At 42.2% G+C, this 144,179-nt stretch overlaps 1 protein-coding gene across 1 annotated transcript; it reads right to left on the reverse strand.

Moving 5' to 3' along the window:
• Window positions 1-21,088: 21,088 nt before the first annotated feature.
• On the reverse strand, window positions 21,089-106,508 carry FSHR (follicle stimulating hormone receptor). The gene is made up of 10 exons (XM_059835459.1): window positions 106,253-106,508; window positions 74,504-74,575; window positions 49,963-50,037; window positions 49,500-49,574; window positions 41,353-41,424; window positions 39,067-39,144; window positions 34,037-34,105; window positions 33,847-33,921; window positions 28,637-28,822; window positions 21,089-22,316 (listed from the first exon to the last, which is right to left on the reverse strand). The coding sequence occupies exons 1-10, from the start codon at window positions 106,435-106,437 to the stop codon at window positions 21,089-21,091; spliced, it is 2,115 nt and encodes a 704-aa protein (XP_059691442.1). The 5' UTR covers window positions 106,438-106,508.
• Window positions 106,509-144,179: the final 37,671 nt, after the last annotated feature.

Raw genomic sequence — 144,179 nt, forward strand, 5'->3', positions numbered from 1 at the left:
ACTGCTGTTTACACTGACAGATCACATTAATTGGTATTTTCCTCTTCCATAATTTTAATGTTCCTGTACAGGTTTAACTTTGCCATTCCAGGAAAGTGGTTCTTTCTTATGAACACAAATGCTCAGCTTGGAAATCTCAGACCACCTTTACAATCTCCATCCCCGCAATAAAAGTCTCTGGATGGCAAAAACTGCAGAACACCCGCCTAGCTTTTATGAAATCAAACCCTTAGGCAAAACTCATTAAAAAAAAAAGCAGCTGGAAAAGAATGGTTTTATTTTGAAGTACTTTGCATTTTGCTGTGTATTAAAATATATTTTGCTCTAATCTATTCCTATATTTGCAAGCAGAATCTAAAAGGAGATAATATCATGCAAAGAGCGCAGTGACCCGATACATTTACTATTACCATATACTTGCAGAAGCCAAATGAAACAAGAGTGTTTTCAATTCCATGTAAATAAATATGTATTTTAATAACAGTTAATGTCAGTTCATAAAGGGAAGCACACTAGGAGAGTTCTTCAAGAGAAGATTACACTCTCGGTGCAAAATCCTTTCCTAGAAAGTGATTGAAAAGAAATATGAACTTACAAAATATCATCTCCAACACAGGAAAGTCTCAGTTCCATTTTCTTCTTCCTCCCTTAGGAAAGTGGAAAGGCATTATTAAGGCATATCAATCAATTTTGGTAGCACCTTTATGGCCTAATATTATCACTGTGTACATACTGATAATTTCTCCGCACATTGTTTACATAGTACATCTTACCAGTCCCTGCTTCCTCCATGTAAAAGTTATGACAAAAAAGTGCATGTCTTGAATAATGCATGTGCACAAAGCGCTCGGTGGTACTTTGACATTATCCACCACTGGCAGAATCTGCGAGAAATGTAAAGAGAAGGTCCCTTTCGCTCCGGTAGCATAACCCCATAACATTCGTCATTGTTAGTACTCCTTGGCTTTGCCTTCAAATTCTGCAAGTATCTTTCAGGAGAAACGTGTCATGCAGTGGTGCACAAATAATAAACTATAGGTATAACTAGAAATTAGAAAACCTCCACTTTATCACAAATCTGTTGTCAGACTCTGTTTTTGGCCAGAGTTCAGTACTGTTTGGATCTTGGGTTTCATCTCCACTCACCACAGACATGGAGTCAAGGCTGAAACTATGAGTGGTTGTCCCAGCATCTCCTTCGGCTCTTACATCTCCTTCGGCTTTTACATTTATTGCTTACTTAGCCTGAAATAGTGCGTAGTGAGTCAGTGCTGCCATACAGGAAGGTGGGACTGCAAGGAACCAGCTGTGTCTTCACGACTGGTCCCTCCCCATCACAGCCAACCATGTTTTAGGCACTTTGTTATGAAGAACCACTGAACACCTCTTGCATGTACTGTTCCTTTCCTCACCAGCTACAAAAAAAACTGAAGAAATGTGGTAAAAGACCAAAACCACCAAATACAGTGTGCCACAGGACAGCTGAGGACATTTCCAGTGCCCCAAGACTTGCAAAAGTGAGGTTTCAGTTGGACAGAACTCCCAGACTGTCATGAAGTAGGCCACACCAAGCAACAGAAAAAGATGGAAAGCAAAGAAACTAAAAGCAGTCAGCCAGGAAACAATGATCATCGCAAACCGATCGGGAGAAAAACGGTTTTGACTCCAAACCAGATGATGAGTTTAACCCTGAACAAATGAGAGAAACACGCTAGCTGGGCACCTGGGGGGTTTAATATTGCTGAGCACACACTATACAGTCTCCTGTGGACAAGCTCTTGTGCTTCAGAAGAAGGTGGAAAAATCCCAGCCCTGCAGAAGCCATGTTATGTATCACAGAATCACAGAATCACGGAAGCACAGAACCACTAAGGTTGGAAAACACCTATAAGACCATCAAGCCCAACCATCAACCCTACACCACCATGCCCACTAAACCATGTCCCACAATGCCACGTCCACACGTTCCTTGAACACAAGGAACACGATCCTTGAACACAAGGAATATATATGTATAAGGAGGAAGAAAAAAGCAAAAGAACCCCCCACATGTCCTGTCCTGGTACTCTCAGAGATTTGACGCCTGCTTAAGTGCAGAATAAATAAAGTGTGAACAAGCACTATTAACAAGCAAGCTCTGATCAACTCCCTGCCCTGCAGATATCGAGAAATTGGAGGTCTCAGGACTGATACAGAATCCTATGTTATAATCCCTTCTTTATACAACCCCTCCCATAAATTTATCAATCATCCTCATTTTAAAACAATGGGAGGTCCAAGCTCCCACTATCTTGTATGTAGACCGCTTCACAGTTTCATTGTTTGGTTAATCAGAACCTGTTTTCCAATTTCCAGTCTGAATTTGTTCTTGCTTCACTTACTTATATCTATTTGATTTTGATCAGTATTATTCTTAACTTAAACAATTATTCTGCCCTTGGTATGCACTTTCAAATCCGTTTATAAATAGTCGTGATAATGGTGATGTCGCCAAGAAAACTGTATGTTTGAAAAACAGAATTGGGACAGCCCAATATCTTCTGGCAGAGTAGTAACTGCCGACTGACTGCGACTGTGACTACTTCTGGAGCTTACATTTTTTGGCTTGTACTGCTGAAGCACTCAAACCATCTCACAATAGACTTCTTGCAAGTTAGAAGTGAGAGGATGACGTAAATGGGGCCAGAATTAGCATTTCAGAGACCTGGGCTTTATTAGTACATGCAATGTAGTATCTGCGTTAGCATTTTTGAGCAGAACCAGAGTGTGTTTTGAAAGGAATTTCCTGACCAACCCTCCTCACTCTACTTTTGGTCTCCACTGTGGAGTAGTCTTGGACAACATGACTTTTCAGAGCAAACTAGGGACACGCACCTAATGCACTCTGTCTGTGAATGTGGATTCAGCTCTATGGGACCAGACTAGAAATAAATAAATAGCAAGGACTATCCTTGTGGATGTTGTGAACTGCACACAAATACCGTGGACCTCTGGTCTTCAGATGTTCCTCCCTCCAGCTCCACTCCTCCTGGACTGTGCTACCTGATAAACCTTAGATGTCCTGCGTGACCACAGCAAGTGATTTCAGGGATCTCTGCCCCATGTTTGCCATCTGGAAGACAGGGCTAACTTGTGGCTTTCCTTGAGATCGTTAGAATTATTGGTGACTTGTGCTGTGTGCTTACAATAGCGATCACAGCAATTTTTATAACCTCTTCCTTTTTGTGGCACCAGAAATTTCCCATTGCTGTTAATTAGTAACCAACCAAGCAAAGAAAGAAAAAAAAAAGCTGACGATGAATTTACTGAAAAAAACATGGTTTTGAAGAACTAAAACCAATTAAATATTTGGTTTGAAGTTATTAACTATTTTTGAAATGAAAGGTTTTGTTTTGATCTTTTACATTACTTTTTAAAATTTCCACAGGATGTTATTTTTCATTTAAAAGTAATATCAATTTTACTTTAAAATATAAGACCTGATTATATAACAGAAAACTATATCCAAAGCATTTGATTTTTTGGTCAAATATGACATTTTTTTACTTCATCCAGGATATATATATTTTTAGAGGGTTTTTTTTGACATTTTTCAGGTGAATGTGTAAATATTCTGATCTGACCTGAAACAGATTTCCTATAAATTTTCAGATCAATCACGAAATTGAGAAGACAAAAAAAAAAAAAAAAAAAAAAAAAAAAAAAAAATCTGTTATTTCCCAAGCTATCCAACAAAACACTGAAAAAAAGCAAAATAAACTGAGAGTGGGTTTACTTCTAAAACCAAAATCCTCACGTAACCTCACTATTCAGCTCAAGCCTCCTGTGGTTACCCTACATCACTGGAGTGCAGCTAGAACAACAGTCTTTGGTGCACTAATACAGCATTAATGTGTCTGCCTTTGCTTCTGAGCTGGCAGAGCATCTTTGCAGAGCATCTCTGCTCGAGATGACGAGATGTGCACCCTTTGGGAAGGAAGGTTTGCAGCTTAATGCAGTCCTGGCTGGGGCGAACATCCATCCTTACCGGGCAGTCGCCATAAACAACCACGTCTCCTATGCAGATGTGTTGAATATATTCACACATTATTTAAAGCATTCCTCTTTACACTGACTTAGACTCAGTCAACAACGTTAATGAACCCTTTTAGCACAGTTTGACAATAGTTCCAAACTAAGCCATTTTCTTTCTTTTCTTTTTCTTTCTCTCTCCCTGTGTTGTGAAGCAAAGACAAATACATCTGAAATTTTTTATTCTTACGATTGCAGCTTGAAATAATTAAATTCAGTAACAACTCCCTTCTACCCAGCAGTGAGAAAGACCGTCCATCACACTCTGAAGTCGTGTGATACTCAACTGGTTTCTGGTTCCTGACTAGCTCCAGCAGGATTTTCCTTGAAATCTATTAGATACTGCAAATCTTCAGCAGAAATTGCAAATGGAATAATTTAGCTGCCTCCAGAGCAGCACAAATTTCTAGTGTCAGAATCTCATTGATTTGTTTCAAGATCATTAATAAAAGCCACATGGCAAGTATTCTGGGCCTTCATTTGTCTGAGCTCGCATGTAGGAGTTGGTAGAAATAGTCTCGATGCCAGTCCCTGTTAGATATTTGTTATGTACCAGATTATTTATTTCCTTGTGGTTTTTAGACCCCCCAGTGAGCTGAATGTAGAAGGCTGCCCAGGTCTGTAAACCACAATTCCCCAACCTGCCTACAGGAATGGACACACTGATTAATTGAAGGAAGACAATTAATTAATACAAGATTCGATGATATCGAGAATCTGTTCCAACAAAGACAAGCCAGTCGCTTCAGATTCGAGAAGAAAAGCAACAATGTGATGTGTAGCAATATTTTTAAAAAAGACTAGTTTTTCTATGACCCTCCGATCAAGCAGATGATAAAGAAGAAAGAGATCTTTCCAAAATCGGTCAGGCTCGGTTTAGCCAGGGGGAAGAGTGCTGGGTGGAGCTGGACGGCTCTCACTGCAGTCCTGCTTTGTGCCTGCATTAGTTATTTATCCTTGAGGCAGCAAAACAGCTGAGAAGCCTTGAGCTAGCCCTGAGAAGAATATAGGTATAGAATATAGAATATAGGTATGCACTATGAGCATACCTAATGGAGAACTGGATTGTTTTGTCCGGATTTACACCATGATTTGGGCAATGAGTTGCAGAGTTTTGTTCCTTTGCAGGGTTAAGATTAACCCCGTACTCTGATCGTGTTACGAGTGTGATACTCTATATGTTCATATGGTAAATCATATACTTCATGAAAGCTTCAGTGATGGAGGATGTGAGGTAGGAGGTCCTTTATTTCAAGACTTCATTACTCTTACAAGATCAATGGCAGGAAGGAAATATTAAGGGATAAAATCACATATGCTAAAAGCACATGAGCAAAGCACGCTTTATGTTGCACATATTCCTTTGTTCATTATTTAATGAAATTCAGGCACTCCCATTGGAATGTGTCTCCAGTCTACTGTAGGAGAGGCAGCAAACTGCAGTAATTCCATTTTGCATCCAGGTTTTTCTATTACGCAAAAACATGAGTTGATTCCTCAGCAAACAGGTATGCTCAATAACACTGCTTCTGAGAAGAAATAAATGTTTCCCAGGGCAGATCCTCTGCCTACGGTCCTGGAGACAACAGCTACAGCTCTGATGGGAGCTACCAGCCCACAGAGAGCCCCTTCTTCCTCAGGGACTGACTTCTCCCTTCTGTGGTCGTATTTTGCGGCTGCTGGCAACCTGGCTGCACGTTTTTCTTGGAGCCTCATGGTTCATTGTTGCGGATCTGGTGTGTTCAGTGGGAAAAAAACCCAAACCATTCCCCTGGCACCTTTCTCTTCGGGGTGTCAAAAATGCACTGAAGGGTTGTGTAATTTGCTTTGCAGTGTGTATCTCCCTTTCGGAACGTATTATTACATTTAATCTAGCAGTGTGGTGGGTGTTTGGGGTTCACGCTGAGCAGAATGCTTGCATACATTCCCTCCCTGAGATTTCACACAAATATGAAAACCTTTCCAAGAATAGCTCTGGGAACATGGTGGTGTTTCAAGTTTCATTTTGAGGGGGTTTTTGTTGCTGCTGTTTTAATTTTCAGACTTTTTCTCAAATTTTTCAAAGAAAGCGTCTCTTATATCATTATCATTCATAAATAAAAAGTGTGAACATGCTGGGCCAATATATGACACTTAAATTCTTGGTATTTTACTAGATAACAGAGGTACAGCTAGCAATTAAAAAAATTTCAAAATAAGTTTTCTTATTAAAGAAGGTTTAATAGCAGTTTCTTAGTATGATCACCGTACAGTATCTGATATCATTAAATCGACGAAGGGTAAATCTTCAGTGAGCACCACCACTGCAGCCCTTTTAAACTGTCTGTATTCAACACTCGTAACTTGGGCATCAACTTTTGTCCAAGCACATATGGAAAATACTTATTTCCTTGGTCTTCCCAAGGCAGCTCTGAGGATCTTCTTCCTCCTGAGCATGTGGAGCATTTTGTAGGAGTCACTGAGAACCTCAGAGAGCTGACCCCTCTACAGGAGTCGCAACCTCAGTATAGCAGACTTGACTTCCAGAGTACATTGTCTTTTTATTGATATAATTAGTCTTTTGTCCCACAAATGGAAAAACCTGGAAATGCAGTAAAAAAACCCCTTGAAAGCATAATGTAAGTCTTTACCGATGCACACAGAGAGAAATCCTGAAGTGAATGTGCATCTATTATAGGGCTGGAAATAAACTAATCTATTTTTCTGAATTTCCTTCTAAGCGAAATGGTTGTTTGAGAGGAGGAGAGAGAGCAACAAAATGACATATTTTCAGCATTATGTGACAGAAGATATATCAAGATGAATGCCTGCCTTTTTGCTGTGAGCGCATCTCTTCTGTCAGACTCCTGTAAGGGTTCACTCATATGTACAACACTGTCTCCAACTTCTCACCCGGTATTAAATGCATCTTAACTCCTGTCGGCTTCGACAGCACGGGCAGTAGAAATGAAATCTGGGGCTTTTTTACAGAGCACAGGAGAAACTACAACTCTAGTCGCACTCAATGATCTGACTCAGCCCAGTTATAGTTATTTTCTTTTTTTCCTATGCACCTTTCAGATGCTGTTGACACGCAGAGAGCAGCAAATGCTGACCACTTGCAGAGTGCTTGCGGATGGGATAAATTCAGTATCACCTGCCTGTGCTGAGGTCCCTCCGATGGGTTAGCAGGGCTGGCCGTGGGGCAGGGCCAGCCATGTCAGCATGTCCTGGCGTCCCCCTTCACCACCCCATGTCAAAACTGAATGTGCACCGTGGGGACCCTCGTAATCCTTTGCTCTCCTCAGACCCCCAGGAGATGCTGGGTACCTCGGTGCTTTTACGTAGGTGGGCCCACAAAACTTCCCTCGCACACCCCATCCTCTCCTTAACGAGTTGTGTCCCCTGGGCGGGGAGCAGAGCAACAAGCACCCGGGTGGAAGGAGCCGGCCTCTCCCATCCCTACCCGCCAGCACCCTTGCATTTTAATTGTGCTTTTTGAGATAAGCTTTCTGCTGTTGTCCGTAAGGAAGGGGTGTTTCTCAGTATAGGCATGATGTAATGCTCCTTTTTTCACTTTGGAAAGAAAACAGGCATTACAGTCTGTACTTCAATAATATCTACGCAGTTAAATAACTCACTCTGCAGCTGTGTGTGGGAGCACACTGCAATGTCAGTCTCGGAGTAACTCATTTTTCAGGCACAGCAGGGCTGAGGAGGAGACTCCCTGGCACAGAGCTGACCTTGGATGGGGGAAGCAGCCAAGAGACAGCGCCGTGCCGGAGGCTGTTTTGCCCGCTGTTTGCCATCTGGGAGTGGTGGCGAGTCCAGACAAAACCTCCCCCCCCCCCAAAACGTACTGTGAACTGAAGCAGAGCAGAGCATCGTGGCCATGTCTCACGCGGCTCCTTCCTCTTGCCTTTGGCTCCACGGTTCTCTCCTGAGCCAGAAGCTGCAGCAGGAGGGATCTGCTTTCCCCTGCAGTTTGTGCCCTCTGCGGGGCATTTCGGACATTTCCCAAGGATGAAGGGGGTTGCATCACGCTGGAGGGTGCCCCTTTCCACCACCTCGCAAGCTTGAGGTGCCTGAGACATGAGGTGGAAACATCAGCATTTCTCTGGGCAACGGGCATCTCTGATAAGGCAAAATTTCCCTTCATGTTCAGCAGCTTGAAACACTCTCATTGGCATCAGTGGCAGGTCTCCCGTAGAGCAGGACATGGGTGAGCTGCCCATGCACCCTGTTGGACATGGTCGTCGGAATGCTGCTCACCCAACTCTTTGGGACCGCCGTAGTGGGACTGCGCACCTGCCGTTAATGCACGGAATGCCCCAAGAGCCTGGAGTTGCCACAGGGCATGCCCATCGTTTGTATGCCAGCTTTCCTGTCCGCAAGTTCTGCTGTATTCCCATAGGCAAAATGTCGGATTTCAAGACCATTCAAAAGTTTTCAGTCGTTCAGAAACCTCTGCCAGCTCCCACTGCTCAGCCTTGGTTTTCATGTCCTTCTCTGAGCCCAAGCCTCCAGCATAAAAACCTATTGTGTTGCCACGAAGAAAGACCAGAATTTATTAGTATTTTTATTATTTCGCTAGCACAAAGTGACTGCTGTGAAAGCCCATCATGACAAATTCCTCTGGGATGTGGTGACCTGAACCTGATGAAACACATTAGGGAAGCCGAGCGGTGAGCGAGCGCTTCCAGCCAGTGCACGTGTGCCAGGAGTGCCGGCGTCCCCGAGGACCGATGTGGAGGAGAATAAGAGGCGCCCAGCAGTGTCCTGGCAGCAGCCAGCATATGGGCGTTACTATGGAAAAAGGATTGTGTTGTGGTTTTTTTTTTAAATGCCATACCTAAAAGGTCTGCAAGGTCAGAAGTTCTCTGGCATAATGAGCACATTTTCCTGAGGTGTTTTTTCCAATTGAACTGGTTAGTAAACAAAAATCTCCCTGCAGGTCCTTGGTACCTTCCTTTTCAAGAAGGAAAAATAAATCAGAGGTCAAAAAAAAAGGATCTGTGACCTGAGTGGCTGCATAACCAACTAGGTTTTACTTCACAACAATATCTCTGACGTGTCAGGACCTTAAGCTTCTGCAGAAAAATTTATAGTGTTTGTCCAAAGTGGCTCAGAGGTCAAGAGAAGTTTGACCGAACTTAAAGAGTGTATCTTGCAATGAGAAGACTATTGCTCTCTAAACTGAAAGCAACGTCAGTCCTGTTCTGTTTTTTAGTACCATGTGCACATTTTCATTATGGTACACTAAAATCTCACATTATTCTACTAGATAAACCAGAAAAAGCCATGGGTGGGATAATTTTGGTCTAATTCCCCTAAGGGAAGAAGTTTGGAGGAAGAGGGTAAGAGTTTCTTCACCCTCGGTCATGGCAAGAGAAAGGGTTAACTGAGCTGCCCAGAACAACTTGGTGAGGCTGCAGGTGTGAGAAAGGAGAAAGCAATACTCACTGCTCCGAGAAGAAAGCCTGAAGTCCATTCCTGGCAGACGCATGGGTCGAGTCTAGAAAGCAGAGCAATCAGGTTATAAATATTGCTGAAAGAGACGACAGAAACAGCTATAGAGCAGCAGTGGTAGCTAATGCCATCCCATTCATATGCTAAGCACTGGATGCTGTAGAAATCCACGATAGCTGCTTTCTACTTTGAGAGGAAAGGGAAGCTTCTGAATTATTAATACGGATGGGTTGAGAGTGGATATTCTATGCAACTGCGAGTTAATCCCATTAAAGGGAACAGCTAGGAAACCGTGATGAAGCATCACAAGTACAAAAATAGCAGGTAGTCACAAACCCCTGGTGCTGGGAGAGCGCGGGTGCATTGCACAAGCTCGCCCTGTCCTCTGGCCCCACCAAGCCCAGCGGGCGAGAGCCGGGGAGCAGCGGGGACAGCCCACAGCCAGGTCCCCATTTGCGGGTGCTGCGCCCTTCCCCTCTGCCCGGAGGGCTTACCAGGCTGCGAGAAAATATGCAAAGAGCTTGGGAACAGTGAAGAGGGGAAAAATGCACTGTTCGCAGCAATCACCCAGCAATTGGCATTTCTGCTTTCTGGAGTAGCTGCTCAGTGCCTGGAGCTTGGCCGGGCCAGCTGCGGATCGTGGGGCGCACGCATCCAGCCAGCCTAATTTTGTGGCTGGAGGCTGCTTAGCAGTGCTTTTTTTCTCTGGCAGGGCTCTTAAAGCACAGCAGCTTTCTTTACTCTGCTATTGCTCTTATTAGCTGGTAAATGCCAGCCAATGTCCTGTAAATAACGTGACGCTCCGTTTTCATAATTGCTAGCATCTCTACCTCTCCATCTTGCTCTATCTAAACCTAGCTCTTCTGCAGGGTTTAGTTGTTGTTTGCAAAAGTCCACCCCAAATCAGGACACAAATGCTTTCAGGGATCCTTTGGGGTTGGCCAAGGCTTCTCCTTCCATTTCTTCTTTTAAATATCTCAAGTAAATTGTCCCACCCGTCAGCTTTTTGCTCACCCTAGGGAATGCGAACCAAGCTCAGGCTTCCTGCCTTGAGCCCCTCAAATCTCCCCTCTAAGTTGTTTGTGTGCTTGAGGAGCGCAGGCTATTCCCATCAGAAGTGAAACATCTGCCCCAGCGCCGTGCGCTTTGTCTCCGTTTGTTGGCACAGGATGGAAAATGGAAAGGGAAAGAAAAACAGAGTGTATTTGCACGTGCAGGGGAAGAGGGGAGGGAAATGCATGTGGAGAGGGGAGGAAAAGGACATTGAAATGCTTCCTCTGATGAAAAGTTATCTCTAAGCTATAAGGAAGGAGGCACAACAAGGAGGAGCTGTAACGATGGCAGAGCAGTAGGCTCTGGACTAGGTAACCAGCTGGACTGGGTGCTTTCTCCTGCTCTGAACAAATGAATGCTTTAGCTTTTAAAATGCTACATGTGGAGAATATGTAGGCTTGGGGGGGAAGCAGAGGGTCTAGCTCTCCCACCCCCCAAAAAGCCAGGGCCAGCCCTCAAGTAGCTGTCAGGCTCAACTTGCTCCCACAGAGCCTGCAGATCATGCCGTTGAGTAGTTAATAGTATTCAAGCATCATCTTATTTTTGTGTCCCGGCTCTTAACAAGTAACAAGAACAATGCAGTAGCAAAGCACAACATGTTTATTTCCCCAGCTCCATTCTTGCTCCCTTGCTTATCATACACATCTGCATCAAACAATTTTGCACTAGGACGAAGGAGCTGTGTGAAACGGAGGGGGGGGGGGGCAGGGACTCCCCAGCCCACTGTCTGCTCTCCTCCATGCAGCCCCCGCTATCTGTTTTGCTCTAATGCCCGCACGGTAGGTGGGACAATATACGCTCAATTATTTCACATGCTTTTCTCTGCAAGTTACTCTCGTGCAGCGCGTGATCAAAAGCAATTCTGCAAAAGCACTGGGGGCTTGCTCTCGTTTTGCAGCGCCTAACATGCTGCCTGGGGAAAGCATGCCTTGCATATACATGTGTAAGTTTGTCAGGTCATGTGGCTCCAATGACCTCTGAGGAGTGAAGAAGAGGCACAAGTCAGTCCGCAGATGCCGCTGTGATTGTTGATTTTGACATTATCACCCAGGGAGCAGCGAGGGATGGGGCCCTGACATGCCCTTCACTGTGCAGATGCAAGGTGGGAAGAAAGCTAACTCTGTCGCTAGTGGAGACATTAGTACGCTGCGCAGGCACGGGAAGACTGGGAGAGAGTGGCAAAAGGGAAGGATTTAGTTATAAACGGACTGGTTTCATGAAAACTGAAGGAAAAGATGGAGATAAAGCCTGGAGGTGATGAGGCAGTGAGAGACTTGTATTCAGCAGTGGTAAAAGTGGTACTTGGCGATGAAACAAATTTTTTTGTGTATGATGTGTGTAAATACGGCTGTAATTCAGCAGAGGAGCTCATTTGGTTTGTTTCTAGGTAAGAATACAATATAAATCCCTGCCAGAAGCAATGGCCAGCCCAGCTGCTTGGCTGTTGAGAGGACAGAAGATTTTGTGGATTCTGTCTTGCCCTCTCATTGCCTTCCAGCCCTTCAACCACCCTCTGCAGAGGGGATGGTGCTTGCTTGGAGAGGCTGGGAGCCGGGACACCCAGCTCCAACACACCTTCCCTTTGCCCAGGCTTTCTTCCCTCTGTTTTTTTTTCCACACAGCTAGAGCAGACAAGAGCTCAGGTGCTCCTGTAGCCTGTTTGTCTCCTTTCTGACACTTACAACTCAAAAAAGACTGTCCCGATCCCAGGACACATGAGTTGTCTATGAGGTGGTAGATGCCCCATCCCTGGAAACATTCAAGGTCAGGTTGAACGGGGCTCTGAGCAACCTGATCTAGTTGAAGATACCCCTGCTCGTTGCAGGGAAGTTGGACTAGATGACCTTTAAAGTTTCCTTCCAACCCAAACTATGCTATAATTCTGTGATTTACCAGGCATTTTTTTAAAAATAGGACATTGCTCTGGTGCTATTTCATGACGCAGAGCCTCAGAGCCAGAAGGGCACATAAACGAATGTGTGTTAGGGGTGGCTGGGGGTGATGGGGCAATTTTTCATAGGCGAAAAGCAAGCATTCCCTCCTCAACATGCAATTCACTGCAGTGCGGAGGGCCAGCACAAAACTTACACATCATGTCAGCCCCACTTTAGAGGTCATTTATTGTGGAAATAGTTCCTGTGCTGGTTCTCTGAATGGGGATGAATATCAGTCTTGGTGCAGAGCATTGCTCGCAGGAGGCCCAGCTTAGAAAAATTAAACATCGTTTTTTTATGAGCCTCCTCAGTGCAATTCTTTTCACTCCCCTCGTAAGAATTATTTGTATAGTCTTATTTTAAGTAAGAGAAATTTCATTCTCCCTGTCTTCCCCCTCCCTCCTTCCTCAACAGTGTTTCTTCAGAGTTTGCCAACATTAAAAAAGGCATAAAGTCTTTGAAAGCCTCACTAGGACTGTCTCCTCAGACAGCCATCTTCTCTTTGCTGGCTAAAGAGCACAGAACATGGAAGATTTTTGCCTCATTACCATCTGGTTTCTGGGTGCAGGCTTAAGAAAATAATTATACTTCTGACATACGGCAAAAGCTCCTGTTAAGTGCTTTATTGCCTCTTGTTTTCCTGGACGCCATCCATCCATCCATTCATCCATCCATCCATTACTCACCCATCCATCCATTCATCCATCCATCCCTCTCTCATTTGTGATTCTCCTCACTCTGCTAGCAGTGAGTCCTTCTCCAGGCTTACCCCTCAAAAACCTTTTTATTCTTGTGGTCTTTTGGGAAGGGGAGAAAACCCATGAGGGTAAGAAAGAAGGGCACCTCTGGGGACTAGCCTTTGCATAAGTCAGTATTAATTAAAATAGGGCAGATGATCATCTTGTCTCGTGCAAAACCATAATCGCTTCCCCCTAACAGTTTTTCCGAGACTAAAGGGATGCTAAAAACTCAAGTCTTCAAAGGTCTCCCCATGAGCATCCCTGAATCCTGCTTACCCAATTCCTTAGGTCCCTCTGAAGACCTCTGCCTACGTTCTTCACTATTGTCTGCATGCAACTGTTAACTGGAGCTTTGCAAGTGTGCGGGAAGTGTGGAGATTGCAATAGCTCCATGAGCAAAGGAAGCAAGTATTATGCAAACAGCCTCAGCTCGCTCACTGCCTTAGGCATCGCCATCTGTGTCTGCTAGGCAAGAGGATGCCAGACAGAGCACTGGTGTTGTCTCTCACCTATTGAAAAAGTGACACGGGATCGTTAATTATGAAAGAAGTAACCAGAAGCCTCTTGGGCTACAGCTCACATGGGACCCTTCGCAGAAAGAAAATAAGTGTATTTGTTAATGAATTATTCCTAAAGAGGAAACAAACTAAAGGATTTCTGGGCGGTTATTTTCCAGAAATTAGGTCAGACTTACTTAGTTGCATAATTAGTTGCCTAATTACCTAACTAGTTAACTGCCAGTGCCTTTTTTTTAACTTGTGGTGACAAATGCTTGCACGCATATTTTACAGGAGAGGTCCCACAGTGCTTTACAGACTGCAGCTCCGACGCGGCGAGTTCTGGGACACAGCTTAGCAATAGTGACGCTGCCCTGCGATGCTACATGACATATGCAGGTTTACCTAAAGCAACAAGGAGAGCTTTGGGAGCTGCTCTTCAAGTGTCCTTCAAGGTCTTTGAGCAACGAGGAGGCTGTTCTGACAGCAGGTTGCCTGCTTTCTCCCCAGTTTCACATGACTTCACAGATGGCCCTCCTCATGGACAAGAGCAGATCTCTTCTGCTGGCACTGATGGACATCAAAACAGGACTAGCACCTACAATCAGGGCGGTCAAAATGGGAGGTCACTTTTGAGGAGCTGAGAACGACGACGCTTGCCTAGTTAACACAGGTGCACAAGGGACAGCAAAACCGAGACCAAAGGCAGTGCCGAGCTTGTCCCTTCATTAGCGGCATGGTGCAGGACAGGTGCTGAAGCCGAGCGTTAGTTGCGATGGTGTTAAATGCATGGAAAAAAATTCTGTAGGCAGCATGTTACCATGAGGCAAACAACACCTTTGTGTGAAAAAAAAGAACACTGAGGCCTTGAAAGCTTTTTCGGTGACTAATGAGTGTTTCAGTTGTGACTGTGGCAGAATCACGCAAAAAGATGCCACCGTCCACGGGAGGAAGGAAAACGGATACTAAAAGCGGTGGTGTGGGCAGCAGCTGTTGTTGAAGGAAGAGAGAACCAGTAGTCCGGGAGAAACGTAATGCTGGGTAGCAGGAGGAGCTGAAGTCTCTAGAAAAAAACCCCAAACCTTGGTTAAGTCTACATGGTGAAGACACAGTAACATGGATATGCCACATCTAGAAAAAAAGTCTAATTCAGCTCAATTTTTTGCCTAGTCCAGGCAAGTTAGCTCTGCTGAGAAACAGAGTGTGTTAGCACAAGTACAGCTTGGAGCAAACCCACTGTTTCTGGTGCCCTTGCTAACTCGGTATTTTGGCACGGCATCGTGCCATATAGACATACGCAGGGACGCCATGGTAGAGTGAATCCCGTCTTAGTGCAGACCTTGGTGCAGGAATAAAAAAAACAACAAAGGAAGGCTTTGGGGTTTTCATTGATGTGAGTTCAGGCGGTCCTTGGAGTGTGTGGGGATTGCTTAAAAGCTGCCCTAACTTGACTGTACTTTTGCAACTTTTGATGGCCCCGCTTTCTCCAGACTGTGTTTCCTCCCTCCTCCTTCCCCAGCCTTCCCCCAGGGCACTTAGGGGGTGTCTTATGCCACCACGACATCTGTGGGACAAGGCCAAGATGCAGCTGGCAATGTGGGGAAGGAGAACTCTGAATCACTTATGTAAAAACAAGATTTTTTTTTCCCCAAAGAAGTCCAGGGAATGTGCAGAAGGTAGGGAGAGGGATCTGTGTGTTTCACCCTGATTTATTGAAGTCGGCTGGCTCAAACAGTGACTGTTTCAAAGCAGAATGTTTTAAGCTTGGGAAAGGGCCAGTTATCCTCCCAACATCACTCAAAGAAATAACCAAAATGGGAGATGGAAACTGGAAGGCAGTGTAAGAAGACCCGTGCACCCCAGTACGCAGAGAGCAACGAGCAGACTTTTGATTTTCCAGCTGCTGATTTCTGAAGAAATATTTCTAAGGGACATGGACTCTGTTTGTACATGACTGCAGATAAAAGCAGAGCATTTCTGAGCACAGGCAGCACGAACCATCATGATGGAATGGACCAAGATGGGGTAAGGGAGAGGCAAAGAAGAGGCAAGACTACAGATGTCCAAGGGGCACATACCTGTACATACAGCATAGGCAAGAAAAGAAGAAGAAACTGGGAGCATTTAAAGCTAATCAGGCATTTGTAGCTCACAAGCAATAGAAAGAATTGTAATGCAAAGATGAATGCTTGATGGTGCAGTGTGGAGCCTGGGTGGCCCCTAAAGGTGCTGCCACCCCTTTTTCCAGAGGCAGCATACACACGTGATTTATATCAATCTTTTGCTTTTTTTCTTTAATACAGTTCTTTAACAATGAAATAAAAACCCGTGACTTGAACTTCCTTTTAAGTTTATCTCTCCATAGGGTTTTCCCATGTAAATTTCTATTGCTTGTTCCCTGGGAACTATACTTCAGCCAAAATAGCCCCTTTAATGCAGAATTTTAGCACTGGATATTCAGATGACTCAACAGAAAAGGCTATATTGCTCAATCCTGCCCTTGCAATCTTCCACCCACTCATAAATACAGCACTGTCGCCCTATGCACTGCTCTCATTGTCATCTTGCTAATTTTCCTGTTCTATTTTGGTGTGGGTACAGCTTGGTGCAGGTGTCCAGGTTGGGGTAACGAAGATCCAGGTAACACATGGCAAAGTCTGCATGAGACAGAGAAAAGAAAATACAATGTTTTATTTACCATGAGGTTAAGTGAAGCATTCATCTGATGTGTTGGACCTGGAAGCATGTTTTTGTCTCACCCAGCACTATTTCTCTCGGAAAACCAATGCTTTACAAAAGGTTTTCAGTGGACTTGGGGAGGTGGGGGGCAAAGGGTCCTCTGCAGTTTCTTAATGTTTGAAATCCATTCCTGAGTACTTTCATCCCTAATTAAAGGTCACCTACTGGTTCGAGAGCAACTGTTAATGAAGAGTTTAATTATCCAGATGACAGCTATAAAATCCTACTCCTGTGCTTGAATATTTCAAAGCAACAAGGCCCAGAATTTAAAATATGTGCTTGTAACCAAGTACTTAGACCAACTCACTCTGAAGACGAGTGTTTATGTGCAATTCACATTTGCATACACAATGGAAGATTACACACGCCCATATTAAAGATGCAAATCTGTGAGGAGGTTTGTATGTGCTTACTTGACCATTTGAACCAGACCCACCTTTCTTTTCTGTTCTTTCATTCAGGGAGTGGGAGGGATGGTTAAATTATTCCTCGAGGACAAATCATTTCGCATTATTAACTCTTCTTAACAACAAAGCTGCATAAATTAAATGTAAGATTATCTGCTGTGTCCTCAGCGGAATGATTAGGAGGGAATCTACAGGAAAGAAATGTGGTCAAATGATTTGAAGACTTGCTAAATGGGATGCAAAGCCTCATCTTGCATTCTTAACAAGCTCAGATGTAGACCTGCCTTCTAATGAGCAAACCCTGCCTGGCATATCTGTGCAACCCCCAGAGCAATGTTGTAAAGAAAATGGCTCATGGTTCATTTTCTCTGGTGAGTCAGGTTTTTGCTTTTATTGATGCTTTTGACCAGCTGTTCCCATTACCTTTACCTGTGGTGGCAATTTTCGTGATGTGGCCTTCAATCCACCAAGCCGAAGTGGCCCCATTTCTCACTTCCCATCACAACACCAGACGTGTGTTACTCGGGGAGGTCAGGTATGGGTTCCTCACAAGCTACATGCCTTGAAGGAGTGTTGCTTCTATCAAGCAGATGAAGAAGTTATTCATTGCGTCCTCAAAGGCAGCAAATTTACTGCCAGCACAGTCTCTTTGTATCACGCTGATGATGGCACCGTAAGGGCAAAGACAGCCATAACTCTTTAACGGGGCATTTTCTGGGGAGACTGAAATGTGAGGGCCACGTAAAGGCATGGAGGAAAACCAGAAGGTATTACAATATTGTTGACTGTCAGATGGTCTTTGGAGCAAGCTAGCTGGAAAAACTCCAAGAATTTTCCTGCCAGTCTGAGCTAAGCTTTGACTCGGTTTCCTTGTTACCTGTGGCCTGTCTCCCCTACACATGTGTGCACACATGTGCGTTCACAGACGCACAGTTGTCTGAACAAAAGACTCAATAAAACAGAGCTCCAAGCCCTCGATATAAAAAAAGAGGGAAAGAAAATTAGAATGCATCACATTAGAAGAGCCATTTATATATATTAAAAAGGAGCAAAATGCCTGTCAACGTTCTATCAGTGGTTTGTATCTTATGTCTTAAGAAATGTGAATTAATAGTAGAGATTGGTTAAAACAAAGGAGGGTCAGTGCTGCTAAGTTACCTGTTTAAAAGATTTCATACATACCTTTCTGCGCTTTGTTAACTCTCCAGGAGGCTACAGGAGGGTTTTCTTTGCAGAGTCTCTCATCAGCCAAGTTTCATCTGTAGGTCACAGTGACCCGACTGTGGAGGCTGTGCTGCATAAATGGAGCTCTCCAGATAAGCAGTAACATTTACTGCATACTTCATCAGCATATCTCTGGCTGTACACTTGTTCTCAAGGCACTTTATTTTTATATTGGTTTTATTAAAATCAATTTCAGAAAGGGAAATGTAAAATAGCTTAAAGATTACACACATAAACATGTTGTTCAGTGCTGAGAAAATCCACACCAGACACCAGCAGGCTTTTTTTACATTACAAGCATGAATAAAATGTATCTTGCTTTTTTTTTTTCTTATACCACTTTCTTCAAAGAAAAAACATTGCTTCAAAAAATTGCTATAAAAGGACCAATGTCCCACAAAGGGAAAGATACAGGTCCTATGATGTCCCTCACAATTTGGAAGATGCTTAAAATTAAAATCCAAAGAACAGTGAAAGCCAGGCAGATCTGAGGACTACAAGAAGGAGTTTTTTTGTCTTGGCAACCACACAGTCAGCCTCCCAGCTTTGGAGCTGCTGCCACAGCCTGATCTGCCACCAGACCTCCTGTGCAGCATGTGTGAGCAGGATGACACGCACCTGAAGCAATTCCGTGCTGTCCTCCTGCTAGGGATGAGGCAAGGTGTCTGGTTATGCGGGCTCTATTTGCTCTTCAGGTATCATCCATCCCTTGTCTGCTCTGGAGGAAGAGCCATGGGCTAGATGGCTTCATCCCTTGGGCCGTGTTCTGACTTTGGCTACAAGACACAACCCTGCAAGGTCTCTTTTCAGGGGTGTTTATTTGCAAAGCATGTTTAACTCGGTCCCAGTTCTGCAAATGTCAGGGCAATGGTTTTGCATGAAGCAGATGAGCTGTACCAAGCCAGTGAGAGGATTTACAAGACTGGCTTCTAGACTGTGCCTGTGCTTTCTTGAACTGCCACGTCTCAGCCTATTGCCTTCGCAAATGGTCATGGCCCAGGCAAAAAAGTGCAATGTGCTACAAGAATTTGCCCTGTTTATCAACAAAAATGGGCTAGCATTTGCCAAAGGACACCTCTCATTTTTGGCCCAAGAATAGATTCAGGAGCCTTTTTTTGATGCAACTAGAATAGTTGTCATTTTGGAACATCATCATTCAGACACCTCCATTGGGATGGGTTTTAATGGCGGCACACCGATACACCGTATATGACGTAAAGCATTTGTGAAGAAATGATTCCTCTGAGTAGTTCAGAAAAGCTTCCCAGAGATGAACTGCCTTTCCTGTTTCGTTCTTTCATTCTGCCTTCTCCTGGATCTTGGAGGGAGTGTTACTTGTGTTGAGTAATGAAATTTCCCCCCGCAAAACACACTGTCTTTGATCTCCCCTGTTTTACGCACTAGGGAGCTGATACTTCCTTCCCTGGCTAGGACTGAATGAATAATCATCTCCTGTAGTTATTCACATCAGGTTCAAATGCTGAAATGTGAAGCTGATGACAGGGGAAATTATGGATAGAAGCATCAAGAATTGCTACTGAAATTTCAGGAGTTGTAGGCAGGAAATATTCAAAGCTCATCACGTTTAACCATGAAGACTCCAAAGATTTATAATCTTATGGGGCAAAACTGTGAATTGCTTGTGGGGCGGGAATGAAGCCCAGACTCCTGTCCTGGTGTTTTCTTTATGCCCACATACCGCACACAATCAGCATGAGAAAACCCTACCCAACCCTAAATCTTTGGTGCGATTTGGAATGATTAAGTTTGATATTCAGATCATGTAAAAAGTCTGTATGTTCATTGAGATGTTATTCAAAACCTCTGTAAAATCAGGAAATCTTGATTAAGAGCTTTTTCTTTTTTGTTATTTCAACATATGCAGTGTATGGTTTCTTTCAGGTCGTTAAATCTGACCATCATCTGATAATGTGCACATGGAGGATTTTTTTAGAAGGAAAAGGGAGAGACAGCTTGTAGGATTTCACAAAAACTTTTGTTCAGGTTTTCAAAAGCCATATCGGATCCATCGTCCTTTACATAACCCAGGCAGTGCAATGCACTAATACTGCTGTATGGCAAACCTGCCTCAGGTATCATGTTAAAGCAACCCGTTGGCCCATCTTGCCCTACCCAAGGGGTCCAGCCACACAAAAGTGATTTCAACCCAACTTTGTGAGTCCAGCTTGAGAAAACCTCCTCCTTATTCTGAAGGGTTTCTCCTGCTCTCGTTCTTGCTCTTTCTCATCTTGAAAACAAATCCCAAGCCAAACTCCTTGATTCAAACTCAGGTGAAATCTGGTTCTCTGAGCCTGCCAGTCTAGATCAACACAAACCCCACCCAAAGTGACACTTATGGGCAGAGCTAGGCAGGTCCGTGCAGTGTGGAACAGCTAACACCAGCCTAGCTGGAGATGCTTTCTGCCCCTCTGCTGTGGTGAACAGAAATGGAAACAACACAAGATATTCTCATTCCTTGTAAGTCTGTGCTGAAGGAGGGCTTTAAGTTGGCCTTCTGTCTCCTGTAACCCCCGGAGATGTGATTAATGAAAAGAACTAATTATCTGTCATTGTTATAACAAGCTTCACAGACAAAAAAAATTAATTCTACATATTTTTTTCTTTCAACTGTATATAACCACGACTTAATTCTCAGTAAGCAGCTAACATTTTTCCTAGAATTAAAGGAATCTCTGCCTGTACGGTGGGAGATACCAGTTTATAATCTCATTTATTTCTTGAGACAATTCTACAAGGACACTTTGGCACATACTGAAGTTTTGTTCTTTGTCCTTCAAGAACAGATGAAGATGATGTGTCATCTCTGGTGGCTGTTCATTGAACAAAAATAGCAAAGTGGAAATAATTTTTTTTTCCCGTAAAAAATAAGTTTACATGCTATGCTAAGTCATTATTCAAGTTCGCAGTTGAAAGTGATAATCACACTGCCTCAGACACAAATTCATGCAAGCATTTCAGTTCAAGTGATTCATAGGAACCAATGAATAAATAGTCCCATCACTGTTTTTTGATGCAGGAGGGCAATGGCCATTTCTTGTGTGGAAATTATGAGCCGATGAGGAGGTCTCTGTTCTGTAAATCTGGGCTTGCATTTCACAGCAACCAAACTTGCTCAACAGAATGAAGAAATCCCTGCGGAAAGTCTTTGTGAAAATGGCATAGAGGAAAGGGTTAGCACAGGAATTGATGGGGTAAAACAAAACCAGAAGGATCTTGGATTTGGACACTGTGATGAGAGGAACCTTGAGTGAGGCTGATATTGCAAAAAAAGATATTGGTGCCATGCAGAGGAAGTCCGTGAAGATCAGTATGGCCATGCGCTTGGCAATCTTGGTGTCACTGTTTGAAGAGACGACATTAGGGTTTCTCACAGTAAAGTAGATGCAGATGTAGCAGGCACATATGATCACAAATGCAAGTACATTCAACACTAAAAGAAATATAACATAAGCCTGAGAAAATGGTGTTTCTATATCCATGGGCAAACAGATGCTGACCTTCATGTAGCTGCTGACTCCAAATATGGGAAGAAGCGCCACCGTGAAAGCAAACATCCAGCCAAAAATCATTATAATCACAGCGTGACGAAATCGAACCTTGCGGTCCAGTTGCATGGCGTAGGTGATGGTGTGCCACCTTTCCAGAGTTATCACAGTCAGCGTGTAGACTGAGAGTTCACTTGCAAACACTGTAAAAAATCCTGCAGCATTGCATCCTGCCCCAGTTTGCCAGTCTATGGCATAGTTGTAATACTGGCTTTTGGTCTGGATATCTACAGACGCAATAAACAACAGATAGATACCTATGCAAAGATCTGCAAATGCAAGATTGCACATGAGAAAACGAGGTACGGTGAGTTTGTATTGACTGCTTATTAAAATAATGAGGACAACAATGTTCCCAGTGATAGCTAAAATGTTGATAAACCATATCAAGACTCTCAGAATGTTGTATCCCATGATATCTTCACATGGATTGAAAGCATCGGGTTTAGGTGAGCAAGCTACGTTAACTACTTCATTGCATAAACCATAGTCAAATTCATTCTCTGCTGGGTCAAATCCTGTGCCGTAGTTGGAAATATAATCTTCAGCTGCAGATCGCCTGTGTATCTTATCGCCAGGCTGCTCATCAAAGTCTTGCTTGGCCTGAGATATGCTACATATCGGATGTAATTCAGTGCTGAAATTGTAAAAACAGTAGAGTTGGAAACTAAGAGACATGGCATGAGGCATACAACAAACATGAAATCATCCAGTTTCCATTAACAGCTCAGTTTTTCTGGTTAGCTGATTATATAGACTACCCTGGAGATTGAAATTAATAGTCTGGCTGGTCCCTATTTATAAAATATTACCTGAAAATGTAAATGATTTGGAAACATCATAAAATGTAAGGGAAAGGAAGAATCACAGAATCACATAGAATCACAGAATCATTCATTAAGGTTGGAAAAGACCTGCAAGATCATCAGGTCCAACCATCAACCCAACCCCACCATGCCCATTAAACTATGTCCCGCAGTGCCACGTCCACATGTTCCTTGAACACCTCCAGGGATGGTGACTCCACCCCCCTCCAGGCAGCCTGTTCCAATGCTTCACCACTCTGTTAGTAAAGAAATTTTTCCTAATACCCAGTCTAAACCTCCCCTGGCACAACTTCAGGCCATTTCCTCTCGTTCTTTCAAATAAAAAGAGACTGATGTTTGCTTTACTAGCAATCATGACACAGTTATCCACCTGGACAGGTGCATTCTGTAAGAAGCTGTCCTTAATTCAATGGAATTTCTGACATAACCTGTCATTGATAAACTGATTCTTGCACAGGGGAAATACGTGATGATGAATTCCTGAAGGCTGAACTTTGAAGCATGAGTCAATTCAGCTGTGCCCATAAGGAATCTGTATAATCACAATAATGCTATTATCCCTTAGCATTACTCTCGAATTCCCCTTTTCCTGAAGTTTTTGGCAGTCAGTGTGCCATATTCAATCTTGTAACTCCTTCAGTCCACAGAACAACTCCAGTTTGTGCCACTCATTTTGAGTATCTCATATCATATTGGTAACTGGCCATTAACACAAATAAATAGCATAAATAAGTTCATGCAGTCTTCCAGATAATCTCTAGAAGCCAGATGCCAACACAGATACAAACACAAGATATGGTAGAACATTTTGCTTAAAAACTGTTTTTCAAAGGAAATGGATTTGAAACCGAGCGAAGTGAAGCAAAGTCAAGCCAAGCCAAACCAACCCAACATTTCTGTAGAAACAGTAGTTGCTTTTGTTTCTGTCAGAAAGACTTTTTAAAACATTTTGCATATTTTAGAAAAGATAGATAAAGGAAATAAAGAAAAAGCGCTTCAAGGAAAAATGCCTTTGAAGGTAAACCAAGTATTTTTTTGACAGTTTTGTGTTTGGCTTTATTTCCTAGAGGATTAACTCTATGCCCTTCTTCTTCATGCCTAGACCAAAGGAAGAAACAAATGTTTTAGCTGAGATGACAGAAAGATGATCAGGTCCATCAAGCTAAGAAATATCAAGGCGTGTTAACAAGAAATAAAGGGTCAGGCTTTATCAACTGTTTCTCCTAGGTCATCTTCGAAGTTTGGTGTCCTAGAAAGTTGCATCCATAGCTTTGCTTAAAATGGATCCCGACTTAATCTGAGTTAGGGAATAAAATAGTTGACAGTGTGTTGTGAACCCAACACAGTTCAGCTCTGCCTACTTTCATGTACAGCCTAGACAGCAATTTAGGTTTATAATTTCTAGGACAGGACCCCAGCTTATCTTCCACCCTGACTTGCAGTACAGTTGAGAGAGGAGCTTTCTAGGCAAGGTAGGCTGAATTTGTTAAACAATTGGTAGCAGCTTAAAAAGGAGAATTCTTTTTTGTAACCTAATTTTACCCTTTGACTTTGTGCACTCACTACATCTTCCAAAAATCGAGTTTAAAAGGTCTGCAAGAATGGAAAACTAATGAAGGCCCAGCACCAGAAGGTGAGGGACATTTCCTATGAGGTTCTGAGCATCCTCTACTATTATCAATATTTTTTATCTTGCCTGTCAACTGAGGCAGAAAACTGATTTTCTGTGAGGTCAAATATGCACTATGAAGGTCACAATAGCAATAACAAGGCATTACATTTCGCTCCCCTGTGTCCTGCTCGCATACGGATGAGTGAGGTGTCCAGTGTATTGATCAATATATCAACAGTTCTCTAGCTGAAAGGGAACGTATGCTTCCAAGGAGCAATAACGGGAGAGAAAGTCCCTCAGTTTGGAGTGCAACAGGCACTCGAGGGCACTGAAAGCTATTGCTATTGGTTGTTCTCCGTAAATGAATTGAAGGAAATGTTTTTATCCAGTCATTTCTCAGCTATGAGTTAAAAATAAACCTTTTTCCCAAATTACGGAGGCACTGCCTGGAGCTAAATCTGTCCCCTGATAAGACTGCTATGTAAGGCCAATTAAATATTTCTGATATTACAATTTATTCATTCTTGAATTATTTTACAGCCAGCGGTCCCAAATAAAATCAGGTTCCCACAGAGTTAGCTGCTCTGTTTGCTCCGAGGATGGGTGGCAGGGAATCTCCTGGCTGATTAGCTGTACCGCGAGCAGGTAAGACGGGCGATTGCAAACGCCCGAGGGAAAAAAGAGCCATCCTCTGGTACTGACTGCTTCCTGCTTCTTTGCCCTGGGATGTTTACCCTTTGGGCTGTGCAGTGCGTTCAGAGCAGCAAGTTAAAACATTTTTTGGCAAGGGATGGGTCCTTGCTTCCTTGTGGGATGGTGGGTATCGTAGCACAGTTCATTTATTCAGTCTCTTTGTAACCTCTTTCTGTTTAACATCGCTTTGCTCAAGTAAACCCTCTGAAAAATAAACTAGAGAAAGGACAACTTAAAGAATAACAAAATTGGCAGAGTGCTTTCGCAAAAATAAACGGAAATTACTACCTCTGGACAAGTAGTTATTTTATGCGCTTTGTCTGGATCCGGTGACAGCAGGATCTTGTGTGCTGAGAAACACGCTCAGCAGAATAAATAGTCCCGACCTAGGCTCTGTATTAAGCCCTACCTCAAACCAATCATCCTCACTGAAAAGTGACATCAAGTGAGTTGTGAGCGACCGATATTATGTTCTCATGAGATGAGGTCCAAACACGACTCCTCATGCTGCCACATTTTTAAAAAAAGTAGGATTTCAAGTGACAGCTCCTCCAAATAATAATGATCAAGTGTAAGGACAGAGTCATATCAATGTCATTCTTTTAGGCAGAAGGTGATCTTTATGTCAAAGAAAGCCAAAAGCTTGCCGAAGTTCATAATGGTCTATGTCAAGTTGAGGGTTTTAACATCCAGCCTCTGCCCTATCCACACACACTGGTATTATTTTCCAGTCACAGAAAAACGTGAGGGGAGTTCAACATACTGCACTGGGCTTGTCCTGGAAAAGCAGTTTACCTTCTTTTAGGCCAGCATCACAATATTCCAGTGGGATAAATCTATAGATCAATATTTATCGTATAATCCTTATTGGAATGGGAAAGAAAAAAAAGCATCAAAATTGTCTACATTTTAATTTGTGTCTCAGTCTGGTGGGACTGTGCTTGATGCAACATCCTCCAAAATTTAGAAAGCACAGCTGCTGTAACAGGTTTAAGCTTTCTGTTATCACAACAGCGCCTTTTTGCCGGTGCAGATGGATTTGGGAGAGGTGATCGAGCATGATCCACTATGGCAACTTATTTTATCTAAGGTTCTTGAGTGCTGCAAAAGTCTCAAAGAGGGGAAATCTAACATAAACAGGGCAGTCAGAAAGGGGACAAACATCCTTGTCTTAATTCCTTCCGAGATTTCACACGTGAACACAAACTGCTGCAGCGATCCTTAAAAATGCACTTCTGGGGGTGACGAGGCACCCTTTTTATCCTCCCTGGGCTACCTGGAGATATTCTGAGGCCCAAACGGCCAGGGAAGAATGACCGCCTCCTGCGAAGGTGCATGGCAAGTCAGGTCCCATCACGGTGCTCACCACCACAAGTAATCCCCGCTGCACGGAACCAAGCACAGCTCTCGCCAGAGAAATAATACATGTTGTGTGATCAAGCACTGCAAACTATTAATAACTCTTAAACAACCTGAGCAGTCTTCAGTGCACACACGGCTTGTGGCAGCTGTCAAGAAAACTGCTTTGAAATGAAAGCGGGTGTAGCTACTGTACATGTGACTAATCTCTGCTCAGTGTATGGTAATACCTTGGGTATTCAAACCGAACTAAGATGCATCCATTTTCTCTCTCTAAGCTGGAGAGAAGATATCAGTCTCCCACCAATTTCAGTACAAGACACATGACTGTGTGAAAGAAATTACCATTTTTAATTATGTTTTAAAGCAGTTAACAGGAAGGGTTGATCTAAATAATTGCTTCTAGGAATTTTCCATTTATGCTTAATGTTTTGTAAAAGATACATCTGGTAACTATTAAAGACATATATAAATACACTCAACTTTGCTCTGTTGACCAGGGTGATACAGTTCACATGCAGATTCATTCATGTAATCATATATCATAAAGAAGAGCATCTCCAACTTGCATGCTATTTCTTACCATCGCATCACACCTGATATTATAGGGGACTGTGAAGTTGTGACCAGACTTGCTCCAGAAGCAGTCCCACCGCCGCGTGGTGCTCCAGCCCAGCTCACCGGCCATCCGCACTTGGGCTACGTGAGCTCTGCACAGTTCCTTGGCATTTCGTTGCAAAATTACACTTGCCCAGGCTGTGGGAAAAGCTGTCTATGTCCTCCTTGGTTTCTCACCTGCCAGGGCAGAGGCTTCCAAAAGTGGGGCTATACTAAGGGGGAATTGAGTGCTGTGGGCTTCAATTCCCTGGGGCAAGCACCACATGAAAGTTATTTAAAGCCCAAGTGAGGGGACTAGATACTGAGAGCTTATCACAAGATCAGGGTCATTTCCTCCTGTAGCTTTCCTTCAGTAGCAACACTTACTTTGTTTTTGAAAAGTCCAGTTGCCTAATTTAAGGGGTGGGTTCTGGGATTTGGATCCTGATTTGGCCCAAGCAGCCCAGAAGCCAAGTACCTTCAAAAATACGAATGATAGTGATATCAAGGTCCCTTTGCAGATTCAGGACTCAACATGCTTCCATTGGACTCATGGGCAAATACCACTTTGCCACCAGTGCTGGAAGAACTGGACCCATTTCTACTTAGCAAGCTACCGAGCCTGCAGAAGTATGTGAAAATGTCTCCTGCTGAGAAACTGTCCTAGCGAAAAGTTTAGCACTTTGGGGGCAATGGGGGATGAATTCTGTCAGATACTTCCCTTATCACTGCAGTCTCTGCCATCAGGCTTGCACCCTTTACACAGATAGTTTTGCAAACATATGTAGGTGATATTTACTAGCTATTGGCACAAGCAAGATCGGTTCTCTTTCATTGCCTGGTGACAATACAATGCTAAAAGTAAAATTAATGGCTATTATAAGTATTAAAATAGAAGCTGCTAGTGGTTTATGCTTTCTCTACATAGTTTTACTTTTCTTTGAAGTTTTAGGCAACTTCTGAAGGCAATATCTTGAATTATAACAAGGATCCACAGTTTTTTTTCTGCCATGGCAAATTCCAAGTCTTTGAGGACATCCAGCAAAGGAAGAACTTCAAACAATAACAGGAGTTTCCATAAGTGGCAGTTCTTCATGTTTTCCAATGGCACGAACTCAGGAGGTTCATTAACTAGTTAACGTGTACGTTTAAAGTCTATCTGAGCAGCTGATGAGAATCATTGATACCTGAAGTCTCACTGCGACTTGCTAATGGAAAATTGAACAAGCATGGAAAATTACTTTGGGAGTCTATAAAGACACCCCACCCTCCCTCTGTAGATTTGGGTAAAAGAGGTCGGCTCTAGGTTAACCATTTCAGAAATCTTGTCCAAAAACGTTGTGTATGTAGATTCGACAGATAACTTATCTGTGGCACTTGGCTGGACAGTGTTCCAACATCAGTGTGGCTTTCTAAGAGAAGAGTTTAAGATCACTCAGCAGTCCTGTTGCCCTCCTGAATTGATGGCCAAGTATTGACCAGCTTCTCTGCAAACACAGCTTGCCCTCCAGCTACCTCCTGAAAAGTTATCAAACTTTTCCTGTTGAATGTCTTCAGCGTGGCTCCAGGCTGATGCAGGACGGCAAGTCCCAGTGAAAGATGGACGTATATGTCAGGTGGGGGCTAGAGCTGCACCTGGGGAGAATGCTGATGCTAACACAGCTATCAAAATTTATTACTCCCTTGTAATGGAGAGGCAGTGCACTGTGTAGCATGCATAAACCTGTATGTATTGTATATTGATTTATTTCTATCCATTTACTTACCTGCACTGAAGAGACCTTTTCTATCCAGATTTTGAGGAAGTTTATTTAATTCACTATCAATTGCTGAGAAGCACCAAAAAGAAAAACAAATGAAATCACTTACTTTTGTCTTTTCCAGTTTGTAAATGCACAGCAATGGCTAGGATAGGTGAAGTTTGCCTCAATCAAAGATCTAAATTTGCTTAAATCGGGAAGCTTTTTTAAATTGTATGTAGACCTTGCTCTTAGCTTCTTAATGAGTTCTAATCCATGACTTGGCAGGAAACTGATTCTTGTCCTTGAAATATCCCTTTAAGAAAACATATGAAAATCTTGGTGAAAAGCAAATTTACTTCTGCTCGACAGTGGCTATGTGTTTTAGACTGTCCTACTCATTCTCAGAGTAGTGATAGGAAAGAGATCAGCTGGAAATCTGCACTGAAAAGAGGATCCAGGGATAAATTAGGTGTTCCTCCAGGAAACCTGAACTAATATCCATTGCAAACAACAATCAAGTGATGTTAGTCTGGTCTGAGGAAAAAAAAAAATAAAATCCCATAAGCCTCTGGGTAAGAATTAGCACGGACATAAACCATTAGTGCCATATGATTCTGGGTTTAGTAAATACCCCGTAAATGCAACAATCATCCCAGAATACTGTTACAGGATAAAAAAGGCTGATGAAATCACAACAGAAGTTTCCTAATGAACATCACATCCTCAGAAGGCTGCTGTGGAACAGGCAATAAACACAAAGAGAGAAGCTCACATGGGGGTACAGATGTGAGGAGAGGTTGGGGGTATCAGGTTTTGTACTCATTAGGAAGAAGAAGAGATTAAAGAGAGACAGGGGTCACATGGTTCAAACTGTGAGGAACAAAAATAACAAAATATTTCCAGAGGTTTAAAAAACAGAGAGCACGGACTGAAGCAAAGAAAGGGACAAGATTACAGGAGGTTAGTAGAGATGTATTTATGTGGAAGGCAATTATTGTGTAGGACAGGCTATCAAAGGCAGCGATGGAAGAAACAGCTACGGAAGTATTAAAGAGAGCATTAGCAGGGCTTTTAAAAGGAAACACATTGTGCAAACACTAAATCTCGACTTGTGCCACGCGCGAGGGGAAAGGGAAGAAGGACCAAGGGTGCTCCATCTCCAGGCTAAAAGATACTTGGGAACCCATCCCCACAGCTCCAGGGTGTGGCAGCTGGGGCAAAACGTCCCCACATTTCCCTCACTAGGGCAAAAACTGTGTCCCTCAGCTCGTGACAGCAGGAGAGCACACTTCTTTCTCTTAAGAGCAACAGTAAAAATTAGTTCCCTGTGCTCTTATGGCCTGAGGTTGATCCAGGATGCAATGTTTGCTGAGGCTGCTCTGTGCTTTGTTCTCTGACAAAAGAAAGGAATTTTTCCTAATCAAGGAATTGGACTGACAATATTTGTAGTTTTCCCCATGCCCCCTCCAAGGTTCAGTTTCCAATTCACCTGTAACAGTATGATGTCAGGACAACATGTTATTTGATCTCTATTACCCAACATGCAGAAATTGTTTTTATTATCGTATTAATGCAGTAGAGTGATGCCATGTGAGGGGGAGACCGGGTTTTAGCAGCATGTAATAAAGTTTAGACAGTTGCTATAGGCTGCCCAAGGAGGTGGTGGAGTCACCATCACTGGAGGTGTTCAAGGAACGTGTAGACGTGGCACTGTGGGACATGGTTTAGTGGGCATGGTGGTGTTGGGTTGATGGTTGGACTTAATGATCTTACAGGTCTTTTCCAACTTTAGTGATTCTGTGATATTTACCATACGTACATTTGCACCTCTGTTCTAAGAAACAAAATTATACCAGGAAGTGGCTCTGTTTGAACTCACGGTCTTTCGCTTAGGGTGGCCACGTCTAACAAATCCATAGGCAGCTAAAAAAACAGTTAGTAAAATTGGTGGTGGGTAAAGATGATCTTTGTGTCCATGCTGTGCCTACGGCTGAGGCTTTGCATCCAGGCTCTGAAGGAATGTACCACCTTCAACAACTGGACCGTGAACTGTGGCAGCAGAGGAGCAAACACAGACCCCGCTCCGCCACCCTGACCTGAGGCTGTGACTTCTACTGGAAGGGCAAGACAGACCGGTGGAGTCAGAAATGTTTTGAACTTCTGCAGGTCAGGCTGAGAGAAGCCACAGTGTGGTCCTGAGGTTGTTCAGGGCCTGACCTGTTTCTCACAGGAGCTAAAAGCAGCAGCTGATGAGAAATTTTAGGCTATCGATTTCTGACTTAGACACTTGAAGAGGTAATTAGGTTGCAATGAGCAACCTCGATTGTTTCATGGACTGACTACTGCCCTTAGTTTGCTGCCTAATGAAAACTGTCACCTAGAGTATATGCTCATGACTCAATAACTAAACAGCAGTTTTCTGCCTAAATCCACAGACAGCATCACTCATGGCATCATTAAGAGCCTGTGAAACTTTACAGGGGCTCATAATTCTGAACAAGAGCATGGAAAATGTTTTCTTTGACTTGTTAGCTAAAAATCTTTACCGAGTCCAAACTATTACTACACTGCGTGGAAATAACAAGTAAATATGTATAGGAATATCACCTAGACTTAAAAATAGCTAAACTGTTACTGGATCTCTGGGCATCTTTAAATAATTCCATAAATATTAAATATTTTTCCATGACAATGTTTTCTTCTTCTTTTAAAAATTTTTGTTTCTATGCTCATTATTGCACATAAACAGAAGCGAGTTAGGGCAAGTGCTTTGCCTACTCCTGTGGGGTTTTTTGGTATGTCTGTTAGGGATAGTTATCGATACACCACTGATAAGCAAACACAGACACTGTGCAGGTGGTTTAGTAACTTACTCCACCAAGTCACCACACGCAGACCTCAGTGCAGAGGTTCTCTGGGACGTTGCTCTCTAGTTAGAGGCTTGATAAATTAAATAAGCGTGATGAACAAGTCGATAAAGTGGCAGTAGGAAATCAAACCAGAAAGCATCGGTGACTGGAATACACGTTCTTGTATTATTATTGCTTGGCTGCTAGTCATCAGCCTTGACAGCAGCTGGTGCAGGAACAGCAAAATGAATCTGACTTCTCTCCCAATCACTTCCCTTTCCCACTGGGAGTCTCTGTTGGATTAGCAAAAATACTGACCAATGGATGAGGTTTGAAAGGCACACACAGAAATAGCAAGAAGTGGCTGGCGGAGCAGAAATCGGTGAGAACAATTTTCTCCATGCTTGTATCTCAGCTGATCTCTGGTTGGGCTTCAGGCACTCAGCTGTCGAGCTGGGGATCTACTGGAGTTCTCCTGTGGCCCCCCTCTGTGGATTTCCCACTGAAGACAAATTGCAAGGACAGGATGGACCACAGCCATACCTTGCCCTGCATCTGAGTCAGGGCGCAGCCCAAGAACTCCTAAGGACTTCGATAAAAGCTGGTGTAAGCCACTGCAGCTCTGGGAGCACCAGAAAGTGAATTAATGAAACAATATTGCTGAAAATTGACGCTGTGAAACTCCAAGATGGAAATAGAGTGCATTTTGTATAGAAAGAATATGTATAGGTGTGGGAGTAATTAGCCATTTGATTTACTTGCCTACTGTCAGCGCTGAAATCCTTTAACCAAAAACTTGATATCTTTCCAAAAGAGATATTCTAATTCAGCTGAGAGCTGTAAGCCTGAGAGAGGAATTGATTCGTGAAACTGTGTAGCCTGTACAAGGGCTAAGGTTGATGCTTTCTGACACCACTGTTTGCGTTTATGTTGCTTTCACATTGTTTTAGTGTGCTGAATTATAAAACAGAAGTTGGTATTAACTGACTGTAGAACACTGGTTCAGGAAGATCAAGAGTTAAAACATCCTGACATTCATTCTAATAAAACATTGCAGTCTGCAACTCAGATTTGATTGCAACAATACTATTTGTCCCAGCAAAGATATGATTATGGGTCAATCATTTCCACAAGTGAAAGCGCATTCCTGGTGTACACTACAGTGACGGATGACTAAGTAGGCTCTTCTTTCATGATCTCAGTCAGGGTAAAAAGGTAATTTCCCATCCATAGAATAGCGGAAGTATTGCTAATGGAACAGAAAACTTCTTACACAAATAACTCGGTGTTAGAAATTGAACTATCAAATGAATCTGAACTACAGCCAAATCAATTTGATAAAACGTCCAGAATATGATTGTATCAGCTACAGCTTGGAAAGAAAATGCATTTAATTTTCGCTACAGGAAACAACGCTTGTCCAAAGAAACATCTATGATATTACTGCTGAAAAGATGCTCCACTGGCAGTCTTTTCCACAGAAGGAAGATGCTTTGAGGGAGCGATGGAAGTGGAGCAGAATGCAGTAATGCATACCACAGCTCTTTATATCATAGGTGCACTGACCATTACAACATGGAAAAAAGGCCTTCAGAAGAGCTCTGATCTGAACTCAAGGTTAGCCAGACATTTTTCTCCCTCTTCTTTAGATTTCTAACCACTCTAACCTCTGCGTAAAATCTTCTAACAGCTCCAATGACCCCTTTTTGCCCTTTCTGGGTGACTCTTAGCCTTCTCTGGACATCCAGGGTAGATGGGAAGAGAGAAAGGCTCTGATGAATTGGGGAGACAAAAAAAGAAAAGACTCCCATGTCTGTTGCAGCTCTTACGCGTTGTGGCTGGTGCTCAGAAACACAAGCAGTTGTGCACACTCACAGGCATTTTAAGACCCCAGGGCAAACCGTGGCTTGAGGTAATGGTGACTGAGATCCATGAGCATCCTACTGCTGAATTCTCTACTGCTGAGATCTCGCTTTCCAGCTTATCACCCCCCAAAGACATCCTGCTGTAACTGTGTGAGATGTATCTCATACCTCTCTCTACGGGGGGTGGGACATACCAATCCCTATCCCTGCAGGGTAGGGATTTTATCTTCGAAATTAAGCTTCAGAGACGCAGGGGCAAGATCTTCAGTGGTGAGCAATTCAGATTTAAACAGTGAGGACCTACTCACCTATTCTTGATTTTGCTCAAAGAAAAAAACATTTTTCTCTAGAAGAAAACAAAGCAGAACTACTCTCGTACAGAGCTTAACCAACTGTGGAGAGGAATCTGGATCTAAATCCCTGGATCCAAATACTCCCAGAAACTTGAGGACAAAGTGAAAACATGGATCTAGGCTGAAATTTCAGTTATGGCTTCCAGGGTTTTTTTATATTCAGAACTACACCTCCGGTTTTGAACTCCAAGATTTGTGAGATGTTGAAATCCAGACTGTTCTTTTCTAGGGAGTCAATAATGAGAAAAATAATATCTGAACAGTACTTACAAAACAACGGGCCCATTGGCTCCGTGGAAGACCTCATTTGGTAACTTTTCCAGGTAGTGATTATCACTTAGATTTCTGAAAAACACAACAATATTTATGCTAAAACAATCTGAGATTAAAAAAATACCTTGCAGCAGTTACTACCTTCTAATGATTGTTTTTCAGAATAGTAAACAATAGAAATAGTTACAGCTCATCCAGGTAGGTTCCATTAAATGCATGATTCTCAATTTCCCGAATCCCATTTTTATTCAGCCATCTGGAATAGGGGGGAAAAAAAAAAAAAAATTTGTGTTCTTATTCATGCTTCATAACTAAATTGTATGTAATTCAAATCAGTGAAAGGGATCTCAAACAAATAAAATTATTAAATGGATGTTCAAATGGTGAAATTTCTATGAATCCTAGCTGGTATTTGGAGGAAGGCTTTGGAGAGTACAGATGTGAATAGAGCAGATGAGTGTTACCATCAGAGATGATAGCTAGAGTAAATTTCTGAAGCAAGGGCAGAGCTGATGAAGACGCTGGTGCTGCTCACGGCTTCCCTGGGAAGGCTGCAGCGGGGTCAGTGAAGCTGTTCCAGGTTAATCCCGGGAGGGGCGAGACCGGGATCTTTCTTGCTGGTGCTATCGGTGCCACTTGTTTTACTTTTTTCAAGATGCTTTCAAAACGCTGGGCCATGGCTTAACCTTGGCCAGTGACTAGAAAAAACAGACCGCCGTCTGCCTTGGTCTCACGTCCTCAGCGGGGCAGGCGGAGGAGGGAGGCTGACCGTCACCGAGCCAGGCAGGAGGGCAGGAGGGGGGTGGCGGTGGTGCCAAACTGCCCGGGAAGCGTCCAATTCCGCCTACGTCTGCCGCCTCGACAAATTACACTCCCTGTCTGCTCTGCTGCCCCAGTCCCAGCTCCCCGGGCTCCTTCCCCCGGTAGGAGACACAGGTAGTGAACCTGGGAATCGAAGCTCCTGGGGCTTTCCGCCAAGTTTTTACTGTAGTGCATTAACTAATTAACGTTTCACGTCCTTCCCTCTCTTCCCTTCACGGTCCTGAAAATTTACATTTGGGTCAGTTATATTCATCAACTTTATGGTGCAATCTTTCGTCTTGCTTTAAACGTCACTTTGCAACTCACGCCCTCTCTAACAGGCAATGACAAGTCTGATTGATGGCAAAACCGGCCTGATTTAATTAAACTGTCAGCAAACCTGGACGCTTTCTTTCTAATTCGCACTGAAAGCTGAGCATGCAGGTGACCCACTTATCTAAGGTCTGAGGTGGTGAGCCAAGGTCAGCATGAAAATCGGTTATGGGTCTGGCCAAAAGGATTACCCCTGTGACCGCGACAGGCAGTTGTACAGAGCTCGTGTCTATAATGTCTGTCGGGTCGGATCAGGAGAACTGTCACCGTCCCCTTCACTTGCAAGTGCTATTAGACATGAGTGAGCAGGCACAGAGAAGAGACGTGTCCCTGCTCATAGTGTTTAAAACATTCATTATATTACATTGATCTTATCCATTCGTAGCTGCCAGGCTGATAAATACGCTTTTAATCACAGTATTAGCCCTTACTGCATTCTCTCACTGAACATGATGCTAACGCAAAGAGATACTAAGGTCGTAAAATCAGAGTCACTGTTGCCATACAGTGTGGACTACGCACTCCTGTCACTTGGTTAATTGCATTCAAGCAGCAAAAAAACAAACAAAAAAATTACCTAAATCCCAGGACCTCATTATACTACATACAGACAAGTTTGTGTTGAGAGAAATTCTCACAGAATCACAGAATCAGTACGGTTGGAAAAGACCTGTAAGATCATCGAGTCCAACCTGGGGGGGGGGGGGGGGGGGGGGGGGGGGAAACACCCACAAAAAAAAAAAAAAAAAAAAAAAAACACCAACCACAACCACAAAACCCACGCCACACAACAACAATAACAAGCCACAACCCACCCAACACCACACAGCACCATGTCCATCAAGCTACATCCCACAATGCCACATCCACACGCTCCTTGAATACCTCCAGGGAGGGTGACTCTACCACCTCCCTGGGCAGCCTATTCCAGTGTTTCACCACTCTCTCAGTGAAGAACTTTTTCCTAATGTCTAGCCTGAACCTCCCCTGTCGCAACTTGAGGCCATTTCCTCTAGTCCTGTCACTAGTCACTTGGGAGAAGAGACCAACACCCACCTCTCTGCAACCCCCTTTCAGGTAGTTGTAGAGAGCGATAAGGTCTCCCCTCAGCCTCCTCTTCTCCAGGCTAAACAACCCCAGCTCGCTCAGCCGCTCCTCATAAGACTTGTGTTCCAGACCCCTCACCAGCTTCGTCGCCCTTCTCTGGACACGCTCCAGCACCTCAATGTCCTTCTTGTAGTGAGGGGCCCAAAATTGAACACAGTATTCGAGGTGCGGCCTCACCAGAGCCGAGTACAGAGGCATGATCACCTCCCTGCTCCTGCTGGCCACACCATTTCTGATGCAAGCCAGGATGCCGTTGGCCGCCTTGGCCACCTGGGCACACTGCTGGCTCATATTCAGCCGGGTGTCGATCAACACCCCCAGGTCCTTTTCTGCAGGGGAACTTTCCAGCCACTCATCCCCAAGCCTGTAGCGTTGCCTGGGGTTGTTGTGGCCGAAGTGTAGAACCCGGCACTTGGCCTTATTGAACTTCATCCGGTTGGCCTCAGCCCATCGATCCAGCCTGTCCAGATCCCTCTGCAGAGCCTTCCTACCCTCAAGCAGATCAACACTCCCTCCCAACTTGGTGTCATCTGCAAACTTGCTGAGGGAGCACTCTATCCCCTCATCCAGATCATCAATGAAGATATTAAACAAGACCGGTCCCAAAACCGAGCCCTGGGGGACTCCGCTTGTGACCGGCCGCCAGCTGGATTTCACCCCATTCACCACAACCCTCTGGGCTCGGCCATCCAGCCAGTTTTTTACCCAGCGAAGAGTGTACCTGTCTAAACCACAGGCCGCCAGCTTCTCTAGGAGAATACTGTGGGGAACAGTGTCAAAGGCTTTGCTGAAGTCCAGGTAGACAACATCAACAGCCTTCCCCTCATCCACTAGGCGGGTCACCTGGTCATAGAAGGAGATCAGGTTGGTCAAGCAGGACCTGCCTTTCATGAACCCGTGCTGGCTTGGCCTGATCCCTTGGGTAACCTGCACGTGTCCCGTGAGCGCCCTCAAGATGAGCCTCTCCATAACCTCCCCTCACTTCAACCAGCATTCCTTACTGACTCCACTAACTCTTACATTAGCAACAAGTGACAATAGATGCAGAGATCTGGAGCTTGGACATATGGGCTTTTACTCACCATTTCATGGCTATACCGGTATTTTTAAAACACTTTAAAATTCGCCCGGTGCAGGAGGCCACTGCCCCTGAGGTGCTATTTACACCCTATTTCAGGGCAGGAAAGCTCTATCTTAGGCTCTAAGTGGCATGCAGACCTGGAAGAAACGTGGATTTCTTCCATAGATTTCTAACGCTTTTTTGCCAAATGGATCCACAGTTCCGGTCTGTGCTGATCCCAGGCATAGCGTAAGATCAGATGCAATCCAAATTACTGGCTTAAATATGCTTGGAGCCTGCCACAGCTAAACTTGCTAATATCGCGTCTCCCCAGAAATGTGAGGGTTCAGTGAGTCCTGGGTGGTTTTAATGCCATCTTGACACGCCTGGTTTCACAAAATGATGTTGCTGTAGCAGTAACTTTCCATTGCGGTGCACAGTGACTTCAGTTTTGCATAGAAAACCAGCAAATTTGGGTCTAAAGTGAGGTAAGTTCATCACAGCACAAGGAAAACTTGACCAGGGACTCTCAAAGAGCTCACACAGGGTCTCTGTCCCGAGGGAGAACTACAGCAGGCTCAGGACATCGTCCGACCAGGCGTGGCGGTGGCCAGGTCTGCTTGCAGAGCTCTTGCTGCTCCTGCCCACACTGGTGGGCGCGGGGCACCCGTGGCAATGGGGCTGTTGCAGGAGGCAGGGCAGAGCAGCTGGAAGAGGACATGATCCCCTCCCCAGGCCAATTTTGCCAGCAAACCAGCAGCCTTAAGTCCTCAGAGAGTCTTTCAATACCCAGGCAGTAATCATACAAGCAATGGGACATCCTGGGGAGAGAGGGAAGCCGGTTTCATGATGCTCAAGCAGCACAGAGAAGTCAAATCACAGTAAAAATCTGGGCTATTTATCTCACCCTATAGTGGTATTATGGAAACAAATATGGTACTTGTTGCGCAGCGCTCTGAAAATACAAAGTCCCACCTGAGCAGCAAATATTATCATCACAGGAGAAAAGATAAACCCGTACATTTAGGGTATCATGACTTGAATATATATTTGAGAAAACCGTGTGCGTGTTTCAAACTTCAGGGAACTTGACATAGACAGAGGTTGTGCATAACTGATGGGGAAGAAGGAGAGAGAACAGCCAGGTGACTTGTTACCGGTCTCTCTTCAAATATTGATGGTCTGACCTTGCTCCCACCAAAATCAACACGAGCCCAATCAGCCTATCAGATCTTCCTTGTCTGCTTCGGTATATGAGGCAAACTGCACAGACACAGTGAGAAATTTTTCCGGTCTGGCCACTGGCTAGGTGAAATGAAGGCAGCTTGTTAGCAAGCAAACAGTACGTTTTGATATACCAACAGAAAGGATCAAAGAAGCCAGATAGTTCATTAAAAAACATGACTGTTCCAGTCAAATGTAGAGCCATCTAACCACGCAGCGTGAAACTGCATTGTGAACCGACCTGTATCAACGCATTAACATTGTGTACAAATATACCACATTTCCACAACATCTACATATATTTTGCCTGAGTAATAAACGCCTTTGAGTGATGTGTCTGACTGTAAATATTTATGAGTCATGCCATCCTTTTGAACACAATTTGTATCACATGGAACTGTTGTTGTAGGTGGAATATGTTTAACCTTGGCATCAGTAATTACTAAATTTGCTCTATGCTGTGCTTCTAAAATAAAGACCAGGATGGGAATACAACAAAAAAACCCACAAAAGCATTCATTTTTCATGGCAGGAAAAGAGAATAGAGATTTCAGGGGTAGGGGAGAAGTTTAAAACCTCAAGCTGAATTTGGAAGTGCATAAAATAGTGCCCATCCCCTGGTTTCCTTGACCCTATACTGGAGAACAAATGAGTTAATGAGGAGAATAATGTATTTGCTACGTCTTACTCACAGAATCACACTTTCAGAACTCAGGCCCGTGAATGAATTTCTTTCGATTGTACGTATATTGATATTGTCCTGAATATCTCTGAAAAATACAACAGAAACAACACCTTTTTGTACCTCTGTGAGTCTTTCAATATGTAATGCTATTTCAAACGCAGTATTTTTCCTTATAGTCAATCTGAGGAACTATTACAGGCAGAGGGTGACGACTTAAGTTTTTAAGACATTTTGTCTGCAGAGCACAAACATTCCTGGTAAAAAAGGCTGGAGCAAAACATTTCCAATACCCCCAGACTTTCCTCCCAAATAGGCTGAAGCCATTAAAATGCATAAAACTCGGGTCTTATAACCCTGAGGCAGATGAAATTGTTCCTCCAGCAAACATGCTGCCCAGAAAATGCAAGCTGAGGGGCCGGGAGGCCACCCCTTCTTGCAGCCTCCCAACCAGAAGAAGGAAAAGCCATTAGCCTTTTTGGCCTGATTCAGCAGGATACTTACCAGCCCACGAATAATTCTCCTGCCGATGTCAACGGGGTTGCTTATAAGCTTTGTATGTGCTTAAGAACTTAAGACGCGGGACCCCTGTCAATGCAGTTTGTTGAACTGACAAGTAGGCATTTCAGTCTTTCAGCAGTTTTGACTGATATGAAAAAAGGAATGGCAGATATACATTCTGTTGCTTGCTCAAAATAGACCTCAAAGAAGTTAAACAGTATTACTCATAATTTAGACTGGGGATATGGTTGTTTTCATGCTGTTTCTGTTGGAAAGCATGGAATGAAATGAATTATCTGCAAAGCTTGCAATTAAGTGTGGTTCCAAAATCACCTCATGCTGACTGTTGAATATGGCCACAACTCTGCATTAAGTGACACTTGCACAGAGGCCTCGTTCTGGAAATGGAGGTCAGCAGATGTAGGAATAAGGCGGGAGCGCAGCATCCATACAAGTGAAGCGTATCCCTCTGCTAAGGATCTGCAGGAGCCCTTTATAAACACGGATGACCTATCAAGACCTATCTTTGGGGCTTAAATATTGGTACAACTGAAGCCAATGGGAATTTTCCTACTGACCTTAGTGGGGCCAGGGTTTTCACCAAGGTCTAGGTTGGTACTCAAGCAGTAGCAAAGCCTACTTATTCTCAGAGAAAAGTGAGGAGCTTCACCTGAGGAAAAATTAACTCTTGCTCAGCAGGACACAATAATTCAAGTCTAGTTAAGACTGATGATAAACATAAAGGTCTACAGAAGGAAACCTCTGTAGCTCCGTATCTGTTGCATTTGCTTGATGGTTTCAGGGAGCCCTGAAGTGCAGTTCTCAGAATTACGTATGTCAAGTGTATTACAGAAATTTATTTCTTATCTTATATGTGTGTATACTATATTCAGGTATCCCCCTCTACGTTTTTTGTGCATTTTTACTTATATGAATGCCCATGACTCAGACAATTGCAGGATTAATGTTTCTGCAGCTTGAAATCTTCTAATCAAAGACTTGAACAGAACTTTGCCTGTGCATTAACAATATATCTTGTCCAAAGGAAGAGAAGAAATAGTTGCTTATTCCTTGGGTTTTCTGCTTTCAGTTATACTAAGAACTGATTGAAAAATTTGTGTCAAGATCTTTTTCAGTGAAAAAAAATCAAGCTTTTTCTGATATGTATTTTTTACAGAAAAAAAAGTGCTTTTACAGAAAAAAAAGCCTGCTTTCACACAAGATTTTACACAAATATTTTTTTCCCTGTTGGCACTGAAATTTTCCATAGGAAAAAAAAATTCATTCTCTGGACAGTTTTACTGCCAGTGAAAAAAATGAGCACAGTAGAGGTATTTCCCTGTGGTTTTTTCCCCTCTTTTTTTCTCTGTGATGTGGCTACCTCTCCACAGAGAACAGCTCCGAGATCAGCAACTCTTCCCATGCAGGCCAGAAAACTGTCACCAGGTGACAATAAATTTCCATTGCCACCAGCCTGGTTTGGATTTCAACTGGTGAAGGAGGAGTAAAAGCCTATTATTGGTCCCCTGGGCCATCCAGGCACACACTCGTAGCGTCGTTAAAGGAAGAGCGGTCTGTAAAGTGCAAGTTATAACGCTTTGTAGAAGGGAGACCTAGAGAGAATGGAGAACTTTTGGGCCACGTTATCATCAATGCCTACAAAATTACAACCCAAAATGCTACCGTGAAGCTAATAAGCAAATACAAGGGGAATCACGTCCTGAAAGGTTTTGTTGGAGCCAGAGAACATTCAAAGGGAGCTTTTAAAAAGTGAAAAGCAGACGTTAAAACTTACAGTAGAACTTTCTGGAAAGAGTGCACCTTATGGACAGCAGGTAAAAAGCGAAGGCCAGTGTTTGATATTAACCTAAGGGGGAAAGAACAGATGAAGATTATTTGCTCTGCCCCAGGAATGAAGCAATAATGAACAAAGAAGAAAGAACATTGGACTTAAAATGGCAGCCACAAACGGGGACTTTGCCCATAGGAAACTTGAACTTGTAATGTAAAAAGGTTTTTCTCCAGAGCAGGAGATGAATTCTGTCCCACTCAAGTCAAGGGAGAAGCCCTACCTCGGGTAATTATACAGTCCCTCCTGATGATCTCGGCAAACTATCAGTATTAATTTCCCAACCATATTCTAAGAAATCAACTGCACTGACACAGGATACTTATTTTCACAGTAGCTCTTTTAAGACAAAAGTATCAACTCACCACAATTTTAACCTTCTGCTCTAATAGAGGATGCATTACTTCCACTGGAAAGAACATTATTTCATGAAAGTAAGAGAGAATTAGGATGCTTTACTCCCCAGCACCTCCAACAGCGAGGAACCAAACACGTGGGAACATTTCAGCAGTTTGCGTGACTGGAGATGGGCCTGAGCCTCCATATTTGAGTACCCTCCCACCACGTCGAGCATCACTGTCCTCTGCGTTACGGTTCCTGTCCATGAAACACCACCCCAGAAAGGCTGACTCTGAAGGACAGCCCTGTGCCCACAGCCAGCGAGGAAACGTGGTCACAGATATCCACAGAGCTGTGCCACATCTAATTTAAGCAGATTTTGTTTTCCAGAGCAGTAGCAAGGGCAGATCAAACATGATATTGCCATGTCGCAGGAGATGGCTGGAAGGAGGGCTGAGCAGAGGAGGGAAGAGGAGCTGGACCGGGCTGGACGCCGACCAGCTGGAATTTTTCCCAGTCACCAAATGTCTCATTTTGAGTCTACCAAACAAAGAGAAAATTTGGGTTCTTGAAAGTTTAGTTATATCTTTGTATTTTTAATATGTGAGATGGTAGAGAAGGTAACCTTTCACTGAGAATATTGGTTCCTTAAGGAATGTATTAGTAGTATATAGAAGGTATTTTTTACCCTGGCACTTAAACAGAACAATATTCTTTCATTACTGAATGTGATTTTTTTTTTGCAGGTTCATTCCTGAATAGTTGAATGGTGATGAAAAGCACTGGTTGTGACTGGGAAAAAAGTAACAGCATTCGTTTGATGTTTATTATGAACATAGATTATTTCAGGGGAGTTGCAACCTTTCAGGTTTCATAATCCAAACTGAAATGGAACACCTCCATGTGACAACCAAATTCTACATTTGGGCAGTCAGGGTGACACATAGGTCCACAAAATAGTCATTCACTTGCATAAGTACTGCTCTGAGCTCCCTGAGGTGGTAGCTGGATATTGTCAGATGTTGAAAAGCCAACTTATTATCTGTCTCATCTTATAACAAAAAGCAATGCATTACACGCAGGGTAAAATTGAAGAAGTACAGTGGATATTCAAGAAGCTAGTTTGGGAAAGTTGCTGAAATGTCATGATTGTTCGTCTCAGGAGTCAGAGTGGTCTGGCGTTGCATTAGCTTAAAAATAACAGCTGTCACACGTGACCAAGAAAGCTCTACAAAAATGCCTTTGAAAACTATTACATATAGATAAATAGAAAGCATGATTAATGAAGCAGGTGGACTTCACAAGGCCTTTATTATCTAAAGTGCTTCTGCAATTATACTTTGTAAAAGGAGTTAGCTGAAAAAATTAGAAGCAATAGAAGAAGAACCTGTAACTCCCCCCTTACAGTATTTTAAAGTACACTTTCTAAATTACTGGAGATGTACAGGGTTTTAGTTGAAAGCTGCCTTTAATTTTAAATTAGTCATATGCAATTTGAATTCCTGCAATTATTTTTACAAGCCACTTGTTAAATACGAATTATGGCATGCATTTCCTTTAGTAGGTAAATGAAGAAGCATACTGCTGCCAAGTAGTGTGTGGTTATTGCAGGACAGAGGAGAAGACTTGAGAAGCTTCCCTTTCTACAGCACATTCCCGAGAAAATCTCGACCCTCATGTTGCAGTAATGAAAGGTGACGGTACTCTAACATAAGCTATTCAAACACTGCTCCCAATGGCAACTTACTCCCAACATATCAAAATGCCACACTGGTTAGCAGGGCTTTCACCACATATATGTGAAAAAACGCATTCGAAGCCTTGGGTGATGCCATAGTCCTGATCTTTCCAGTAATCCCAAGATGCTCAATTTGTACTGGTGTCAACCAAACAGCATGAGATGAAGAGGAAAGCATCTTTGACAAATCATTATATATTGAAGTGAAGCTACAGGTGGTACAAAGCACTGATTGCACAGAGGCGCAGAATAGTGATTAGGAGTAGGAGAGGATGTTCTCTTAATTAGCTGCAGAAAAAGAACTAAAAAAATATTTAGCTAGACTGCAGCCTAGATCTTTCCTCTCTTTTTATTCAACCAGCAAGTCTCCAGAGGCCTTTAAGTGGATAATCTTGTTAAAATGTAGATAATCTAATTTACTGAATATCTTTCCTGCAGGACAGTTTTGTCAATATATTTACCATATAACATATACATCCTCAGTAGCCTCACTTTAAACAAGTGTCCTTTTTAATCTGTGCTATAACTGAGTCCCCCCTTGCCATGCATAAACAGCTTGGTAAGAACCTGTTTTTCAAATGGCTGATGGCTGCTTTCCAAAGCATTAATTGTCTTTCTGAAAAGGCTTACTGGAGTCAGCACTTAAGAAAACATAGCACCGTGATCAGCAGAGAAAAAAAAAATCTTTCAGAAACTAATTCCTGGAAGATTCTGGCTGTTTATCTCCAGAGATAGCAACACGCCTGCTCTTTTCTACACCAAATTGGTAGGAGCTACTGTGACAAAACTGGGAACACGGTTTACCTCATCAACTTCTTGTGGGTATTTGCTAAATTGCAAACCCAAGGTGGGCAGAGATAAATACAACATCACTCCGGAAGCGTTATTTTTGTGTCCCTCAATCACACTGGTTACTTTATACTGCACGTGAGCCTGACTCCAGCATGAGAGTCCTCTGACGCATATGCCGCAGCCTTGCAGGCTAAGCCGAGCCTATAATCCACGACACGCACTTCTGGGGCAAGGTCTTTAACCATGAGGCTGCCATGCAAAAGGAAGGAACTGAGCATCACTTCTTCTTATTGAAGAGGCAACTCCAGGCAAAGGGTCAGCGATTCTGTGGACTTCACTGCATCTGCAGCAAATACAGGTTTGGGTTTCGGAAGCATGCCAGGTACATGTGTGTCAGGTCCTCCGCGAAATAAGACCAGGCAGGTACGAGTGGCTGCAAGACTTTGGAGTTGGGCTCTGCTCTCCACAATGCAAACTATTTTGCAGGTAAAACGCGTGCTTTTGCGACCTAAATTTCCCCTCCCCTCCAACAATCCAGTTGTATGCCCTCAAAATTGATCTAAAAGGAGTGTTAGATGTAACTCTTCCAATTTTAAGCTGGGATTCCTTAATACAGGACATCAACACATCCACTGTAGAAAAGAACCAGAGGACACAGATTATACCAGAGCTAATTTTGGAAAGAATACAGGTTTGAAAAGCCATCACTACATTATTAAACAGACGATGCCACAGCTCTCCCTAATGAGAGCCAGATAAATAATCTTGTACCCATGAAAAGGTCAATAAGTTACCATTTTGAAGCAGTCTGTCTCTTTGGCATATATCCAAGAAGACCAATTAACAATTCTCTTCACTGCTTCTGAAAGACCGGTGAGAAAGTTAAGGCTGTGTTTTTCTAGAAGGTTTAGAGTTTTTCAGCACTGCATTTTTTTAGCATTGCATTTTTTTTACACATTTTTCACTCCTTAATGTTTTTGCCATACCAGTAATGATGATGCAGGAGACAAAGGCAGTGGGGTGAGCGGGAAATGTATTTGTACCCAAGCTGACAGAGATAAAAGCATATTAATGTTCAAGAGCTAGTGGCTGTAACGAGCCCATGAAGCTGATGAGACGACTGACAAGGCTAGCCAGAGCTTCTTGCCTGCCCATAAAAAAGACCTAGCGGCAATACAACGATTTTTGAAGTAGCACAGAGAAAGCCTTGCAAGCAACGTGTAGCAAAGGTCATTAAACTGATGGGCTCTGGTGCCTCGGCTCAGTCTCAGGCATTAACACTGGTTAATTTTTCTCTTTTTTTTTTTTTTTAAATGAAAACTACCAGTAAATACATATTTTTCTGTGAGATTTTCTGAATTGTGTTTTAACAGTTCTGTCAGAGCCACAGCACTGTTGCGAGGAAGCAGATCACGTGTCTCGTACCCTACCAGAATGTCACTGCAGCTGGAAACTTCAGAAGAAGCATAACGAGCCCAGCAATGGACAGGTACCCAAGTCCCCCTGCTTTGGCATGCTGGTTGCAGCTGGGTCTCGCTATATCACAGAATCATTAAGGTTGGAAAAGACCTGTAAGATCATCAAGTCCAACCATCAACCCAACCCCACCATGCCCACTAAACCATGTCCCGCAGTGCCATGTCCACATGTTCCTTGAACACCTCCAGTGATGGTGACTCCACCACACTGAGATACAGGGGTGCCTGTGCCAGCTGTTCTGACTGGTGGGTCAGACCAGGAAGGGCTACAGAGGTCTACGGCAGGGTCTGCAGCAGAAGGTTGGGCCAAGGACCTCTCTGAGTACAGGCCTCCATCTCTAGCTCTGCTGCCTTGACGTGGGCATGGTGCTGTGTGGTGTTGGGTGGGTTGGTTTTTGGTGTGTTGTGGTGTGTGTTTTTGTTTTTTTTTTTTTTTTTTTTTTTTAGGTTGGACTTGATGATCTTACAGGTCTTTTCCAACCTTAGTGATTCTGTGATTCTGTGATTCTGTGACGTGGACTATTTGGGAAGCTGGCATGGACCCCAGCTGAGGAGGAGATACACCACAAGGGCAACAGGAGTACGTCCCAGTGGGACCAGCATCGGGTTTGCTTTTCCGCTCACACACAACTCCGTGTATGGCCAGACAGAATCTCCTAATCTGTTTTGTGACAAGATACTTATGAAATCACTTGCTATTCCTTCCTAACTTCCAGCAGTTAATGGAAGAATTAGGCTGTGATGTACAAAGGTTTGTTAGTTTTCCCTCATGGCCTTAAATAGCTGTTGATAGTGTTTCTATCCACGCAGATGCTTAACCCTTTTCTAAATTATTTTAAACTCTAATTCCACATGAGCTCCCCTCAGCATCTTGCCTTATGTTTTCACTAATTAACCCTTCCTCGTATGTCACTGGGAGGTGAATACCAGGACTGGGTTACCTTTACCGACTGCCATTTTGCAGCCTTCCATCAAGGTTTCTGCTTTCTCATTAAATTAACACTCCTATTCTTTCAAACAATAAAACTCTCTAACTCTCTAACTCTCTAACTTTTCAAGGGGTGGTTTCTAAAAGGGCAAGCACCAGTGAGTGAAACAAGGGGATGGAGAAAACGGCAGTCTTTCCTACAGAAATGTGCCAAGAGAGAGCACGAAGGTGTGACTGTACGTAGAGAGAGTGACCTGAGCACAATGCAACTCGGCATCACACCCAGGTCACTGCTACATGAAAGGCTCCTACAGGGACTTCGGGTCCTGCTGCTGATCCCTATGGTGTGAATTGGTGTAGCTCCACTAGAAGCCAAAGGTGTTGTGCTGATTACTACCCCCAGCACAGCTACCTCAAACCTTGTCATTCATCTGTTCAGACTCTCAGAGCCATGAAGCCTGCACCTTCTATACTATTTATAGTCATACAACAGGGTTGGGTTTGTTATTTTTTTGCCTCCTAAGATGAAGGCACAGAGGGGATGCAGCATAAATCCATTAGTGGAGTAAACACCAAAGATGGATTTTATCAATTTACATTAAAGAAAAGCTTTGGCACAAAAATGAATGTACATGAAGTGGCCATAAATAAAATTACAGAAAATTTTCTAGTCACGAAATCATTGAGTTTCTGCAAAAGCCTCCCCTGGAAAAAAGAGAGAAAGCAGGGAGCAGTGGAGAGCATCAAAAATGTAAATAAAGCACTTATTTAATAGGATAATACATGGAGCAGAGCCAGTAAGAAATGGGATACAGTAGTCTGCGGAGTTTCTTCCAGTCCTGTGTGCCCACAAGAGAGAATACCTTAAAAAGTACCCAAAATATATTTTCCTCTGATTTCAGCCAGCAAGTAGAACTAGCTAAAGAGGAGTGGGGAATGGTTAGTTAGACAAGCAATCCTCTATATTTTTAATCTGTTGCTTCTATAGGTCGTAGAAAAGCTGCTGCAGCTGAATCTTTATACAGGTAGCACGTCCAAATGTTTGAGCCAATGCGTATGGGAGCGTGGAATGACAAATATCCAAAAGAGGAAGGATCCACTAAAGAGAAAAAATTCCACTACTTCAGATATTTAAAGTGGGGATTTACCTTTTCCTCACGACCTGTAGTTTGTGTGTCCTACATTTAAAAAATCACTGAAATTAATGTGTTCATTACTGTGTTCACATTTCTTCTTCTTGAGCTTCAATTCTGTAAGAGATAAATGCACTCCCATTCTTTCTAACCATCTGTACACCTGACAACTGTACTACCCATAGCAGCTTATTCTGGGGATTTTACATGGGATACAGAAACGCCGTGTTTTTGTTCATAGGTAGCCAGAATTACTCAAAAGATAGCAGTCACTGCTGAATGACTCAGGCTTGAAACCAGAGGAAAAAGGCATATGATTTCTCCTCATGACAACGCAAATTTAAAACTTTATTTTCCTACTGCCAAGAGAAAAAAAAATCTGTGTTTCAGGTATAAAAATGTTTAAGTTTATCAAGGTGTCTGGTGAATTTGATAAAGCAGATGTTGGTAAAAATACTGGGGAGAATGACGATCCTACCGGAACTCTAACCACATATTCCAGTTCAATGAGGGTTTAAACTACAATGGTTCGTGTAGCGCTAAATACGCCTTATCTCTTAAAGTCCAAACCTTAAATCTCAAATCTTAAAGTTCAAATTCAAACCAATGCCTCTTGGCATTTTTGAGCTCAGAACCTGTCAGATGCTAGTGATTTTCAGAGACCTTAAACACTCATTAGCTTACTGGGAGCAATTCTTATTAGACCACTGACCTGATTTCATCCCATCTTTAAGTATCTAACTAGAAAATTAAGTACTTACTCTTGTGTACTCAAATGTAGAAATCATGATCAGGCTTCTTGGATGAGTAAGGCTTCTTGCACAAGTAAGGAAAATAGGTCAGGTATACGTGCTCAGGTGGATGGACATACAAAAGTTAAACTAATATCCTGCTGGGTGTACACTGTTCAGCAAAGAACAGCGTAGGACCTTATTTCAGCTACGGCCCTTAAAAATAATTACTGTTAAACAGAGTTCATTGGACTTCATTGGGGTTTTATGCGGAGGAGAGATTATTAGTCATGTTAAGATCATGCGCTAAAAGCTGTGAAAACGTTTTTGGGTAACAGCTTATTTTAAGGATGGATTCAATTATCACTGAATTGTGATGGCAACCCCATGGGAGCAGATGTGACAACCACAGTTGGGCAAGTGACATTCTTGATGAGGCTGGCTAATGAAATCAAGTTATACCATACATCAATACATTTGTATTCTAAGGTTTTAATCATCTCACATTAAGTGCTAATGAAAACCATTGCTATAGCACTGCCGTTGCTAAAGAAAAGAGAATGTGAATGCTTAAGACCATGGGTACAAAGTATAACAGAAGGCAGAGCCATAACAAAGACAGATGAGAGAGATTTTGTCCCAAAGCTCTTGAGAGGATTTTCAACCTAAACCTGGTTTTATAGACATAAAAAAGGCCCAGCTCCTTTTCTCATCACTCATTTTCAACCTGTTGCTTAGAAAGGCTCAAAGATCTTGTGTGTGGGACTACTCCATGGAGGATATTATCTTCAGCTTTTCTGAGGACTGAGTGCAGGCCTGGGGACGAAACTGCGGATTGACAATGTGCAACTAGGAGGGAAGAGAGGCATTATACTGTCTCATCACGGGTTGGACAGAAACACACGTGTATCATTCAAAATGACCATAGTACTTGCAAAGAGCAAAAGATCTTACAAATATCTGAGGCTCGGAAGGTGTTGGAAGGCATCTTGATCAATATACACAAGGTTGTTGGCCTTCTCAATTCTTCTGCAAAGAGAAAATGAAACATCAGAGGAAATATATCGATATATTGATCTTAAAATATCTGTGGTTGCCCCAGGATGTAGTGGTACTATACACTGAGATTTGTTTTTTTGACAGCAGAAGATCTACACAATTTCAAAGGCAGCCTACCACAGACCGGCAGACCCCATCACCTTTTGGTATCGGCAGCAGTTTGGCAATAAGTTTCAGGCTGACCAGGGAAAGAAAGACACAGATAAGAAGATGGAAGAAACAAAGGGAGATTTCAAATGTTCCTGTATTGCTATGTATTCTTCTAAGCTTACTCGAACCAAACTGCAACACCTTTGATACTTGTCTATAAAGAATCTTTATAATTGTCTCCTTTGAATTTAGATTGCTCATTACTTACATTTCGTGTAGTTTAGGAAGGTTGGAAAACACATTTGCTTCTATGACCTCCAAGGCATCATTCTGTGAAATCTCTCTGAAAAAGAATTTAAAAGTCAAGATATTTCAAGCCACGCTATCAATGAAAAGGTGAAGCAGAGAATGAACAAGGGAAAAATTCACATGGAACTTCTTCCAAGACTACTGATCAGTTTTAAAAACAAGGTGGATATCAGGTAAGAAAATAGACCCCAGAAATAACGATGAGCTGCCACCAAAGCAAAGACCTTATTAACAGGAGCTGGAGACCACAGATGTGAAGAAGTCTTCCATACCTTGGAGAAAACCCTATTTGATCTCTCCTGTATAGGTTTAATGCCCACTTCGAGCCACAGAACTGCAGAATAAAAATGGCCAGTCCTCTGTTATCAACACACCAGAATGCATCTGCTGCTGGTCCAGAGTATGTATTTCTTTGCTCCCTTAATCTGTGGGATGGCAAAGAGATGGCTCAGGCTCTGGTGTAATTTAGAGCTCAGGAGTCCTCCTGATAAATCAAGGGGGAATTACTGCAGTGCAACCTGTCCTAATTACAACCCTCATGCTGCCAGTGACCAGGAAAGTTGAGGTGAAGACAACTGTGCCGAAAAATTCCCCACTGCCATTTTTGGAAAAGGTGCAAAAATGCTATTTCTCAGGCTGGGGTCAGCTGTAGGAAGTAAAATTTGTAATACAGGTATAACTCAGTGATAGCGTGATGGTCTATTGGATTTTAGTGGCAAGGTAACTGTTCACATCTTTAAGAGTGAAACCTTGAATAAATAGTCAGATTATAAACTGGCCGGCTGTTGTTCCTGGATACCTTGTTCTTTTGAAATTATGATGGTTGCAAATAGATTCGAGCAGGCCTGAGGTAAAACAAGAGATTGTAACAATAGGCGCAGAGTCAAAAAAAAAAAAAAAATCCACAAAAATTATTACAAATATAAATATAAATAAATACGATAATACAATATAAAACGTATTCCACTTCCTTCTGACTAACAACTGAACTGTACCTGACAAATTACTTGCCCATTTAAGACAAACAAAAACCTTGCAAAAGAAGATAAGTTGTTCATCTGACCTTTTCCACTTTAAAAACCGCCTCAGTGGTTTGATACTTTTTAGTTTAATAAGAAGCTCTCTTTCCTGTTTCCTCAAGTTTTTTTACAGAAGAAATCCAGCTTCCCTTTCCTCTGGGAGCTCTAAACTGACTGGAGAACAAGAAAATAAAAGCACCTGAGGACTGGCAATAGGTGCTCGGTAGGGTGCAAGGAGAACTGGGTTTGTTAAGGAGCGCTGAACCACCAGCTCACACGTGAACATGTTCCTCTTTATTATTTCGGTTTCAGCAGCAACAAAATGCTTTGACTGGGACTGGGATTCCTTTACACCATGCAAGGTACACAGCCATTGCAAGGGATGCTGTGCTGGAAAGCTGTGTTTCAGAGACTTTTCATTATCATCTTCCTGTTTTCATTAAAAATAATGCATTGTAAGATATACGGTAGAAGCAATCACTCCTATGCTGTATTTAAATGACAGTACAATGTACTTGCTTAACTACAGTCTGGAAGATTTAACAACACGGGAGGTGTCTCAGACTTTAAGATTTGTTTTGGTTTTGCTTGTGCTCTGTTTGGGCAGTCAACAGCCTATTTGCCATTCCCCACAATCTAAAAATCATTTGTCTAGAAAAAAATAAAAATCACAGAACATTTAATACCAACAACTCCATTTAACTAGAAGAGATTTCATGCCACTAAACAGCTCAGAGAAAAACGTTGCAGATTTGTTGGCCTTATACAGGCAAAAAAAGTTTATTGAGAAACCACAATACAGCAGCGATCTCACCCAACAGATAGGGCTGTCGAGGGTAATAATTTTTTTTGATCCAAACTGTTATCTATGGAACAACTTGGACGATACACCTCTTTTACTGGAATGCTTAAAACCAAACGTTTCTGTATCAGGAGAGTCTTTTGGCTTCCTGAGAGTGGGATGGGTTATGGGCTTTGTTTCGGTTCGAGAAATGGAAGATGCAGATCTGATTTCAGTAGGGCATGAGTGGGCCACAACACTTTGGGAGGCTTGGAGAATGCATGGCTAAGGAAGGCATGAGAGAGGGGTAGGAAGATAGGAATCGCTAAACTGTTTTTAAAACATTACGTTTTTAAAATAATTAAATAACATTTGCATGAAGGGTGTGTTTCAGATATTCGGGGAATGACTTGGCTTTCATTCTAATGTTCCCATTCATGCATACAAAGGTGACAGTCTTTTTTTTTTTAACAGGTAATGAAAATATGTCCATTTAAAATGATTTTTGCTGTCTTCCAGCTCAGGCAAACAACTGCTGCAGCCGCTATGGTTATGAGTCTCTCAAGACAAATAAAGGGAACAAAAGGGAAACTCATCTCATCAATAGCAGAAGGCAGTAACCCTTCTGGTGTTGGGCTTTGTCCTCTGTGTTCAGGGGATTGCGGGGGGTGAAGGAAAAGGACAAGACCCTCTGTGTGTGTTTGTCCCCCCCAATGAATTCTGCATCCTCTGCTACACTCTCTCCAGGAAATCCTGATGGTGATGACCCTACTCATCATCGTTCTTCGTAAATGAATCTCAGTTTACAGCACTGAAGTGCTGTTTTCTGACAGAAGGCCATTGCTATTCTTGGCCTTTGGGGTGTCTGTATACCTGTTACAGGCTGTCATTCAGGTAAGAAGGAGAAATTAAACAAAAAATTCATTTTAGGAGCTCAGTCACACACTGTGAACAATGAGCAGCACTAGTCTACGTTTTGGTTGCATAATTTGCACAAACAACTTATTTTTACCTGGCAAAAAATGCACACCCTCCTCATGGAAAACCCAAAGAAAACTGTCTGGGATACAGGTATCTGGCATTAAAAGTACAAACCACCGCTGCTCACATCAAACAACCAACTCAGCAGACTCAGATCCTCTGTAGAGGAGATCAAATAAGACCTGCAGCAGCAGCTACAAACAGAAAAAGGGGATTTCTGGCTAGTATTTGTGCAAGTGATTTGTCTTAGAATATAAATACACACAAACAGATGATTGCTCGTAATGCATATCTTATTATATGTCATCACAAGAGAAGATTGGGACTGTTATTACATTGTTTGTTTGTAATGAATGATACTATTAGCTCTACTGCTAGCTATCACAGCAAATCCAGACAGCAATTTAAGCATCATTTCTGATGCATGCAAGCCTTTGAAGAGATGGTATGCAAAACAATCAGGGGCAATTTCTTAAAAAAAAGCCAAAACTCCAAAACCCCAAACCACCCAGTGGTTGCAAAGCACTTAGGCATCTGCCTAAGCTTAGTTTCCACTGCATGCACAGCTCTACTGAAGTCGACAGTGATCCTCAAGAGCAGAAAGCGTTTACTCAAACACAGCTTAAAAGAGGAAAGAGAATTCAGTAAAAACCTTTCACAAAGGCAGAAGGGATGATGGGTTTTATCTTCCTTCAAAGAGAATGGAGACTTTAAGGTGTGACAACATCACACGACTAAGGAGTTTCCTCTAATTTGCCACTAACATAGCAAACTCTAATCGTTATTACCTATTCAAAAGCAGCTGACTGCCGTGTAGCATTTCAATGTGCAATAGCCAGAGCCAGTGACAGGAGGGAGAGAGCAGGAAAAGGAAGAAGAGGAGGAAGGTGCTGCCCAGCGGCAATACAGTCTTAGCTCAGCTTAACCTGCCTGCAAAGCTGCCCTTAGGCAGGGTTGGGGGTACATCTTCATGACATCTGTGACAGAGCCCAGCGTGAAGCGTAGGGAGTATACCTCTTCAAACCAGCTGCGCTCAAAGCATGACCCGTAATAATCAAGGTACATTGAAATGGCCTTTTAAACAATTCTATTAGCAAGGAATTTATAGTTCAAGGCAGTTTCTTTGTAGTCCTCTAAAGAAAAAGTCTCTTAGACTAATCAAAGTCTTACAGCAAAAGCAAGACTGTATTAAACTCACAAACTAACGGTCTGGCAGCCAAATGGTCTCACATTTCAAAATAATGAAAGAATAAAAGACCAGACATTTATATGTCTTTTATGATAAGAATTCCTTTCAGGATCAGAGTGGGGCACACAGGCAGGGATAGGGTCATTTTTCCCCTGCTAGGAAATGTGCCTATTTAAAACAAATGTGTGTGTATGTATGTGTGTATATATACAGATATAGAAGTTTAACATAGATGAGTAAGTGGAAACTTATGTCAAAAGAAGAGCAATGCATACACCTGGCAGAAGACCAGCTCAGAGGCAGATGACAGCATCAGTCCCTTACACGGTGCCGAGGGATGTACGCTCTTGCCCACGAAGACCTTGTAGCACCAGTAGCAGGAATGACAGAGTAACTGGTGCCCAACTGGTGAGCTTGGCTGTATGACGGCCACAGTAAATAGGGGATTTATGGATTTCTGCATTTCAGCTCCCTGTGGCAGTCTAGCAGAGGGGGCTGCCCGGTGTGTCGAGGTTTCTCAGGCGCTAGTTTGGTGAGTGCACCTTGCCCGCAGACATGGCATACGGTGTGAAGGGGGTTCCCCCCCGCCCCCCATACTGCCTTCCTCTGTAGGGCTGGGTGCGACCCACTCCCTGCAAACTCCCGCAGCTCTCCTTAAATTCCCTTCCAGAGAGGTATGTACATGGGCTATACACTCGATCTGTTAACCTTATATTTCCTGTGATACATCACAGTGGGCCTTTTGGCCTTTTATCCTCAGCCTTTGAGGTGTTTTTTTGTGGCATAAATATCCTGTGGATTCCTGTGAAGAATTTTTTTCACTCTGTAGGTACCTGCAGTTAGCGATACTGGAGGAATCAGGTACTGACTCCCAGAGCAGGTGGCCTCACTGGGCACTCTGCACTGCAATAAATCAATAGCTTTGCATTGATTTAAGGGAAAAGGGAAGGGAAAAAAAGGAAAAAACCTTTATCTTTTTCCCCTTTTCTCTAAACATACTCTTTAGAGCAACTTGCCAGGACAGATTTACTTGGTGGTTTGACTGATGCCACAATTTATGTCAAGAAGGAATTAGCAGTAGTGTGGTGCAACACAGGCAATGCTGCTCAGGAGTCACTGGGTGAGCACCCCTGGGAACAGCCTATGATGTGTCTGAACTGAAAAATTAAACACCTGGCTACCTCTGTCTCCATGTCGTAGATAGAGGAGCTCTCATTTCTTTCAGTCTGATCGGAAACAAGCCGGTCTGAAATCTCCTTTTGAAAACTTCCCTCTAAAGTGACAGCAAAATGCTACTACATTGATTTAAACAGGTTACAAAAGAAAAGCTATTTTTCTTAAAAGTATTAGAGACTTTTGACCTTTTAAAAATAGATAGTTGACACTTTCTCCTGCCACTTCCCTTGTGAACGTGAAAAACTTGTCTCCCTACCATGATTTATTGAACACCAGGGAGTTTCAGGCTAATATATCTTAGCAGTTATCGACATTTCAAAAACGAATTCAAGCACTGACTCTTCTCATCATCTCTTTACTTTGCTGAAGATATACACGCATGTTGTACTGACCTGACTAAATAAGCGGGATACCCATTTAACCAAATGAGTATTAATAGTGATTTCACACTTAGAGCAAGATTGTGTATACGTAAGTCTTTGAAGGAGATTATCAGGAGGCACCAATACTGCGTCTTCCTGCCTTCTCCAAAGGGCATGACACCATATTCTCAAATAAATCAATGCAGGGTTGGGAAAAATAAAATGCAAATTTCCCCACAGCAGACGGAAGCAAAGGGGATTTTATTTCTATCGGTGCTTTAGCACCATGCTAGCAATCCAGATGAAAGTCTGTTGAGAGTTTGGTTGCATGAAATTAATTGTCCATGTAACAGTTTTAAATTGGTCTCTCTAATCTGAAAAAGCGCGTGATTAGTCTGCAGAATTGGAACTGATAACGACCGGATCCAACAGCAGAAGCCACATCATTATAAGAATTGATTTTATAATCAGTACAGTTTGGGGGGATAGATATCTCCTCGTACTCTAACACTAAGGGGATGTATTATACTAGTTTTAGTTTACTGCCAACAAAACTGAAAACACGTGAAGCTTTGAGGAGTCAAACAAGCAAGGATTGGGACTGTGGAGGAATGGCAGCATTCCGCAGAAATGCTGTCTCCATGCAGGCAGCCCAGATAGATGGGGTTTACAGCTCGGTGCCCTCCAGCCTCTAGGGCAGAAGTAGCTGCTGCCCCGTGCATTCAGGCATCACTAAATTTTACCTTGGGCTATGAAAGCTTGTAGTGAAGCCAGAAAAATGTTTCTAAAATAAAAACACCCACCCTGGCAATGGCACTTTTTTCTCAGACACGGTGGGCTCCAGAGGATCTTGAGACCACACTGGCAGACAAAGGTGGTTGTTTGGCTGAGGAATCACGGAATCACCAAATCACTAAGGTTGGAAAAGACCTGTAAGATCATCAAGTCCAACCATCAACCCAACCCCCCCATGCCCATTAAACCATGTCCCACAATGCCTCGTCCACACGTTCCTTGAACACCTCCAGGGATGGTGACTCCACCACCTCCCTGGGCAGTCTGTTCCAATGTTTCAGTGCTCTCTCAGTAAAGAAATTGTTCCTAATATCCAGTTGAAACCTCCCCTGGTGCAACTTGAGGCCATTTCCTCTCGTTCTATTGCTAGATACATGGGAGAAGAGACCAGCACCTCTCTGCAACCCCCTTTCAGGTAATTGTAGAGAGCGATGAGGTCTCCCCTCAGCCTCCTCTTCTCCAGACTGAACAACCCCAGCTCCCTCAGCCGCTCCTCATCAGACTTGTGCTCCAGACCCCTCACCAGCTTTGTCGCCCTTCTCTGGACACACTCCAGCACCTCAACGTCCTTCTTGGAGTGAGGGGCCCAAAACTGAACACAGGATTCGAGGTGCGGCCTCACCAGCGCCAAGTACAGGGGCACAATCACCTCCCTACTGCTGCTGGCCACACTGTTTCTGACACAGGCCAGGATGCCGTTGGCCTTCTTGGCCACCTGGGCACACTGCTGGCTCATCTTCAGCCGGCTGTCGGCCAACACCCCCAGGTCCTTTTCTGCAGGGCAGCTTTCCAGCCACTCGTCCCCAAGCCTGTAGCTTTGCATGGGGTTGTTGTGCCCACAGTGCAGGACGTCCTCGATCAGAGATGCTGACACAAGCTTCATGCCCACATTGTAACTCCTTCTATGGAAATGGGCCAGCAGCATTTATTGCTGCCTATCTTTTTTTTACTTCTCTCCTGGCTTTGATAGCCACCTAATGATGAATAGGTTTATTAAGATAACCTGGGCAGATGGGGAGATTACATTTGAGGTAATCACTCAGGAGAGCAGCTGAACAAAGGAACGGGGAAAATAATTTCTGGGGAAAATCAATAGGCAGACTGTCTTGGGCTGGGAGAACATTTGGCTTCCAGGATCCAAAGTCTAGTGACAACTTTTCCAAACAGACCATCTTGAAGCAGATGTTCCCAGACACTTCAACAGACAGTTTTGAAATGCTTTAAGGAAGCACACACGCACAAGTGGCCTCTGGAGGACAGTTCATTACTAACTCCAATGCGTTACAGAAACGGGAAGATCCAGAATAGCAAGTGCCTCAGATATGCGCAATTAAACTTTTTAGTTAAGAGGGAAAACTGTAAAAAAACCCCTCTTACTCCTCAGCGCTGGCATTAAAAGTCTTCCCAGGGTTATGAGAGGACTCACCAGAGCAAATTGTGCAGTATGTTACACCCACTTCAGTGAAAATAAATCTCCATGACTTGACCCATCATGAGAAAAATATTAGCTTTGCCTAATGTTAAACACAATTACGAATACAGACATTCTCTTACAGCTGCTAACACCATCCACTACATCTTTCAAATGTCCTCCTGAAGGGATTTAGGTTTCTCTTATTCAATGTTAGTCTCCCTGTGAAATACGTTTTTCCAGAACAGAGATTTCCTTCTGTCTTCTTTCCTATTCGCATTCATTCTTCCCTTTCATAAAAACTACTTACTATTTTTGTGGTTTGTGTCTAACCGAGGCCTTGACCCTACAAACGCTTATCTCTGAGCTTTGGCTCCAGGCTCAGCCAAGACCCTACTGCATAAATATTTGCATGACTGGGGCCCTCAGATATAACCTGCCAGGGAAAAGGATATTCTTTTATGCTTCCAAAGTTAAATCCAAACATCTGCCTTGTAACAGACTGCCAGAGAAAACATACACCAGCAAGAAGCTACTAAGTCAAAAGCTTTACAAAACAAGTGTGCAACAAGGGTTATTTATTTGATTGAGATACGGTGCTATCACAAGCAGAAAAAATTACCATTAAGCCCAAATCTGCAGGTTCTATATTGGAGGATGCAGAAATGACATACTATACAAACATGGGAATTACATACAATCCCTAACCCTTTTGCCAAGTGGCTGATGGCAGCAAAAAGGAGCCTGATTCAATACATCTAGAGTCTTATTTGACAAAGAACTGAGCAGTTCTCCACTATGAAACCTTGGAAAAATCACATGCTTCCACCTGGGTTTCCCTGACACAAATAACCCTCTTCATCAGCAAATACTGCAAGACTGCACACGGATGAGAAAGTCTTAACAGGGGGAAGGGATTGGGTCATGAAACTTGGGCCAAAATTCAATGTATTAATAACTTTCTATGTTTGTGTGCGTATACACACACTATTCCAATAAAAGCAATAAAAATAATAGACCCGTGGCCACACGGTGGTGCTTACCCACTAAAATCAGCCAGCAGCAGCCTTTCTGCACATCTAACCCCGTTTAGAAGGAAGTTGCCCATGTACGCCACAAAGGGTCTCTGCCACAGCTATGCTGTGTAACTGAGGCCTCTAGAAACACCAGGCAAACAAAGGCTTTCTGCTGTCATCTGCTGTTCTAGTGCTTTAACAAGAAAGTCCTCAGACTGGACTCGTCCCTTTGATGGGGAGAGTCCTCAGTACCGCTTCCCTCAGAGGAGTCTCTGTAGGAATGAGGCAAAACCCTTGAGTACCCAAAGGCTGTTCCTAGCCACTTGGGAACGATGTGTTTCTCCTATGTAAGAGCTCATTGATCTCCCTGGGAGCCCTTCTCGTCCACGCTATCCTGGGTCATATCTAACTGGGGAGTAGAAAGTAGTCGGAGCTAGAGTTGATGCAAAAAACCTTATGTGAAGTAGTGCTTCCTTCTTCATCAAGGGAAAAGTTAAAGGGATCTTCCCCCCCAGCCACAGTGCTTAAAGAAGGAGGCTGAACAAGAAACGTGGTTTGAATAAAAAAATGATGTTTTCCTTAGAAGTTGCTGTGTCTATTCCTCTGCTGTACTGCCTTGCATATACTTACGATATTTTTCTGTCTGGCTTCCTGTATTGGTGAAAACAAACTGGAACTTACAGTGTTTTCACAGCACACAAGCCTAGCAAACCCTTTTTTTGTTTCCAGTGAAACACTTTGAAAAAATACTACAGATGAGGGGGAAAAAAAATCCTGGAGAGATCCCAAACCACAAAAATTATCATTTGGAAAAGTCATGTTGATGAAATACCTTTAAAAAATAAAAAAAAAGAAAATTAAATCCATCGTTTCTCATTATTAGCATTGTTTTAGTTGAGACTGAAGGAGATTTCAGACTCTGCAGCAGAAGGCATAGAAATCCATTGGTTTTAATATGTTGGATGTGTATTTACATTAATATTCTCCATTTTAGAGGAGCGCGCATTTTCCTGTAATTTTAAATAAGTATTGTCTCTAGAAAACACAGAGCTCAATACACAAAAGGACACAGAAGTACACACACTCAAAGGCAATCCTGTGAGAGCAATTTAGTTTTCAGATTTAAAGGAATGTTTTGTGTATGTTAAATACCGAATTAAAAACTAAAAGGCAACTGCTATATTGTTTCTTCCATCAGGCTGAAAACAAAACATGCATTTTTGGATTATTTTAACAGGAAAATGAAGAAACAAATTTAACATGTATTATGGACCATTATCAGAGCTCCCTCTGAATGACGTTTTATCCTGAGTTTACCCAAATCCCCAAGGATTTGGGCTGGGTCCCTGGACAGGAATACATTTTTCTCACATGCAGAAAGGCCCAGCAAATGGAAAGCAACCAGCAGTACCAGCACACACCTCATTTTTCTACACAAAGGTAATAGGGTTTCATTATATTCTTCCTATTAGCTAGAAGATGGCTTTGCAGGGTGGCTCTGGAGAGGAGACACGGAGGGGAAGAGATTCCCCAGGTGAACCCCTTCTGCCCCATGTCCAGCTGGGAGCCTTCGGTGAGGACAGATTAGTCAGCAGCTAAGTACAAGGACTTTAAATTTGTGTTTTCCCTGGGGGCTGAATTACTGGTAACATGAAGTGGGTACTTCAAAATGGTAGGCTCACGATTTGTCTCTACAGTGGCACCTGCTTAACTCGAGGACTACGCAAAGTCCCAAACCAGACGTATCTGTTTCATTGTTAGAGTAATTTTATTCTCATGTAGTTGATCCTAATAAATTTCAACACATATCTGTCTTTTTTTCTTTTTTTTTGCTTTTAAGTCGCACACAATTCTTAGTAATCCATTTTATATCTTATTTTCAATTAAACGAGTGCAATGCTGCAAGCATACAGGTCCCAAGAAAATGTAAAGAGAATACTCCATTTATTTATGAGACCCGTTAAAAGAGATTCATGCTACACAGTGGTTGCATTTCTGCTGACTTTTTTCTTTATGTGCTGCTAAAGTCAGTTTAAGGACATTCATCCAATGAAGACAGAAAGGGGCAGAGAAACTCATGTTCATTTGGATATGACCTGAACTCAGTACGCTCCTATCTCCCATCCAGTCCTGTGTCTCTCCATTTTGCCTCATCATTCAAACTGTCCAGAAGTGTAGCAACAGGATGCATGCTCTTATACCCTCCTCCTCCTTAAAGATGTGCAGATGGAGACTCGTTAGGAGAGCTAAGATTTGTGCGTGACATGACTAGTTAGTAAAGTGCCAAAGGAGGAGAAGGAAGACCCCTGTTGAAGAGGGAAGAATGCCCTTGATTTTCCTTTGGGTCACATTTAGTTAAAAATAAGGTGAAAAGACTCTATTAGATATGACTGGCAAAACTCTTCCATTTATCCACGGATGAGGCACAGCACAGCCAAAGCAATCCAACCTTCCCACAGTGTCCCGCAATGGAGCGTGGTCACCCACTGAGACAGCAGCTCTGTTGCAGAGCCATTTCAAAGTCTGGCCAAAAGAGGCTGCTGATGAAAGCCAGCTGCAGCAGCCCTAGCTTGCAATGAATCACCATCTCCTGGGGGCACAGGCTGAGCTCACGGTCTCATGGTATGCGAGCCATCAACCTACCCATGTGAAAATAAACCATTCATCACACGCATGCGGACTGGATATGAACAAGTGACCTAGAAATTTGGGGGCTTCCAAGTCCTATTACCCTCCGCCTCAGTCATTCTCCTGTCACATGAAGCTTGTGGTGACACATTCTGCGTGGGCTGCGGGGCGCGGGGGGTGGAGAACAACCCAAAGTCTACTTTGTCATTTAGTCCTAAAATTATGCATAACTCACTCAACAGACAAATAAAAGAACAAAATGACTACGAAAGAGGAAAATGTGGCAGCAAGGGAAAAAAATTCCTTGTTGCATATTGTATCTTCATTTGAATTCCAGAATAAATCTGAATGAATTATATTTTTTAATTTGTTTAACTATGCTAATAGTCACCATGCACTAGTGGTTTTAGCAGTATTTTCTCTTTATATGTATGACTCAAGAATTACCATAGCAACCTGCTTCCTAATTAGCCTTCAGTTACTAACAATCAGTACAATTAGACAAGGTCAGCACTGGAGTAAGCTCTATGGATTTTTTGAAAAGGCTACTGAGAGTCAATAACGGCAAGAAGAGGAGGAACAGGCTCCTGGACGATCTTCCCCAAAGGATGGTTGCTGTTCTGCTATTACTCACCCTCCTATGAACAAAAGGAGCCGTGGCAAATGAGAGCTTTGCCGTCCACCCGGATTGCAGAAAGCTTTCAACCTGCCAACAAATTCACAAAATATGGAGAACAGAAGCATCCTTAGATCTGCAGATAAAAAGACACCTTACTCACATTGCTGGGACTGATGTTGACTGCGCACCATCAAAATCAAGAATAAATATGTCATAGATTTTTATCAGTGTAGCTACATCTGAAATTTATCTCCCTGTGTGGGAAGGAAACCTGGAGTAAGGTGAGACTGGCCAGTTCAAAGGAAGGTGCTCCCTGGGATTTAAGCCTGTGCAGTGCTGAGACCCCATTAGGAAGTCCTCCCTCTAGTGACCTGAGCGATTGCCCACCCGTGACACAATTTCCCCCTCATTTTTACAGCCTGTTCCAGTCGTTAACGTGTTATCTCTTACCCTGAAAGCACAGTGCCTGGCAGCACAGTAGGATGAAAACATAATGTGCTATTCAGAGGTACTCTGGGTCCTGGGAATACAAAACAGGCTCCTCAGTACTGACAGATGAAGGCTCATGAAAAGCCACTTTACTTGTTAGCATGTTTAACTCTGCTACCAAGAAACACAGGCGAAACCAAGCTTATTTTTAAATAAACAGTGTGTGTTGTTAATTAAGCCTAGGCACACGGCTCTCGCAGATGAACTGGGATCTATTTACTTGCCTCTGTAAAAATGTGCTGCCGCTTGGCTCTCTCCTCTATTCCCCGCCGGAGGTTATCTTGCTGCTGCGGCTGAGCCTTCAGCCTCAGCTGATCCCAGCTCGCAGCGCCGGGTCCCCAAACGGAGGGTCGGGCTTCGGGAACGGAGGAGTCAAGACACGGCGCACAGTGAAAACGTAATGACAAGGCAACCTGGATAGTGCCGTACGACGGCACTTCAAACCGTAAGTTTTGAGGCAGTATGTCTTGACCTTCCTCTGTACAGAATGCCCCAAAGATGAACAGGATGATTTTAAGCTCAAAAAAGGCATTTTTTATTAGAATATAAACTAGGATAATTAACTTTAAAGCAGAAAAAAGTCAAAGGAAATTGGCTAGATGGAAGAGAACAGAGAAGAGTTTATAACCCCTCTCCCCTGACATCCAGTGCCTTTGGAGAAGGTTTGGAGTTCCTCAATGACTTATTCCAGGTGGTAGTAAGCTCTGCCCAGATCTCCTGCGAAACCCCACTCATCCCCTCTGGGGCTGCTCCCTGCTCCCCAACACAGTCTCTGAGTGGCACATATCCACGTCTGGTCTGTAAACCTTCTGCCACTTGTAGCACTTCAAAGCTGCTCTCCTCCGAACGCGCCCATTAGCCCGCAAAGGGAATATCCAATCCCCCTTCCTCCAGGGAGCTCTGCCACTGCCAGTTTTCCTAAAGAGCATTATCTAATTGGAAACGGAAGTAATAAATAAGCAAATCCTTTTCACCGTATCGTGAGCTCCCCTTCTCACAGCACAGATGGAAAAAGCCAAAATCTTGAAAATCCGGCACAAGAAGTCTTAAAAATATGGAAAATAAAGCTGAGAAACATATCATCATAAAATCTCATTCAAAATAAAAGATAAGATTGACAAAAAGATTAGGCATGTCTAATGAGCACCATAATTACACTAGAAAGGATAAACATTTCCACATAAAGGTGTAAATCTTTGTGCTCCTGAGAAGACAAGCATGCTTCCGAATAACAAAGACTAGTTTAATTCAGTCCACAAGTGAAATTCTGCATTATTCTTTGTTTTAGCGGAGAAACTTCACAGCACAAAGGCAACACGGAGAAAATCACAGAATCATTAAGGTTGGAAAAGACCTGTAAGATCATCAAGTCCAACCATCAACCGTTCCAAGAGTTTGTGTTGATCAGCTCATTATTTATTAGGTGCATTTCTCCTCCTCAGAGGAGAGCACCCTATGAGATGGACAAAATAAATTCTCCATATGGATGAGCTATTCTGTAATTGTTCCAGAAACATTCTCCTGAACGTCCTCCTTCAGCAATAGGCATCGGCAGCTCTCAGGGACAAGGTTCTGAACTGGGAAAGCCACCAGCCTGCCCCTGTTCCCAGCTCCTAATCCTCTGCTGACTGCATCGGAAAATACACAGACACCAACAGTTTTTCAGCAGTCTGCATTTCTCTCACAATCATTTGCAATTTCCATCTGTGGCGTTGGCTCCCCAAGCATTCAAAATATTTTATGGCTTAGTATCTGTCTTCCGGATTGTAGCAATTTCAATCTTTTCCAGACTACTCTATGTGTGTATATACACACATGCATGTATGCAAGTATATACATACATAGCTATTCTACCATGCAGTAAGCAGTTTACTCACAAGAGGCACGCCACTTTTACTTATTTTTAAAGAATCAAGCACACATCTGGAACTCTTCATCAAAAACATGTTCCTGCTTGAGAAATCAAAACAAATATTCACAGTATTTTGTGAGGAAATTGTTCTTGGCTTGGTCACAAAACAAACAATGGGCGCAATGAATCTCTGTTTTTACACCTGGGATGGATTGGGGCCAGCAGTGTCTTTGATAGAAAAATCAAAATGCAGCTCACTAATAATGACAAAATGCTCAGCTGCCTCTCCACTGAGCAAAGCAGCCATCAAACTAATGATTAAATCCACATCAATCATTTGGCATAATAGAAATAAAGGCCATGCAGTATAATGTTGTCAGAGAATCAACATCTCCTGCTTAGAAAATAAATGTCTTGACTTCATCTCAACATTTGTTTTCCATAAACGCTGAGGTTTGTATCAGCATTTGTATAGCAACAGGAAACAATCCTTCATTGCAACAAGCCAATTCCACTAACATTATTTCTAAAATAAACAGAAAAGCTAGACAAAATTAATACGGCAAGGTATTTCTGAAATGCTCCTGAAATTGAATTACCATTTCCGATCTGGTGCCAGCCTTCCTCCTTCTAACAAACAATATTTAGCAGTGGCAACAATAAATATTGAAGAAAATCCCATTTAGAGCAAATCGGGCACAATTTCAAGTAGGTCACACCTTTTGCACTCACTCACCGGTACAGTTAGATACACACACAAGATTGATAGAAAAAAAACCTATAAACCCTGTTTTCTCATGAAAAAAGAGCTTTCCTTTCTAATTCATCCTTTTTTTTTTCTTTTTTTTTTAACAGCAGCACTTTTTAAAGCAAACCCAGAAGCTGGATATATCTGGATGGCACCACAATGCCCCTCGGGATATGCCGTCACCCAAGTTCCCACAGACTCATGCCAGCCCGGCACCATGGGGCATCAGGAGGAGCAGACCCTCACCAGCCTCTCTCTCAGACAGAAGAGATGGAGGTGCTACACGTTTGTTTCCTCTCAGAATTGTTTTGTTACTTGATTTCATACAAGAATGTAGATTTTTCTTCTTTTTTTTTTTTTTTGGTAGAAAGGAACCCTTTCATAAGAATCCTCTTACAACTCTATAAGAAAAATTTGTTGACTTAAATGCTGCTTACTTGTATTAATTTTGTTTTAATCTTGTTTTTACAATTCCGTTTGTTTTCAAATCAATACATTTTTATGCTGAGTTCTTTCCAGAAATTTCAGAGTTAATATGTAATTAATATACAACATACAATTATTATTTTTTACACATTATATAGGGATATTAGAACTGAATATACTTATCTTAATAAGAAATAGGTAATTATTTGAATCAGAGCAATATCCTGAAACGTCATATGAGAAGAACCACCTTTTGCTGTGCATGAGCTATGAATAACATTTGAAAATGTAAAATGTAATTAGAACCAGCAATTCTGAGTTCTCATTTAATTTTCTGATATACATATGTAAGTTTAATAAATGTATTGCTCAGCCAGCATAAAAATTATTTTATGTTTCTTAGAAAATACGTATTTTTATATTTACAAAGTCACTTAGAAGGCCACTGATTCTGCTCTGAAAGTACAAGAATTTCATAATAAACCACAACTTGAAACTTCCTTTACTTCAAATTAGAATGAAGCTCTTGGAAGGAAGAGATGGAACCTGAAGAAGTGACACGTTTTCGGCAAAAAATGTTGACTGTGCTGGCAGCCATCTTACATTTTACAATACCGGATCTGGCCCCTCTTGAAACAAAAAAGCCACCCAAAAGCCCCTGAGATGAATCTTAGGAAGTTGGCCAGTAAGTGAACAAATCAGCCTCTTCGGTATGCGTAAAGCATATCCCACAGGAGAAAAGACGAAAGATTACAGTACTCTGCACCACAGAGTGACTGTCAATTCTGAGGCTCCTTGCTATGATTATCAGTTGCAAGAATCAGCTTCATGCCTCTGATGCAAGGACCTAAAGTGAAACTGCCTCCCAAAACTGAATGATTTGGAGAAAGCAAGTATCTCTGCATGAACAACCACAACGTGCCAAACCTGAAGTCTGTCCAGCCCAGTATCTTGCTCTAGCAGTGGTAGAGGAGGTCCAGAAAACAGTGCAGGAAATCACAGAATCACAGAATCACTAAGGTTGGAAAAGACCTGTAAGATCATCAAGTCCAACCATCAACCCAACCCCACCATGCCCACTAAACCATGTCCCGCAGTGCCATGTCCCCATGTTCCTTGAACACCTCCAGGGATGGTGACTCCACCACTTCCCTGGGCAGCCTGTTCCAATGCTTCACCACTCCCTCAGTAAAGAAATTTTTCCTAATATCCAGCCTGAATATTAGGAAAGTCCCTCTGAATACTCAATCAACTTTGTTTGCTGATTTGTAGTTCAAGTCTGTGTTTGGTATGTAAGTAGGTGAGACACATTTTCTTCCCCAAATTTTACCAGGGAGACTCTGTATCAGCAAAGTCTCAAAGCAGAGTTCCCCAGCTGAACCATGTGTTGCGTGAAGAAGTATTGCATTCAGTTTTTCTGATTTGTCACTTAACTAGTTTTATATAAAATCCTGTCCTCCAGTTACAGTATTAGAAAGGGCAGGAATAATCATTCCTGTCCACCTTCTCTGTATTAAACCTGCCTGTACGACTCCAATATCCCCCATCAGAAGTCTTCCTTCCAGATGGAGGAGTCTTGTCCTGCTCCATTATTCCGCAGGTGTAAAGCACCCATGAATGTGTTCATCTTGGTGAGTATTTCCTGGTTTGTTTCCTATTCTTTTCTCCATAATTCCTAACATTTTGATTTGGAGACTTTTTTTGACACGGGGCTGAGACCATTTTTTTAGAAATGTTTATTTGACCCTCAAATCTCATTTTGAATGGATGAGGCTAATTCAGAGCCCACATTTAGATAAGCAAAAGAGCTATCTTCATTTAGCCTGCACTTAATTTTATCTGATTTGTTTGTGTAGAGGAAGACAGAAGAACCTTGGATCAAAGTTTCCTCCTAAAGAAGAGTGGGAACTCACACAAGCATTTGCCCACATTTCATCTTTTACGAATTCGGGTAATCTGAACAGTATGTCACTGGGAAGAGGCATTAAAGCATTTATCACATATTCAGGCAAGTGGATTTCCCTTTTTTGCTTTACCTGTTTCTGTGTCTAGACAGCTGTAAAGCAGGGACCAGAAATGATGTCCAAGATGATTCTTCCATTAAATACTTCAGTCTCTTATGCTGGCTTCGTGCCAATGCAGTTAACAAATAAAGATTCTGCTAACAGTTCATTACCACAAAACTCATTCTTGCTCAACAAAAGGAAGTAATGACAAAATGTATTTTCTTTTTTCCCCTCTCTAAATCTATTTTATCAAAGAAAGCAAGCATCAAGATACCAAACCACACAGAAAGAATTATGGAAAACTTCCTTTCTTGTACTCTAACAAGTTTCAATTAAAATATGCAAATATTAGCATGATTTTCTGGGACTTCTTAAATAGAAAAATTAGCAAATGTTGATAGGGACTCTATGAACTGCTTTTACATTTCCTAGCTTCTTCTTTTAAGGGTTTTTACTTTATTTGTGATTTCGTTCTGCCCAAGCATTAGCAAAAGATTGAGATCAGGTTATGCATTTACTGAAATATCACAAAGCTGTAATTAAAATCTCTGCTCTTTGAGATCAGCAGTGAGTTGCTGACATGGATAATAAATGTCTGCTTCACGTTTTTGTACTTGTGCAAGGGATGACAACAGTAACTGCCAGTGTAAGATCTCTTCCACAGATAAGCTTTGTCAGGGAAAAGCAGAATACCAGGTGATGATGCAGCAAAACGTAAAATAAAACCACCTAGTCTTTGTTCATTACTTATTATGTTTAGAACACAAGGCATAGCTTCTACTTTCAGGAAATAAATTGAATTAAGAACACACCGGGTTTCCTATGTATTCATACCAAACACTTAAGTTTGCTATCCAAGGGATGATATTTGCAAAGGCTGCAGAAGGGTGATCTGAAGTAATGGCACTCCTTTGAGAAGAAAATGTACCCAGGCCGCTCATGGCCATACTGAGAGACAGCGGCACAAGGCACTGCTATGCCCAGCTCCTCCACCGACGATGTGTTACGGGACCCCTGGGAGAAGCTCGCGTAGCGGTTCGCCTTTCAAATCCCATTTGCGGGAACCCGTTTCAAAGGGCAGAGTGTAGCGATGGGCAAATGAAGACTGACACCCTGGATGCTGCTGGGCTAAGGAACGCGTACGGTGCGTGTAGCAGAGGATAAGCTTTCTTACATGATTTTGCTGCTGAACCAGAGGCCTGAAGTGCAAGCAACCCCTCCGGTGTGGAAAAGAGCCGGTTCAAAACCACTGATCACCATCAAATGTGGACAGTCAGCTGGGACGGGGGCATCTGGGACCCAACCACCAGCCTGCGGTGGCTGGGCAGCCTTTAGTGCCCGCTGACTTGCTCAGGATTAGACCAGGCAGACCGAACGGAAAGCCCCGTATCGTAACAGCAGCCCCATTAAGACTTTTATTCTTTGGGATGTCAGCCTGAACTTTGAATTTCTTTGCTTATGCTGGTTACTCGCCTTAGTGTTTTTGAACTGGAGTCCTCTGTTCCCGGAGAGAAAATGCATATTTAGACTAATTTAAATGCATTAAGTAGCATACTTATTTTTATGCCCTGCCCTTAAGATGCAGAATGTTACACATAACTTCCTATAATGTAAATTAGAATTTAATATCCGTGGAGTTGCATCTTGAGAGTATACCCTGGAGTATTTATTACCAAAGTATGATTGTTACCTGATTCAGTACATCTCTTGGTACACAGAACGCACCGTGTCCCCCTTTCACCTTAGGGATGTAAATAAATATTTTTTGTAAACATGCACTATTTAACTTATATATCACAGCAGATCCTGAAAATCCATATTTTGCTTCTTGCAAAAAAATAAATAGCAGATTTATCCAAATGATGCAACAAAGTATAGAAAGGTACTCCTGCCTAGAACCAATTTCCAAATGTTTTGGTTACACTGAATCCTAGCTATTTTTTCCAAATAGCTTTAATGATCTTATTTAATCACAGCCTTTTGCATACCAAATGAGTCAGCACACAATACACTGTGCAAGAAAAATCGGAGAAGCTGCAAAATACTGACCAGCTTTCTTGGTAGCAGAAGACACAGACTGCTCATCCTTAGGTGATCATGCGATTTCTGCCTCCCCCGCTTCCTTCCCATCTCTTTGGGCTGTACGCTGCCAAGTGTTACAGAACCACATGCTGGGGCTGAATGAAACTGATTTCAGGAGCACATGGGATGATGGACATCCCTTAGCCATTTGCTAGCCCAGGCAGCTTTGATGGCTACTGCTGAAGAAGGTCTGGATGGTGAACTCGCCAATTTGCCAGGTTGTTAAAATTTCGTAAATAAAGTGAAGACTTCCCACTATGCCAAATTGTCCTCATAAGACTTTTACAATCAAGCCAAGAACTTTGCTCCTTCCCCACTCACAGGAAGAGATACACGCCTTGATTCAGCAACGTACTTTAGTACGTGCCTCAAAATACCCTATTGAGTGGTCTCCACAGTCCTCAACTGCCTCCCCTCGGTTTAGATAAAACATAAAAGGTAACTCAGTCTGATCTAGTTAAGTCAAAGGAAAGTGTGACCTGCCTTTTAGCTTACAGGGGCAAACAGGAGAGATTTTAGCATCGTACATCAGGTTGGTTGTTGTATATGAAATAAGCTGGTGCTCATGTATCTAGGTCACAGACCAGCAGCATTTGTTGATATGAACCATCACTAGATCAACAGTCTCAGTAATAAAAAAAGTAAAAGCTTGAATGCACTGAGTGATTAAGTAAATACATGATTCACAGCTATTTTCTCCAGAAATTCACGAGGAAGATGTAGACAGCTGGTGCATATATTCCTGCTGTCTTCCATAGGTAGAAGACTTCAGTTTCCAGGACTGTCAACTCTGGCAGATTCCCTCGATCCTAAAAGTTTTAGCTTTCCAGGATTTTCAGAGCTCATCAAGGATTTAGCTCATTAAGCTCTGTTAACCATAGCATGGTTCATGTTCTTAAAATGTGTCTTTGCCAAAATCTGCTAAAGAAATGGCCTTCTCCTATTACCCCAAAATACAAAACAGGGCCAATAATGGTGTTTTTTTGCCTGTGACATCTTCTAGTTCAAGAAGTACTTCATCTGCATGGCAGAATTTCCTTGGGCCACACACGGGTTGGATCTGAGAGTGAATGATGAAACAAAGCATTATGTGTTAGCTGAAACCCGTCAAAAGAATAAATAACTGAGGATGAATTTTCAAGGGGATTGCGCCTCAGGATACAAATGTGAAGCCTCTTTGGCTTGCATAGGGTAAGGCAATCAGACCAAACTTCCTATAGATACGATGCCTGAATCAGGCCTTGTTAGACCAACATTCACAAATCTACTTTGCTACCTTGTAGTAACAGGAGGAAACTTAGCAAGAGAAAAAGGGAGATTTAATATCGCTTCAGACTGTCTCTCCTCCAAATTAAACACTTTCAGTGCAGGTTGAAGATGACATAGGAGCTGCAGAGCATGCTGAATTGATTTTGCCAGGTATGTGCCTGCATGGGGCTGCTTTTTACTTTAGTAACTGAAGGATTAATTAGTTCTGGGAGCGTAAACAGGTTGGTTAAGCAGGAGTCCAGACAAGCTGCCATGTTCCAGTTGGCTAAGACTTAGAAGCAGACTAAACATGTTTTCAGAATAACTAATCGGCTTCCCTGAACATCTATTTACTAAATTAACATGAAGCCAGAGCTGTGCAGAAGTTGGAGAGCTGCTAGCAATAAGCTGGTTAGGCTGTTCCTCAGATCTGTGGGTTTCTGAAGCAGTTTTCTATAAGAAAATTCAAGTTGCACCTTTAGTAAGAGAAATCTCAGATAATTACAGCCTGTCAGTTTATTTCATAACTTTAAACATTTTATCTAAGAAGAAAAGATCATCTTTCTCTTAGAACATACTTGGGGAAAGTTGTTTCTCTATATGACAGTCTGCAGAATGGACATTTCATGGTTTTTCAGAAATTGAAGGGATTTAGATGGGTGAGAAGAAAATGACAAGCTAGAGATGCTTCAAATGGCTCACATTCTTTCAAAGAACTTCAAAACGGCTAAAGCATTCCAGTGACAATTTTATTCTTCTTCCAATGTCTGTATTTTTCCCAAAATCGATGACAACCGGAAGACTTTGACTTGCTAACTAAAACTGGAGCTTCACAAGGAAGGGCAGATCAGGTGCTCCATGCCGACATTTCCATGTCGCACTAATTTTTCCATTATGAGTCACGGTCACTAGTGTCCATTCTGGAAAGTCCTTGGACAGTGCAAATGGAAAACAAACAAGAACTTTCCTGGGTACCATGACTGGAATCTGACTGGAAATATCAGACTGGAAGTACTTGACATTTTGTGGCAAAGCACTGTTGTTCAAAGCTCTTAGCTGTTCGGGCGTTTAGGACGAAACTAAAATGCACATAGAAAGCAAGAACACCGAAAAACGTTATTGAATGATTTTTCTTTGAAAACCAGAAATTTTTGGTCACTGTATTCAAAAGCCTTCATTCACTTTGAACGTAAATACAACAGAGTTAAGATTCTCATGGAGGACTCATCTCTGATTTAACTTGTATTCAACCAGCTCATCCCTAATGAATGATGCCAAAGGCCACCATTCCCTGCAACTTTTGGGATTTAAAACCTACCCCATTCTCAGAAACACAGTTAGAAATGATCTAGTAATGATAAAAATCATGTGTACAGATATGGACATGGTTTAGTGGTGGACTTGGCAGTGTTAGGTTAATGGTTGGACTTCATGATCTTAAAGGTCTTTTCCAACCTAAATGATTCTGTGATTCTATGATTCTATGTTGGACTGTATAAGATACTGGTTTTCTTCAGTAATACACTCAGGAAATATTGCCACTCTCTTAATTTTCCGTCTACTTAGTTCTAGGTGAGCACATAAGTATAGTACATTGAAGTATCTCATTTGTATACATCAGGCTATCCACATTTTACCATATGGAGGTATCACATTATTAATAGCTGTTTTCCTTAAATAGACTACAGTTTGCTTTAATCTTCCTTTCTATGCATGATCTTGCAAGAGTAAAAAGGCTTTCATACAATGGATGTGTTTTTATATGCAAATCTATCATTTGATTACACGCTTTTTTGTCCCTACATTATCAAGAATATTTCTGATGAATGTTTTATGGGTTAGGTTTAGGATTTGTGAGCTATTTCAAATTTTATCTGTTTGCCATATCATCTGCAAATACCGCATCTTTGTTGATGTTGATTGGTCTCATTTACATATTTATCACACTTTTATTTTCAAGGATGTTTTGCTATAAACTGTCTGTCCCCATTTCTCCTCCATGTACTAATAGTACATAGATATATTTTCAATCCGAGCTCATTTCCATATATAATTTTTCTGGTTAACAATAAATCACCACTTAGAGACATCCTATTCAATGCGATCGCTACCTTCATACATATCTGACATATGGTTTCTGAGTAATTAAAGATAACGGGAGCAGTTTACAGTGCACTTGGCAACCCACTGCATGGTCCAGAGAGCTCAATGATTTTCCCGCAAGGACTAGGCTAAAAGGAACTCTGCAGGACTGGGGAGAAACAAGTGCCAACAGAACTGGCGACGCAGAGCTGGTCTTATTCCTAACTGGTAACTCTTGGCCAAAAAGAAAAGACCTTCTTTTTGTTTTCTCAAGAAAAGCAACTGTTTACAGTGGTGTTTGATGAGGTTATGAGGGTCCGGATCCACAAGTGGGATGCAGCAACTGGAGGCTTTTTGGTGTGTACCACGTGCCAATAGAAGACTCCTGAACCTATGGTGATGCCCTGAAATGGATGTCATCTTTCAGAAAAGGCCAGGTGCCACGTGAGCTTTACCACTTGCTGCTGACCAGCAGCTCTTCAATCCTTCTTGCACGTTCATTGCTTGCTCTTCATCCATCCACGCTTCTCTAGGTTCAAAATCCTTTCCCCTTCCTCACCATACCTTCTGGTGTGTTTACCTTCTTGCTAAATCCCTTACTTACGCAACAGTATGAGGGAAAAGGGTAGAAATGATGCAGAGAAATGTCAGCAGTCGATTCCTTTTTAGTTTTGCCGCTACAGCACTGAAAAAGGCACTGATGTTCAAGTGCATTTCCCCATTCCCGCTCAGAATCCTCTTTGGTTTGTGACCCTCTCCTGACAGGGTGCAAGCACTGGGTAGGCTTCTAAACAAAATGTTGTGATTTGCTCATGTGTGAAATAATTCTGAAAAACTGTACATGCCCCTGAATAGTTCAGGTTGGAGAGTGACAGTTATAATTTCTATTGTTATCACCAGTTAACCCATAGATTTTCTGTTGCTAAATAATAGTAGGAAACGCTTTACCAAGTTTTTTTCCTTCTAGTGGTGGAGGACTGCAATACATCCACAACAATATACTAATGAATGTATGATACATCCGTTCATCAAAAGTGCTCATAACTATATCTCCAGGCTAATCACTAAAATTCACAGATATTGGATGCTTACACCCTTTATGTGCTATGATTTTCAGATCTGTCGCCTGTAAGAAACTTCTCTCATGCATCCTGCTAGATGACTCTGAACATCCACAAAACAATCCTATTTATTCATCCGTGAAAAGAGAATCAGCTGCCCTGTTATGAACAGGAGTGCTTTCCTCCCCAGTCTTCCACTACTTTATTACAATCTATTACAAAGTTCTCAAAATAATCAGTTTCCCATGATGTTCTGCTATGGCACTTTATTACTTGCAGCGACACTCCATGCTGAACCGATCCTTTGATGGAGGACTGCCCACTTGCTGATATAAAAGCGTATTTATGACAACAAAGTTTTGGAACATCGTCTTAAAAAAAAAGTTTCTAATTTTTTTAAACAGAAGGATGAAACAAGATGAAGCTCGGAGATAGGGGCTTGCTCACAGGCAGTAAAAGGGGCTGTAACCAGAAACTGCTGTTTTGAGTAAAATAGTCGTTTCCTAGTAAATATGGACACAATACGTACATTTTCTCTAGGTCACCAAGTCCTGCGAAAGCTCCTTTTGGAATGACTCTCATCTTGGTGAGGACAAATCTCCTGAAAATAGAGAAAATGGGGAGATTATTCACTTTTCACAACACGGGACCATGTGGCTGCCTTGTCAGCACAGGAGAGGCCTTTATCACTGGTACAAGGGCAGTCTCCAGCCCGAAGGCTTCGGCATCTAAATACAGCTGTGATATTCAAAGGCTTCGTGGGACTCCAACTGCCTGCCCAGACCAAAATTATGGCACAGCGTTGGGCTGCTCAGCATCGGGAGCTGCTCAGGGGAAATAGCATCCGTTGGTAGTTGCAATTTCCCTGTTTGCTTCAGTAAGAAATCCAGACCCGGACGCTGCAGCTTTGCTGTGTGCTGGGAGGAGAGAGCATCTTTCTCATCTCGACCTCTCTTTTGAGAGATGCTCAAGCACAGGATGAAGCAGCCCTGTGGAGCCAGACTTGGGGGGGAGCTGCTTACACAAGGTTGTAAGGTGGTACATGCATGCTCATGCAAGATAAGCCTTAACCTGCTGCACAGATAATTTAAGGAGTCAGCTACTATCTCCCGTCAGTGCAACTTTAATACCCTTTATTGCTTCTCAGTCTCTCTTCAAATTCGTTCGTAATGTGACACAAAATTAGGACTTTGGAATACACAACTCGATCACACATGCACCAAGACAACATTTTAATCATTTTTTAAAGGTCACAGAATACGCTTTATGAAGAAAAAAACATTTAAAATATCATATAAACCTCTCCGTTAACCGGGACTCATTTCCTTTTATCACAATGAACAAAGAGGACGACAGAACTTCTGAGTGCACTCAGCAAATGAAAGGCAGGGTATCTACTAGTCCTTGGAGAAATAAGGTGTTATCTGGGTAATTGTTTTCTTTCACGCATTTAATCATTCATAGGCAGTGAGCACAAACAATTGCATATATTAACACGACCTGCTCATCAAGATACATGCTTCACATGATACGCTTATGACCAGATGCCAGGTCAAGAAAGCATAGCTGAGACATGAGAAAGCCCACAGAGATTTTGTAGGGAGAAATACTGCATTTTTGTATTTGCTGCTGAGAATAAGAGTCGTATTCAAACTCCCAGGTATTAAACATGAAGCAGATAAAATAAGCAAGATATCAGATAACACTGGTTGTACCAAACGACAGCTGTTAAAAAAAATGGTATTTTCTTTTTTAAAAACCCATCACCTGTGTTACATACATGAATATCACCCTGTGATTCAGTTTCTCAGTCTGTTTTCCCATGGAAATAGAAATGAATTGTTTTCTGAATTGCTATGGAAGTCTTTTTTTCAGTGGGTACGCCTGCTAGAGCATCCCTCATCTTTATCATCTCAGAGCTGGTGTTGCATGGCTGCTTGGGACTGCCTTTCAGCTCGCGTCTGTGCTGCCTTACTGTAAGGTCTGCAGGAGGACAGAAATGGGAATTCATCTTGGTATTACCTGCTATGTAGTCCTGCAAATTTTAACACAATACCTCAAAATTAGAGACTTACTTTCTTACCGTTCACATAAAGTATTCATGCAATCCTCATCTATTTTTTATTACAGTTGATTAGAATTTTCATGGGAGATTATCATGTTTTAATCAAAGTCATAGGGAAAAAAGTATTATTCTGATAGAATACCATTGTGAAAGGTTCCTATTTTTTAATCGTAGGTCTTTAGTGGAAACTACTCCCTCATTTAGATTCCCAAATAGGAGTTAATATTTACTTAAGCGGGACAAAGTCAATGCACGCCTCACTTAGCTCTAGAGATACCACTGTGATTACACCAGGAGTGAACTTGGCTCCACACTTTTTCAAACATTGAAAATTATGGTATTCTCAGTCCTGAAAGATGATAAAGTCAATTTGGTATTCCATTATTCTTGTACTATCATTAATGTAAGTCAGAAAGAGCTTCAACACACTGTCACACAAGAATTACAGTATTGAGATCATTATGCAAATGTTTGAAGGATTAAAGAACTTCCAGAAAAGGCCTAACCAGGATTAGACAATTTGTAAAGCCCTGCCGAAGACAGGGCCGGTGTAATGCATGCAAAACTACGGCCGTGCTTTCAGAGTGCAGCTGGGCACAATGGATCCTTGCAGAACACCCAGCAGGCTTAGTGCTACAAAGCTGAACCGTCAGGAAACTCTTTAACTTTGATCTGCTTTGAAACCTTTCCTAAACTCTCCTTTGTAGAAACGCACACCTAATTTTGGAGCCCTAGAAAGCAGGCTCTGGCTGAAAAGCCACCTATAATTTTTTTACGGCAATGTTCTAAAATGAATCCTCTCTCTGCAGGCGCAGGTCATCAGGAGGTTTGCAATTTTTTAATTAAATACTGGCCTACGCCATGCTTCACCACAACAAGAATTTACAGCCTGATCCCGAAATTAATTAAAAGAAGGGAACCTCATTCATAGATGAGGTTACCTATACGAGGAAAGCCACAAGTCCCTAGAAGTAAAAATCAAACCTTAACTTTCTTTGCTGAATACCCTGCTATCCTGAGTTAATAAGGTGCCAGAATTCAGGAGCCACGTGTCTAATGTCCTGGAGCAGTTAAAGTAGAACTGAAGTTTAATAGCTGAAGTCTCATAGTCCATTTTAAAAAATTAAGGTTAATTGTTTTTAAACATCCCTGAGTAGGCTAATAAAGACAGGCTTAATGGTATAAACAACACTAAAAACTAGAATCAGTTACTCGTTGAATTATCAGCTGTATAATGAATAGGAGTCTACTATAACTAGCCAAATGCTGTATTGTAAATAAATCTCACCAATTAGGCTCCAAGAATCAATCTGTACTCAACTTGCGATACTGGCTGTTCAGTACCAATTCTTTCTGAGGTAGATGGTGAAAACAATTGATAAGCCTTTCCTTCCTTTTGTAGCTGCCGTTATGTTAGGGTCGAAGAAATGAATACAGCCCTCCTTCGGTCAAGCATGTTTCATGTCAAGACAAACAAGCAGAGGAAAGGAAACAAGTCCCAAATGGTGACATGGTTATTCTGCATCATGAGAAGGCAATACACATGGCTGGAAATAGAAGAATGGCAATATTAACTATTGTTATTCCCTACGTAGAGAAGTATAAGCTAGATTTAAGTCTGGCCCATTGCTCCTATACAGGCCGTGATATCCAGGAGAGGTTTCTAAATCCTGATTTAAATACATCTGTTGAAAGCAATTCTTGGGGAGTTTATTGATAGGAACTGAAGCTGTCTGTTGCAGTTGTACAATCACACTTATACTTTATGTATTTATACATATGTGTTACGAATTATAAGTATTAAATAATAATAATAATAACAACAACAACAACAACTACTATTTACTGAAAGATATAATATTGCTTAATATTTAACTGATTTTTACCTACTTCTGTTTTTCTGACCAGTGAGAGTAATTGTCTTCTGTTGTACAGTAATATCCTTTTACATTTGGAAGGACAGGTAAGCTTAAAATCAGACTATATTTCTCTGGACTGAACATGCACAGTTCCCACAGGTTTTTCCATTTTTCAATTTTAAGTGGTTTGTTTTATATGCCTCTTTGTTCTATCATTTTAGTTTGTCTCATGAATGGGCGTGAGTAAATTCTGCTATTACGGAACTGCTGAAAAACTGTTGCTAATTGAGGCTAGACCTGTCAGGACTAGGGCAGAACTATCTCCTACTGATTTGCTTATTTATAAAGAGACAACTAAACCTGGTTGTTGAAAACAGTGGGGTCTCAGTCAACATGAAGCCACGACACAGGTAACTTACACCACTTTATATCACCATGAAGAGCAAACAACCTAAATACGTCTTGTTTCTGTATGGCTGTGTCTAGTATAAGAGAAATATCATAGTGCCAACTTAATCTCAAAGCCTATAGAGGACACGATACAAACAACAGAAATTAGCAGGTACTGGTAAAATGTTCCTGAATAACCCTCTAACATCTCCAGTTATGAAGAGATTTCTTGAGCTTTTCCTAAAATAGAGTCTTCTGCAGCTGAAGTAGTTCAGACAGACAGAACGTAAGACATGATGGGAAAAAAACCTCAAGAAAAATTAATATTCTTCCATCCAGCCCCACATGAAGCCAGTGACAGAAATCAGACCAACCTCATCACGAAGGGATGGAGGACTGGGTGTCATTATTCAAATATCTGGTGCCTAAGGTATGGGTGATTAAAAAGACTTAGCAAATTACAAGATAAAAAAAGCGGACCAATACGGGTCATTTCTGCTAAACGTCTCTTAAAAAAAAGTGCATAGGAAACATGTGAAGGGTGCCCATTAAGCAAATGGATGTAAATACACCGTGTTTGTGAGGTTAGCCATTTATGTGCAAAATGATGTATTTTGCATATTCATCAAACGAGTTCTCAGACCCTGGTCCCACAGGCTTTTTCTTGGACAATTATGCAGATGCTCTTTGGCGTAAATTCTCCACCAGAACTTACACCCGCACTGCGCTGGTGCCCCCTCCTCCCAGCCCCCTTCCTTGGCAAACACCCCCCACCACCTGCAATAACCTTGCACCACAAAGGACTGCACTGATTACCAGAAATTAGACTAGTTAAGAAAAAAACTAATTTCTGCTTCATAAAACGAGGCTGAATTTAGATCTTTCAAAACACTTTTTAAAACTCATTTCTCAGATCTACTTAAGTCACACACAGTTAATCAGAAAGTGTGTGCATTGTAGAATTATCTTCCCTGGCTCATGTAAATTGCAAATTCATGATGTTAAAATGAACTATATCAAGCTGATACTATAAACTTTATAACTTAAGGACAAAAGGAAAATAAAATAAAAAGCCAAAAAGATTCAGTGACCATAATGCTAAATCACCAAATTCGATCCCAAAGAAATAAATGTGATAGGATTTTGAAGAACATTTTACTTTAATCTCTGAGCTAATAGACTGATGTTATCAGCTTCCAGTCCTCCGCAGCAATGTGTATTTTGTCAAACAAAGATTTACAGTGAAATTTAATTTACCCTTTGTAATTTTTTTTGGTTGTTTCTCTGGTTTTGCTTCTTGCTTTGGAGACGTGCTGGAGGTTCCAGCAGAAGTGGCAGATGAGCCTTTGCTTTACGTCAGGAGACGACAAAATGATGCCATGACCTATTTAGTGTGCTCTTGATTAAACGCAAAAATCAACAAAATCCTGCCCCCTGTTTTTTTCTGTTTTCTCTTGATTAGTCAATGCAACTGAAGGACTATTTTGCTTCTCATGCTGTAATACGAGTCAAACAGATACTGCAGACTGTCCCCCAGATGCTGTAAATCAATCTGGCTGTGTCAATTTGGCCCTAAACTTTTGCCTAATTCTCACTGGAATGAATCATGAGATTCCTTTGAGTTAAATGTGATTTAATTTAAATTTATGATGAACGTTTGTAAGCCCCCAGCACATTGAAATGAGTTCACATTGCCATAGGACTTCACTATGACTAGGGTCTGCTTCTAGTACATGCCTCACTAGGAAGGGGCATATGCAGATATACATGAACATGAAAGTATTTTTCCTGATCAGCTGCCTAGGTGGAAGATCTCTGTAATCTATTAAGTAGTTTGTAGCTGCTTTCAGACATAGCTATGGTTTCCCCTTCCTGACAGCAGACGGAGAGGAGCACAAAACTCATAGATCGGATGCTAAAACATCAGCCTTCGAAAACCATCAAGCTAAACGCAAAAAGATTGGTTTTATTTGCTTTCTGGTTTTAAGGTCTTTAGAGTGCGTTCATATCATGCTGCAAAGCTATTTTCAACACTCGCGAGGCTTTAATTTAAAAACAGAGAAAGATTTATATTAGCTGCCTCAGTTCCAGGCGGTGCTGAGGTTGGGACTTTGTAAGGCTGACAGGACCACGAGGAATGGCACCGGTAGCAACAAAACACTGCTCCCACCATCCTACTGGCTCGTCTTTTCAGAGAGCTACGCCATCGTCTTAAAGGAAAACCAAAGCCAAGCAGAATATTTTTCCAACAATGACTATTCATGTAACTACAGATTCATTTCAAAAAGGGGAGCCTGATGGCACAGGCACACTTGAACAATGGAGGAAGAGCTTTGCGATTAATTTTTTCAACCGAGACATGATCCATGCATTTGAGAGTCTGAGAGCCCCTACTTTGCGCACGTGTAAATCGACTTAAGAGAGAGAGACCGTAATCGCTTGTTAATATGCACAATCTGGTTTGAAGCATCTAAACACAGCATTCACCTAATGTGCTTAAATCAGCTGCTCATCCCCTTCAAATGCTTGTGAAAGGACAAGTTATCTAGGCTGTGCAGCTGGTTTATTCCTTTTGTGGGATAATAAAAGCAGGTAAAGGTGAGTATTCCAAGGAAAAATTAGGCAACATACATTTTAAGGAGAAGACAGAAAACAAAGATCCCCTCCTGAGTTTCAGGCTGTACTGGGCCTGGTCAGGAGAAAGTTAATTTTCTTTGTGGCAGCTCATACGGTGCTGTGGTTTAGATTTTTGACCCAAACCGTACTGATAACACACTAATCTTCTAGCTTTCGCTGAACAGTGTTTGCACAGCATCACGGCCGCCCCTGTTTCTCGCTTTGCCCCCTGCAGTGAATAGCCTGGGGGCTGGGGGGACACAACCGGGCGGGTGACCTGAACTAACCAGGGAGCTATTCCATACCGTACAACGTCATGCTCAGCCATACAAGGGAAAGCCATTCTTCTCTCTGACTGAAAAACGCGGGATAACTCTGGGAGGGCGCACGTCCTCCTTTCAGGTGTGCTACTCGGGAATCTCTTCAGGTCTGGGAGTGAGGTAAGGGACATCTCTGAGAAAGAAAGTACTTCGGTTTGTGCACCATTAAAGCAACGTGCAGACAAAGTAAATACAATTAGAACTGCGGTGATATATTTATCAGTGATGCCCATCTTCTTTGCAGGTCTGAATCTAAAAGGCAGTATGTGCAGTAGCTGATGAAAAATCACTCCTTAATCTTTACCAGCAGCCTCCCTTAAAAATCAATTTCCTTTTCTTTTTTGAATTAGATTAAAGGATAATGAATGGTACTGATGGCATTCCTATTCTAAATTTAGTGAATACTTGCTGGGCGTAATAATGCCATCCAGCCACAAAAACCTGAAGGGAAGCATTTTAAGATCACACAGCTGATGTCCTGTTGGCATTTCACTCGTAGAGTGCCCACAATACCATAACACGGATAACAAAACGCCCGTTTCCCCAGCAGAGCTGTGATGCTGCTCACACAGGCACACAGCAAAGTTGCTGTGCGATTTGTTTTTCCCTCTGGACCTTGCTTAGGTCAGCTAATAAGTTGCACACAGTGCCCCTCAGCAGCTAACAGCTGATAAGGAGAGATAAGGAAGAACAGAAAATTGTGAGGGGAAAAAAAAAAGCATGTAGAAGACTGCAAAAGTAGCCAAGCAACACTCTTGTAAAGCTTGCTCTCCCTCCCCCCTGCCTTAGTTTTCCAAAGCCATGGTATGTTTAGTCTCAGCGCTGATACCCTTTTCATTTCTGGACAAAGCATACACTGTCCTCAGTAACGCTATACATCCCCCCACGGCGCTGCAGATAGCTTCTTTCCGAGGTCACACGTGCAGGCAGTTAAAAATAAAGCTCCAAGATGCTTTTAAATACCTCTGCTTGAATAGGGTGGGATGAATTTGGAGATGGGGAATTAAAAAAACAAAACAAAACAAAACAAGATGGAGGGAAAAACGAAAAAGAGAAGATCGCAAAATTCCCAATCAGAAAAAGAGATGCAACACCAGGACTTTTACTCGATCTGAGATGTTTAATGGTCTACGCTCAGGGCAATTATTTCACTGTACTTAGGCTGGGTTGCTTCACGCTGAGATAAAGCTGGAGAGGAACAGAGTTGTGACTATTCAGACCAGTTGCCTGCATGTGTTAACTCATTTTGCAAAGTGTCTGACAAACAATTTTGTAGGAAGATTTAGGTGCGAGTGGCAGTAACGCACAAGGTATGTATCAAACAAATGACATCTGCTCTGAGCAGACTTACTGCAGAGCACCCTTTGGCACGAGGACGTTGGTCCCTTCAGTGGATCACAGAATCACAGAATCACTAAGGTTGGAAAAGACCTGTAAGATCATCAAGTCCAACCATCAACCCAACCCCACCATGACCACTAAACCATGTCCTGCAGTGCCTCGTCCACATGTTCCTTGAACACCTCCAGGGATGGTGACTCCACCACTTCCCTGGGCAGCTCATTCCAGTGTCTCACCGCTCTCTCAGGAAAGACATTTTTCCTAATATCCAGCCTGAACCTCCCCTGGTGCAACTTGAGGCCGTTTCCTCTTGTCCTGTCACTCGTCACTTGGGAGAAGAGACCAACACCCACCTCCCCACAACCCCCTTTCAGGCAGTTGTAGAGAGCGATGAGGTCTCCCCTCAGCCTCCTCTTCTCCAGACTGAACAACCCCAGTTCCCTCAGCCGCTCCTCATCAGACTTGTGCTCCAGACCCCTCACCAGCTCCGTCGCCCTTCTCTGGACACGCTCCAGCACCTCAATGTCCTTCTTGTGGTGAGGGGCCCAAAACTGAACACAGCATTCGAGGTGCGGCCTCACCAGCGCCGAGTACAGGGGCACGATCACCTCCCTACTCCTGCTGGCCACACTGTTTCTGATACAGGCCAGGATGCCGTTGGCCTTCTTGGCCACCTGGGCACACTGCTGGCTCATATCCGGGTGGCTGCAAGGCAAAGGGCAAAATTTGCATCCTGCGCCCTTGCAGCAGATAAAGCAGACAGCAAAGCAATGCCGTCTTGGCAGGAAGGGTCTCCTCTCTTCTTCAAGCTTGCGCAGAGCGCGAGCAAAGCAAAGCAAAGCTGGAGCTCTGGATTCCTCTACAGTACGTACACACAGAGAAAAAAAGGTTTGCCACCGAGCACAAATTGCAGCCACAAACAAGTCCTCTTTAGGCCTATGAGCAGAATCACAGTTATCACGTTCATGTCTGGGAAGAGTTTAACTGCTAGGAGTGAGTTACGCACAAAAAAGGCCAGCAGTAAGCTTGAAAGCGCAGTTAAAATTGCTTCTATTAATGTCAAAGGCATGCTGTGAAAAGTGTTTTGTGTAAGATAAATAACAGAAGTGAATGAAGTTATCCCGTCTTGGTTACAGAGAGCCAGAAAATAGTGATTGCTTTATTTTTACAAATAGCTATACTTTATTAGTATTGATTGTCCTGTAAGACACTACACTACTTTTAGAAGAGCACATCCTCGTTCCTCACAGCCTGCTCACATGGGCCTTTGAGAAATGTACAGCATGTGATAAATGTGCAACTTCCTTAAAATCTGACCTTGAAATCTGCAACCATCTTCACGGTCAGGAGCCATTAAAAATACATTCATTCTGAGCATACTCTCGGCATTGCATCTATTTATATTAATATCTCTGCATACTTTCCTAACAAAAGGAGCATTGTACAAGTACTGGGTATTTTGTTCTTGTGTGAAAAACGTTTTACTTCGTGTTCTTTCCTGTGGGCGACATGTCAAGGCAAACAGGGTTATGAAAAATGTCCACAGTCCAACCAGATGGGGGGCTTTTTAGGTATTGTCTTCAAAACTTTCTTTCCCTCTTTTGATTCAGAGCAAGAATAGCCATCCTGCTCAGACACAGCTGGTCGCTTCAACTCCTTTCCCATCCCAAGAATGTGTCAAAAAAGATCTTATTCCGCAGCAGGGCGAGAACAGCGGTTTGTTCATCGGCTGAGGTCGTAGCAGAAAGGTGACAAGTGTTCTTTGTGTGTGGTGTTTCTACCTCTAAGACCTCAGGACTTTCTATGTTGGCAGGCCCTCCATACATGATGCTATTTTTATTGACTGAGACAAATTGTCCAGGGACAAAAATCCTTAAGTTCTATGTTGTATGCCTTAGTGAAGGTAAAAGAGAAAGGGAAAGCTTTTCTGCAAAATGTCTTGCTGAACCATCGCTGTTTAGCAAAATGGCAAATAACTTACCTCTGTCACTTAATCTTGCTTGACAAATTCATTAAAAAGAGCTAGCGTGCTCTTTACCTCCTTTCTCATCCATATCCTCATAAACCCTATACCTACGTTGCTTAATGGGACACAGCTGAAATATCACAGAACATTAATAAAATAAAAAGAAAGAAACTCACTGTTACATTCCCTAATTAGCACACCCAGCCTAATAAGTAACAGAGTCCCCACCAAATGTTTGGATTAATTTAGATACATCCAAAGGCTTGTTTGAAGTTGTAATAAGATACCTGACACTCCTCAATGCCAGAGCAGTCAGAAACCGTTTAAGGAATAGCACTCGGAGACTTGATCGGACTCTTTTTTCCTCTGGATCTGAGCATGAGCTTTGTTAAACTAAATATTCTCTCTGCTATCTAATATTTTCCAAAGAGTGGCGTGAGTGCCAAACACAGTTAACTCAAGTGGCAGTCTTGGGAATACAGCATCTCCCAGAGGAGGGGTCCTGGGTGCAAATGGCATGTACTCCGCTGTTCTCAGGGCACCAGCTAGACTTGTGCTGACATAACTATACTGAAATACAGAAATATGCTGGGCCTGTGCCATATGCTCCCACTTCTCTCCCACTGTGACGAGTGGAGCATTTCCTTCTTTTTACATACTGAAGTAGGCGTTTAAATTTTAAATACTGCTGTTTCAAAATAACACTAAAAGCGACAAAGATGAAAAATCCCCACCTTTTGTTACTCTAGCACCATGCAAAGAAGCAAAACCTCCTGTTCATCCCCTCTGGACATGCCCTCCTCTAACCCGAATGTCTCTGCTGACTATTTCCAGGGGGACAGAAGCTGGCTCCTGGAATTGCTGCTGCCTCTGCAAGAGGATAAACCACACAGCACATTGAGAATGGGAGCACCCATGAGATTAACGCGAGCAACGCGCTCCTGCGTGCATAAGAAAGCTCGTAGTCCTCGCACAGTAGTGCATTTTGCACGTTTTATTCAAGCCCTGTAAACATTCCTGTTTACTGCCATTGCTCACCACGCATTCCAGCGTCGCTGGTGCTCTTCCTAGCCACACAGTTTCCATGTCAAGAGCTTTTCTTAGCTCATCTGTTCGTGATTGCTAAGGGAAACATTCACAGAGATATGAATTGCAGGTGGATGGACTCCTTCAATTTCATCCTGCACTCTCCTGAGAGCATCTCTTCTCCCTCACAGTCTTTCTCTGTTATTGAGATCTCTTCCCCACAGACACCTCCAATTTGATAGAAAGGGAACAACAAAGCAAGGAATCCTTATTACTTCTCCTTGAACTAAAAAAGCCCAAATAATTATGTTTTCCTATAACTGTAGCAAGAATTAGCTTGCCACTGCAAATGCTGAGTTTTTCTATCTACTTTCACATGTTAAAATGATGTTCCTGAATAAATATAGCACGGCAGCTAGGGTACCAGTATCCTTAAAAATACTAACCGAACCATTTCCTTAAGATTGGCAGGTCTCTTCCCAGTAACACACAGGGCAAAGCTTACACTGATGTCAAGCATAGATCTTTAATGCATTTGAAAGTGAGTATTACTGTTTCAGAAAGATGCCAGCTTGACCACACTGGCAGCTGAAACACTAGCTTACGTTCAGAATAAAGATGTGCTTAGTGCTTTCACCTTCAGAGTGCTTCTTGAGGGTGAAACCCTCTATGGACCACTTAAAAATAATAAACACACATGGTCCTCTTAAAACGGGTGACAAAACAGTGAAACAGAGATGGGATAAACTTGACCTGCTCATGGGACAGGTGCAGGTTGTGAAAGACCTCTGAGGAAGAGCTTATCAGTTATGCCTGGGAAAATATATCCTTTGCAACATCTAACCTCAGTGGATGAAACCTAGACTTCTGCCCTATTCCCACGCACCCTTCCATCAGCTCCCTTGAGTTGACTGGGTCATCAGTTCTCTAAATGACTGTGATAGGCATCTTCTTGTGTAAAATTGGATAAAACCCAAGTGGAAGAAACAAGGATAGATGTAACAGTCATCTGAGTGAAGGAAGGTCATGAATGGCATCCCATGGAGACCTGCACCGCGCCTGCATACCATAGTCATAAGTGATCTGGAAGGGGAGTGAGGAGCAAGGTGACAAGTATGTATGATGACCAGGGTAGTAGGACAAGAGCTGAGTGAGAAGATTTGCAAAGCAGAAGGAGTTCAGTCTTCACACAGCATGTAGTTCAATGATGAAACTCCTCCCTACAGGACACTGTGGATGGTAGACGTTCAAGGAAAAATAAATACGCGGAAGCAAAATATGTGAAGAGGATTGACTACCAAGACATGACTCTACTCAAGATGCCCCCATGCCAGGCAGAGCTGGAGAGGTACACATCTCTCTGCCAAGATACACATCAGAGCAGCAAAGAACCTGCACTGCAGCCAGCCTGGGACAGCTCTCCCAAAATGGGGAGAGATACCCAGATCAGCACAAACAAACACCACCTATTCTGGCACTCTTTGAAACGGGCAATCTCTGTCTAGATTGAAGCGTTGAAGTATTCTTCAATATTTACAGCCAATGCAAGTTTTTGTACATTGCAGAAGAAGGGGTTGCTCCTTAGGTTAAAGCAATTCAAGGATTAGTCCCCTCCCTTTGCCAGATCAAAGGGTAAAACTGAATCAGAGGTAATGTTTTCAGAGCCGCATTCAGACTCCTATTTCATTGCACAGGATTAGCTCCACAAGACATTTCCAAAAACAAATGCGATAAGAACGCTTCAGCATTCTTTAATAATAAAAATATTGAAAGAATGTTTCAGCTCTCCACAAATTCTTTTACTAGGTCATTTTGATAATCTTTGTAAAATCACGGGAAATGCACTGCCACTGCAAAATGTCAAATTGCCCCTTATTGTCCTACCCACCCCCACTTTGCGAGGTGGACTATAAAGCAGACTCAGGCTCATAATACTCTAAATGCTAAGGGTTTTGTGTCACTTGTTTGCTGTGCTTTTTTTCTAAAACAGTCCTCCCCCTTCTCGATGGTAAAGAAACACTGGTTCACATAACCTTTGACTAGAGGGTGCAATCCTGATCGCTTTCATCTCAAAAAGGGTATATGAGTATTGGGAAAGGTAAAGAGGAGGGCAATAAGGCTGATCAAAGACATGATACAGCTTCCATAAGGGGAATAACCAATTTGGCTGGGACTTTTCAGTGTGGAAAGCTTAAAAGGATGCTAGAAGTCTACAGAATGTCTCAGAGAGGGTGGGCAAGGACTGATGCTGTTCAGCTCTTCCATTACAAAAACTTAGAGGCGAGGCCAGAGGCAGCTAGATTCAAAGCAAACAAGAGGACCTGGCTCTTCATGCAGTGCATGTGGACTACCAGAACTCCTTCATGCAGCTTGCCTGGGTGTAAGAAGCTGATGTGGGCTCACGGGTAGAATGTACAAGTAATTTGAGGAGAGATACGTTAGGGTTACTAAACAAACAACAAGAATTTCAGGCGATCCCCTGGGCGGGAATTAGTTGGAGGTTGAAGGAGTATTGTGGTAATACATCTTAAACGCTTGCCTAATTCTTACTCTGCCCTTCGCAGCTCTTAAAAATCCCTGTTGTACGCAGGATACTTGATCCGCCTTACCATAGCCATGTCTTATATTGCAGGGAGAGAGCAGGCAAAGGAGGGGCTCCCTTCCTACAGAGGAAAAACTGATGGTCATCTGCCGCTGCTGGGCTATACTCCTTCGGGGCAAGGCAGGGGATTGTGGAAAGAGGATCTAGCATGCCCTTGGTTGGTCTTGGTGGGCCAAATTTGAGCTGCTGACCACTCAAAGAGCCTTGCTGGGCTATACAACATCTCTGTGAAGCTTTGGGGCAAGATCGCGTAGTAAACAAGCTGAGGGGCTTCGCTTTCTTACCGTTATCTGAACAGCTGTGGTGTTGCTTAAATGTTGGTTGTTGCAAGTATCCAATCAATACTCTACCTGTGGCTCTCAAGTCAAAACAAAGATATCTATCTACTGCACTACATAAGGCACTTCTAACCTACAAAGAAATTTTCAGTAATATTGACTCCGTCTTTATGTGTCCGTATTGATCCTGAAGTAAAGAATCACGTTTTTAAAAGCAGACCAAGGCTTTGGAGGCGATTACCCTATGCCTATTTTCTTTATGACCATATCTAGGCTTGTGTTTTGTCTGATTGATTCCAGCTGATAGTTATGACATATTGCAGAAGAAATCTCAGGCTTTAGACTGTGAGGATGACCAAGCAGACCTCAGGATAAATTAGGAACAGACTATGAGGTTTTTTTACTGTGGAAAGAATATGTTACAGCAGCAAACACGGAGAGATGCAGTAGACATGATATGCAGTCCCTGCGCAAGCAGGACACCCAGTGAGCTTTTAACCAGCTGGAGAATTTCAAGGTTGAAGATTTAAACACTTGCATTAAACTGAGGGAAAGAAGGATACAATAGCATCGCCAGCAAAATGCACCCACAGTAAATAAATACCATTAAGTCACTAAATGCTGATCCTTGGCCACAGACTCAAATCCATCTTGGTGCTAAAAGGCACCTAGCTCCTTAAGGCTTTATTTTTAAGATGTTTTTAATAGTAAGGGTTTTATTTGAGTTCTCTAAGTCTGAATAGAGGTATTTATCTTTGGAGAACTGTCCCCCAGCCCTTAGACAAACCTGTGCTTCCCAGGAAGAAGTAGGGAAAGGATTTCCTCTGCTGGCCCTTAATTCAGGAACACGGTAAGTCCCGTTAACTCCAGTATGGCAGGATGAGGGCATTTAAGCAAATACTCAGATTTCTTTTCTAGCAAAAAGGTAGTGCTTTGATTCAAGACAATAGCGAACAATACACAGTGGGCCACCATCTGAGCAAAACCTGCATGAATATGAGCCAGGTAAACTTTCCTGAGCTTACTTCATATAACAGAAAAAGGAATCTAGACCCCCCTGCTCTCACTGGAGGTGTGAAATTAAATGTCTTTTTTCTCAGAGTGCAACAGAGGACAAAAAAAAATGAAACACAGAACAGAACTCTGCTTGAAAACAGAGTGAAAATAAATCAGCAGTGAATGGATTAGCTTCAGATCAGACTGCCCAGAGCAGCCTGATCTGGAACAGCAGAGCACTCAGGGCTTGTGTTTTTTAAATTAGTTTTAATAAATAGAATCAATAGCTCAAATTATGAAGAAGGACAAAAGCACAGATCAAATCGATCAAGGCTGTAGCTTATCGTTATAAGCCAAGGGGTGTCTTCTCTTGTCTGAATGAGATAAGGTGGCACAAGAATCCACTTGCAGCTTTTCAGTATCTCTCCCAGAACAGCTGTACGTGGAGTTGGATACAGAGCCTGAAAATGCTCCTGGTTATCCAAACACAAACACAGCCTCCCCTTCTTTTTCCTTTCCCCAACAGGAAAAAAAAAAAAATTAAAAAAAAAATAAAAATCAGGAAATGAATCCTTTGTCCTGAAGATAAATGGAGGAATTTACAGGGAGGACGGAACTAAATAGAAAAACAAGCACCAAGTTTCCTTCTTTATATATGGGATTTAAATGTTCAGGTGAAGAGATTCTTGTCCACATCACCGGAAAAGTGTCTTTCCACATATGAGGTTAGGAAGGGGTGTTGGAGAGCATTGAGGAGTTCTCTGTATCCAAAATAGTCAACCAAGGATTATCCACTGCAGGAGGGCGAGGGGGACGTCATTAACTGCAATCAGGTTTTTGGCTACAGGAGGGGGCATTTCCACACAGGCACCTTGTTTTCCTCTTTGTGGTTTTTTTTTTTCCTTTGTTTATTTGTTTTGTTTTGTTTTTCCCAGAGGGACTTTGCTCCGGGGAAGCTGCAGGGCCAGCTGCTCTACCATGGGGCTGGGTCACTGAGGAGCAGAGCAGGAGCGTGCCAGCAGCGGGATACCTGCTCTGCACGGGGTGCCTTCGCCTGGGCACACAGCTGCACGGGTGCTCACAGGAAGAGGTGGTCTCCAGATCTGCCGTGGCAACGTGAGGGTACAGCACACAGACACCCTTGCTATGCGACGCACCACCTAGAAGGGTAGGAGAAAATGGAGAATCCCAGCTGCCTCCTTACTCAGGGTAGTAGGGGGATGACCCTACTTCAGATAAGCTTGTTTTGATTAATAGTGGCCTCCTCCACCAATAACAAAACCCAGGAAAAGCATATTGCAGCTCCAAACATCTTTTCAAGTCTCGGGTTGGACTCCAGGTCACCAGCCCTGGGTCTGCACGTGGAGTGCTTCTACACTTCGTCACCGGGACATCACCATGAGCTCCTCTTTCCTCTCAGGGGAAACACCCCGAGCACCAGCTCTGGAACACAAGTGCTGCATAGGAAACTAAATCACTTAAAAAACCCTTCTCCCCTCCCAACATAACTTTCTTATTAAAATTAAGCCAAGTACAAACTACCAGCCCTGAATGTATTTCATTAAATACAGTATAACTGAAGAGGGTTTTGGCACACCACGTGACACCCTAGAGGTGTGAGAACAACGCACGCTGCTGATAACCTCCGCTAACTCCCATTCATCCTCAGGTGGAAAAGCTGGCATCAGTTACGTGGGCTTTGTGCCCACGTATAACACATAAGAGTCTTTTTCATTGCTGTGGTTGCATTATAGATAAACAACAAAAGGGGAATAATAGTCTTACACTAATAGAATATATGACAGATGTACTACTGAAAGTCATTCACATGGCTCCAGTGATGAGCGTGGTTCAAAACCTATCTGGACTAGGCTTCCCATCTTGCTAATAAATATTCAGAGACTTTTTAATCTCCAAGGACATAATATCGAACATCTGACAAAAAATTCAGTGTAGGTCCATAAGCGGTTTTTATTACATTTCAGTCGGAGGTAGATTTCACAATGTTTTATAGCAAGCAGTGCCTTTGCCAGAAGACATAGAACTTTCTGGTCAAAGCAGTCACCAGTTAACTGCAAGTCCGACAAAATAAACAAAACACCAATTATGATTCAAGTGTAGTGTAAGTTATTTTCTATTCAGTGAGGAAGAATTGATTTTCCCAGCAGGGTCACTTACACTGTAATGATTATTGCACGTAAGACAACTTAAGAAAATGATGGAAAAACAAATTAGATGGGCTGCAGATCTTTGGCTTATCTTGACTGCTCACCTTGAGGACCAAGTTAGGGAAACATAGTGTACAGTAGCGGATGTCAGGGTGCTTGAAACCTCTGCTCCCCTTCCACCTCCCTGATATTTCATATTAAAATTTCAAACCAGGAATAAACATTTCCAGCAGGGATAAATCATGAAGCAGCACATCTTGCCAGTCTGAGGACGTTTGCTTAATTAAAAACAGTGATAACTTGCTGTGACAGAAGATAATTAAAGGGGTATGACTTGTATAAGAACTTGGCTTTGTCAAATGCTCTCATTTTATACACACATCCAGTCATGACTCATAGGAGAAAAATGTTGCCACAGCTCCGTGGCTTTTGTTAGCTGACACTTCCGTACTGATGACCAAGTGCTAAAGCAATGCAGTGAAAGACTGGGCCCAGTATTACGACACAATCTAATGGAAATCAATAGGAACTCTTCCACTGATTTTTCAGCGTGTATTGGATGGACTTTTTATCGCATGCATAAGCCTGAATAATAGGAACAGAGGTTAACCAATCAGCGACGTAACGGTAATCTCTATGCGGAGATGGAATCGTCCCGATCAGAGTTTATAACAAAAAAATGAGTTGGCCTCACATTCTTCTCCGGCGACATCCACAATCAGCCAATGTACTGTACATTAAGTGCTGCACGTCTTATCTAGCTGATAGAATTCGCTGCAAGAGGCTTGGTTAACCACGTTTGGTTTTGCTTTAAGGCCAGTAAAAATGACAGTCAATGTCACCACCAAAACTGAAATGTCATTGTGAAGTTTCACACGTACCCATTAAGTTTTTCTTCAGATTTATTTCAAAGGTCTGCGTCATTACCTTCAGATCTCCTCTAATTGCAGCTTCCTTGCAGGATCTCCTATACTTTGCTCTGTTTTACGTGGTAAAAAGTCTCTTAAGTTTTAAAGATGAGTTGGCCTTGCAAAAAATAAGAGAATGCATGAATTTTGTAGTTGATTACTTTGTTGAGAAAATGTACCACTACTTTATACCCCTTGAGCTGTTGGGGTAGATGTAGTGCTTGGTATTTCAGTGCTTTTGATTATTTCATCTCACTACCCAAGCACTTTTTTTCCATTCTTTTTTTTAAATGTAACATCTATATCTATTCTTGCAAATGGATTGTTCAAACAGTAGGCATGATACTGGTCATTCTCTCTCTCTTTCTCAGATTAAGGCACACTTTTGGCAATGAGAAAATGAACGCTTACTCTGAGTTTGACAGTTGTAAAGGATGTTTATTTCCTAGGGCTTTGTTTGTAAGACTGCAGTGTTTAAAAGATTATTTTATGCTGCTTTTGGCAAAAGTCGCAGTTTGTATAAGTGCTACTGTTATGAGTGTTCACCAGAACAATATTTAGGGCCAATGTATTGGGTTACGGAAGAACAAATAACATGCAATGAAAGTATAGAAAGACACAACCAACTTACTGTCTGCCTTTGTGTATGCTTTATGATATTCCTACCTCCTTCACTCAAGGATAATCCTCAGAAACACACAGATGTTTCAGCTGATTATCCCTTTATCTGGCAGAAGTAGCCTCTGACATAGTGAGTTTCAGCACTGAGATAGCAGAGAATGGTTAGTGATCAGCTTGACGCCTTTTTTTTCCAGAAAGTATTTTCAATCATCACCTCTTCAATAAGATCAACAAGAGGGTTCTGTTACAGCAGCTACTGAAATACAGATACTAATGCTGGAAAAGGACTTTCCAACTGCTGGAACTCAACATCATGGAAACTCCTACAATGATGCTATACTTGATGGTGAAGGTGAAATTTAGACTTCCATATAGTCTAGGTGTACCTTCTTCCTTCTTTGGAATGTTTTAAGTTGACATCATATTGAAGATTAAGGCTTCTGGGACTCGTGGGCTTCTAGGATCGAGAGCCAACCTGAATCAGTTGAGTTCAGACTAAAAACTCTGACTATTTCTATGCAGCATAGGCTGAAGCCCAAAGCTGTGGTTCATAAAAGTAGGATACTAGCATAAGGTGCTTTACAGAAATGTATAAAGTCCTTTATACAACAAACATTGTAAAGATGTACTCTAGCTGGCAAGTCCGGCACCGCTAATAAAAATAGCAGCCTACCATCCCTCCAAAGCAGAGGTTAACAAGCTTTCTGTGGAATGCAGAAAATCTTCAAGGAGACGCAAGCAGGAACTTTTGAAACACCCCCTGCCTCATTCCCTATTTTCGCTGATAACCACCACTATGTGCGCTCAGCCTGGAGGACACTAAACAGATGAATCTACACCTAGAACCAAGGCCACCTCTTGGCAGCCTGGCGCTGAGGGGAAAAAAACATAAAGCCTTTCAAAGCCTTGAACAAAAGAGCCAGTCTCCCTGTTTTCTAGCACTGCTGGAGCGTTTCTTCCAGACAGTGTTCGCGCCTCTGACGGACAAACAAAATGGCAAGCCCTAGCTGCTGCTGGTCCGCAGCCCTGAAGCTACAAGGCTGTCCTCGCCAGACCAGGGCATCAGTAGGTCCAAGGGCAAACACTCCTCGATGGGCGCCTCGTGGAGACTCACGTTTCCGTGTTCAGCCCGTGCAGTGCTCCTGTAAAGCCCTGGATGGACGTGCTCCAACTTTTAGGGTGAAGTGCTCAAAAAACAACCCCGTTTCTGGGGTGTGGGCCCACGCTGAGCTGCACCGATAGAACACAGCAATAACATGTACGGAAATGAAGGAAGCCAAAGTAATATTCTTTGCTACAAGAATACTGTATATAAAAAAAGAATCTTGTAGATGCATCATTCTTATATTTATGAAGAGCTCTAACTAAGGAGACATATACAGATAGTAGCTAAACTCATAAAAGGGTGAAAACCTTCCAATTAGTGCTCCAGCTCCATAGCCAGCCCTACTGACCATTACAGAGCCAACAGTTATCCGTAATTGAAATGCCCAGGAAAATCTCCACCTCAGCTGTCTTTAAATTACTGACCGTAACACTACTGTGAAATGCTGTTTTTCTAATACAGTGCCAGAAACTGATACAAAAGAAGTAGAGGAATGAAGAGAGTGGAAAAGGTGATGATGCAGACATACCATGTCAGTAAAATTGCATTTGAGGGAACAAACCCTGAAACTGTATACGTATCACTTGAACATTCAAAAATAGTAGAGCTATGACTTTGTACTGCCTTATTTAGGAGATTCAAAGCAGCAGGCATGCGTTTCATGCCACTGAGCATAAAGCCTTCCTGTGATGAGAAATAGTTATTAGAAAGGAATATAAATGTGCAAGAGGTAATTTTTTTTCTTCTTTTTTTTTTTTTCTTTTGAACAAGGAAATATATTGCCACAGGACTATGGTCTGCTGAATAAGGTCCTGAAGGGGCTATAGTCCCAGCTAAGCCGCTGATTTGTTACCCTGTACTCTTGGGAAATTGCTTGTCCTTTACATCCTATAGCTTTGCTGTTTCTGTAATGGTTAAAATTATGTTTACATACTTACCAGGAATGTTGTGAAATCTGTTAATATTTATAGAAAACTTTGTGAGCCCTAAGAAAATCTTATCATTTCCATATGGCCCATTAAAACAATTAAAATCTCCCCTAATAATTTAAAATAAATTTCAGCAGTTGGCTACCTAGTTTATTTGTGCTTTCAACACACATTTTGTTTTTCCCTAGAGTGGTTTCCTGTCTACCACAAGAGCGCAAAGTCCTGAATCTGCAAATACGTACAGATGGGTAGTTCCACACCTGCGATTTGTCCCACTGGAAGGCAGCGGAGCTGCTTGGGCAAGCAATTAGGATGTGTACGAACACCGGTGGAATCAAACCCTGGATTTTCTTGGAGGGTATTACCTCACAGGGGCCACTAACGCCAATTTCAAAGGACTGAGGAATGAGGTCTGGGCTTCATCTGCCATGGCAACAACATACGGCAGATAGGAAATTACAGCTCCTGGGATTTGGATACAGTGAGTATTTCCCCAAACCAGTAATTCCACCTAGAGAGAGCTGTTGTTCTGCTGGAGCATTTCTTGTTTTGCTGACATTTTCTGACACAGTCTGTACTTCTTTTATGACTCTCCACTTGCCAAAAAAAGAAAAGCAAAAATTTCCAGAGCAGCTCTGTTGGCCAAAGAAAACTTCGGGGTTACAGCAGGTTTTTTAGTATCAACCCACCGCCTTCCCAAAGCAGGGGGGTTTATAGCCCCTCTTCTTATACCTTGCTTGTTCAGAAATTCCTGTATGTCTATAAATAATCCTTCTAGGAAACTGGACTCTGAGGAAAGACTCTTCAGAATTGATCGCTTCACAGTAGTTAACAATAAGGAAAAAAAGGATTTGGCTGATCTGTGCTCCTTTTTTGCAGCAGTGAAGAGACTGGAGATGCCAGAGAAAGCAGCATGGGCCATGCTCCTACTGCGGGAGCCAGACGTGCTTTCTTACCTCGGTGAGAGTCCGTGGCTGTCACAGACACGGGTGCCTCCCATTGAGTAGGGTGCCTTTTGACAAAGACTCTGTCCTCAAACATGCTTACTGGGCTACTAAAGGCGATAGGCTAATATATTTACATCATGTGATGGTACAAGTGAAAAAAGAAATCAAGGCTTACCCTGAAGATAGCACTGAAATCCAAACCTCTCAAAGCCAAGGGCAGGCAAGAGTGTTACACTAGGGATCATTTCTAAGCACAAGGCATAGCACAGAATATGAAACCATTAAAAGGCTTTCAGAAGGTGTGTAAAGAAAACCATTATAATCCTCAGCCTGCCCTTGTGACAATCCTTTTCAGTGAAGAATCATAGAATCAATGGGTTGGGTTGGAAGGGACCTTAAAGATCGTCTTGTTCCAAGCCCCCTGCCATGGGTAGGGACACAGAATCACAGAATCACTACAGTTGGAAAAGACCTGTAAGATCATCAAGTCCAACCATCAACCCAACCCCACCATGCCCACTAAACCATGTCCCACAATGCCTCGTCCACATGTTCCTTGAACACCTCCAGGGATGGTGACTCCACCACTTCCCTGGGCAGTTTATTCCAGTGTTTCACCACTCTCTCAGGAAAGAAATTTTTCCTAATATCCAGCCTGAACCTCCCCTGGCGCAACTTGAGGCCATTTCCTCTTGTCCTGTCGCTTGTCACTTGGGAGAAGAGACCAACACCCACCTCTCTGCAACCCCCTTTCAGGCAGTTGTAGAGAGCGATGAGGTCTCCCCTCAGCCTCCTCTTCTCCAGACTGAACAACCCCAGCTCCCTCAGCCGCTCCTCATCAGACTTGTGCTCCAGAGCTCTCAGCAGCTTCATTGCCCTTCTCTGGACACGCTCCAGCACCTCAATGTCCTTCTTGTAGTGAGGGGCCCAAAACTGAACACCTTCCACTAGACCAGGTTGCTGAAAAGAAGAAAACCAAACCCAAATAATTACTTATTGCTTCTTCCCATCCCATGCTCCTGGTTTCGGAAAAAGGGACCGGCAGGCAGTCCCTCCTTCCATTGCTACTCTCTCTAGGCTGAGCCTTTGGCCAGTTTATCAGTTACAGCTACGTATACATGCTTCTGCATTTCATTCTCATCTTCTTTGCCCGAAGTCAAACTGGTGGAGGAAGAGGTTAAACACACAGACACTCCGAGCACATGTGCAGGTGCGTGCATGCACGCTATTCTCTTCACTTCTTTGGAGTAAGGGTGAGGGGAGGTTGCTTGATGGGTATCCCAATGCATCCCACTGTTTTATGTTCAGAACATAAATACAGGACACCAGAAACTCTCCTGAGAAAACAAGCACCAGTTTCTCTTCCAGTCTCCACACAGCCTTCATTGCAGTTCTTCATTGCACACTACTATTTCAAATAAAAAAATATCTGCTGCCCATCATTTGAAAGTATATTTCCTCCTCGCCCCACTCTCAAACAAAAGAAGAATCAAACATTGAAAACTTGGAATTTTTCCCCATTGAATGTTTATGCACGTAGTGTTTCTTGAAAACCACTGAAGGTTCATATATTTCTTACAAATAAATATTTACAAATTAATTCCAATTAACTGACTGTATTTGGACAAGGATTCGTATCAGAAAGTACATCCTCCTGTGTGCCATGTGGAAACTTTATGTCAGTAGGACCATTACAAGAGCAATGCTCCATAAGTGTTCACAAAACAGGATTTCCAGGCAAATATGTTAAAATGCTGACTAGTAACCGCATTCTTGCATAGATAAGGGAGTGGAATGAGGTGAAAGTTTCAGCCCACGGCTCACCCAGGGGGTACATGTTTAAAGTCAAAGCTGCCCTGCCTATAGCAAGTTTTGAATATGTTACGTTCAAGGATATAGCATTATTTAGCTAATCCAGGCAAAGCCAGAGGCTCAGAAAGCTCAATATGCTTACGAAAAACAAAGACTGTTTCATACTGAGTTGGGCTGAAGACTTTTTTCATTTCACTTAGAAACACATCTCCCTCTGCATATAATAACAGTCTGTAAATTCTCCTCTGGCTAACGAGGAGCAAATACATCTGAGTGGCTTGATAAGGTAATGGGAGATAAGCACCCATACCTTCCAGGCTGAGCTCTTGCAACACCTAAGGATGTTTGGAGGAAAACATTAAGCAAAAGCAAACAAATCGTAAGCTTTCCTGACCCTAGACCTGCAAAATCAAGGAAGCTCTACCTGAGTAAAGCCAGAAATTGGGCTCCTTATTACAGTGTATGCAAGACAATTAGAAGAAATAATTTTCTATACTCTTATATGAAATCCAGGCTTCAGTCTGACCTATAATTTGAAATAAGCTTCATTTTAATGACTTACATTTCACTGCTAATAAGAGCAGTCTAATCAAACTACAGGCAAAGAGTGTGAAATAATTTACAGGTTTTGTTTGAAAAGGTCAAGGTCTTAAACAAAGAAAAGTGACTTTTCCTACCAAAATGCTTGCCCCTCGCTGGGTAAAACTAATAGACTGCTATGAAAAATAATACCTGTCTTTTGTGCCCAAAGTATCTTGTTTACCAAACACACGCACATATTAATTACTAATCAGCTGCTGCCAAAATGAACAACACGGGGCTGACAGAGGTCCCCGTCGCCAGACAGTGGAAATGAACTTAGTTCTTTCCACTGAAGTTAATGAAGCTATGACAATTGAAATTAGCTGTGAACCTACCCCAATTATCTTTTAGCTTGCCCGCACAAGGACACTCAGGAAAGTTAAGCAGAACTAACTACAAAGCCATCGCATTAGAGGAGAGTGAAGCACTGTTGAACTTTGCGTGGATTTCTTTTGCTCCTGAGTTGGGTGTCTAGCAGGTTTGTTTATTTTTCTTTGCTATGCTAGATAATCCGGTTTGGCTTTGCAGGACCCCCCCCTGCATACAGACTGCTGGCGCTATCAGATAGAGCAGCTACCCTCTTTGGGGTGTATATTCACTTGGCATCTCTCTTCCGTGCAACTGTTCTCTCTGTTCTTGGTGCGTTCCTCACCCACCCTCTTTTTTCACAAGCTCTCCTTATACCCCATATTTTCAGCGACACACCAGCCCGGTGCGACCCCCCGGCACCTGTGAAGGAAACCCTTGAGCTGCACAGCAGACTTTCCCCTGCTAGCTTATCAGGCGACACGTTTCGTGCGTGATACTCTTCTAGAAGAATTCAATTTGGAGCTTTTAAAGACATCTCGCGCTGCAGATCTCTTCTCCGTTACATCTCAGAAGTGCTGCTGGGAAGAGCAAGTATTTGAGAAGCTTTTTTTTTTTTTTTTTTATTTATTAGGCACGGCCTGGGTTTTGAGGGAGATAATAAGCTTTATTCTTCAGGACTGCAGTGCTGATATGACTTTGCTAAGGGCCAGATCCAGAAAAGGATTAACTCAAATTCCCAAGCTGTCATTTATAAATCTGAGTGAGGAGCTGAAAGAATACTGCATGGACAAATGCAGATACAAGGATAACAGATGAGTTGTCCCAGCTTCGTGGCTCTTACAGCATAGCAGTCTGTGCCCTGCTGGGTCAGAGCAGAAGGGGCACACACACACACACCCCCCCCTTTCTGCATCCCCCTCCTGTATAAATACCCTGAGCTCCCTGTGTGAGGGATGGGAGGGCAACTCAGTGAAGCTGAACAACTGCAACAGAAACACATAAGCACTTTAATGGCTTCCAGACTCATAAAAGCACTCTTCAAAACTTTCTCCTAGAGCTCTGACTATGCTCTGCTCGTGCTCTGCTTTCCCAGTTAGCGATGGTCACAGCTGAGTATCAATAGGATTCCCTGGGCCAAAGTGTCTTGGCCTCCCTGGGTGGGATGAGGGATGAAGTTAATTTATTTTAATACTAGAAAAGAGAAGGCATCAAATTCTAAAATACAGCGTTTGAATTCTATGCAACTGGTGAGTTGTGAGAAGCTGGAGTAAGGGGAGTAAATGAAGCTAGGAAATCACCCATAGTGTTGAAGAGTTTAGCGTGGCATGCCATTCAGAACAAAGGACATGAACTGCTGCATGACGCCGGTGAATTCGCGATTCCTCAAACCTTTTTTGTGTTTCATGTTCTTGTTGGAGGAGTAAAAGATAGACCTCCATCATACTTTGTAATGTCCCCTAGGCTTACCAGCTTCTCCATTTTAACCACACTTTAGTTTAAAACTACTTATTTCTGATCTTACCAGGGCTTTTTTCTCTCTTGCCGTGCCTTTACGCTAAACCTTGGTATTTACCAGCTCACACCTCATGAATAACATTACTGTCAAATTCTCCTAGGTTATAATTGTATGAAACAAGATTTGAAATGGGGAGGCACCCAAGATGAAGACACCATATTTGAGACAAGAAAGTGTGACACCTACAAATGACTAGTTTAAACTTCCAAACACTTTAGAAAAACATTGATGATAATCTCATTCAATAGGCAAATTTTGATTCTTTGTAGGAAGCGAAGCAGAATATACCTCAAATGTCAGCGGTTTTGTTTCGGGACATGGAGCTGACCAGCCCTAGGAACCCATTTTGCCTGGTATCAGATGCACGGGGATGTGACATGGGGTCTCTGTTTATTCTGTGTGTGTGCTAGACAGAGGCTGCCGGAAAAGCCAGAACTTGTACATGGGGAGAATCTCTCTGTAGCTGACCCTGGTGAAAGGCATCAGCCAGCATAGACCTTGGTACCCTCTCAATGCCACAGGCAAACAAAATCAAGTCTTGCCTTTCACTGTGTTTCCCTGGGGAAAGCTTAGTGATTTAACAAGTCGTATACTTGCCATTAAATTTTAAGTGAATGCGCTTTCATTTCAAAGATATATTAGATACATATGCACACATCTATATGTCTTCAGACTCAACCATACATCTCTCATAGATGCATCGAGCTGCGGTCCTTGTAAGTTGGGTGAAAGTCACACATATGTACTTATCGCCATACATCACGACTAAGCCAGCAGAGAGTTCTGCGCTGCAAAGCAACTCCTATTGCGTGCAGCATACCTCCTCGTGTTGAAAAGTTCCTGAAGCTTTGGAAACTGCATGTTTCTATAGAGATATGTACTTGGTAATTTATAGTAGCTGAGGATCTGCCCTGCAGAGTTTATTATCTTTCTTTAGTGTCACTTTCTTCCTTTTCTTTTTTCTCTCTTATGCTCTGCCTATTTCTTTTTATCCTCCCAATGAAAATGTCAAATATAGAATCCAACATAAGCATTGGACCACTCCACCGACACACAGCCAGTGATCGTACAGCAACCTCTGAGGTGCTTTCTGCTTCAAGGTATGAACTGATCATAAATTCGGGAAGAGAAGAATGTAGCACTAACTGTAGACTTTTTTCTACTCTAATGGAAGCGAAGCCGGTTTAAATAAAAAAGAAAAGAAGAAGGAAAAGCTTCAGGTAGCATGCAATATGCTCTCAATATGCTCTGCGGTGCCAATATTCTCATCCCCTTCTGATAATATGTGGGTTTATTGATTAACCACCATAACACAGGGACCTGAAAGCTTCATGGGTCTTCATTTTGTTAGCTTACTTGATCCTCTCCACACCCTGCCTTTCTTAGATTAAGGTCAGTCCCCCAGTATAAACACCTGAGCAAGAACTGTAATTGTTTGCAGGTTTCAATGTAGTTTAAGTGTGAAAGCATAAAAAAATCCTAATTGCAGCTGTCAATAACACTGTGGCAGCTACTCTTCACATCATTTGCAGTTTCTGTCGCAGAGAAGCACATCTGACTCACCCAGTACATTACACAGAACTTGCTATTTCAAGGCAGCCACCGTTTTAGTGGTCAGACATCTACTCAGCCTTGACTTGATAGCCTAAAATAAATATCCTTGAGCAACTGTACAAAAACACCTATGCAGAGAGCAAGTAAAAAAACCCACTGTTTATAGTTTGCAGATGCTTGGGAGAAAACGCTCTGCATAACATACCTTTAAACCCCTCTGACAATGGCTAAACCGGTCAGTGAAGCCAGAGAACAGATTTTAAAATACAAAACACCATATGATTAAGTCTAGGCCTTATTTATTTTACCTGCAGTTTCCCTCTCTCTTAGATAGTGCTTCGACAGATGGGTGCCAAATGATGAACCATCTCTGTTGCCAATTACTTCAGTCGTCTCAGTTGCTCCTTTCTAAAACTGGCACCAATCTCCCGCTGAAGCCTCTGGCACGCTAACAAGTTAAACAAGTCCTTTTAATTAGCTGAGTCACACATCTAAGTTTGCAAGCTTTCTTTGAGGAGCCTCCATTCTCAAGAAATGTTTTTCATATCGTCTCCACAGTGTAGAAACAGTCAGGCAGAAGGTACCAACTGGTCAAAATCTACGTGCTGCTGTGGGCTGCTTCCCTTGTATGCCAGCTAAGGATGGCTAATCATCAGGGCAGTAAAGTTTAGGAGTAGGAGAAAATTAGGAAAGTAACAAAGTTGGAGGCAGTTTCTCTTTCTAACAAATACAACATGACCCAATTTTATTTCCTGATACCTTTTTATCACAGCATTAGTTACAGGATGCAGGTAAAATGCTGATATCAATATTTCTTTCACATAACTCTGCAGGATTGCACGCAGAATTGGACCAAGCAGCCTTTTTCACCTCCCTTCTTAAGGTGCCTGGTACCGTTGCTTTATTTTGTCAAATCAGAGGTACAGTCTGCTGCCCAAATGGTTGCACCTCACTGCTGGGGTAGAGCTCTCTATCTCCCTGGGATACTGTAAGAGTGATTTCAAGCACTGCTGAGATGAGAAACCCCAAATCAAGGAAGGGTGCTGTAAGAGAATGAGTAAGCTTTTCACGGCATTTCTAGCTGTATTCCCCAGTTGTTATTCATATGTTTCTGCTTAAAGAAGTTTGCTAAATCTTAAGATGGAACCCTTCTATTCCGAGAACAAGTTATTTTTGTTTGCATTACTTTCTCAAAGCAAGATCTCTAATGACTAAACGAAATCTTAGTGAATACTAAGGATGGATTACAAAGCTTGACACTGGATTTTAAAACTGTTTTAGATCTGCAAGGTGTAAACTGCCTTAGGAGGCTACAGAGTTGCTCCCCCTCTCTCACTCTGCGGGGCAATTAATAGTTAATACTTTGACACAAAGGAACCTCAGTTTCCCGTCTGGACTTTCGGCCTCTGATTCCTCATGCATTACCTCCAGAGTTGTAAGGCACAGCCATCTACATTTCTCACCGGCATTTCGGTATCTATAAAAAATTGCCAAGAATACATCTATCCAACTCCTCTTCCAGGCAAAGATTATAAAGCAAAACAGCCAATAACCACAGCCTCTCTTGCAACCACTCGTAGCACGCCAACTGCAGAGCGCTTGCAAATCTGCAAGGAGCAATGTACAAACCAAGCTGTAACTATTCTCTCATGAGATCTTGGCCTGTAAGTGAAAAAGTAGACGTGGCAGCAAGAACAGTAATGAAAACCCGTGATTTCTGATCCCTGCTCTGTTTCTACATGGTAAGTACAAACCAAAATCCCTCACCGTAAGAGGTTGCCAGCCCTGTCTTCTGCAACACCCTTGCTAAAGCAGATGCTAATCCAACCAGGAGCAAATCCCCGTCTCTTGTACCATGCCGCAGAGCTCACGTTTGCTGTGGAGCATAAGCTCTCACTGCTGGGAAACCAGCCACAAAGAAACCCATCACGGCAGCCAACCCTCAACAAATAAAAAAAAAATAATAATAATAATTAAAAAAATCAGCCATGGCAAAGAGCTAATGGCTGTTGAGGGCAATATTTTTGCCATTATCCTGAGTTTTCTTACCAAGTAACAGAGCTGGCTGCCACATGCCAGTGTCCCAACTTAAGAAACAGCTGTACTGGACAGAAACACACAGCAACAGGAGAAGTGCTTGAGGCTTATCAGGCTCCTGTTCTCCCTCCAAAGCTTTCACCGGCACGTTCTTCGACATCTAAAAGGCACTAGGAAAGGACACAAGGATAGCTTAGGAAAGCTATCAAGACCACATAAGAGAAGGTGAAGAGCTCTAAGTGTAGTGAAGAAAACCCCCTCTTTTATGTCAAACAAAAATAGACCACATCCAGCACTCCCAGAATGAGCTCTTAGGTGAAAAAAGTACCTTGTAGGTGCTGTGCTTAGCAAGAAGTCTGTGCTTGTGTCCTATACAGGGTCCTTAGACACCGTGGCTGTCTACGCTCAAGTTGCTACACTGATTTTAAAACCCTTTTGACTCATTGAGGCTTTTTGAAGAGACATAAAGCAAGCTTTTTCTGTTACCAACAGTGCATTTGCAACAACACCTGGAGCAGGACAGTCTATTTTAGTCACCTGAATCACCCCACTGGGCACTCGGCAAAGAGAAGTGTAGGAAGGCACCTTTCTAGAGTCTCCTTTGACCTTGAAGGAAAATCTAAGGTTTATGTGCCACTTAATAGCTCTTCAGCTAATGCATCTGGCTTTAGTAACATTAACTTTTGGTATATTCAAAGCAACTCTACAGAGTTTCCTTGGATAAATCCTCAAGCCATGCTGAAATCAATCCTGGGTCTATACTGATTTAATGGGACCAGAATTCCCCCCCAAGGAACCGAAAGTTGATGTAAGTGAGAAGAGAGTCAAGCCGAGAGATTCTAACTCCAATATTTTACGGCACTGACAGAAGAAAGGATTCACTTGCTGTTTTTGGTCGCACTAACGTTGTAGTCAGCTTGTTTCAGAGAATACACACTCACGCTGAGGAACCCACGAATTAGCATCCTCAACAAACCCTCGAGAAGTTAACAAGGATCTGCTGCAAACAAATCCCATTTTACTAACAGGTGCTTTTTGGTGATATAAAACTCTACTTCTTTGCAGAAATAATTATAAACTGCTTTTGCTTAATCCCTAGAAGGTAGACCTTAACTGTGTAATCTAAAGAAACAATCAAAGCGAAATTAAACGAAATTACCAGTGTATGCCTGGAGCACAGTTCACTCAGGCTTTAGATGACCTAAATCACAGATGGATTATTTTTCTCTCTAGTTGCAAGAATGATTTAAACTTTTACTGACCTTCTGTGGTTAATTCAGAGATTTTTCCCCAGTTTTCACCACAGTCTACTTATTCAGTGAGCGTAGCAACTCCTTCTGAACAAAACATAACTTCTGCCCTAGGAAAACTGTGGGCTATGTTGTTAAAATTGGGATAGGGGTATATTTTTCCAGCTAATGACATATCATTCTTCCTTGTATCCTCCCTCCAAACTTGCCACTCCGCTTATTAATCAAAGGGGTTATCCAGCACCACTCCTTTCATTTTTGGTTTAGGTCCTAATAATGTCAGACGGCTGTAGGTGTAGGCAAGGCGTGACAGAACTTGCTTTAAAAAAAAAATTAAAACGAAAGAAATCGTTTGCACTGTTACATACTCGCCATTGCGTAAGCTCTTTCGCTTGCCTGTGCTACTGACACCGAAAACAGCTGTCGTACATTATTGCTCATGTTACTTTGTGGAAAACAAAGAGAAGATTTAAGGTAGATAAAACTCTTCCTTGAGTAACACGGTACGGTATCTTTACGTGGTTCACTCTCTCCAACTGCACTCGTGCGGCTCCTCTGATAGAGGAGGATCGCGCTCTGAATGTTTATCAGAGTCCTTTCTGTAATGCCTCTGTGATTTCAGAAAGAAAACATTAAGTTGCTTCTTGGCAAGCAAGCACAAACCTTTGGAAAGCTCCCGCAGCACAAACAAACGCTCATCATCAAGTTGTTTGGGGCAGACAAGTTGCACTACACGTTTCGACAATGCTAAAGCAAGCTGTAAAGAAAGCTTAGGCTTTATGCTTCAAATTACTGTCACAGCACCAAGGAAGCTTGTTTAAAATTTAGTATGCGCTTTGCATTATAACGTACCCTATCGTTTCTTAACAGAGATCTTAAAATGAGCACTATCAGAGTAACGGAGAGGAGCTTCAAGATGTAACTAAGCGAGTGTCGGAGGAAGGGCTGTGCTTTCCAAACAGCTGGTGTAAGTCTCCCGAGCGACTCCCTACAAACCCGACCCTCGGCTTGCCAAGCAGCAGTTTGTTTTGAGAGCCAGCAGCAAGGCTGCTGCTCGCAACCATTCCCTCTCCCTACTTACAGTTCGGTGGTGTTGGCGGGGATGTCCCGGGGAACCTGGACCACCTTGCTCTCCTGACAAATGAAGACCCTGCCTGCGCAGCGGCAGGTGTGGTGCTGGCATCCCGAGCAGCCCACCAGGAAAACCAGCAAACAGGCGAGGACTGGAGACATCTCTGCCTTCAGGTCTGTGACCGTCTCCTTCATCTCAAAGGGAGGAATGCAGAGACCTCCCAGCCCAATCCCCGAATGGAAGATCCGCCCTAAAAGCTGGGATGGACCACGTGGCTCTTCGGGGATGACTTCTCAGCAACTTTCGGTTCATGGCCCCAGATCCTTTATGACCTTAGAGTAGGGATGGAAAGAAGCAACAATGACTTTACATAACAAAAGCGTTTTATATTTTAAGTGGTCTTGAAATCACGGGCCCCAGCTGAACTAAGCAGGGTACTTTTGACACACTGGGTATCTGCACTGGGAAAAGGTCTTTGCTTCTCAGCTACTCTATTTTGCATATCTTGTTTGGTAGGACCAAGGGACAACAAAGCATTTGGACTTTCTACAGTGCAGGCACTTTTGTCCCTGAAAGGAGAGGCACTACTTATGCTCCCCTTCGTGGATCCAAAAGCGCCTGCTTTTGTGTTGCTCCTAGGCAAAAGAAATGTGTTATTTTTGTATTTTATAGGGTATATAATCTATTGGATAGGTTAAAAGCTATTCAGTCCTAAAGCCAGAGCTAAATAACACACCTTTATTTTCAACTGTGATTATTCTTCATGTACTTGCTGATTCATCTCCTCTTTTCCTTGAAACCTTTATAGGAACTCAAACAGGAAAAAATGCCACAATCCCAATGGTGCCAGGGGACTGGCAAGCTAGTTTCATCATCTGAAAAAAACCCCAGAAATATACAGAACGGCTGTTTGTGACACGACAGGAGGAAAATAGCTTCAAGAATACCATCATAAGGCCTGGATGTTGAATCCTGTCTTTGAGTCCTTATTTATTTGGTTTACTTTTTCACTGAGCTAAAATACCTTTCTTGTTACAAATATTAATCCTTGGGGAAAGGACCTTGCTAACTCTTTCCTGGCACTCAGTCATGCTGTACCAGGCTGTCATCTGTCTACAAGACACCCAAAATGAGAATTTTCTGATACAAAGGTGGGGGTTTTTGTTGGTTTTTGGTTTTGTTTGGGTTTTTTTGTTTGTTTATTTCTTTGCCTTTTATTTTATTTACTTTTAAACTGTAAATAACTGTTTCAGACACACAGAGCTTTTAAGTCATGTGCATTTTAAGTGGCTGTTGGAGCTGGATTGCCATGGGTAATTCTGCTGAACTTGACTCACGTTCAATCCTTCACATTGCTCAGAAGGATTTTAATCTTGTTAAAAGCAGCTTTTAGGTTGTTTTTTCTTGGGGGGGTGGGGGGGGTTAATTGTTTTTTTTTAATTTCTTCCATAATCAAAAAGCATAAGGAAACGTAATGAGACACAAGACAGCATCTTTTCTCTGACGTGTGCTGGCCGAAAGATTCTACCATTCTCAACCTTTAAAATAAGCATCAAAATGTAGCTGTTTCTGAAAGGAGCTAATTATGAATTTACAAAACTATTTCAACTGATTCTTTAAGTTACCCTAAGAGTTATCTTAACTTCACCAAATCTCACTAAATATTTGTTATTTTTTCCCCACTCACTTAAGCATAACTCAAGATGAGAACAGTGATATTTACATAAAAAAGGTTAAAAAAACCCCCACGACAATCTCTTTCTAACATGGTAGGGTTGTAATGAATTGTAAGAGAATTCATTTAGCTGTCTGTGTAAAACAGAGCCCATTTTGCTAAGGTGTTGAACAAGTTTCGTGAGAATGACAGCGACTGCCAGAAAAAAGGTTTTCTAAAATATTAGTGACTTTTTCCTCCTCTCTCTCTCTCTATATATATTCTTTCCTCTGAAAGATCGTAGACCTACAAGATCTTCTGAAATGAGTACCGCCTTTACTTTCCTTCATACTCAATGGGATGAAAACTGCAGAAGTCCTATGGTCAAAGAAATTCCCATATAGGGCACAAGAACATTTGGTTACAAACGAATGTAAGTCATATCTCATCATCCCGAAATACATCAATATAAATGGTCATGTTATACTGTTGAAATGGATAGTAATATTTATGACATAGTTTAAAAAGTGGTAACATTCTCTGAACGTCAAAATAATTTGCACCAATATGAAGACATTGCAATTTGATTAACTTTGGGTTTCCTATATCAAACTATAAAATTGGTTTCAGATGATAGTAACAATTCTTCTATATGCCAAAGTCAGGAGATTAAAAAATATCACTAGGGCTACAAGAGATCTTTCCAATTATTAGTGACTTTCAAAACTATACTAAGTATGATTTATTTTAACACAACTAGTAAAACATAGATGTTTTAAAACCTCAGGCCAGACCCAGCAGCAAATCATGAGCAAAATGAAGAAAAATCGGAGGTAGGCTGGCTCCTTCCTGTTTTTGTTTGGTGACACCATTTTATCAGTACAATACACATTGCTCTGCTTTCATTTACAACAGTTAAGAGTGAGATGCCGATTATTAAATAATACAAAAACCCCAACCCCCAAGATTCCCTTGAAATACTATGGAGATAAGACTTTTAGGGAAACACCCAGTTATCATTAAATTCAATAAAATCAGATGAGCATATAAAACGGAACTGGCATTTCATTCATATTAGAGCAAACACTAATTCAGGACCACACTAAAACTAGCTGAGGATAAATGGAGATTCAAAAGGATTTCCAAGTTGTTTTATATATATGATCTAAGGTCTTGAAGAATAGACTCTGGTGCATATTAATTTTGTGAACTGGGAATCTCTCTCCCGATTTCTGTTCATGACTGCCAAATGACAGACAACCACATCACTGCAGTCCCCTAGATGGATTAATCAGCTGATGATCCTCTCAACAGCTGTGTTATCAGTTCACGAACACAACTGCCTCCTCTCAGGAAGAAAATCTGTGTAAAGGAGGGGAAAAAAAAGTCAAGATATCTCCTGGTCTCTTTCTGGGAGGTTGCACTGCCAAGCCCTTCTTGAGCATCAGGTTGGAGCTACTACCATAGCTGAAAACCCAAAGGACCTGTTGCAGGGGATCCGTGAGAGCTACTTAAAGCTAGTCATGAACATGCCTCACAGCTTTGCGCTATCACAGGGTTTCATATTTTTTCCTCAGTAGCTTGTTCAAAGCAACGCAGGGGGCAAACTCATGCCTCCACAGACCTGCCCCAGCTACGCACTCCTCCCCCTTCAGAGCATCACGTGCTAGGAGAAAGGAGACGTCTCATGGAGATGGCTGACTGTGATGCACTGTCATTGAGATACATACTGTTGAAAATATAAATGCAGAGATGATGGCGCTTTCAGATATTTGTAAGAGCCTTATCTTTGCATCCCTTTGCAGAAGAACTATGCTCCAGCTGGCAAATTGGTCTAGAGAGAGTAAACTGTTTTCCTTAGTAAGGAAAGCAAAATTTCCCCAAATTGAAGCCCTGTAGCAACAGACATGCAATTAAATAAATTATGACAGAAACTCAATGATGAAATTATAGATTATGTAATTAGATGGCTTCTGGGACAGACAGTTAATTTAAGGTTGTATGATCACCAAGGGATCTTTTTTAAGACAGTAGTAAAGGAGTCTGGTTGATAGGACTGGCCTCTAAAGTCACCATTGGCCTCCAAAATTAACACTGGTCTAATTCTGCAAGCACTGAGCCGGAGGAACTGAGGGGTTTTGCAGATCCCATCCTCTGACCAAGCAGAGGTGGATGTCCCGGGCCACGCTGTCGCCTGGATTGGCGGGGATACAGAGGGAAGTAAAATGAATCACCCCAGCTTTCTCCCTCTCGTCCTCACTAAACTTCCTCCAAATATAGTGAAATGACTCTAAGTCCTTCCAGCGCAGTGCAGATGTGGTCAGCTCAGCATCTAAATCCAGCTGTCGGAGGTGTGGGAACAGCTCTTTTTCGTAAGGCAGGAAGCTTACCGGGTGTTGGAGCGCATCAACCTACAGGCAAGCAAGTTCACAGCAGTTTCTGCCTGTGTTTCTCTCTTTTGAATCACAACACGTCAGCTCTTTAAGTAAACTCTCTTTCTGCTGACATTTCCCTCCTCAGAAGAGCGTTTAATTACTGAACACCACTGTAACACTGGCTTTGCTTAACCATAAGTGTTCTATAAAAATGTGTAGGCAAATAAATCACCTGTATGAACAGATGACATTACAAACCACATCCAAAAGAAGTTTATCCTTCAGTGAGTGGAGATTTCTTGCTCTTTTGATGATTTCCAGCACATAGGTTCTCCCTATGGGTTTACAGGCAGCAATAGCATCTATTGTCCTGACTATCATGCTATGATCAGGAAAAGGCGTCTTCTATCCAGAAAAGCTTGCAATATGAGATGTAACAGACAGACTCTTAAAAGGAAATTAATACTGAGTTTGACACAGTATTGATTTCCCTTTTGTGAAGGACCAGCTTGGGTTTTAAAACAGCGGATCACTGAGGCCAACAGCCCATTTACCTGATAAAAATATAATGGTTTAGGCTTCTTTCCAGAAATAGCCTTTCTGAACAGATGTTTTTTAGCATCATCTTTTTCCATGAGTGGGGATTATTTTAAAATACATTTGAATGGCCAGAATCTATCTGTGCCCTCAGTGTTGAGAACATAAAACATTAAACCAGCCTAATAAAAGCAGCAGCTTATTGCTCTCTCAGTTCTTTTAGCCAGCTGCTCTCCTGCAACCTTAACTCTAAAAAAAGAGTGAAATGGAGATGGTAAATTAGCCACCAGAGGGAGTGCATTCACTCGAGAAGAGAAAACACGCTGGTATAAGGAAAGGATTAGAAAATGTATGGAATTATGCTCACGCAGATTTCCTATGACTGCCCAGCTTTTGAGTTCAAAACTTGGCCGTGATTAGTCCGCTTATTAAATAGCACCTCTGCAGACGGCAGAGCCGCACGCTGCATGGTGTTGTGTTTAATGCAGCAATAACCGACCGCACTGTGTCTCTTGCTTCCCTCCCTCCATGCCCCCCACCTCCTTAAAACCTAATTAGCATCTGATGTAAATGGCCCTGCCTGTTTAACTAGGGAAGGTCACTGCTCGGTGCAGAAGGGCCTCGGACACTTCTAACATTTTTGCTGACACTTCTCAGCAGTGAGCATGTGCTTGTGTTACAACATGGGGGAGCAGGGGAATTATGACCTATTTTATTTTACTCTGCCCCAATACTTTAACGGCTTTGATGGCTGACAAGCTCCCACCCAGCCCTTTATCTATGCAATTTTTCAGAGGCAATCTGAGGATATAAGCGCCTCACGTATTTTCGGACCATGGGAGACACATGCAAGAGATAACAGTGAAGTCAGAGAATAGTCTTTGCCACCCCATCTAGTACTGCTCCCAGGTTCAGGTCTGCTCATCCCCAGTCGATAATAAAAGACGTAGCCCATCTGCTAGGTTTCTATCACGTGTCTGTAGAAGCACAGTTATAGAAGTACTTTTTCTTTGCACCATCCGCAAGTGGGTTTGACTAGACCAAAATAATGCACAAGAGACACCGAAGCCTGCCTGGAATCACCGTTTGCATCATATATTCTTCCCCGACACCTTTCCCAGCCAGCAAAGCGTATCTGAAGGCCAGAGATATGAGGCAAGAGAAAACTTGCCTAACTGTAGTGTCAAGTAGACCTGCCTACAGACAACAGTAACCATACATTGTTCACGTTAGCACCAGTAGAACCTCATGAAATCCAACAGGGACAAATGCAAAGCCCCAAACCTGGGGAGGACGAACCCCCTGCAGCGATACAGGCTGGGCATTGCCTGGGCGGTGAGTAGCTCTGCCAGTAGGTTGAGAGAAGTGATCATTCCCCTTTACTCAGCACTTGTTAGACCACATCAACAATAGTGCATCCAGTCTAGGACCCCCAGTAGAGGAAAGACGTCATTTGACTGGGGGGAGTTCAAGGAAGGCCACCGAGATGGTCAGGGCAGGAGCTGGATATATTAGGAAAAATTTCTTTACTGAGAGAGTGGTGAAATACTGGAATAAGCTGCCCAGGGAAGTGGTGGAGTCACCATCACTGGAGGTGTTCAAGGAACGTGTGGACGAGGCATTGGGGGACATGGTTTAGTGGGCATGGGGGGGTTGGGTTGATGGTTGGACTTGATGATCTTACAGGTCTTTTCCAACCTTAGTGATTCTGTGATTCTTGTCCCACAAGCTGAAGCTGTGAGAGCAGGGCTTGTTCAGCCTGGGGAAGAGATGGCCTGTGGGGACCTAACAGCAGTCCCCAGCACTTATGAGGAGGTGATGAAGAGGTGGTCCCAGGCTCATTGCAGAGGTGCAGGGTGGGAGAACAAGAGCCAACAGGCATGAGTTGAAACAAGAGACATTCAGACTGGCTACAAGGAGATAATTTTCCACCTTGAGGACAGTCAAGCGGTAGCACAGGTTGCTAGAGAGGTTGTGCTGTCTCCTTCCATGGAGGTTTAAAAGCCCAGACTGAATAAGCCCCTAAGCAACCCAGTCTGACTTCACAGCTGACCTCACTTTGAGCAGGAGGTGCGACCAGAGACCTCCTGAGGTCCCTCTTCCACCCGAATTCTTTTGTGATTCTACTTATGGCTCAGAAAAAAAATCTCTCTAGGATGTTTAAAATAGAGGCTGACTATTCATGCTTTTCCTCAAACCTACACTGTCAGTTGCTTTTGAGCATGGTTACAATATACTACTCAGCTATTAGTCTTTAATCCATAAATAAAGTAGAAATGTTCGTCAGCATGAAAAAATAGGCTGGCAATGCTTCCTGTCCACCACTTCCAAGTTCATGAGCCTGCCATCCAGGAAGCTATGCAGTTTAGCAGCAAACCTAAACTTCTTACTCACTGAAATTCAAGAGACCATTAATATTTTCAAGTACAATTTATTATGAAATAGAACAAATTAAAGAAACTTTACCCTAATGATGCCTCCACAACATGTCATGTACTTAGCATCTCCTGTTAAAGAGAGCAGCCTGGCAGAGCATACCTGAGGAATTTCAAGGATTGAAGTACAGAGATATCTATAAAGAGAAAACTTGCTTAACTCCTCTAGTACTTACAATCTGCCCATATACAGTGCTAACAACCTCTTGTTTGGCCAGAGCGACTAAGTTTGCCGAACTTCATTCAGACTGGATGAACATTTCAGGCATTGAAATACATTAAAGAGGTCTGAAATAGAAATATCTTTACAGCATACCATAGGTCACTTAACTTTCTACTTCTTACGTCTTTATTTTCAAGGTACTCTGCAATGCAGAAAACTGTATCTTATCTTTTCTTGACCTCATACAGCTTTGGAGAAACCATCTCCACATGAGAAAAGGAAGAGCTCAGCCCTGATTGATACATGAAAGACATTAAATATCCTTCCGGGAAATTCTGACACTTCATAAAAAAACCCCCAAAAAACAGGAGAGGTAAAAATGACAAATTAACATTTGTTAAGGCCTCTAAAGAAGATGCAAATGACTAACTAATCCCTGTAGCAGATTGAAGAAAAAGGAGAAAAAAAAAAAATGAAAGCATTGTGCAATTAGTGCAGGTTATTAATATTGATAGAAGGAGGCTAAAAAAGTGGCCCAATTACTTCGCAAGAGTTACAGTGTGTTGTATACTTCTTACCTTCATGACAAGTAGGCTAAATAAGCTGCTTGAGGTGATAATTAGGACCCAAAGAGTCACCGAGTCCTTTTTTAACACTATACGTTAGGAATAAATATTGCACATTTGGTTTTGGGCATCCAAGGTTTTTTCCTACTCTTGCTGAAGCTTTTACCCCAAATTAAAAAGATTATTTTACTGCATTCAGTGGCTGATGTGGAGCTACATTAAAACCTAGATATTGATCTGATCTCTGGCAGCCTTTTTCCTCTTTCACTCTCCCCTGCTTTTCCCACTGGGACTCCTCAGCTGCTGCTCAACGGTACTATTTTCCACAGACAGATCCACTGAAGTTAATAAGATTATTTGTGGAAGAAGGTTCTGCCAAACATGACTAAAAAATTCAAAATCTGCCTCTCAGCGCATAAAATAATGAAAAATGACACATGCGCTTAAATGCAAGCAAATGAGCGTTGAAAGGAAAGCCGGGCATGTCTAAGTCTTTATGCAACTGGAGCCCTGGCAAAATAAAAAAGGAGCAGCTTCCAGTTGCTTCAGCAAGCTTGAATTGGTGCTATAGGACTGCCCAGTGATATGTTCCTCCTTGGAATAGTTTCCCTTTGACGCTTTTTCTGTTAGGTTATTGCGTGGAAGGTGACAGAGAGGAGCCTGCGATTCTTGATCTGCCTGCAAGGGCTCTCGGCGCACAGGGAGCAGGTCAGTCGCAGCTCTCTGCGAAAGGAAGAGAAGAGTGAGGTCCTGCCATCGCTCTCAAGGCAAAGAAAGAAATAGCAGGTAGACTAATGAGATTCTGCAGATGATGAAAAGGAAGCTTCTCCATCTCGCTCAGGTACTTCACGGTCCTCATTACCACGTTACCAAAGCGCCTCGCGATTCTAATACCCGTATTTGTCCCCACTTCTATCACACAGAAAGACCTCCGACGTCATTGTACCGACGCAGCTGGATAAGCGTCAGGGAAACTGTTGGCACGCCCGGAGCCTGCTGGTGGGTGGATCCGCCGTGGCGCAGAGCAGAGATCCCCGGAGGCAGATCCCAGGTCTGCGCAATAGAAGCCTGTCCCCACAGCGACGTGCCCAAGCCGGGAAGCTGTGCTTCGGGGCTCCATGCTGCAAAGCCAGATGCAGGACTCCTGACATCCCCCTGGCCCCCCCACTTTTGGCGTCTGCACTGTGCTTCTCCGCGCATCCAGCCACGTCCCGGCAGCGGAAAAGCAACGCTGCTGCCTGCGCCCTGGGGCACTCGCTGGCACCCATCGGGGGAAGCCTGGGGAAGGACAGAGATGCACTGAGGTTCCTCCTCACGCTCCAGTCAACACCTCAACTTCCCCTTGTCTCTAAGACTCCACCAAACCGGACATTTACATAGCACTCACTTGCTATTCAAAGGATTCAAACAAACTTTACAAGCCACAGTTAAAGTCCCAACAGATGTATAGCTACCCAAATTCAAACCTGTCCCGCGTACCAGAAAATCCTGACCTGTGGAGTCAAAAAAAACGCTAACAGATTTCTGTTAGCCTGCCCACCCTGACAGATTACACGTCTTCCACACAGAAAGGCTCTTCTGGCTGCTGCCACCCTTGTGACAATGTTGGAGTATGGTTCGCTGATGGGTTAGAGGAGAAAAGTGTTAGATAGCCAAAAAAGGTTTAAATCTATTGAACACCGTGAACCCAAAGCAGAAAGAAAAGCCATACTCCACCAACATATTTCATTTTTCTTACCGCTGCTACAATTTTCCGTATCCTTTTGACTCATATGACGTGGTTTAGCATGATATAATTTATCAACAAATGACACATCCTATTACGTTACATCTGACATAAAAAAAAAGCAGGTACTGTTTAGACTAAGCTGACAACGATTTAGGCACAACAACCCCAACTGCCTGGGGAAGGCTGCAAGATGATTTTACCTTTCACGATGGCCTCTCTGCTGTTTTTAAGACAGACAGCAAAGGCCAAGCACAAACTGTTAAACCCTGCCAAACCAGGTGATGAAGACCACACCTTGGCTAATCATTGCTAGCCCAGGAGAAGTTTAAAGTGCCTGAAGACCAAAGTGCTCACAGGTGAGGTTTTGTACCGTGTCTCTTAAAAAGTACCTACATGGTATTTTACCAGCCTGTTCTGCATGTGCTCCAAGCCGAGCAGAAATCTCATTAGGACTCATTAGTTCACACTCAGTGCTAACTGGTCGTGCTGATATAACTCCTGATTGGCCTGGCATGTGGGTAAAGTGACCTTGCCTCTGCTTGCAAAATAACGCCTGGTGTGCCCTTGGAGAGAGAGCGCGCCGCCTTCCCGGCCTCAGGGAGATTACTGTTGCTTGTTTGAAAGCAAAGCAAAAGAAAATTGCTTTGCACCCTCCAAAACCACATCAGCTTCAGGAAGTGGCAAGAAGGCTCCTGGCCACATAGGGATGCCCTCTTACAGAATGCAGGAAGGCTGAAAACCTCATTTCTGCCCTAATTGTTAAAGATTCCCCACCCCAGCATAATCTGTTAAACCTGGGCTTGCAGTGCTGTCCTTAGGAATTATTATTGTTATTCTTGTTATTGTTATTATTGTTATTCTTGTTTGCTGCTCTGCATGAGCAAAGCGGTTTCCATCTGCTCAGGATGTGGGGCTGCTGTTGGGACCAGTTTGAGCTGTCCATTCCTTCCATGCATGGCAGTGAAATTACAAGGGTTGGTGAAGATTTATTCCCAAACCGTATTGACATTCACCAAACTCTCAAGGTTTTCTATTTTTGTGCTATCTCCCACAGCCCCTACAACTTTTCATCATCTATGCAAAAGCCATGAAGTAGACCCAATTCCAACAACGGATCCATTGAGTTAATGTTGACACGCTGTTTATACCACTTGAAGATGAAAGCAACAATGAAAGAAATGGAAAAGTACCAATAGGCTACAACTAACATTATGGAATATGAAGGGATGAATATAAGTGAGAAGGAGCCAGGACCTATTTCCCTTGACTTCAGTACAGCTATGTCAGAGCATCGCTGCTGAAGATTTGGCCTGCAGCAGTCTGGATATGCAGCTTGCCTCTGGATCAGAGCAGCAACAGAGAGACATCAAAAAGGCAACAAATCTTAGAGTATGGTGGTACGGTTGTGCCACTGGGCTCTAATACAATCAGTTTTTATGAAGAGCTTTCCATCGCTTAGTCTTAAGGCCTAATTACAAGGCATTATCTGGCCAAAGAGTATATGGAAGTAGCACGTAATAATGGTTGCCCGCAGGAACCTCAGGTAGTGGAGCACACAAGATGAGGAGCTATTCTTATGTCGCTTATTACCCAGGAGCTGATTCAAGGAGTAGTTGCAGTTAAGCCATTAAGCCACTGGTCACCCTAATATATCTCAATTCAAATTCATTATAGGAGTGATTTTACCAAATGCTATCAGTGACACTGAACTGTGGGAAGAGGGTTGAATTTTGAATGAGGAAGAAAATGACTAAAAAAAAAAGACTCTCTGGGAAAAAAAAAAAACACTTTAAGAAAGAAGGTGAATAACAATGAAGACACGTGAGGCACTATAAAGGTCTATAAAGTCACAGTTTTGGGGGAAACAGAAACCCAGCCCAAATGTAGCCTTCAGATAGGATACTCGGCCAAATCTAAAGCTAGCATCAGCTGACAGAGCACCAGAAAGTCATCCAGCTTCTGGGCAGAAGGCATGCCAGCTTCAGCAGGAAAAAGTTCCTAAGCCTGATCATGGCCAATATTGACACTTTCACATCCTACTACAAACTCTGGCTTTCGTCACTGACAGACCACAGCTGTTGTAGGGAGCACTCTCCAACGCGTGTAGGAGAAGGTGACATTTCTGCCATGTATGAAGGTGACAGCACCAAAGTTAAGCCTTGCATCTGTAAAGAGCTTCTGTTTTATCCCTTTTCTTCTTCTTTGTCTCCAACTGATCTGTCAGAGGGCAATGTGGCACATTTCTGGCAGCAGGACAAGGCGGAAGAGTAAACGCTCTTTGCTCCTGCTTCGTCTTCAGATCCCACGATGAGATTAGAGTGGCAGATTCATTAAAAAAAAAATCAAACATTTCTCAGATACAAAACGCTGAATCCACCCCATTCTGCAAAAAGCTTGAAACAATAGATCCTGCAGTCCCAACTGGACTTGGCTTCTCAGCTCAACCTAATTCTGAAGCCAGATGCCACCTTCAAAGGGAACCAACTATGGCATAGCACGGGGCAGGGGCAGGGGCAGGCCTGACGCAGAGAAAGGTCCAGCATTCAGTTTTTCTTCCATTTATTTTTACATGCTTCTTCCCAGGAAGAGGATGGAGAGAGGCTTGTAGAGGACGATTAGCTCCAAAAACACCATTAGAGTAGGCAGTGGGGGAAATGATAACACTGGCCCACACCCATGGACCCTCTAGCTGTAAGGATATCCCTTAAGAAGCATCTCTATTACCGACTGCCCTATGAGGCCGGTGACGGTGACTGCTCTGTGCTGAGAGGAATCAGAGAGGCAGTGAGGGCTGATAATACAATTACACCGGTTAACCTCAGCTCCAGATGAGTGGTAACCTATTGCAAAAACCAAATGGCGGTCACCCTGGAGGTCTAAGAGAACTCAAGAGTCAAGTAGTTGAGTTACTAATGGCAATATATAAGCATATTAACCAGTAAAAACATCCTACAAGCTAAAGAATGGGTGTAATGTCAATCCTTAAGAAAAGGTCCCAGGGAGACCTGGGGAATTGCAAGCCTGTAATCATGGTAGCAACACTGGGCATATTAGCAGAAACTGTAATAAAGGATGCAGCTACAGAACATGGAAAAATGCCAGAGTTGTGAGGAACTGCAAAGGGAAATCTTGCCTTACAGATCCTTGCAGAAAAGGGGGATCTAGTTGATGCTGTCTATTTGTATTTCCAAAAGGCTTTTGACAAAGTCCTTCACCAAAGGCTTTTAAGGAAGCCAAATAGCTGTGGGAGAAATGGGACAATTCTGACGTGGACAAAAAACTAGCTAGGACACAGGGGTCAAAGCGAAGAGGCTGGAAAAAAAGAGCTGATTTCGAAGAATTTGGTACAAGTCTACAAAATAAGGAGCGGCATGGAAGGGGCGGATGGGAATCAACTTTTTTACTATCTCTTTCATTCCAAGGTGCATCAAATGAAGCCATTTCGTTCCGTTCATGCCAAGGGGCATCAAATGAAGCCAGGAGAGCTGTTTTTTAACACACCAGGTAGCAGAACCACATAATTCCTTTTTAAAGTTTATTGTCGGTGCAAGAGTGGACACTGACTCAGGGAAAGATTGGATGAATACCTGGAAGAGAGATGATTTAGGCTTGCAAAATGGACAAGCAACAAGAGACTTTGAAAATTCCCAGAGCTATATGAAGTTGGAGGCTGAGAGTATGTTAGGGGAAGGTACCACTAAGTTTGCCTGCTCTTCCTCTTCTTTAGATGTCCATTTATGACCACTCCTGGAGACAGAATAGCTGGTCTTTGGTGTGAACATTGTCACCAGTTTTAGGCATATGAGACCCTACAATGGCCAATCCTGACTTAAAGAGAATTAGCTTTCTACAACAGCTGAGGACCTTCTACTATGTTAATTGGAATACTTTATTTATGTTAATCTCCTAAGTTTTCTCTCTGATATACTCACTGTCTTGTACAGAAGTTACAGCCCTGAAATATGCTGGTAGCGATAATTCTAGAAATGGGAGAAACTTTCTAGTAGTTAGCTCTTGAGTCATCTATCCCTACTGCCTCCAGATTCATGTAAGGACAGTGGTTCATTACTAAGAGTTGAAGTCATTGCTTGCCAAATACACGTCTAATTTTATGCATTTGAATTGTTTCATGCATATCAAAATGACAACTCATGCTTAAACTTGGATAGTTGCTTGAGAATATTCCTCGGTTAAGGGCTTCCACTGGCAAGGGACGGCTTCCCCTGTTTTGAAGAAATGCATCAAAGTATCTTCTTTTTCCTTCTCCTTCGTTAATCTAACCTACTTCTGAGCACCTATAACTGAAAGACCACCTCTGGTCTCTTGGTGCATGGAGTAAACAAGGGAAGAGAGGTGTTTCCCTGATCATTCACTTCAAGTTTTCTTGCAGGAGAAGGAAGCCAGACCACCTGAACTAAGATGCGGAACAACCACAGCCCTGCCTTAAGCAATATCATTAGCAAATTATCACAAGCATAGAAATTGTCAGAGCAGACTTTAGCGATGAAACACATCATTATATGTGTCCCCTGCCCTAGGCTGTCTTACAGAAACACAGCGCCACAGGACGTGGCATGCTCTTTTCATGGATTCTTTTTTCAGACTGGTAAAGAAATTAATTTGCAAATTGTCTTTGCTTGGGAGGCTTTAACAAAGTTTCTCTGTTCAGGGAAATATTGAGATAAAATGCAAAAAAGATGCTTTTTTTTAGCAGAACTAGTTTGTCCTAAAAGCTATATGTGGTCATGAAAAGGAGAGAGATGTTTTTAGGAACTGCAGAGTTCCCTGAAAGAAAAAGGCTTAGCAAGTAAAAAGTTCAGAGGCAAATACCTCAATTTGGTACTTCTGATGTATCTAACTTTATGCTTTTTATCCTTTGATAATGATTCACTGAAGTTTAGTGGTTCTGCAAAATAAGATACTGGTAGCAGTCTCTATAGAAAAAGGATGTGAACTACTACACCTCCCCATAGAGCTCTGCAATTGTCTGAGTCCTGCTATGTACCTAATACGTTCATGCCATTTGCCAAGCCTAAACAGGGACCAACTGCTGTGCTAGACTACGGATTTTTGTTCATCAATATTTACTCTGGTTTTTTTGGGTTTGTTTTAGCCTAATTGATACTTAGTCCATTGAGCCTATGAGGCATTTTGTCAATAAATGATGATGCTATTTTGCATATGTGGCACTTCTTACCATTGTGAGTCTAACAACTGTATTAGCAGAACACTTTCTGGACACAGTCTCTGGGAAACTGTAAAAAACAAGTTTGCATACAAAAGCCTCCCCTTTCTAAGGGTGCTTCAGCTTCTAGAAGACTCTCTTGACTTGGATACATCAAGGTCTTCCTAACGAGGTGGTTTTGCTCCCTAAAACCGAGATGCTCAAAACTTGCTATTGGGAATAAGAAGTTCCAGTTCAGTGTAGCCGTACATCCTCCTAAGGGTACTGCATTAAATTATTTTGCATAGGATTACACTTATTTTTCCTAGGACTATAATGCCCACTGCCACAAGCTGGCTCACTTACATTAAAGCATGCCAGATACCCCAAGCAACATCACTGCTGGTGGGAGATACCAGCAAAAAGCTGGTGCAGGCCACACAGCACATTGGTTGGTGAGCATCTGTCTTGTTGTTTTCAATTATGTTTTATGAGAAGGGACTTGAAGAGACCTCTGAAGGGAGGAGAGATAATGTCTTCCCTGGGGAGGATCTGGGTATGCTCCAGGAGAGAAGGTTGCGACCACGCAGGGTATGGCAGCAGCAAGAGAGAAGCAGCACAGCCCAGGGCTAGAGGCCTGCAGAACATGCAGGGGCTGCAGCAGGAGATGGGAAGCAACCAGTCCAGCTCCAGAGGGGACAGAAAGACCCCCAGGAAACAGAAGAGGCTGGGCAGACTTTGCTGCCATTTATAAAGCAACAGAAACCAAGCCTAGAAATGCAGATCAATTTGTAAGGGCACAGGGTGTGGAAAGCTGTGTATAAATATTTTGAAATGTCCTTCTGTCTATCCTATTTATTTGATGTTTCTCTATTAAAAAAAAATCGTAGTTAAAATTCTAATAAAATCTGCCTTTTATATCTTTTTGTTTGTTTGTTTGCTTCCATCTTCTTTGAGACCTTCTCACTACCACAGATGCTCAAAAGCCCTGGCCAGCTGAGGTTCCCATCACCCAGAGGCTGCAGGATCTCTGTGTCAGGAGGTAATACACTGATGCGTGCGCAGCCTCTGGCTTTGTCACCTCTCCATCATCTGCTTATGGGAAGTCCTGAGCTAAGCAGCACAAAAAGGATCAAAGCTCCATGTTGCCAGCTCCATTTTGGGGCATTTTACTCCTGAGCTTTGCATGCCTAACATTTTTGCTCCTATGTGGTGTCCCTCCAGAGCGGCCTTAGACGTCTGTCCGCTTATGGAGTTGGTGTGAACATGAATCGAAACACCGTTCCTGCGTGCCAGAGGCAGAGCATGATGGACAATCACATAATGAGGGAACGTGATCAAAAAATGAACACATTTGATAGGCAGAAAAGGAAGGATGGTGGCAAAGAGTTAATGTTCAGACTCCTCAAAATAAATACATCATTGGGGTTAGCAGTTTCTAATGAATTCGGTGATTCTATTTAGCAGTGGAAATGCTGTTTGCTGCTTGGCATTTCAGTGCTTACATAATTTATAGTCTATTATTTGATAATGTATTGAAGCAGGTTGTTGTCTTTGGCACCATCAAAGCTGTCTGCTAATTCACTGCTTGACCTTCTCTGCATGCATGTAGAATGGAGAAGCAGCAGTGCAGGGCACGCTGTGGCAGTTCCAAAACCGGCTTAGTGTTCAGACAGTTCGATTTGTGCGAACCTCACCACCAAACAGTAGTTTTATTTATATAACATTTGGAAAAAAGTAACAAACAGGTGGTAAGGCAATGTTTTAAAAGGCTGACACATTTCTGTTCATTTTGGCTTCTCAGCCAAGTGGCATTTCATAACCGAGGCAGTGAAAACGGCACGGCATTAGGGTGTAACCGGACACATCATGCTTCTACCCTGTGTCTATGAGTCACCTACGCAGTCAAAGGTGTCCAGTCCTGTTCATCCGTGGGAACGAGAGGCGATACGCTAATATCCAGCGCACATACGGGAAGAAGGACTCTGCTTGTATATAGGAACATTTATGAAAGTATTTCACTTTCTGGATACTGAACATAAACAGTTTGCATCCAATTTTCTGAGAAGTTAAAAATGTTAGATGAAAGGGAGCCGCAGATGATCCAGAAGTCACCAAAGCCCCATGAAAACCAGCCAGAAATATAAATTCTGGAGAACGCTTTGCTTCACGCATTCCCTGTAATGGTGAGAACAGAAAGTATTGCTAGAACGTGACAAATGGAAGAAATCTGTAAGGCTGTCCATTGACGGGGGCCCCCAGTAGTGGCAAGCTGCTCAGCACACCTTGCAGTAAGTAGCCGGGGCACAATTTGCGTGTGCCACAAAGTCGCAGTTCTTCAAACAAGAAGAATCAATTTTTAAGCACCAGCAGATTCCCATTGACTTCAGTTTGGACTGCAAGACTAGGGACCATATCTGCAGATATAGCAAAAACCATTAATAGCTACATTACTCTGCTGCTGCAGACTTCCAGAAGGGAGAACACGAGAGTTTGCATGAGGTGACAGAGCTGTCACCCGTCCCCTCCCAGGCTTCACTGGACAGTCCACGCTACACCTGCTGCTGTTCAACTGCCCCAAATCGAAAGCACATTCCAATATTTCTTTTCCTTTCTCACTTCAATTTTGTGTCTAATCTGGTGGAAAAATAAGTAGAGCAATGTACTGAGAGAGGCAAGGAAAATTTAAATAACTTGTTAGTGCCAAAGTCGTTGAAAGGGTTATTTAATCAGACATGCCTGGTGGGGGCATGAGATGGAGAAGGCTATGCTGTGGCAGGGTTTTCTTCATGCTCTTTTCCCCAAGCGTGACTTTTCTTTTCCCCCGTGAGTCACTTTTATGTTTTAGAGAAACAGTTGTGAGCCACAAATACATGTTAACTGGAATTGATCAAGGACAAAATGAATAATTTACTTTCTGAAGAAGAGATCGTCTATATCGCCACAGACTTTTTAGCAAAGATTTTTTTCCCTCATGCTACAGCCATCCTGTTTCAGCTGCATTTACATGTAGCAAGAGTGCTGCTTTGTTTCTAAACCGTAGCGTCCCAGCAGAATTCCCCACCTTTTTTTTGTTTCAACGCTTCTGATCTTAAAGAGCATGAATTATTCACAAAGAATTCCATACGTCTTCAAAACATCTCTGTTCAATAAAACCGCATATTTAATTTTTCCCCCCGTTGATTACCCGCAATGAGGAATAATGATTTGAATTGTTGAAGATGATGAATCCCAAGCAGCTCTCTACATATGGCTACACCCAACCGCCGGTTTTTTGGTCAGACCTGTTCCCAGATCTGACAGTTTGCACTACTTTGGCACAACAACTTATATTTTTATAGTTTGCTATACTACATCTATCTCTGTGATAGCAGTATCAAAAGTTTTTTAATAGCCAAAACCAAAACACAGAGTAAAAGGTTGAATAAGACATAAGAATTCTCCAGGTAATCAAAGAAAAGTTGCAAATAACTAAACACAGGCAACTTAACTGAACACAAAATGTATATAAGTATAGTCAAAAAGTCAGCATGAACTCTGTCATTTTTGTTGACTCTCTTTTAAAGTTCTTATTTTAAGATACACATAAACCCTACAACTGCAATAAAAAAAATGCACATGCAGTATAACCAAATTCCGCATTTAGTTAAAATAAAAAAGTTGGAAAATCTTAAATATTTGGTTTCTATTAACAGTGCTCAAGCCATCATACCGTGTTTTTGTTTCTCCCTTTCCCTCCTGTTTGGCTTATGTTTCCGAGTAAGACGCACAATAATAAATCTATCACAGACCTTCTGCAAAACCTCCATAGCCACGTGCATCTTTTCGCCCTGTTTTATAGCATGGAAGTTAAGTACTTCTCATTTACAAGATTAGTGTAAAAAGCTATTTTTATTTGTGTGGCACTCATTTATGGAGGCCCTGAGGTCAGAGAATATTGCATTGCATACATAACATAAATATCACAGTCGGGTATTAACTGCTTCCTTGAAGCTCGGGGCTTAAAAGTTCAATACGTCAAAGTTCGTCAGACATTTTTGGACTTGTGCATCTCACAAGCTTTGTTACATTCTTTGGTATATCAAAAGTGAATTTTAAAAATCCTGTTTTAGACTTTCAGCATTCCCCTTTGAAGCCGAGGAGAGCAGTACTGACAGGCACCAAAAGAAAAAAAGGTCAAACAAGCAGTCATCATTTTTTGCACAACCTGTGCCTACAGCAAAATTTCTCCGTGGGGCAAGCTCAGTCCCCTGAACTCTATCAAGCTCCAACCCCATCTGAAAAAAACACGTTGCCTCCTCAGTCTGGGCAGTCTTTTTTCAGTCTGGGCACTTTTTATACAAAGCTGGAGGGGCTAGTATTGAAACTTCGCTGCTCTAGTAGCTAAAGAGTAACACCACCTAATCCAAACCACTTACAACAGGTAAGGCAGACAATGATGTCTAGGAATCACCTTACAGAGGAGATCTAGTAAGTGGTGGGTAGACACAACTTGGACTAGGTCACTGAAGGTCTGCAGCAGCTCTGGCAACAGAACACAGGCTTTCTACATCTCAGTCCAACACCCAGGCTCCCTCTCACCAAACAGATTTAAAAACCCTATTCCTATTAAAAAGGTGTTGGTTTTTTTTAAAGCTGGTGGGAAAAGAGAGGGAAAATTTGCCCGGAACAGAAAAATGATACACGGCATTTATACAACTCGAAGAGCACGCTTGTACTGACATGAGGTTCATCGGGATGACTGCCTGTCTGGCAGAGACTAGACTGTTGTCCGGGTGCACGGTGGACAGCCTTTCTTAGAAAGAGTAAACATGCTGTTCGCAAAAGTACTAAATACTCACCAAAAATAGAGCTTAAACTACCATCTCTGCCCTAGAGATATTCTCCATGTTAAGACCCGAAGTGTATAAAATGCAGAAGAAGGAAGAATTTGAGGAAAGAACCATGACATCAACCTATATATATCGTAGGCAGAGTCTATGCTGCATTTACAGCACCTCTGAAGTAATTCGCTAAATAAAGATCAACTTAGATTTACCAGCATGAAACCCTCTTGTTTTATGAGCCAACGTGTGGTATGTGAAATGTGGTGGAGGCAGTCTAGTGAGATACACAGCAAAGAAGAGAAGATGATTAGCACAGAGTGACTCAGACCATTGGCCATGCTGGATTTCTAACAAAGAATCTGGCACAAACATAAATTCAGGGAAAACAAAGTCTGTATACAGAACTAGTGATGGCTGCTAAAAGATAAAGAACTGAAAGAAGGGGTTTAGCCATCTCACTGGGAAGGAAAAAACAAAAAGTAAGATAAACACCATTGTCAAAACCAATAACTCAAACACCAGACGTCCGATAGAAGCATTGAAGAAGCGAGTGATCCCAAACAAACTAAGCCAGAAGAGACCTACTGTACTTGCACAAAAATAAATAGCAGGAATTTTATACTTCAGAAGTGAAAACTTTCCCATCTACCTGTAGTTTTGGAGATGACTCCTTACCAACCTAGGATCCCATCTACAGGAGAGTTTGCTGAGACAGCAATGCTTTCCCTCCAGAGAGGCACCCCCAAATACTGCCAACCACACTTGGGCCATCCAAGTGATTAGAGAAAACAGCAAAGCCAGTTTGGGGAAAAAAAAAACCCAAACACCTCAAAAACCAACTTCCCCACAAAGAAATAGATTTTAGCTAAAGACAACCATGAAGAATGAGAAAGAGAGAGGAGGATGTGAAGTAGAGCCGTCTGTAATGCCCAGTGCTGCAGCTATTTCGGGAAGAAAGGAGTGAGCAGTGCATACACAGACCAAGGATGCTCTAGTTCAGAGGACGATGTCCGCAGTGCAATTTCAGTAAAAGCAAGGACTCTCAAAGCATATGCACAGCTGAAGTCAGTCACCTATCATTCAGCTGCCATATTTGCAGTTATGCTATTAAATGAATGACTGTTTTGATTCCAGCTGGATTGTGGTGCCAGATGCAATATCATTAAAACAACAATGATAAGCAGCAATCTTAGACTGGGCAAGTGTGACCAACTGCATGTGATGGAAAATAAGTCTTCCGGGGCCAGCTGGCTGTGGCTAAAAGCTGCGCAAAATAAAGTATGATCTTGTTTAGAGTTTACATCAGCTTACAGAAGTATTGTATCAAGCAAGCAGCTTGCTACAGAGGAGTCAATGACTGGGAAATGCTGCGAGCAGAGGTCAGGTCTGGTCCAAATAGCTGCTTGAAACAACGGCAAAAGGTAAACTGCAATGGGGCTGGTCTATATGAGGCAGCTATGGAGTCTGGGCAGCAGTGGAGGCTTTAGGACTCTAGTCTCCCTTAGCTGAATATTTAAGTGAATGTCACCAATGGCAAGAAAACAGGGAAGAACTTTAGCTTGGATATAGGAATTACTACAAAAGGATGTGAACAATCCAGAGGACCAACAAGACACTGCCAAAGGACTAGGCAGTGTCCCTACCCGCTTTACTGTATGGAAGCACCTACCACCATCACAGGCTTAAGAGATACTGGGATGCGGTGGTGTACCAAAAAAAGCTGTGTCCATAGTGCAGCCTAGGAACTAGTAATCTTCATGTCAGCAATTAGGAAAAGGCAGGGAACTCCCCCCAAATTTACAAAGATTTCTATGGGGGAAAAAAGACGAAGCACAGTAAGGAGAGAGTTACAACGGTTTCCTGCAGAAGAGTTTCCTGGAGGCACCAGGAAAGGCATCAGAGCCATCCCCAGGCTGACTTACTACAGTTGTGGCACCTTTACAAACAGATTTCTTCACAAACAACCCGTTTAGTTTTACAAGGCTGCAGACCATTTGACACCTAAATAGTGTGGGAGTGCTCACTGCTGATACTGCACATCCATCTTGCGTGAAGGTGGCATCATTTTGCAGTGTCTCTCTCACTGGTACTAAATCTCTTTTATAATGGAAGAGGATGTAATCTTAGTAGGATTCCAGAGATTTTAAAGTTCTATTGTTATATTTATTGACAATTCATAATAAAGCATCTTCTGGCATTCATTGGCTTTTTGACTGCCTCACTGGCACATTATAATTGCAGAAATTCTTGCTCTTTTTCATTTTATTTATTTATGTTCAGAATTATTTCTTAGCCGATTAACAACCACAGGGACTGCCTACGTTAGAAACAAATAAACTTCAGGCCTTTCACAGAATGGTTAATTAAGGGAATAATTAACTAAATCACAAATGCATGTGGGATCTAGTATGGAGTCATAGAAGGAGGATGGTGAAAGTACTTCACTGATTTACTTAGGTTAAAGAGGTTGCAAAACTTAAAAATAATGATATAGACAGTATATATAACCATAATCTAGTACGTACAAGCACAAGTGATGATACCAGTTTGCTGTAGCACCTTTGCAACTTCTGAAGCAGGATTCAGCCCATTCTGGTGTCACTATGTGCATAGTTCCTAGACTTGGAGGTATCTTTCAAGATAGCCAGATAAGCACCTTCAATAAGAATACTCAGGAGTTTTCTTTGTGAATATCTATTTGAATTAAAATCCTTTTTACTTTGGCCTTACATCACATTTTACGTTTGCACACTAGAGATTTGTTTTAACAAGTTTACCAAATCACAGATTCCTGTACTTAATCATTACATCACCCCAATGAAGCAATGCTGGATGAGTGTCATGCCATCTTTTTCGCTTGACAGGAGAGATTTCAGAGAACACATGAAGCTGAGAGTCTCACAGAAATCTGATTCACTCTGCACTGACTTTGAACTCTTCCTCATGGTGTAACATGTCATTCTCATTACCATGCAGTAACTTGGTTTTAGTAGTTATAACAGAAACATCTTTAAAATTCAATTCCCAAGAGCTATCCTTCCGAGCCGAACACAGTAACCCCCAATAACCAAGCATTAGCACAATGCAGAATTAACATACCTATGAAACAACGTTATGAAACAAACATATGAAAAAAAATGATATTCCATTACCCATGGAGGTGTTCTGCATGGACACCTGTGGACTCCTCCTGGGTCATGAGTACTAAGGATGTCATTGACAAACCCATTCACTCTCACACTCTTCCTTGGAGCTCAATACGTCTCGTTCACCATCAGAGCAAAACAGGTGAAGAATAATCCATGTTATCCATTTGGAAAAAAAAAAGAAAAAATCAAGCTCTTTGACTTTCCTCAACTGTTAATGTTTCTTTTCTGCCATGAATGCATTTAACCAGTTATCTGAAAATGTCTTTTATTACAGAAATATGACCAGGGTCAAACGGAGTGAAAGGGGCTACAATCAGCTTTCCTTTGTGCTAATGCAATTCATGATCATTTAAAAGAAAGTGCTAAACTTTGGGTCAAACAAACCTGCTGAATATCTGGGCCACACCTGTATTGCATTTCCCAACCCCCAACCATTGCATGTCATAGTCTGGACACGACCAGTTTTCCCAATAAAACCTGATTGTCCATGAGTGTGTTTGCAAATATTTGCCCGATACCTTGGAAAAAAATATATTGTAAGAGGACTCGTGCTTGATCTGTGAAGCCTTTTGCTTTGACTGTTTGCTGCTCCCCGCTGCTGGTGTGGTACGACAGAATGGCCACCAGGAAAAAGAAAACATGACCTGTGTGAATCGAGACAGGTAATGGGGCTCCCTGCATAAACAAACATTTGGCATGAGATCTCCTGGGTTTTATAAGATTTGTAAATGTTTCGACTGGCTGAGGCTACGCAAGGAACAGTATAACACCACAAATACTCTAATTCATGCCGATTGTTTAGGAAAAAAAACACTGAAAAATTAAATGTCAGAAAAAAGAAAACTTAAATAATTTTGTTTTCTGGTTAATGCAAAGATAGAGAATATACTGATGCATTTCTTTATATTGACAGAACCTTCTACTGATCACAACCTTTTTCAGACAAATCGGATCTCTTTCTGGGGACAACAAAACAGGAGATAAAAAAATTAAAGTCTTATATCTCAAGAACAAAATGTTTTATTCCCTTTCACTTCAGGAACACTAACAATATATTCAATTTGAGATTTTTTTTTTTCCCCAAAACTGCTAGGTGAGCAGATTATGAAGGAGTTTGTTCATTAGGCTGTGGAAAGCAGCATTTTTTTCAACTGAGGGGGCACCCCCTCCCACAAAGCTACGTAACAAAGAGACACGGAGCCGCTGAACTATTATCTCCCCCGCTGCCTGAGAGTCCTGCTGCATGAAATTTTTCCCCCAGGTAAAACAAGAAGATAGGGCTATTTTTTCAGTCCGTTTCTTTCAGCAATTTGTTTAACATCAGCAAAGTGCTTTCTGTAACCACAGGTTGCAGGCAGAGCCTCGCGGCGCGCTCAGGCTGGTAACAACTGCTCGTCAGGCGCTACCGCAGAAATCGTTTTGCCAGGGACTGAGCCAGAGCTAAGACAGGCTCCAGGCTCTGAGAAAGGAACCTCGCTCGCTGAAGACATCACACAAGTGTCCCCCCTACTAAAAGTGACTGACCAGATGCAGGGATGGCTCAAGCAGGACGTGTGTCCATGCCACAGCAGTGCCGGGTTTATAACCTTACTGATGAATTTAAATTCCCAAAACCAAAGATCAAGTGGCGCAAGAAATGCAAGTTTGAGGCGTCTATGTCGCATTGCCCTAGCACCGCAGCTACAGAGAATCGGCGGATGCCGGAAGCATTTTACGCAGATACACCTAGGTTTGCTGGAGGATGTTTTTCAGAGAGCTCACTCACCATGTACTCTGAAACCATCCTCTTCTCCTTCCTCCTTCTGCCCTTAAACGGTGTCCAGCTGCCAGAACCAGCACAAATAACAAGAATGTAATGGACTTTGCAGAGCCTATGGGTGAACAATTGGCTACAGCCGTGAGAAAGGTAAATGTGCTTTTAGGCTCCATTAGGAGAGATATTCCAATATAGATCTAATCTAAAAGCTATTCTGGAGGACATTCTGCAAGACAGCATGTATATATACATATATTACTTTGCTTAGCCCTGTATTTTCACTTGAAAATTAATTTGCTCTGAATCTTGCTGATATTTTGGTGAATCTTCACAATTTACCAATTCAAAATTCAAATATGTTCTCAATATATACCCAATTCCCAGTCCTGAATACATTCTTCTTATTGGAGAAATGAAGGCATAAATTCAGATTATTGGCAAGTGGGGGAGCCTTACAAGGAAATAAAGTGAATGACTTTTATGTTTTAATCAAAACAGTGAACTTACGGATGAAATGGAAGTTCTACTTTTTTTTTCAGCAAGTCATGGGAAGCATGCTTTTAACAGCTGTTTACCTCCTTCTACCCCACAACCTACCAAAAAAAAAAAAAAAAAAAAAAATCAGGTTTTGAACACCATATGCTGAGCTGACAAAATGGAAAAATCTCTTTGATAAACTGCTGGTGAGCAGTGACACAAAATGCATTCCTAACAAAGAGAAAGTATATATTTTTTTTTTGGTGTGGTTTTTTTTTCTTTTATTATTATTATATGACTGCAGTACAGCACTCTGGAGGTTTCAATGACAAGATATTAAAAAAACAGGACAATTTAAAGAACCTTTCATTCTCTTCCTGGAAGATCATCTTTGCCGTGTGGTTACTTACTATTCCTTAATAGACAAGTGTGAAATAGAATTGCCTTAATAACCTAGTCAGAGTGTAATCATTGCTTTGGTCTTTGTGACAAGACGTTATTTAGCAGTGTGCTGCATGTACTCCAGGGCAGGTGTCAAAGACAAAGGAAAAGCACTTGTGAGAGTCATAAAAATTGGATGTGCTTGTACTCCTCCTCTCCCACCTTCCTCTCCCCTCGCTGACCTTATACTGATCTTTGTCCTAGTCCGTGGAGACGCACTTCCTCTGAGGAGCAGAGGATGCTTCGGTAGCCAGCATCCCTGCCCACCCGAGCCCCGAGGTGCTGCTGACTGCCAGCTCTGTCACAAATCACCCCACGCACTGCTGCTCTCACGGTGGCCGTGGCCTGTGAGGAGATAAAATGTGACCAAAAACCTAATTCTAACTACAGTTCAGATGTTGCCCACTGCCTTTTTTATTTTTTTAATTATTATTTTTTTAATCCTCTCTCCATCTGCTGGTGGTAATTGCATTTTTTTCTTGCCCCCCTCCCCTGTTTTCGAACATGCCTTCAAATTGCACTTGCCAAAATGAGCCAAATCTGGCTGGTCTTCTCAGAGCCACGTGCAGCAATACTGAATGATGCATCGCAGGGATCACTAGGGTTTGTTACATCTTTCAAGCTGGATGACAGGAACTATGCAGTCTCAGTCTTTCATTTTTCATTTCCTGCAGCCATGAGCAAAACCAGAAGAACTTTGGGAAGGAAACTTTGGGGTCATCTTCCAACATTTGTGCTATTAACAAATTAGGACACCTTCAAAAAATTTTACAGCAGCTTTGAAAGGAAACAGACAAAATTGTGAAGGTTGCTATAGAAATGTTTATAGAGATGGCAAAGATATGCTGCAGAGCCAGTTTTACCAAGAAATAAATATTGATTGGGATGGAGCTTACGTGCTTAACTATTTCATTGCACAGATTTTATAGATGACATTTTTAAAAGGTTAATATATTCATCCTTTCCTGAGTCAAGGAGAACTGCAAACTATCATGTAATAGGGTCTTGTCACATATACTGAATGAAAGTAATTTTCATAGACAACTTTAAAACTATTTAAACTGTTAATACCTATGTAAAAATACACATTTTAAATCAATACGTTGTGTCATATTCTTGTTAACCTTAAGATGATAACAGGAATATTGAAGTCTGGTCTCTGGAAATTTAAAAACGAAGAGTAGGAAAGCCAATTTTGTAACAGCTTGCCTCTTTGCCTCATTCGAGCAATCCTTTCAAGTAGATGTTCTCAGACACACACAGTACACAGTGATGAATGCTTTCTAAAGGCACAGCATGTAAGTACTGCTATAGTACAACGATTTCATAATTTAGCTATTGAAAGTACAAAAAGCGATTGCTTCACTTTTAAAAAAAGCATTACACAACTCTTCAGATGGAGTTAGGACCCTATAAAGAATTATCAGCTGAATGTTAAAGTTTATCTACTGTGCATCACCCATTTTCTTATTGTGCTTTGCAGTTTTAGCAAGGTATGCAACAGCATATCCTGAAAAATGCTCTACAGATGCTCTTGTTCCCCACAGGCAGACTGCCTATTAAATAGTTTGTGTCTCTACTGAGTGAAATGCCACATAGCCGAGTCAAACTTAGAGATGGCCAGACTGATTCAGATTAAAATGAAATTCCATCTTAACTTTGCTCTGGAGCTGGGAAACCAAATGACATTTGTCGGTCTCTGGTGAGGACTCTAAAGCACTGTGCTCACCTCGACACTTGCAGAATTGTTTGATTTCAGCCCTGACTTAAAAACAAACTACCTTGCCAGAGGCCATTGGCATTGTGTTTCGGGTGAGGCTTGGGCGAGGGAGCACCTGAGCCTGTTCTCCTGCAGGTTTTGGTCCAAGCTTGAGGCAACAGAAGAGAGGGCTGGTGGAAAGCCTGTTCCCCTCCTCTCCTTTCAAGAGCAGGAGCGACAGCAGCATGACACGGGGAGGGAGCACCAACCGATCCACGATGCTCAGGTACCCCACTGCCAGAGGGGAAGGAAGGTCAGTCTCCAGGCCATGGCCCCAGCCCTGTTCTGACCATTTTGAAGCTGACTTGATAGATTAAGATGAAGTATGAACCAGCCAAAACAGGGCCCAAAAATGCATGTTTCAAGGTGAGAGCATGCCTGGTGATAAAAGGCACACACTCTGCTTTGCAAGGCAAGGCACCAGTGTGCCAAGAAATTCCTGGAAAAGGCAATGAGGTTGAACATACAGACATGTGCAGAGTTTGGAGAGTGGGTTATGAATCAGCTAAATGAATCACTGTTAGAGGAAAGAAACCAGTTCTCACTGATGATAACACAAATAATCCCCTGCATTTAATAGAAGGTCAGAAAACTCAACTTTTTCACAAAAGCTCTGTGAATTCTACCTTCTAGAAATTTCACCTGCTTGTACAGATCTCACAGGCAGACAGTTTGATACAGTGTGGTAGTCTGCTTTACTACCTGTTTTCTGAGCAATTGCTGAGGTTTTCCAGAACCAAATTGAAGACAGTTCTCTCAAATGATCTCTTAATAACGCTTACACAGCAAATATCCCACAATGTTCTGAAAGTCGCAATTTCAGAAGTGTTTGCTGCAGATATTACTTATGGAATACGTATCAAAAACTTATGCCTCTTACAAAGTCGGTGCAGGGTCTCCATCATAGTTCGCTTTCATCAAAAAACAGAACATTTCTTGGTGTCTGCTACATAACTCATATTGACTACTTGCATTTTCTATATTCTAATCTAAATATGACATAAAAAATAATTTACAGTCAAACATTTCATTTTTACCATCCCTTAGTGACATTCAGCTTTTCTAGTTCTAACTGCCCATATGTCCAGCGGGACCAATCATTCTCCACTGACAGATCCATTTTTAGAAAGAAATGAGAAAATCTTTCATTTGCCATGCGATAGAGCCACATCGAAAGAGTTTTGTCTCCACAACAATATTTCTGTCTTCAGCAAGCAAGTGCTCAAGGAAATGGATCCCATCTTAAATTGCTACCTTGGACTGAGCTGGGTCCAGAAGCAAATCAAAACTGAACCTTATTTTCAGAGGAGGCTTGGCGTACTCCACGGGAGCTGATGCTGGGAACGCGTGCAACCCCATGTCCCCAGCTGGGTGACCTCTCCAGGTTAGTGGTGCAGAAAAGCACACTGGCCGTGATTTTCAAACTTGTATTAGTGAAAGAAAGACTAGCAATCTGACAGTTGACGTATATCTTTAGAACTTCCTGCTTTGCTTAACATAACCATCAAAGGCAGGCCCTTTGTTGAAGTAGCTTAAGCTGTGCCTCTAAGCATTAGTCAATGTAGGTGTGATACGTGTTATGTGCTTCTTCAGCCAGAGCTCTTCCTTTCAACCTCTGGGACTATACTGGGGAAAAAACCACCACAGATCCTTCTTTTTCTCTTTGCACATGCGTGGAAAAGACCTGTTCTGGCTGATAGCAAACTTCCTACAACGCAAGTGTGACACAAACAAATCAAGTCCAACCAAGTAGAGACTCGGGGCACAGAGGATCCACAGCCATCTGGTTTTCCAGCTCTGTCTTATTACCCGCTTGGGTAGTAATAAGTTACCTGAATGATGTGAAAAGATTATGCCATGTGAATTCCTCAGGGTATTTTAAGGCTGGTGGAGTGTGTGTGCATGGGTGGGGCAGAGGAAGGAATCCAGAGAAAAATGGTTTAGTACTCTAGCCAAAAAGGAAAAAAAAAAAGGCATTTTGGCCTTGTCAATCTTTAGGTAAAAAGCGTAAGGCCTTACCTAATAAAAATACATGATAATTTCAAGTCTTGAGGAGGTTTCTTGCCTGTCCTAATTTCCAACGAGCGTATAATTGACTTCCAGGGATCGCTACTTCCATACACACCCAAAATTTAGTAACAACACACATGCATATGAACATATCTACAATGAGACAGAAATAGGTAAATACAGATATATACTTCTACAGTAAAACCCAACTCTCCCAAAACCCTTTGTTTGCTTGCCAGGCTGGCTGAGTTGGGTTTTAGCAGTATCATCAACTGCTCATTTGTGAGCAGCACAGGAGCCTGAACTCAGTTCTGGCTGATCAAATGCTTAAGTTCACTTTTTGTTTAACCTGTAAGCCAAATTATAGACTTCATTAGCCTAGAGGCATTACTAGCAAGCAGAAAAAACAGGAATGCTACCATTATCCTTGAAGTTTTGAAAAAAAGACACCACCTATAGAAGCTTATTTAGAAGAAGAAACTTTTTCAGCTATTGTGAAAAAGAAAATAAAAATTCTATCTTTTATACCTGAGAATGACTCTGGCTCCGTGAGACAGGTGATGTATCACAACAGCAGATGCAGCAGAAAACAAAACTAAGGGAAAAACATGATTGGACAAAACAAGATTTCAACAACTACATGTATTAGTTGCTGGTGGATGCTGAATCCTGCCATATCACTGAGTGTTTAAGAATAAGTCTGTATACACACTCTGTAATTGAATGTCAAGAAAAATGAAAATATATTGGTTTATTGCTACTGTTCATTGATTTATTGAAGTGATTTATTGTCATTGGACATGAGGACCAACAAATCATTTTGCTGACACCATCAGCTGCCTTAACTAGGTTGTCAGTTCACGACATTAAAGGTAATGGATGGTGATTATTTTACTGTAATGGGTTTAATCAGTGCTTTGAATGACTTAGCAGTCATGTCATAGTATAGCCAACTCATCATTCATCAAGGCGGCATTTTGTTTACCAACATCATCTATAATTCATTTGATTGTTGACAATCATCAGCAAATACCTCTCAGGCTAAGTTTTATCAGAAATGAAAATCTGCACAGCTGCAGCATACTAACTAACCCCACAGTTTACAACCAGAGGAGAAACACTGGAAGTTGCTTACTCCTCCTCTCCAAGAAGAGGAACTGTCAGCCGAAAGAGGCACTGCCAGCCAAGGCTACGTTCCCATGGGCTGCCTTTCAGTCCAGCACTAGGATTTACAAGCTTTCTGAAATACATAATGCTTGTTCTGTTGTATGTGAACGCTCCAAGCAACCCTCGAATTCAGCGTTAAACAGAAATTTTGGCTTATTTTAGAAAACAGAAGTGCAACCAACCTGCTCTGTATTCCCAATAGAGGAACAAGTGTAAGCATAACCTGTCTGATTTTCTCTCCCTGAATGGAGGCGAATCCTACGCTTATTTGTATTATGATGAAATTAATTGTGGAGAACTCCAGATTCATAAAAGTGTCTGTTAACTTTATGGAAAAGGGTACAGTACTAGAAACATTGTGATGGTATCATCTTAAGACAGACCTTTAAATCATTACTTGTATTATGTCTTTTACGAGTAAGGGACAAGATGCAAATTGCTAAAAATATTTCATATTAAGCTGACAGGTTAACAGCTTAATTACCCACAAAGTTAGATTATTAATACAAATAGATGGAAACTTTCTACAGCTCCAGGAGCTTTTGTACTAGCTTTTAGTGCAAATTTTTCTCTGACATTTGCATCACAGATCTCAACATCGATATTCTTCTACTGATCTACTGGTGCACGGACAGAGAGCTGCTTTAGATGGAGCAAAAGAAGAGTATAAAAGTTCTGCCTTTCAGACCTGAGAAAGACTCTGGCTGAGTAAAACACAAGCAGGGGCTGTTCCGGGTACCTTAATGTAAAAGAAAATAATTTCAAAGTTTTGCAAGAATCTTCTACATTTCAAAACCATATTTGATTATTGTATATAAATATGTAACAGGCCTGCAGAAATGGAGTTTAAAGGAAAGACATTTGAAAAGAATATTCAATCAAAGTAAGATTACTTCCCTTACTTCATACTCAACGTTTGGCCTACAAATCTTTAAACTATGAGAAATGAATGTATTTTGTGAATAGGTGGACCAAATTTTGAAGGTGCAAGTAGGATACAGTAGCTTACAAGGAATAAAAGTCATCTTCCAGGTCGACAGGAAACACAAACCAGTGTTCCAGTCCAAAGATTACACTTGTAGTGGCTGCTGTGGCAGGGGAAAAAAAAAAAAAAAAAAAAAAAAGTGTTTCAAACAATATAGAAAATATTAAATTACACCCTGCTTGTTCAGGAGAAAATGTAAGACCAGACCTGTAAGTACTCATACTCACTTTGTCATCAAAGTAATGAAAAAAGACAGTGAGATAATGACAGCAACACAAAGCATTAGGAATAAGGTATCATGCGTATTAATAATATCCTGGCAATATCCTAGACTGGGATATCCACGGATTAGAGATGGTCTACAGTAGGGAAATTACTTTTATTACAGTTAAAAGGAGATTAAATAACCTATTAGAGATTTCTTCTAACCCTAATAGTCTTTCACATGTAAAAGCAAAACTGGAGTGAGTGCAACTGATAAGGACTGATACATAGCCTAACAAACATCATTACTAGAAAGGGGAAAGATACCAACGCCAATGTAAAACTAAGACTACAGAAACCATATTTATTTAGTAAGGATTGTTTGAGCATTTTAAAAGCAATTGATAAGAGTGTCAGAAAGTACAAGTTAAACCCCTAAAAAGCTTTAGAAAACTCCAAATCCACAGTCATTAAATATTGAGTATTTTCACAGAAAAAGATCTTGAAATCTGAAATACTACACTTAGTAGCATCATGGCAGGTATGTTTTATTTCAGTAGCAGAAAGTCCTAATTCAGTCAGACCTTATGTTTTATAGAAGCTTTATGAAATTGTCTCCTAAATACCTTGTTCAACATTGCAGGATTCTGAAACTTAGATGTCTTAATGGAAAGGTTTTTTTCCCCACGTTTAGTTTGCACGAGTAACGCCCTACACATTTCTTCACGAACTTAGCAACGCCTGTGTTTACTGAACCTGAGGCATATTTAGTTACACAGCTATAGTCCCTGTATTTAGCATATGAAACTGAAGTTTAAACCTGAAGTTTAAATGCTGCGAGGTAAAAACCTGTCTCACATGGCCCAGGCTTAGGCTGTCTTGGCAGGCAGCAGGGTACCACATCAGAAAGATGCTACAACTTTCACCAGAATATCCTATCTAAAAAGCAGTTGCTAGCTCTTACGGTAGATGAAGCAAACCTTAAATACATGCACAGAGAGCATCCCATTCAGAGGAGCTCAGTATTTGGTCTATCCTTAAATATTTTCTTGATGAAACCTGGTTTGGGGTGGAGGGTTTCGTGGTTTGTTTATTTTTTTTTTTTCCCCCCCATAAATTGGCTGTAGGTCCAAACTCAAGTCTGCCACCAAAACCTTCTGTTATAGAAACCGTACCTTTCCTCCCTCCAGCCCCCCAACATTACCCTTGTACGCTCTGACCAAGATATTCGTAAAGGCTCACCTTCTCAAAATTGAAGAACGAGCCATCTGTACAGTCAGATGGCATGTACCTACCGCTTTCCCCCTCATTATTTCCGAGATGGTGAACCAGCGTGCAGAGTCTCCTTTAAAGAGACATTTTCTTTGCAAGATGTTTTACTGCTGTCAGTAGCAGCACTGGGCACATCAATAGCAAAACAAATGAGGCACATTAATAACAAGTGCCTTCACACTGTTGCTTTCATGGCATGCTGACTTCAGAACATAGACGGATATTTGGTAGAAACCACATACACACGAAGTGAACTACGAATACTACATTTGGGTTCGAAATTAATGTCCATCTAAGGTGACATACCTCAGACACCTTGAGGTGGCAACAAGCTCTGTTGTAGGCAATGCTGAATAATGCCTGCCCTGCAGGCAGGGGAGGAGGCAGCGAAGCTACCAAGCTTCAGTCTACTCATCTCCAGTAGTGCTAGCACCGAAGATACAGCTGCTCTGACTGCAGCCAGCGACCCGTTAGCAGCATACTGAAGCCCACGCTGCCGTGTCTTCATTTATCCTCACGTTTCATCAAGTCTTCAGGGAGTGGTGGGGGAGGTGAAATCCCTCAGCACGGGATTGATCCGAGAGCCTTGCGGAGATAATTCACACGTCGATATTGTTAACCATTTCATTTTTCTTGTGAAGGAGGGAAGGAGGGAGGTATGTTTAAGCTTCCACCAAATTCAGCAAATCAAGAACTGGAAACTCTATTCAGCTGAAGAAAATGGGGAAGGGCATGTAAGGAAGTCAAATCTGAAAATCATAATATGGACAGGCAGAAGAGATTTTAAGGATCAAATTACAAAAAGCAAGGATTTCCTTTCCCCCCCCCCCCCCCCAAAAGAATATATCAATAGTAGTGTGTCTGCTGAAGAGTTTCTAGAAGCAACAACAGGTCAAAAGGAGAACTGAAATAAATTATTTCAGTGTTTGCTAGGAAATAATTAAGAGAGGTGACACATAATTTCTTTACAGGAGAAAAGTCAGAGCGACTGCCGCAAACCGAAATGTAAACAAGGAAGGTTTAAGATCAGAAAAGAGTAAGTAGCAATATTCCAGTAAGAGTCCTAAAAGAAATCACACATGAGAGTACTCCACACTTAAACAGGCTTCAGTAGAGACACACGGATTTTTGAGTATTTCTTTAAGGGACCAATGGAAAACTGGGGAAAGTTCAGACAGCAAATCTGACTTTTTATACCAAGTGAATCGATAAAAACTGTAATAAAGAAAGAGGTAGCAGACAGACAAATAAATATACCATAGAAAAGCCAAGACACAAAGTCACGTCTCATGAGGGTATTCAGGCTCTCTGAAAGAGATGATAAATGGGGATGAGGCTGTTTCAATTGATCTTCTATACTTGGATTTCCAATAAGGTTTTGACAAGGCTTCTCACCAAAGGCTCTTAAAAACATTAAACTGCATGGAACTACAAGGAAGGTCCTTTACAGGATAAATGACATTAAAAAGTAGAATGTAAAGCATAAGAATAAATAGTCATTATTCATAACGCAGGAAAGTTAAACTGTAGGGCCATATGAATGCTCTTCAATATATTTAAAGCTCAGGAAAGAAATGAATAGTGAGGTGACAAAGTTTCTTCATGATTCAAAATTTTTCAGGGTACTAAAAATGAAAACTGACTGCGATGAGTAGCAGAATGATCTCACAATACTGAATGACGAGACCAATCAATGTCAGATGAAATTTAAAGCATAACATTTGGGGAAAAATGGTCTAAATATATATATTTATTAATGTACTCTAAATTATCTCTCAACATTCAGGAAAGATCTTGGAGTCATTATAGATAGAGTTCTTTGAAAATGCCAGTTCACGGCTCAGGGGCAGTGAGCAAGGAAAACAGAACAGTGAGAATCATTAAAGAAGGATGAAAAACAACAGCAAAACCATCATTATGCCACTTTTTAAACCCATGGTGCTCCCACAGCTTGAATACTTCATGCCTTTTTAGACACCCCACCTCTAAAAGGATAGAGCAGCAGAAGAAAACAGATAAGGGCAACCAAATAATCCAAGGAACAATACAGCATCTATTGAAAGAAACATCAGCTAGATGATGTTTCTTTACAGGCTTTCTAAACCTGGAAAACAACGACCAAGGAAAGATAAGATGGAATCACGCAAAAATAAGGAATGTCATTGCAAAGGAGTTTAGAGAATAAGTTATTCATTATGCCCCAGTTTGGTTTGATGCATCTTAATTTCTGCATTATCAGGGAGCAGTTTTAAAACTAGGAAAAGAAAACAGGTTTATCTTTTTGACCGCAATCTATAACTAAAATGTCAAAACTCATTGCCAAGGACACTGTGGGAGCCAGCTGTATAAACAGGCCTACAAAAAAATAGCCACAAAACCAACAGATAAATTAATGGAAGGAATGACCTATAACAGCCAGAAAGATGGGACTACAACAGCCGGCTTGATCTGTAAGTCAATAGCCACAGACCGCCAGAAGTTGGGGAAGTGCTGGGAGAAGCATAACCATGTACTTGCTCAGCTATTATGTTCTTTTCATAAATATCTGCTCCTGGCCAGTATCAGACACAAGACAAATGGACCACTGGTCATCCCCAGTAGGAGACATTCTTGTGTTCCTTATCTGTGAGGTGGTTGGCAATAAGAAACACCAAGAGAACAGACATGGACTTAATAAAAGAGTAATCAGGTCCTGGTTTTTGGATCTTTACTTTTTACTAACTTGGTTCTGTTTCCTGCCTATTTAGACATTTTTATCTCACTCATTTCGTACTCTGGATCTATAAAACATAACACTGTTCTTCTTTGCCGCTTTCATCCACGTTGAGACGGCTTCCCCATTGTATTTAGGCCTCATAGTTCTGAGAAATTACACCTTCTTATGCTAAGTCTGAATTTGGCTGAGTATTCTCTGGGCAGCTGGATACAGTCTTGAGGAAAAAGGTCCCCTAGTAGCTAAAGAGTTTTTAATGGGCCATCTCTCAGGATTACAAAAATGGACTCAAACCTCTAAATATAGCTAACGTTCAGGTTTGCGAAAAAGAAGGTGTCAAAGTGGTACTATATTTACCTGAAGCTACCCATAAATAGACAGATATATATATATATAAAAAGTACAAAATGGAACAGAATAAATATTCCTTTGCATTCTTTGGTGTCTTCCACACGCAACAAGGATCTTAACCCTGTTGAGGAGATATGCCCGAAAACTGAATCATAAGTTTGACTCTGTTCCTCTGTATCAATATATATCATCTAGCACTCTTTACTTGACTACGTTAATGTGAAGAAACCACGTAGGACCAGCAGCAGCCCCAAAATGTCCATCCCAGTGTAACACATGTTAATGTAGATGGAGGGGCAGAGATTCTTTAGTTGTCTCAGTCCCTTTAGAAACTGCACTGCACTTTAGAATGCTGGTTTAGTGCCTAGTTTGAGAGAGGAGCATGATGGTATTTTTTCCTCCCCAGAGAACTTCATCCATTCAAGTTCAGCGAAGGCTCAAACAGAATGAGGACAAATTGAGCTGAAAAAGCGAATGATACCTGTAAAACAGCTGAAGGAAGCTCCAGATCCATCCTTCATGGAAACTGCTCTTTTTCCTCATTTACCTGAATTTGGCAACAGTGACTGCACCAAGTTTGTAAGCAGCTCTGCCTGGCTTAATAAGAATCCACTGACAAAGAGAAACACATTCTTCCTCTGGTTTTTACTGCCTGCAAAATGTCATCAGAGTTTCAAATTCAAGCAATCAATGTGAAGGAGAATAGACCATAAAAAGCAAGGATTATTGCTTCAGAAATAGCTCTACTTTCCCTACCCTTCAATAATGAGGCAAGAACTTTATGGAAGATACCACAGTGATCAACGTGGTATAAAGGAGAAAGAAACACATACGTGATTTGATACTAGAAAAAAATTATTAGATTTTACACAGCGTGCAAGAGAGAGAAAGAGGGCCTCTTTCCTTTGCAAATAGCGCTCTTACGTCTACATATGCAAAGAATGTAGGATCTGTCTTTTAAAATCTGATCTTACCGCTTCTATTCTGCACTGAGAAAATTAAATGCAACTACCAGAGAAAAGTGCAAAAAGTCAAATGTATTCCTGCAAAAATGCAGTGTGTAAATTGCATGCAAATGAATTGTCATTTTCTAAGAGCACATCTCCTCCCATTGGAAAAGGAAAACTTAACTCTAAAGCATGCTGTTCACATGCTGTTTATAAGCTATTAAGGTAAACCAAAAGACATGCTCTGCAAATTCTATTTTCACCTGTTCCTTGCTGATGAAATACAGCTGAAGACCTACTTCTAAAACACACACAAAGTTAATTTATTCTTCAGTATGAAGCAGAGAGAAATTCTGAGGTGTCTTTGATCATGAAGATGTATCGTCTTGTGAAATATTTGCCGGATGCTTAGATTCAGAGGGACTGGGTTTTTGGTCAAACTCTGTCACTAAAATACATTTTCTTTATATCAAACTTTCTTAAATGTCTGTTATCAAATTCCTTTGGAAATTATTTCAATTGTATTGGTGCTAGTTCAGATATTTTCTTTTTACTTTTACATTGTTACGCATACGTCAAAATTATATCGAACTCAGCTAGACTACTAATATGAATTTCTCATCTTATCTACTTTAGAAATGCTTAAATAGCAGGTATGTAACATCTCAAACTTACAGCACGAGCAGAGACTGCTTAACATAAAAAACCCCAAACTCCAACCCTCAAACCAAAATCACAGCTAATCTTCAATAACAGCCAAAGCTCCAGTGTCCTTAATGATATTAAAACAAAACTCGAAAGAAAATTGGTACTTTCTGCCTGTTCAGGTAACGCATGGTGTCCATACTCAGAGGGATATGCCATGAAATGATGCAAGAAACTTCCATATTTCAGGACTTCCATTTTTCTCAAAACTAACATTTTGGGGGGAATGAACTTGATGGGAAGTTTTACAGATTTGCTTCTTTTCTGAAACAGCATGAAAATAGTTATTGACATAGCAACATTCACCAGGGAGAGAAACACACTGAAAACAGCTCTGCCTAGCAATGCGAGCCCCTTCAGGGGCTCCTCATGGTCTAACCCAATTTTTAGAAGAGATTCAGTGTTTGAACTCATTTGGATCCTGCAACAGTGAGGGGCGCGAGGCTTTAATGGCTTGAAAGAACTGGGACGTATAGCGCACGGGCCACCATTCTCCACCCGCGCAACCGGAGTGACAGGAGGGGAATATTCTGAAAAGCAATACATCTGTG

The sequence above is a fragment of the Gavia stellata genome, chromosome 2 (assembly GCF_030936135.1).
Source record: "Gavia stellata isolate bGavSte3 chromosome 2, bGavSte3.hap2, whole genome shotgun sequence".
Lineage (NCBI taxonomy): Eukaryota > Metazoa > Chordata > Aves > Gaviiformes > Gaviidae > Gavia > Gavia stellata.

What these genes read in the sequence shown, in the direction of transcription:
- FSHR (XM_059835459.1), bottom strand. Translation starts at nt 106,437, where the DNA reads ATGAAGGAGACGGTCACAGACCTGAAGGCAGAGATGTCTCCAGTCCTC. An exon ending in CCCGCCAACACCACCGAACT is followed by an intron (nt 74,576 to 106,252) that starts GTAAGTAGGGAG and finishes CTCTATTTTCAG; the next exon opens with GAGATTTGTCCTCACCAAGA. An exon ending in CTTCCGAGCCTCAGATATTT is followed by an intron (nt 41,425 to 49,499) that starts GTAAGATCTTTT and finishes TTTCCCCCTTAG; the next exon opens with GTTAATATCAAACACTGGCC.